The sequence below is a fragment of the Eschrichtius robustus genome, chromosome 13, assembly GCF_028021215.1.
Source record: "Eschrichtius robustus isolate mEscRob2 chromosome 13, mEscRob2.pri, whole genome shotgun sequence".
In the NCBI taxonomy this organism is placed as follows: domain Eukaryota; kingdom Metazoa; phylum Chordata; class Mammalia; order Artiodactyla; family Eschrichtiidae; genus Eschrichtius; species Eschrichtius robustus.
This window is the reverse complement of record NC_090836.1, coordinates 94,175,703-94,305,088: the sequence shown is the minus strand read 5'-3', so window position 1 is coordinate 94,305,088 and position 129,386 is coordinate 94,175,703. Positions and strand designations below refer to the sequence as shown.

Here is a 129,386-nt window from a genome sequence, read left to right as displayed (position 1 = left end):
AGAGGCCTTGCAGGCCAGGCCAGGACGTGGGCCTTTAACTCAAGAACAAGTGAAGGGTTTTAGGTGTGTGTGTTGGGGCTTGGGGGTGCAGGTGTTATAAAACATGGTCAGATTCGCCTTTTGAAATTTATTCTGGCTGTGTGTGAGGAAATCACTGGGGGGAAGGCAGAGTCGATGCTTTAATGCTCTAACTTTATGTCCAGTAAAAGTCCAAAATCCTCCACAGTTTCAGAGATCCCTGGACACTTATGTTTTCACCACTTCCCCTGCCATTCTCGCTTCTTGCTCAGCGATTTCTGCTTGGTACTGTGCTGACTCAGACGTGAAACTTCACCCCTTCTCCATTTCCATAAAACCCTCCTCTTGACAAATACTGGTGAGTGGAACATAGATCTTGGGGTCATAGAGAGGGGTGATATCAGGTCCCACACAGAGGACGCTTTACAGGGCATCTTAGATAAGTCTATTCTTCCAGACCTTTTGGGGATACTCTGTTCCCTCCCCTCCCCCAGTCCAGTAGTTCATCTCCAGATCTTCCCCCAACCCTTTGCCTGGTCACCCCGGCTCCTCTCTCCTCGTCCCCTTCGCTTGTCTCTGGGCTCCCCTCCCCTCTCCCAGGGGGCATTGGAACTGTAGGATTCATCTCCCACTGACACACAGAGCAATTCCGCTCTCCCCAGCTCCCTCTCCAAGCTTGCAGATCCCAAGTCACAGTTCACAAACCTGACCATGACTTCTGTTCATTTTCTCCTACGCCTGCCTTTGATGGAGCCCAGCCTCCCATTCGCAGCCTTTTTGCAGCCTTTTTGACACCTCCGGCAGTTTTGTTAACTTTCTTGTTGCTTTCAAGCATGAAAAAGTCCAAAGTTAAATCTCACATCTGATTGAACGCCCACCTCCTCAGCTCCCAGGGCCTTACTGGAGGGACTTGGAGGGGGTGGGGTGGCCTGCTCCTTCACCCCCCTTCCCCCTGTCCTTTGGTTCCCTTTCTTCTCTGGTGGGCTATGGTGGGCACAAGAAACACAGACAGGGCCTCATCTCTTATCAGGTGGTGCTGCCGTGGTCCTTTCTGTGTGATGTTCCTGCTTCTGTGGCCCTCACTGGTGGCTCTTGATGTCCCCTGTGTGGCAGGTGTCTATGCAGTCTGGATAGATGGGTGATAGAAGGAAGGAGGCTGTACTGGCATTTGTGTTGGATGAATGAACGGCGGGATGGTGGGTGGATCGGTGGTGCACAGATGGGGGGAAAGGGACACCGAGAGATGGAGGAGGGAATGGAAGGCATTGGGTGTTCTCACCTGGAGGTCTCTGACTGCCCCTGTCTGGTCCTCAAGCTCCATGGCAACATCTGAGAAGGCTCAGCAGTATCCGCTCTTGATCCTCAGTGGGTGGGCAATGGGTAGAGAACCTGGTGGGAGAGTAACTGGGGAGGGGTGAGGGAGAGAGGGGATGGGTCTTCTCAGCGCAAGTCGGGGTCTAAAAGCCAAGATTCCAAGTGCCAGGGAGGGTGGGGCAAATGGGACTCAGTTTGAGAGTCTGGGTTTGCAGGTGTCATAGGGAAGAACAAATCTGACTCCATATTGGATCTGTTTCCTTTAACCTGTGTATTCTATTGCTTTTGCTACAAGTTAATCACTAAAAGAATGTTGCCTATAACCTGAAATATACGGGATAACCCATTCTCAAGGCTCTGACCTTTACAGGTATAACACTTTTCCATTCACATAGAGACAAAAAGTTGCAGAACGGAGAATAACGTTTGTCTTGTTGGAGGTTTATAGGAACATCGACCAGATCTACAAGCTGCAAGAATGAAGGATTCCGGCACCAAGAAGTTTACAACAACCAGCCACGCCCCCTCCCCTTTCAGTATAAAAGAAGCCTGAATTCGAACCCGGGTAAGATGGTTCTTTGGGACACTAGTCAGCATCTTCTCGGGCTGCTGGCTTTCAGAATAAAGTCACTATTCTTTGCCCCAACAACTCACCTCCCGATTTACTGGCCTGTTGTGTGGTGAGCAGTATGAGCTTGGACTCAGTAACACAGAGTTGAGGTGGGAAGTGGGGAGCAGACTGTGTCCACACGGGAGAGACCAGTGCAGAAGCCAGGGGTCAAGAATGGCCACGTGCGCAGTGGTTGAGAATCCGCCTGCCAATGCAGGGGACGCGGGTTCGAGCCCTGGTCCAGGAAGATCCCACATGCCGCGGAGCAACTAAGCCCGTGCGCCACAACTACTGAGCCTGCGCTCTAGAGCCCGCAAGCCACAACGACTGAGCCCGAGTGCCACAACGACTGAGCCCGAGTGCCACAACTACTGAAGCCCGCGCGCCTAGAGCCCGTGCTCCGCAGCAAGAGAAGTCACCGCAAGGAGAAGCCTGTGCACTGCAACGAAGAGTAGCCCCCGCTCGCCACAACTAGAGAAAGCCCACATGCAGCAACGAAGACCCAACATAGGCAAAAATAAATAAATAAAAAAAAAAAGAATGGCCACGTGTGGTGCAGGCGAAGGCCGAGGCCTGTGGGAGCCTGGCGGGTGCCCTGGCCGATGGTGAGTGCAGCTGCCCTCATCCCCTGCCCCTTTGGGTGGTGCGACTGCCCCAAACAGCGGGCAGGCCCAGTGGGGCTGGACAAACAGGCTGTACAGCTAGTTCCCAAGAACGAGCTGCTGGGACACTTCTGTCTGGAATGAGAAACTGCCTCGGTAGGCGGTGCAGTCTGATTATGATGCACAAAAGGTAAAGTATTAACTCCTCATTGCATTGCAAAGTGTTTTGTAGACAAAAAACCAAGACCAACAAAAAACGTGCAAATTCAGGTCCTGGGGAAACTGTGATAAAGGAGGTCCTCGGTGAGAGAAGGTTTATAACCTGCGAACCAGTGGGTCTCTGAGGTCTAACATTCTGGGGGAGCCAGGGGTGCGTACAGGGGGCCAGGAGGTGTTTCCACAGAGGGACTCCCAGCTACCATCCTCTCCCCCCTCCCTGCTGGGCAGGTTCCGTGGGGGACCTGGATTCTAGTCCTGATTCTGCCACAGATTTGCTGTGTGGCTTTGGCCAAGTCTCTGCATCACTCTAGGCCTGAGAAGGGACCCTGCCCTGCTTCACCCTGGCAGCCCCCTTCCTGCAGGTGACCGGAAGCTCCTGCAGACTAAAGGGCACGTCCAGCCCACCAGGATTAGGGCCACACACACATCTAGCTGTGCGGGCGTGCACACGCAATGCACAGACACGCACACATGGTGGATTTTCTAGCCCCAAGCAGCCCTAGGCACAGCCCCAGTATCAGAATAAAATGCACCTCATCCGACCCCCACTAGGACTCTCTTTCCCAGAAAAAGCAGACTCAGTGAGGCCAGTCCACTTCCCAGCCGTGTGACCTGGAGCAACTGACCTTTCTGAGCCTCACTTCTCTCCTCCATAAAATGGGGATTCCGGGTCGCCACCCCAGTGCAGCCCAAGGGCAGGAACACAGGCTTCCTCCTTGCCCTCTTCCTGGACCATCTGCTTCTCCTTTTCAGGTGCTATCCCAGGGCTGGGCTGGCGAGGGGGGGGGGGGTGGGGGGAGGTGGGGTGCGGGGGGTGGTGCGGGGAGGTTGCGCGGGGAGTGCAAGGACATTCCCAGCTTGGGTTTCACTTCCCTTCTGCCCTTGAGGTTGCCAGCTCCCCAGGGGGCAACCCGTGTGCTAGCAAGGAGGTGGCCCGGGGTCTTCCATGTCTGCTGACCTGGCCAGCAGGCATTTTCCCACTCCTGTGGCTCCTGCAGCAGGAGAAGAACCCTGGGACCCCATGTTGCCACCTCTGTTACTAGGATTTGTAGCCTCACATTTTTTTCCCAGGGGGAGGATTGTGGAATTTGGGGGTTGAGGGAGTGGAAGAGCAGAGTGGGAGGAAGCCTCAGGATCACTTAATCAATCTCCTTGGTTACTTGTTGGGGAAACTGAGGCCCAGGCAGGAAAGGGCTTGTCTCAAGTCAAACTGTAAATCAGTGGTGGTATGGGCCAGAAGCTGTGTCTGCTGACTCCCCGCCAGGGCTTGGGGCCACACAGCCTCTGCAGGACAAATAAGGCCTCCGCCCTGGCCTCGCTGAGCTCTCAGGGTGGGCTGAGGGCTGCCTCTTCCTGGGCAGGGAGGCCCCTCCCGTCCCTGGGCCACTGTTTCCCTGTCTGTGATACCACAGTGGCCCAGCCTGGACTGTGGGGGGGAAGAGGGGTGCAGGCTGCCCTAGGGCAGGGGCAGGGAGAGGCCACAAGAGTCCTGAGCCAGAGGCAAAGGGAGAAGATGGGGCCATGTGAGGCTGCTACCCTAGCCTGGCCCTGCTGCCCAGGGCGGGTAGAAGAGAACCCTGCCAGCTCGCTGCCTTGGATCTGCTCTAAAACACAGTAGGTGGCAGTGGGGACCAGGACAGCCCCTAGCCCAGGCTCTGGGTGCCTGTGGCCTCCTCGCCTCCACCTCCTTCCTGTTCTGCTCTGCTCCTGGCCCCAGTGGCTGGCCCTTCCTGGGATCCCAAGGCCAGGTTGGCCCAAGGATGGATCAAACCACCCTCAAATCCCTAACAGGGGTGTGGAGGTGGGTGTTACATGTGGTCAGTCCTCTGCAGAGCCAGCGTGGGTCAGGGGTGATGCTGTTCTAGGATGGGGTCCAGAGCAGAGTGGTTATGTGGTTATGCCCTGGGAGGATGGCCAGAGGGGCCAGGCCTTTGTATATCTGACCAACTGTGGACTGAATTGTGTCTCCCTCAGCTTCAGCTGTTCAAGTCCTAACCCCTAAGACCTCTGCATGGGACTGTATTCGGAGATAGGGTCTTTAAAGAGGTAATTAAGGTAAAGTGAGGTCACTAGGATGGGCCCTAATCCAGTATGACTGTGTAAGAAGAGGAGATTAGGACACAGATAGATACACACAGAGGGAAGACCATGTGAAGATACAGGGAGAAAATGGCCATCTGCAAACCAAGGAGAGAGGCCTCAGGACAAACAGCCTGCTGGCACCATAACCTCCATGCCCCAGAATTACGAGATAATACACTTCTGTTGTTTAAGCCCTCAGTCTGTGGAACTCTGCTATGGCAGCCCTAGCACACTAATACACTGGCCAAGGACTTTTGTGGTGTTTTCTGATGCAAGAGGTAGGCAGGGGTAGTTTGGAGGTGCCAATACTAGGTTCACACAAACATTTGGATGGTTTGAGGAGACAGCGGGGCTCAGACATCACTTTGGAGTCTCACCATTTCTTCTTAAAGTGAAATCTCCTCTTCCTCTTCCACTCCTGTCCTGAATAATTGGTTTAAAGCCATTAGATGGGACCAGGCAAGGCAGGCAGCTGCCTTGAGGCGGGGCTGGGCTGCAGTGGCCCCGAGTGCGGTGTTGGAGCCTGCACTAGGTGAGGAAAAGTCTGAGCAGGGGCTCTGGTGGTCCATCCAGGGATGTTGGGACCCAAATAAGGTGAGGACGCCTACAGGGCCGGGGCAGCGGGGGCAGTGAGAGACTGGCTACTGATGGGACTGAGCAAGTAAGTCTGTACACAAAGGGCAGCAGGAACCAGGCTTCTCACTGTTATCGAAAGGGGGTCATAGGGAATGGGGAAAACTAGAAGGAATCTGTGATTCTGGGTTGTGATTGGAGTTGTTGGTGTAAACTTGTGCTTTTCTGCCTATACAGGTAGAACTAGACATACACAGGGGTCTGAACTCGGCGTCCGCTGAGCAGGCCCACAGGAACAAGTGCACCCCGGGCTTCGCAGGAGGCACTCAGAGCTCCCTTTTGCCGGCCCTCCTGGCTTGTCAACTCGGTGGTGCTGGCCCGCTGGCCCTGCTACGTGCAGCGCTGCTGCCATCTCGTGGTCGCTCTGGGACACTGTCCTGAGCCAGGGTCACCCCTGGAGAAGGGGTTGGGGGGGCTTTCCAAAGCTCCCCACTGTGCGTCAGCAGAGCCCGATCCAGTACCAGCGGGCAGATCCCGCCTCTCTCTCATTGCCGGGATCAAGACACTATGGCCCCACTCAGGGGCAGCAGCTCAGACCCAAGAGACGGGCACAAGGGCCCTGTTGTTGGAACTGCTGTCTGGGAGGCAGCGAGCACCCCTGAGAGCTGGGAGAGCAATACCAGAGGCTGAGGTGGGGTCCCTGAAATTACCCAGGAGTTGGCGGGGCAGTGCCCCTGGCTGGGTGTCAGATGCAGAGGCCGTTCTGGATGGAGGGGGTACCATCCATGACAACATGTTTGGACCATTTCCTTGACAGATGTTGTGGTACTGGTCCTCTCAGTTAACCCTCATAACAACCCTATGAAGGAGCAACTGCTATTAGCCTATTTACAAGTGAGAAAGTTGAGGCACAGAGAGGTTAAGTAATTTGCCTAAGGTCACACAGCACAGAAGGGTAGCATCATGATTTGCTGTTGCATGACAACTGGAGAGGCTGGATGCTGACAATGGGGTTGGGGGTTGGGGTCAGCATCCAGGCCCAGGGTTGGGTCTGGGGGGCATCAGGGGAGCCGGGAGGGTGCAAAGGGGGTGGAGGCCCTGCTAAGGGGCTTCTAGGCAGCTCTGGTCAGTGCTTCCTCCAGGCTCCAGGGACTGCCTCCCAGGCGGCCCCTCCCTACCCACCTGCCTGCCTCCACTCAACCTCCCTACATCCCTGGCCAGGTGCCATTTCCGAGGCAGAGGGCCCTGCAGGAGCCACTGGCGCCTGGTTAATCCTGATGCGGGGGCCGCAGCCCAAGGCTCCCGCCTGCAGCTGGTCCTCTTTTACGTGGGGCCGCATGACTTTCCGCTGCTGTGATTGGCCCAGGACCTGTGGCCTCAGACACTGCCTGGTGCCAGGAATCCCAGCCTGGCCAGCACCGGTGGCTTCTGCCGGGGCTCCCTCACCCAGCCCAGCCCAGCCCAGCCCAGCCCCGGGACGCCTTCTCTCTGGAGGGGCCCTCAAGGTGGGGCCGCCCAGAGCTGCACCCTCCGGGGACACCTTCACAGCCGGGCTCTTCGGGCAGGCCCCGCCTCACTAGCCTTGGGTCCTGGTCAGAGGCCCTCCCTGGCCTCCTAGCCCCCGTCACTTGGCATTAGTCTCCCTTTCCTTCATTTCAGAGCAGGTGGCACGTTTGCCACTTACACCTGTCTATGTGGCCCCCTTCCCTCCACGTGACCCACTGGGCCCATTCACCTGTGTATTCTCAGCACCTAGAACCATGCCTGGTGTGCAGCCGGCACTCCTACCCACACGCAGGAAAGAACAGGTCACTTGGCAACTTTAGCCATTCACAGGCCACGAGCCCCGGGAGCCACCCACTGAGGGTCCCCTGGCTCGCCGACGCTCACCTGGAGGAGGGGCAAGCAGAGGGGAGAGGCAACGGTGCCGAGAGGAACAGGTCCCGCTCTTCCCTTACTTAAGTGTGTGACTGCGGCGTCCCCCGGCCTCAGTTTCCCACTTGTAAGCAGTGGTCAAAACCATCAACCCCGCGGGACCGTTGTGAGGCATGGAAAGGCCCAGGCCAGGTAGGGCCCACAGCAGGGATGTGGTGGGGATGGAGGGGAGGACCTGGGAGAGCTGGGGGGCTGCAGGGAAAGGGGAGAGGCCGCCAGTCTCCCAGGGGTTCAGGTCAGGCCCCAGGACAGGTGGCTGGAATGGCCGTGCGAGCAGGTGGGACACCTGTCTGAGCTCAGCGGCACAGCGCCCCACCGCGCGTGTGTGAGCACGAGCGGCAGCCGTCCAGCCTAGCCAGCAGCGGGGGTGGGTAACCCACCGAGTATCCCCACAGTCCTCTCGTCTGACCGCCAGGTGCTGCCAGCCTCATGATACAGGTGCACACTGTGAAAAAGATGGTCACCAAACCCAGGTGCTTTAGGGACCTTCACAGGCTATGTGGCGTCAAGCACAGGCTTCGGCTACCGGCTCCAGACGCTGGTGGTCCGGTGTGGGGTAGCTGGCCGTCGGCCGGAAGCGGCCGGGGAAGGGGCCTTTGGAAGCGACCTGCTGTCATGAGTGCTGACGGGAGGAGGCGGCCGGGCCAGCAAGATAAAGCAGTCTGGAGAGTTGCGCCGCGGCCCCCAGCACCCGGCCACCTCTGCGTGACCTAAAGCAGAAGACGGCGGGGGTGCTGGCGGCCGCGTGACAGCCGGGTACACCAAGTTGGGCTTCTTCCCAATTTTGAGTCCCAGCAGCCTGGGCAAGGGCTGGCAAAGCTCCACCACCTCGGCACGGGTGTCACTGCCGAGTAACTAGGCAAAGCTGGACCATGTCCAGGAGATGCTTAATACCTCATTAAAACCACAGCCTTCCCGTTACCTGGGCGAACACAGCTAATTTACACAAGACGTAGGCGGTAACCTTGAGTTTGGACCAGCTGAGCTTGGTATGACTGACGGGTGAGGGCCCAGGGCGCCTCCATCTCCTGAAAAGCTGCCCGACCAGGCCGATGGCTGGCTACCCAGGGGACAGGGATATGGCTGCTCCCCTTGGGCAGGGGTGGCGAGGTGAGGAACAAAAGGTGGTTTAGGTTGGGGAAATGGGTCAGATGTCACGTTCAGCCGCCTTCCTCCAGGCTGGCTCCTCTGCAAAGCTCTGAATCTCGGCCTAGACGATAAGGCCCCTCCTCCCTGCTTAGGGGATGGACAAGCCTGCCATCCCGTTGTACCCGCCTCCCAGCTGCTTCCCTTGCCCCAGCTCCACCTGGAGGGCTGGCTGAGCCTGGTCTCCTGTGTGCCCGGCTCCAGGCCACGCCTCAGAATGCACGTACAGCCGCCCGCTGCTGATGGGAGCTGGGGGCTGCTCAGAGACCCGGGTGAGCCCCACTCCAGCTGCCTAGGCCCCCTGGGCCCAGGCATTCAGACTTCTGCTCTCCTTCATGGGCTGACCTTTCAGGCAGACCAACTGTTTCAGCCCCCTTCCCTCCCACCACCGAGTGCTGGGCCAGGGGGCACCAATGTGCCTCAAGCAGTGACTCCTGGGGAGCCTGGTGTGAAGATCCCAGACCAGAAAAGGTGGTACCCCGAGACCTGGGGCGCCTGAACTGCCACGGAGATAAGAACTGACACCCGCGCCTGAGCTGTGTGCCCAGGCATCCACAGAGCCTCAGTGTTGTCATCTGAAAAATGGGGACGCACTGATGCGTGAGGAAGTGCCCGGCACCTAATAAAAACAGCTGCACCTGGGGCGGCTCACATGACCCGCTGAGTCTGTAAAACAAGATGCAACTCTGCTCCGCCCAGGGTTGTCGAGACGATTCCACGAGCCCACGTATAGCCTGGTACAGCACCTGGCACCTAGGCCTCAGACGGGGTGGCCGTGTCCTCCCTGCAGGCTCACTGCCCCACCATACCCACACCTGCTCCGTCTCTGTGATCACACTGCTACTGCTGCTGGGCAGGAGCTGGCCTGAGCGGGGACGGCAGTTTGAGGTGCTGAGGATGCAGGCGCGTCACATGGGAGAGCAACGGGGCCGCTTGGCAGGCAACTCGTGGCTGCAGCCAGAGCTGGTGTGACCCGCGGCTGCGTGCCCAGTCCTGCTGCTGCACCTGCCTCGTCTGCAGATGCCCGTCTCATGGGCGGCCCCCAGCCCAGCCCACAGGAGTCCCTGCCTCTGGTGAGGCCAAGAAGTCACCTCCTCCTGGAGACTGAACACTGCTAGCAGGATGCTTTTCTACCTTTAATTGGGGGTACAAAAGGCACCTCTCCCGGTACAAGAGGATCAACCGACAGGTGCGGGGGCCCAGTGCCTGGTGGAGCCCTGCTTGGGAGGAACACAGGAAGGATGGAGGGCAAGGAAGTGGAGGTCGTGGGGGCCACAGGTGCCCCAGGCATCCCTGGAAGCCTCCCCTGGCGGCCTGGGCCTGGTGAGGTCTCCCCCAGCCATGTGCAGCTTCATATCTGGACGGTGTGCGCTCAGCAGAGGGCCACACGCCCTGCCCTCAACAGCTGGCCAAAGCCTTAGGGCTCCAAGGCAGGGCCTGGGGAATGGACCTGAGGCTGCGACAGAAACTTCTGTTGTCTCCAGCCCACGGCCAGGCCTCGACTGTCAGTGTGGGCTCAGAAGAGGGCTCCTCTGGGCATGGGTCCAGGGAGGGGCAAGGGGACTCACGCTGGGGCAACCAAGCAGCCGGCCTTGTCTGTTCCGGGGCCTCCGGGTTCTCAGCAAAGTCGTAGTGGTCAGTTGGGGTGGGAGGGGAGGCAGGGGTGTCCAGGGTCCCGAAGTGCAACTGACCTGTTCCCCCAATTCATCCGGCTGCCCCCCCCACACCCCAGGCAGCACGGCCCCGACCTCAAGGGGGAGAGAAGGGCATACGTAACAAGCCACCCCCAAAGCAGCCTTAACACTGAAGGAGAAACAGGTCCCCGCCGCAGGGTGTGGGAGCAGCGGGGGCTCGGGCTGCAGGGTGCCAGACCCCACACTCATAAGGCAAACAGCACGTCGTCATCTTTCTCCTGGGTCTTCTTCCGAGGGGCACTGCCAGGCGGGGGACCCGGGGGCCCCTCGGCTGAGGGGCTGGAGAGGCTGGGCAAACGGTCGGCCACTTTGGCTCGTTCTTCCAGGAACTTGTCAAATTCTGGAGGAACGAGAGGGAGGCTGCGGGTGGGCTCGGAGGCTGGAGCTGGGGAGGGGTGGGCAGGGCCAAGGTCTACTACCTTCACTGGTGACGCCCTTGGGCTCCTCCGCATGGTTCCCCTGAGAAAGCAGAAGGTGAGGTTAGCTGCGGGCACTGCGGAGTGGGCTGGGGCTCAGGCTGCTGACCCAGAGGGGTCCAGACCTCGGCTCCACCCCTTCCTGAGCCACAGGCCTTGGCCCGAGCCACTGGACTTCTCTGAGCCTCGGTTTTCTGCTTGGTGACACTCACAGGGTTGTCGGGAAGCTGTAACAGAGAACTACTCGCAGAGGGCCAGGCGCAGGGTAGGGTGCCCGGTGGGCCCCTGACAATCGCTAGTTCCTTCCTTCCAGTGTCTAGAGGGATGGGCAGACGCGCCCCATGGTGGAAAGGCTGACACCCAAGCCTGAGGCCACGCATGCTCACGCTGGGGGCTGGGGAGCGGATAAGCCTTCACCCACCAGATGAAACGGATGGACCTTCTCCTGACCTTGGGCAGAAACATGGTCTTGGCCACTTGCAGAAGGCGGCCTCTGGGCCTGGAAGTGCCCAGGCACTTGGTCCTTGGCGCCAAGAATGGGGGGTGGGGTGGCAGATGCTGGGGGAGGAGCCCGGAGGGGGGACAGGGCTGACTGCCCCTGCCACTCACAGGGGGTAGTGGGGCTCTGGAGACTGCCGCCCCCCACCGCGGGCGTGGCACCCCTCGCAGCTGTCTGTCAGCCTCCCGACCTGCACGAGGGGCTGCCGAGCTCAGTGCTCCCATGGTCCCCGCTGCCCTCGGCCCACCTGTCCTGCCCACAGTGGGACCTCGATCGGCAGCAGGCTTGGGGAAGGGGAGGCCCCAGAGCCTGCGAGGGGTGCGGGGCCAGGCCCTCGTCTAAAGGGAAGAACCGGGGGGGGGAGCGGCAGGGGAGGGGACACTAACCCCGCCAACGCTCTCCTCACCAGCTGCTCATCCTGACCCCGCCCCCCGCCACCTCCTCCTGAGACAACGGGAGCCCCGGGTCAGGTGGGCGAGGAGGGGGCCGGACTTACCACGTCCGTGGACAGCCACTGCTCGATGTCCTCCATAAGGCAGGCCTGGGTGACGGGGATCTGGAGGGAAGGGCAGGGGGTGAGGCAGGAGGGCAGTGCACCTCGCCGGTCTGGGGTCCACCGGCCGCGGCCTGGGGCAGTTGCCCACCCCTGAGCCTCCTCACTCATGCGACGGGGCCAGTCGGACCTGCCCTGCACCCCCGTCCCCGGCAGTCCCTCCAGGATGGCTCCTGCCCAGCTGCCTGGGACCCGGAGTTCTGCCCGCTGTGCCAGGCTGTGGGCAAGGGGGAGGCGGGGCCAGCAGGCTGAGCAGGGGATGGGGAAGGGCTCCTGACGGCTGGAGCAGGGCCACGAGGAGAGAATGGACCCCCGGCTCCCACAGGCCAAGGGTGCGGGCTTGGTGCGCGGGCCCAGGGCCGGGACCAAGCACAGGTGTTCAGGGGCATCTGACACGAGAATATGCACAGCCCAGGGAGCGGCCAGCCAGCAAGGCTGGGGCAGGGGGCACGACTGCAGGCTGTCCCCCTACACCTCCGCAGACTCCGCGTTTGTGGTGGAAGGGGGCAGAGGTGGGCCGGGACAGAGGGAGGGGCCGACACGACCAGACGAGGCCAGGCCGGCGGATCCCGAGGGGCTGCGGCTATGCACGGGGACATGGCGCTGTGGCTCCACCACACAGGCTCCTGCACAGGGGCCGGGGGCTGAGGGCCGGACTGGGGCAGGGCTGGGGCCTGGGGGCTTCCCACGCGAAATGCGTCTACAGTGGGAGAAGCCAGCTGGAGGTTAGGGGCGCAGACTCTGGGATCAGAGAGACCAGAGGCTGGCTGGACCCCTGCGACTCGGCGCAGGTTACTCAGCCCCTCTGACCCTCACTTCGCTCATCGTGAGAGAGGATGACAGCACCTACCGTCCAGGTCCAGATCGCTGTGAGGATCAAACGAGACGAGGGGAGCGCAAGAGCTCAGCACAGCGCCCGGCACAGCGGAGGTGCTCGGGAAACGCCGTTACCACTTAGCTACTTCGGGAAACAGAGGGAGAGCGAGTCTCTCTCCAACCAAAGCCAGGTCAGTCCCCAAGCCCCGTCCTCAGCACTGAGGGCCCCAGGGGGCAGCAGGAGCCCCCAGAGAAGAGGCGGGAGCTGACTTCCCAGCAGCAGCGGCAGCGAATTCTCTGGGCTGCCCACCTCAGCCCCGTCTGCAGGCACTCGGCCCAAACCCAGGAGAGCCCCGGTCGCCTCCCAGCTGCCACAGGGGCTGCCCGGGCCTTGCTTCCAAGGCAGCACCGAGGGGCCGTGGAAGCGAGAGCAGAGGGGGCGGGACTGTGCTGGGTGGGCCCCGGCAGGCCCTCGGCTGCCCATCCTGCTCTCCTCTGGTTCTGACGGCCAGTACCGCCTGGGTGGGCCCCCTGCGAGTGTGCCCGGCCCCTCCTCTCCGTGTCTGGTCTCACCATCCAGTCACTGGGGCTCTTCTCACCGCCGCCTCCCATCTGGGTGAGAGAGGGTCACGCTGAGGGTGGCGGGAAGGCCAGGGCCAGGGCCACTGGCGCGCTGGGGGCCTCCTCCAGCAGGGGCCTGCTACCGCCTCAGGAGCCTCTGTGCGCGTGTGCGTGCCCATGCTTGTGCTGGGCTGGTGGGCGGTAAAAGGGCACAGGAAGCAGCAGAGGGCGTCTCCCTGTGGGGACCCCGGAGTCCTGGACGGGCAGGGCAAAGCTTCCCCCCTACTTTTCACCCCAAGGGTCCCTGGGGGTGGGGAGCTGAGCAATCCTGGGATGGTGGAGCAGGCAGCCATTGGCCCCCCACTGGTTCTCAGGGGATTCTGATGGGCACCCGGGGTTAGGAGCATTGCTCTACCCGGTCCCCTCGTGTTTACTGACGGGCAAAGAGGGGATCCCCAGGGCCCCAGAGCAGACCGACGATGGAGGAAGCCTAGGGTCCTGGCTCCCAGCCCCATCACCCTGTGACTGCCTTTCCCGCCTGGACAGACCCAGCCCGGGGCCTGTCACATGCCGTCCAGCATCCCCACCTCCCAGGACTCATTAACCCCGGGGGGCAGCCACTGGCTGCCCACAGAGTTGGCACTTGATTCCATTCTGTACATTGCTGCCTGGGATCACGTGCTGACAACCGAGAGGGAGAAAGCCTTACCCCCCCAGCCAGACGTAAGCACCTCGGAGCAGATGTTTATGACCTGGTTTTAAGGAAGTCATACCCTGATTTGGTGGAAGTCACTTAAATCTCTCAAGTCATCAGAGATGAACGAGCAGAACTTAACCAGCGTCTGCTTTTCTGCAGGCAGTGGAGTGTGTGTGTTTCTGCCCCGTGGCCACCTGCCGGGTGGGGCAGCACCTGCCGGGTGGGGCAGCAGTCAGGAGACCTGCATCTAGTGCTCCTCGTGCCCTTGAGGTGCTGTGTGCCCCTGGGCAAGTGACACCCGTCCTGGGCTGCAGCGGTCAGCACAGCTGGGCTGTTCGGCCAGCCTCCGCCCATGGGAGGTCAGGTGGCGCGGGAGGGAAGGGCTTCCCGAGTGTCTTGATTCATATGGAGTCCTGGAGCCAGAATGATGGCCCATGGGAAAGGAACGGCGAGCAGCAGGGTAACACCTCTGCTCTTTAGAGCTCCGCAGGCCATCTGGGGCTCTCGTTACCAGCACTGGCTTCCAAGTTGGACAGACCAACAGCTGTGAGATCATGGGCAAATGACCTCAATTCTAAGCCGTGGTGTCCTCCTGAGTGGGAATAACCACACTGCAGTGATGTAAAGGTTAAAAGCTTCACTGCGTGCCAGGCACTGTGCTAAGGATGTGACATCTGTGGTCTCACTTAACCCCCCTCTGTAATTTTCTCATCTGTAAAAGGGGACACCTTAAGGGTTTGTGTGATGACTCACTCAGTAAGCTGGGGACGCCGAGTCCTCAGCACAGGGCACAGGCTCAACAAATGACTGCTTACAAAGAAAAATGGTGGGAGGCTCTGAGACCGGGGCGTGAACGCGCTCTGCGTGGCAGCAGCAGGTCCACAACGCACACAGGAGGCATCTGAGTCCTCGCTGGTCCCACCTCCACAGTGTTCCAGGTCTTGCCCTGTCTGACTTGGGAATGACTCCTGGGATGCCGGGGACGCCCGTGGGGAGTTGCTGGGGATCCCTCCTGCACCCCCTGCCCCGCGGCCCGACTCCAAAAGACTGGGCAGCTTCCACGGCCTCCTGACCGCTCTCCCAGCTTCCAGGCTGGGTCCTTCTAAAACGGAAGCCAGATAAACGTTCCCCTCTGCTCAGGACTGCTCAGGGCCCCCACCTCACGTGGCATAAACCCAGTCCTCCCAGTTGCCCCTCGGGCTCCGAGCACCCAGTCCCACCTCGGCCTCTGAAGCCCTGTGCTGTCACCAACCCTCTCCTCTGCCACGCTGTTCACTGCCCCTGCATCTCCAGCTCCCAGGTCCTGCACTTTCTAACCACCTCCCAAGGAGCTACTCAGCCCACTTACTGGGACAGAAATTCTCTCTTCCCTCAAGGCATCCAGAAACAAATGCAAAGGTGCGAGAACTGTACTGGGAGCTCTTGCGAGGGGGAGGGGTCGCCCACAGAGCCTGCGCAGTGTGGGCATGTGGCTGTCACTCCACAGAGTCCAGAAGTTAAATGGAACACAAATGGCACCCTTGGATGCCACCCTGTGGTCTTAGGGTCTGTTCTCCCGTCCCCCTCTGTCCACACTCCTGCAGATAACAGGTCTCTGGAGGGGCAGTGAGGCCGAATACTGACTCAGCTCCCATCTGCCCTCTCACGCTGCCTATTATCAACCACCGTGGGCACCGCTGGGCAAGCATCCCCTGGCCCTCCTTCTGGACAGGCCCCAGGGTGGCGGCAGGGCCCCTCTGCTTACCGCTCCGGTGCTCTGCTGCCGGGCATCCAGGGCTCCAGCCAGGCCATCTGTTGCTTGAGGGGCTTCGTATTTTACCCTGAAACAGAGGCCACCGTGGCCATTACGTGCCGCCCTTGCCTTACCAGGCATGCCAGCTGACGTGAGGACAGAGGCGGCTGAGTGGGGATGAGCTGGACTCACAACCCGTGTGGACCTGGGACGTGCCTGGGCAGGGGCGGCTCAGACCCCAGGAAGGGCGCCAACTCTGCAGGCCTGCCTGAGGATGGTAGGAAGGGTCTCATTTCCTGCCTTTGGGAACCGGGATCAGATGTGTGACCCGCACGACAGGCAGAGCAAGGCTGGAGAGGGGAGGGAAGGTGTTGGGGGCCAAAGACCAAGACCACCAACCTCCTGTGACCAGATCTGGATGAGAAATAGCGTCACTGACCCCACAGTCATAGAGAATTTGTACCTAGACCCTTTTCCGAGCTGCTCCCATTCCATAATTTCAGAAATCACGGTTCTGTGCAAGGCTGCATGTGAACGGGGGAATCCCATTCTGCAGCTGAAAACAAACGTGCAGACTGCGGGTGAGGAGGATTCTGAATGTCCTCTGGGGGATGCCGGTCGGCGGGTACTGGGAGGAAATCGGAGCTGACACCACAGCTTCCGGGCAGAGGAGGACGGGGAAGGAGGTGTCTGCGGCGTCTGAGGTGAGGTTCCAGGGGGAGCGAGAGAATGAACCAGGAGTGGGAGGAAAACCTGTGCTAACGAGGGGGCTGGGTGTCTCTCTGACTGCTACAGAGGGGACGTCCAGGGGAGGCTTTGGGGACTCAGCCCTGGCACTGGGAAAGAGCAGGTATCCTCGCCCTGAGCTGCTGGCGGAGAGGAGGTGAGACCGGGTCAGTCACTGAGGCACAGACGAGGGCGCGGAATTCCAGCCTCAACGGGAAAGCCGCTGCGGATAAGAGATGAGGGCTCTTCTTCCAGGTGGGGTGGGTTGGGGAGCATCTCACCCTCTGCTGGAGCCAGGGCTGGTCCAGCTCGAGGCTTCAGGAGCCGAGACCATAGCACATGGGACTCTCGTAACGCCAAGCTGCCCTCCTGGGGACTGGGTAGACTGGCACTTAAACAGGCCTCTCGAGTGAAAGCCCCCAATTCTGAGGCAGCCTCTCTGAAGAGCGGCCGTCCGCTCCTCCCACAGGACCCGGAGGCAGCCAGGAGAGTGCGCTCGCCAGCGAGCTCACCCCCGCCACGACCGGCGCCCATGCAAGTGGGCTGCGGCCAAGCCGAAGGCCGGGCGGCGGGCGGGGCGCCAGCCCTTCTGGAGGGCAGCTTAGCACCCCTGGCTAATTGGGGCAACAAGGGCTGGCGAGGAGGAGGAGATGCCAAAGCCTGAGCAGCGCATCCTGACCCGGGGAGGCCCGCTCACTCTGGGGTGGGAGTGGCCGTGCACCTAAGATGCAGCGGGTGTGCTGGGGGGAAAGGCAGGGATGAGGCATGTCCAGCCCCATGAACGTACAGAAGACGACGATGCCCTTCATTCAAAAGAACCATGTGTTCCTTCCTAATTACTTCCCACCGCCTCAGCTTTTCCATCTCTCTCCTGCTCTCACACAGCCCCCAAGGCCAAAGCCTGGCCATCCCTGGGGGCCGTGCCTGCAGCGGTGGGGCCCACACGACGCACACGGGACTGCCGGCCCTGTGCCCGGCGCAGGAGGGAGGAGGGCCACCCCTCAGGTGGTCCCGGTGAGGCTGGGGGGCAGGGGCTGGACCCGGGGCCACTTGGGGTGACACTTGTCAGTGCTTGAAGAAGACACAGCGGCACTGGGGAGCAAGTGAGCGTGGAAGACGTTGAGGAAGAGAGTACCCTTGGGCTTCCCTGGTGGCGCAGCGGTTAAGAATCTGCCTGCCAATGCAGGGGACACGGGTTCGAGCCCCGGTCCGGGAAGATCCCACATGCCACGGAGCGACTAAGCCTGTGAGCCACAACTACTGAGCCTGAGTGCCACAACTACTGAAGCCCACGCGCCTAGAGCCCATGCTCTGCAACAAGAGAAGTCACCCAGTGAGAAGCCTGGGCACTGCAACGAAGAGTAGCCCTCACTCGCCACTTAGCCTGCACGCAGCAACAAAGACCCAACGCAGCCAAAAATAAAAATAAATAAATAAATTTATTAAAACAAACAAACAAAAAGAGAGCACCCTTGCTTCCGGCCAAACCTGGCTAAGGTGACCCTAACTCTGCTCACGCAGATGTCCCCACGGCTCTACTTGGCATCCTGAGTGGAAAGCCTGGTCAGCTGGTGAGGCCGTGATTGTGCCAGCTGTGGTCGGCACAGGCCAGAGGGAGGCATGGGCCAGACACTCGGTGGGCAGAAGAGGTCTTGGAGGGTTCAAGAGCCCCAGGGTACATGGCAAGGTGGGGAGTCCAAAGGCCAGCCAGGTGACCAGGGCTAGAAGACCCAGCTGATGCACCAGAGAGGGATGGCCAGGCAGGCTGGCAAAGCAAAGAGGAGGCTCGGGCACACTCCCATCCCGCAGGGCGCTTTCGGCTGGGGTGGAAACCCCTCCCCAGGGAGGGCCTGCAGGAGGACCCATGACCTGAGACGGTTCGTGCTGCCCTTGCAGTACGTCTTCCCTGGCCCCGGCGTCTCACGTGCTCCCCTGTCTCTGACCCCTTGCACGTACGGTTCCGTGGCCTGAAGTGGCCGCCTTGACCTCCCCACTGCGTGGTCCAGTCCTGAGTGCCCTCCTCCGAGTCCACAGTGCTGGGTACACCCCTCCAGGACGGCACCTGGCACTGCACAGCAGTGGTCCGCACGCATGTCACTCCCCCCGTGAGGCTGCGGGCCCCAGAGGGCAAGCTCGGGGTGCGCTTTTCTCTGTTCTTCCGGACCCCGCTCCCCAGAGGAGTGACGGTGCAGCAGCAAACCTCAGCCAGGCTGGGGCTCTCAGGTAGGCTGCCCTCCAGGCTGCAAGTCCCACCAGACTCATCAGCCTGCAGCCACACAGCAGCCTCACTGTGCCCCTACCTCCAAGGCGACCGTGAGCCCCTGGTCCTGGAGCACCTGGGCTCGGGAGTATAGGCTCTGCCCCAGACTAGAGGTGCGGCTCACAGCGCAGGGCTGGTTAGGCCAGCGGGCAGGGCTGCGAGCAGCCTGTCCGGTTCCACCTGGATTGGCCAGGGTGGAGAGGGGATCCCTGGGCCCTCTGGAGGCCCATCAACAGTACCCCAAGACACCAGAATGACCACTAGGGAGCCGGGGAGTCCGCTGGGAAGGTCCCTTAATCCAGAGCTTTCCTTGGCTGTACATCCTGGTTGCCCCGGGGTTATAAGCAAAGGGCTGACAACAACCCCAAGCAAACTACTTCCAGCCTGTATGGAGCCGGTCCTGGGAAGCTGGCCCCGGTGGACACTCGGCCGCGTGCTGCGGCTGCTGAAAGCATCTCCCTGATGGAGATGGACAGCCCCAGGGAAGGACAGAAGCCCAGCTCCAGTGCAGAGCAGGCAGACTTGGGTGGGGTAACAGGACTTCTCTGGCTGGTTACGGAACAGCAGAAATGACTGGACCAGCCCCCGAGGGCTTGGTACACAGCCTACAGTGCAGTGGAGAGCTGGGTTGGGCTGGAGACACTGTGTTTTGGAACCAGACGGCCCTGGGTTCCCAACCTAGTGCCTCCAAACGTTAGCTGCCTGACCTGGGGCAAATGACCCAGCCCCTCAGTGTCTTGGTTTCCTCATCTGAGCAGATCATGTAAGATCCTGGCACCTAGCTGGTCATCAACCTACGGGCATCCCTCCCCGCATCCATCCCTGCCTGTAGGGCACAGGGTTCCCCGGGCCTCGCAGGACTGGCTCGGGGGAAGGAACTCTGCTATCCTGAGGGCGTGCAGGCAGGGGCTGGTGTGCCCACCAACAAACTGGGCTCAGGGACCTGGAGAGAGGCCCTCCCCTGATAGGGGGTGACCCAAACTGCAGGGGGCCCAGGGCGGGGCCCGGCCACTCACTCTTTGCGTTGGTCAGCCAGCGAGCTGCCCCGCGTCAGCGCAAACATGTCAAACTCATCTTCCAGGCGGCCAGAGGCCTCCAGAGACTGCAGGCCAGCCCTCACGCTGCTGGAGCCCAGGTCTGTGGGGACAGAAAGGCCACGTGAAGGGTCTGCCCGGCTGTCCTTGGACACTGAGCCGTGGCTGAGCTGCTCCCTGCCAGGCCCAGGTCGGTTCTGAAGAAGCTGCGTGGCCTGGAGTGGCGGCGGGCTCGGGGGGCGTGCGGACGGGGCAGGCCACCTGCTGGCTGAGGGACCAGGGGCAAGTCACTTCCTCTCTCTCAATTACTTCCAAGGGCTTGGCATGAAGCAGGCGGCCAATAACGCTAATCACAGCGACGACGGTGGCGATGGCTAACGTGTACCAGGAGTGCACTCTGGGCCTGGCCCTGGTCTAAGCCCGCTCTGTGCAGAAGCTTATCCAGGCCTCACGATGACCTGTGAGCAGGGCCCATTCCTGCCCCTGTTACAGAGGAGGAAAAGGGCCCAGGATGTCCAAGTGACATGCCCAGGTTCACCAGATGATTCAGGCCAGGGAGAATTCACGGTGTTGATGGGAAATCACACAACAGTGGGATTTCTGAGATCTGAGGGGGCTCAGGAGTTGTGGGACTGCAAGGGAGGGTCCCCTGTGTTTTGTCCCGGCCGCTCAGCCTTGCAGGAATATTCAGCACTGGACCCTGGCGAGGAGGGGTCTGGGCCAAGATTCTGTTGGCGCTCCAGCTGCAACTGTGTAATGGGACGGCACCCCCAGAGCTGCAGGGGTGCCCGCAGTATGTAAGGTACCCTCAGCCCAGAAACCCGCACGCTGCACTTACTCATTCCCGCCAGCTGGGACGAGAGGCTGCTGGTGGCTGCAGGGTCAGGGCCCATGTCGATCAGGTCAGCGGCCGCCTCGGCCTCACTTGGGGCCTGGGGGCAGGGGAGAGGCCACCGTCATCCTCCCAACCTGACCTGCAGCCTCATTCCCTTCTGTCCTGAAGCACTGGCGCCTTCATTCTTTGCCTGAGGATCTGTCACCAGCAATATCCCCACGCCCCGACACCCCGTCCCTGCAGCAGTGACTGGGAGTCAGGGAGTCTTTCTTCCTCCCCTTGGCCTATCTAGCTCAGCTGGAGGCCTGGGAGGTCCGGAAGACCCCGGGGCATCAGCTGGTGGCAGAATGTTATTCACCCTAATGGCACAGTGACATAAGAACTTAGAAGGGGCCCTCTTGGAGATTCTGGCTAAGAAGGCACATCCCAACCAGGATACGTGGGGAGGGAAGTGAGCCCAGCCCTCCTTCTTCCCGTTAACACGGAGAAGCAGCCTCTTACCTTGGCGTTCTGGCCTGTTCGGAAGCGTTCAAACCTGCGAGACAGAAAAGACCTGAGTCAAGGAGAAGGACTAGGCGGCCCCTTAGCACAGCCAGGCTGGAGCTCCTCCCACTGCGGGTCTCAAAACCAGCAGCGTGGGTCACCAACAGGGTGATGACACGGCCTGGTTTACCCTGGACCGATCCAGTTTATGCCTGCTGCCCCAGGGAAGTACGAGCAGGGCCCCTTTTTCACTTGCAAGTGTCCCAGTTAGATTATCAATTATCTGGTCACCTTAGTCACCATTAGCATTAAATAAACAACAGGCATAGACTAAAGCAGAAAAGGAAACGGAGGTGCGTGCACACAGCAAAGGTAAGTACTGTTTTTTGGAACTTGTTCGGTAACATACATTTGCATGTGTGCGTGTATGCGTGTGTGTGTGTGTGTGTGTCTCTAAAGCGGTGTAAGGAAGACACACCTCTTACACTGCTTTATGGAGCCACTTAAAACCGCCCTAGACAGGTCAAGGGGCTGGTGGGTAGACTGAGGACTTCGGTCTGAGATCTGTTCCTGACCTGGCCCTGTCCCTCACTGTTTGACCTTGGGTAAATCACCTCACTTCTGAACTTCAGTCTCCTGTCTATTAATAAGCGGGTGACAGTGGAACCTGCCTCCCAGGTGTGAGGATCAAGTGAACCACCAAACAAATGTAAGGTCTGATCAACAGGTGTCAGTGGGGTCCCAGTCACCCCTAGATCGGGCCCTTGGGCCACCTCACGGCCCACACGGCAAATGGCGAGGGCTCCTAGTCCCACCAGGTCAGCGAGCAGGAGAGGCCGGGCAGCCGTGGCCTGCCACGGCCCCGCCCCCTCACCTGATTCAGAATCACTCAGCAAGTGTTTGCTGATAGATAAAAACATGAAATGAACCAGGGGCTGGAGGCGGCTGGCATAACTGGTACCCTGTGCCAGACAGCCTGACCACCGAGTGCTTTACAGGGATAACCGCATGGGCCCTCAGTTACCTACAAGGAATCATGAGCTCCGCTTTACAGATTCAGAGGAAGCGTGGGGGACGTCGTTTCTGCAGACCCAGCACCTCTCCCTGCCTTTGTAACAGCACCTAAGTGCTCCTCTGGGGAGCTGCTCCCCCCCTTTCCTGTGATCCCGGCGGGACTGTGGTCAAGGGGGCCTGTCTCCTCCCACACCTGCGTCCACAAGGACGCTGAGCCAATCAGAGTTCCTCTTGGGGAGCTGACTCTTGGACAGAATGGTGCAAGGTGGGCAAGCGTTTGGAGCCCATGTATTCATGATGACACCCTGGGGTCATGGTCCAGGAGTTTCTGCCCCGGAGGCCCCTGAACTGCCCTGGCATCTGTCCTTCCTGCCCCACTGGGAGGCCTTTTATTCTTCTTTGGATTCTGAAAGCTACCCATTCGATAAAGGCTGTTCTCCTAATGACTTCTTTTTCTGCTTAAGTTAGAAAGCTTAAGCTGTGATCCTGGATGCAGGGGCGCAGGCGGCAGGAAAGGAGGTGTGGGGTGGAGGGCGGGCACTCCTGCCTATGCTGGATGAAGATGGCTGAGGGCACGTGTGCTGGGCGGCTGACCCGGTGTTTGAGAGGGAGGTGAGAAGTCAGAGGGTGCGAACAGGGGAGAGGGGAAGGGAGAAGGTGGGGAGGCTGGCCCGAGGCGGGGCGGCGAGTGGGGCTACCGTTCGTGGCGCAGGAAGACGTTGTTGAGGTCGTCGTTGACGGTGAGCAGCTCCTCGGTCAGCTGCTCACTGGCGATGCGGGGGATGAGCTCCAGGACCCGCTGCTGCATGGCCCGGCACGTCCGGTTGAGCTCCTGCCGGGGGAGGAAGTGAGACAATCACGGCTGCTGGACCCGGAGCGAGGCCGTCTCTACCGGACGCCCGGCCCCGGGCGCACCTTGTGGAGGTGGAGAGGTTTCCAGACTGGACTTGAGGTTGCACAGAACAGCTTTTGGGGTTCTACGGACGAGCACTGGCGTCTCATTTCTAAGTGTTTAGCACACAGGAGACGACCAACGTGGGGGCCGTGCTGTGGGTTTAACCTGCCTGTGCGGACCTCAGGATTAAGCTCCTGCCCGCACCTCTGCTTCGGGGAAAAATCAAGACTGCGAGGTGACTGGCGGAACACCTGCCACTTCTCTGGGTGTACTGAGGTTTTTTGTGACCAAAGCATAAAAAATAAACTGGATGACCCAACTATTATCCCCACTCTGAATGTTTGCCTCATTACTCTAATTTCTTTTTTAATGCTTTTTATTTTGGAATAATTTTAAATTTATAGAAAAGTTGCCAAGATAAGACAGCACAGGGGTTCTTGTAAACTCTTCACCCAGCCTCTCCTGAGTTTGGCATTTGTCAAAACTATGACATTAATGTGGGTACAATGCTGTTAACTAACTACAGACTTTATTCAGGTTTTACCAGTTTTTCCACTAATGTCCTTTTTTTCTCTGTTCCCACATTGCATTTAGTCACCACGTCGCCAACTGACTTTTAATCAGTTAGTGTTATATATTTAAACTTGTTTGAGAAAAAGAAAAAAAATTAGAAGCCGAAGCATTTACAGGCTTTTTATTTGTAGGGCTGAGTATTTCCGTCCTCAGGTGCCTGACATCAGGTGGACAGGGGCCCGGGGTCATGGTCCTGAGGTCCCAACAGATGGTCGGGCACTGCTGACTGTGGCCACGCGCCAGCACTTTTCTCCTGGCATCATGAAGACCACTGATTTTGGTTCTTTTCAGACCCTGCTGCCCCCGCCTCCCCCCCCCCCCCCGGGTCAGACCCTCTCCCAGGATTTCCTCTCTTGCCTGAGTGTGGGGCAGGGCAGGCCCAGGGGACTTCCAACATCGGGCGGGCCTCCCCTCTCCTCCCCCCATGACCAAGCACACCGCAGCTTTGTCCCTACTTCCTTTCCTGCCCCTCTCAAGAGCTGAAGAGCAGCTGGTGGAGCCACGGTCCTGGGTTCATACCCCAGCTCTGCTGCTGACCAGCCCTGTGACCCTGGGGGCATCCCATGACCTCTCTTTGCCTCAGTTTGCTGACCTGGGATGTGAGGATAACAAGAGTACCTACCTCATGGGGGGGGGAGGGGGAGGGTTAAGTGAGTGAATGTATATAATCATGTGTCCACATCAGAGCCTGGCACACAGGACATGCTCAGTGCGCATCAGCTGTCCCTGTGTCACCCCTGCCTGCCAGCCAGCCTTCTGAGTCCCCAAAATCGCTCATACCCGCAAGGCCTTGGCTTGGGACACCCAAAATTAACTGCGCTACAGCAATCCTGCCGCCTCCCAACTCACTCAAGCTTCTGTCATTTATTCTTTAAAAAAAAAAAAAAAAAAAAAATTTTTTTTGTTTATTTATTTTTGGCTGTGTTGGGTCTTCGTTGCTGCACGAGGGCTTTCTCTAGTTGCGGCGAGCGGGGGCTTCTCTTGTTGCAGAGCACGGGCTCTAAGCACGCGGGCTTCAGTAGTTGTGGCACTTGGGCTCTAGAGCACAGGCTCAGTAGTTGTGGCGCACGGGCCTAGCTGCTCCGCGGCATGTGGGATCTTCCTGGACCGGGGATTGAACCCGTGTCCCCTTCATTGGCAGGCAGACTCCTATCCACTGCACCACCAGGGAAGCCCTGTCATTTATTCTTCATATTCGTGTGTTTACTCAACTGTGAGACTCCGACTTCACTCCCCTCCACCCTGCCCCCTGCTCCTACCATAACGTAAGGACCCCGGAGCAAGAACACTGTGTCAGCTTGGTCGGGCCCAGGGACAGAGAGATCAGTACAACCCAGCCTCGTCCTCCAGGAGTGTGAGGCCCAGCAGGAATGACACAAAAGAGACAATCATACCAAGCCCTCTGTCCCTTCACAGGTTCAGGTGACTCCTGGGCCTCGGGGGTCCCTAGCTTTCTTGGCGTGTCTGGAACTGACCTCTGTGGGGAGGGTGCCTTTCCCCACACACAACCCCCTCACTCGAGTGGGGCCCCAGCTGGGGGTGGCACCCTGGGGATATCACGTGACATACGGGAGCCCCAGCCTGCAGATCCCAGCTCCGGCCTGCCTGCTAAGTTTCATATTCTGAAAGGTGGACACCTCCTCACCTTCCAGCTTTTCCTCAAGACCACTGACGGGGAGCTATTTGGAACCAGGCACAGGGAGGGTGTTTCACGTGCAAAGCCTTACTTAATACTCATGTCAAACTTGTACCACAGAAGCAAACTTACCGATGAGGAAACTGAGACAAGAGGGGCTATTTCGTTCAAACCACCAAGTGGTAGAGCCCCGAGTTCCAATCTGATGGAGCCCGGAGTCCCCGGCTTTATCATCTCCCATCGTGACCAAGGAGCTCAGAGTCCCCCACGGGAACCGCCGTGGCGGTGGCGGGGCAGGGAGGCTGGGCCGGGGCAGCTGCTCTCACCTGTAGCAGCTCCAGGTCTGCCGGCTCCGCCTGCGTGGGCACGAGCTCCGTCAGCATCTCCGACATCACCCTCACGTTCCCGCTCACCATCTCCAGCTCACTGCGCAGCTTCGCAATCTGGAACACACGGTCGGCCCCGCTGAGAGAGGCCGGGGTCTGGAGCCTCTGCCACTCCTGGCACACAGCCTGGCACTACCAGCCCGGCCTGCCGGCACCCTCTCTAGGCTCCGGGGCCACAGCCCTGCGCCAAGAGGCCCATGTTAGGCTTGCCCTCACCCCCGCTGACCCCCTTACAGAGATGTTAGCAACTGTTACAGGGCGCCCAGTGCAGGGACAGACCAGGGGGAAAGAAGCTGAGGGCGGAGGCGGCCCGGAGTGTGGCTGGAGGGCTCTGGCATCTCCTGGGTGCTTGGCGCCTAACAAGGCCCTGGAGGGGGGCTCCCCTGAGGGGAGAGGAGGGAGGCCTCCCTCCTAGGAGGACCGGTTCTGTCTTGCTCCTGGTCCGCTTTGGGGCCCCAGACTCTTCCAAGGATGAGACCCAGTGCCGCCCCCCACCCTGAGTATGAAGTTCAGACTGAGCACTCGTGACAGGGACGTGAGCAGGTTTTCAACGATCAGGGGTCCCAGTCTTGGCTTGGGGAACAGCTGTAAATCGAGTCGCACAGTCTCTGCACTCAGGTGAGGTGGTGAAAGGCCCCTGCTGCGGCGTCTCGTGCGGTGGGCTCTGCGGGGCGTTTCCCGTCCTCATGGACAACGTGGACACTGTGAATGTCCAGGAAGGGACCAGTGTGGACGTTCCCAAACCTGATCTGGTTGATGAACCCTTTGATCGTGGGCTACCTCACGGGTCTAGGATTTAGCAGCCTACATTTTGGGAAATGCTGGTGCATTCTCAGTTGGCTGAACCAGGTGATTTCAGAATCAGTGTCACCATATAAATTCACGGCGCCTGCCTGTGAGGGCAGCTACCATTTTGATCACCTCTAAGTCCCAAGCACTTAATGTATGTTGCTACTTAACCTTGACCATAGTCTCGTGAGGAAGGTATCACTGCCCAACCCTTACAGATGAAGAAGTGGGAGTGCAGACACAGGCCCACTACAGTTTGCCAGCAGCTTCCAGACCCGTAAAACGTTTGGTACATTTGGCCTGTTTAACGAACGCTCCTGGCAGAAGCAAGGGAAAAACAACTGACCACAGACCCAGCGTGTCCGGGTCAGATGGGACCTAATTACAAGGAGTCTGGGAGTTACATCAGTGTTGCCTGAAAGCCTTAACGTGTCCCAGGAGACAGAAGGGGACTCTGAAATTAAACAGACTACTCGGTCTTGTTTAGCAAGAACCTTCTTCCACTGGACATAATCAGAGTCTTAATCCCCACAGGTGCCAGACTTCAGGCAAATTGGTTAAAATTATAACCAGGTTACATCAGTTTTGGATCACAGGGTGATTTTACCACTTTTATGCACTTTTAATTATTGGGCCTGTTAGGAAAACTTTTCTAGTAGTGTTATTTATAACTCTGGGGGTTGATTTCATAACTTGCTGTAAGTACAGAGGTTTCTCTTTAAATAGGTTTGAGTTATGAAAGGCTGTTGGTAAGCTTATTTGTTTGTTAAGACCAAACGATACCCCAGAAGTTTGTAAAACACCTCAAAAGTGTGCACCCCCAGTGTGCAGGCCTCGAGCAACTCCGCCACGCACAACTAAAATGACCGCACACCCAGGAATGCCAGTCATGGCTGTGGCAGTCCCTCGTAGGGCAGCAGCTAAGGCCGCCACAAACTGCTCGAGGCCAATGCGCAGGGCGCTGGCCTCACTGGCAGGAGGGAGGGGCTGAGGGACAGGCGGCCTGGTCTGAGGAAGGCAGTCCTGCAAAGCTACTCATGGGGCCCCAGAAAACGAGGCCCAGGCCCAGCCTCCAGGATCTTACACTATGCCTCAAACCTTCTTCTTGGGGCTTGGTGGGAAGCATCATGGTGCAAGGCAAGGGTTTAAATTTTTTTCTATACAGATGTTTTAGAACCGTTTTTTAGCAAGAACCTCTGTCCAAATGAAATCTTACGTGAGACCCTGAGCAAACCCCAGCAAGGAAGTGGAGCTGCTGAGGCCAAAGGGCTGCCTGCTGGGTGCTTCCTCTCCCTGGAGCTGCCCGCAGGGCTCCACGGAGGGCACAGTTTGGAGACGGGCCCAGGTGCAGGACAGAGCCTGCCTGGGGTCAGAATTGCGCTTGAACCCCAGCTCTTGTCTCTGCTGAACTGTGTGGCTCTGGGCAAGTGAACTGATCTCTCTGAGCCTCATCTCCCAACAGGAAGGATGACACACGCCCTGTGGGCCTGCCCTGAGGACTGGGCAGAGTAATTTCCACACTGACAGGGGCCCGCCCTGACTTGTGGGGAGGGGCAGGCCTACATCCTGACCTGTGTGGCTAGGCCCAGGCTTCTTTACCTGCTCAGCGGTTGGCATTATGGGTGTGTCGCTGGGGAGTAGGGCCAAGGTGGGCAGCGGGGTGGTGTGCTGGCCGGAGTCCCCTTGATGACTGGCATCAGTGCCCACAGAAGAATTCTGTCCTGACGGTGTCTCTGAGTTGAACACGGTCTACAAGGCGACAAGCTGAATCAGTGAGGCTGGCAGGTCAGGGGCCACCAGGAAGCAGCCGCAGAACCCCCTCTGGGGATGACTCCCCCGCCGCCCCTGCCCACTGCTCCTCACCCTCTGGGGCGTGTGGATGGGGGACAGCATGTCCAGGTCGGTCATGGGGAACTCCAGGCCCTTCCTCCGCAGGTCCTCGTAAACAGCGACCACACCTGTCAAGTCGGGCGAGCTGCGAAACGCGTCAGCCCAGGACTGAGGGGACAAGGGGACACGGCCGGTAACCACTGCTCACCGGCTCCCCTGCGAGCCTGCCTGCCGGTCCCCAGGGAGCAGAAATTCCCTCCTGGACTCGCCAAAGGTGGCGGCATCACCTGGACAGCCCGCTCCTCAGCAAGGCCCTCAGCCAACAAGGCTCCCCCCGACCCCCGGCTCAGAGGTCCCGTCAGCAGAGGAGCAAGACGGGCCCAAGAGAGCAGACGAGAGAGTAGCACTGCCGGGGGGAGTAGCACCAGCGGGGGGAGTAGCACCGGCGGGGGGGAGTAGCACTGGCGGGGGCACCTTCCTCCCGGCCCGCCCCCACCACCCACGCTCACCTGGATGAGGGTGAGCACCTTGTCGTGCACGATGGTGGGCGGGTTGTTCTTGGGCAGGATGGTCCTCACCAGCACGCCCTCCACGAAGTCCTGGCTGGCCACCAGCACGTGGAAGCGGTGCCCGCAGTTCTTGACGCAGGTTTCCAAGACCTGGAGGCCGTGCGGTGCCCGTGAGCACCCAGCAGAGGAGCGGGAGCGCCCGGACCCCACCCTCACACCCCACCCACGTCCCAGTGGGGAGGCCCAGCAGAGGATACAGCTCCCTGAAGTGAGACCCAGAACACGGAGGAGCGGGGATGACACCAGATCTGGCAGCTGGTTGGCTGGGGTGGGGAGCGGGACTTGGGCGGGCAGAGGGCCGAGTGCTGGCTGGAGGCCCCTGGCTGAGTGGCTCTGGTGCCCACAGAACCCTGTCCTGAGGCCGTCTCTGAGCTGAACACAGTCTAGAGGGGAGGTGGCTCTCCAGGTGTAAACCAGAGAACTTTCAATCAAATGGTGACTTCGTGGCCTGGGAAGAAGGCGCCCAACCTCCCTCCCCACTCCTGTCCCCGCTCCTATCTCTCTACTCCCGGGCAGGAGCTGCCTCTGATCTTCAGTTGAGCAGGTGGATCCAGATGTAAGTGCTGCCACGGGGGAGGCGGAGACAGAGCGCTCCCATCCCCACTCCCCAGCCAAGCCCACCCTGGCTGCCAGGCTGCCCGCTCATGCCTGTCCCGCCCTGCTGTGAGCAAGGACTGTCCTCAGCCTCTGGCGTTTGCTTTATGTTCGTTTCTCAGGGCCAATTAGGCCAAGTGCCAATTGGAACCCAACTTGGGTATCGCCCCCCAGAGGCCTGGGTGCACTGAGCTTCTGTGTCACCGGCAGGTCCTCTGCCCACGCGTCCCATGACGGGCCCTTGAGGGATGTGGGCCTCAGTGTGTCTGCTCTCTGCACCGGTAGGTTAGAGAGAACTTTTCCAAATAGCCTCTCTTGCCACTCCTCGTTGGCCAGCCGTGTAGACAGGACAGTGCTCTGCCCACAGCCCTTGAAAGAGGAGCCCCAGGGTGGCTGGGAGTCCTGCTGGGCCCCCAGGGGACTGTGGTCCCACCGTGGATGGAGGGATGGGGCACTCACCGTGAGAGCCAACATCACCTCGTGGAAGTTCTTATTCCCCACGATTCTCTTCTTCACTGCTCGGAAGGCATCTTTGGGACTGGGCAGAAGGACAAGAGGAAGGATGGGCTGAGGCATGGAACCTCCTTGTCCAGCAGAGGCGGCTGCGTGCCTAAGATCAGGAGGCACTGGAAGATGGGAACGGCTCTTATTTGCCCGTCTCCCTTGGTCTCGCCCTGTTTTGTGTGCCCAGGTTCTAATCACATCAGAATCTTCCTGTCCCACCAAAATCCTCCGTAGATGACGACTGCTTGGCGGGGATTCTCAGTGCGCAGTCTCTGGACACCCTGCACTAGAATCCCTTAGTGGGGAGGTGTGAGCGCTTGTTAAACATGCGGAACCCCAGACCCGACCCTAGACCCCCTGAACCAAGCTCTCAGGGAATCTGCATGCCACCGTGCCCCTGGGGCTTTATATGCATAAGTGAAGGTCAAGCACCAACAAGCTGCAGGCACAGAGCTCTTGTGCCCCATCCTGGCCAGCTCCTCTACTCACCCCTGTTTCCACCCAGGCCTTATCAGGCACCAGATGTGCCCACACCAGGCTGGGTGCTGGGACACACTGGTGAATAAGACCCCTCGGCCCTGCTTCAAGGATCACATGTTCCAGGGCGACCCACCTAAGGGAGGGAAGCAAGCAGGTCCCGAGGTAAGAGCGAGTGTGAGTGTGTGAGTGTGGGCGGGTGGGTGGGTGCCAGAGGTCAGGGAAGTCTTCTCCCAGGAGGTGGCGCCACAGCTGAGCGTGAAGGATGGGATGCAGCCAGCAGCGGGGAGCAGGGGACGCGGTTCGGTGGAGGCAGGAGCCTGGACCAGGGCCCAGGTGGGGAGGACATGAAAGGAGGCCGCGAGCGAGCGTTGGGGGAAGGTGGAGGGAGGGGCTGGGGAGGCCGCGTGGTCACGGCGGGGAAGTGGAGCCGGCGGCAGCCTGCTCTCCCCGCCCCATCGGTAACTCCACTGCTGCCCCCAGGCCTGCCTGCCGCCTGCACCCTTGCCGCTCAGCCCTGTACGTGGGAAACCCACGTTGCCCGGACTGCCCTGGCCTAGAAGTCTTCGTGGCCGCCCCCAACTTCCACATCTACCGGGTAGAAGCCCAGCTAAAATCCGCCTCGCCCATGGCGCTTTCCCAGCCCTCCATCTCCTGGGTGCACTGACCCCGGGACTGCCCGGCTAGAGAGGAAGCTCCCTAGAGGCCAGGAGTGGCGTCCTCCTCTGACACTTTGCCTCCCCAGAGCCCAGCGCGCCACAGGGGCTCAAGCAACGCTTCTTAGGCCGGGGAGGGCCTGTCCTGCTGTCTGCTGGGCATCTGTCAGACTGTCAGTGCCAAATCCATCAAGGGCAAGTCGACAGAGTTGGGAACCCTGACATGACATGGGCCCCCCGACAGGACTGAAGGCGGCAGGCAAGGCTTTCTGGAAGAGACCCGCACGGGGGTGGCTGTGACGGAGACGACACGAGGGGTGAAGGGCCACGGCCCCGGACGGGGTGGGACCCTGTCCCTGAAGTGTGAGGGCGCTTTTCAACCCAATGCCCTGGGGCAGCTCCTCGCCCTCGGGGCTCCAACTCAGGGGAAGCTGGCTTCTGCTCCTGGCTTGGCCACTCCCCTGTGGCCACGTCAGCTCTCTAAAGGGACTTGTTTCCACTCCTTGCAGAGTGACCCAGAAGCTGTGGCCTGTGTGCCACTACTGTGGGCCTACCGTGGGTCTAGTACTCTGCCAGGAGCAGAGCACAAAGTGGGTGGCACGAGGCCACACACAACCCAAGGCGGGAGTGGACAGGAGGCCACAGCTTAGACGACAAGCTCCGTGAGGTCAAGGGTCACGTCTGCCTTGCTCACTGCTGGGTCCCCTGGGCCTCGTGCAGAGCCTGGAACCCAGGAGGTGCTCAAATCAATAGCACCTGAACAAGTCTGACCCCAGTTCTGCCAACGTTTACAAGGGAGATGGGGACTTGCTTCTCCAAGGACACAGCACTGACTTTCAGCCCCGACGTTCAAGACGAGGCTCCGTGAGGTTTTCCGCCTCACGCTCCTCTCTTGGTGGCCCTGCCGCCTGCCCACCACTCTCATCCCCGGCTCTTATGAGTCCAGACGCAGGAGGGCGTGTCCCCTGCCAGCGCCCCGGCAAGCCCGTGGCACACGGCTGGGGAGCTGGCAGGTTCTGGCAGCCCCCGTGCAGTCCTAATCGGCCTTGACCGTGTGCTGCAGGCTCCCACAGCCTCCTCAGGCTCGGAGCTGGGTGCTCCCTGTCTGCTCCCTCTACACGCAAAGCACCACGTGGTGAGAGGACCCCTCGCAGGGCGAATGGACCGTCCCAGTGAACAACGGGGAGAGAACTGAGATCCAGCTCCAACTTCTGAGCTTTTCTGGAACGGAGGCCTCACCTGGCGCCTCCTGCTGGCCGCGGTCACCACACCCCTCCCAACCCTGCCCTAGTTTCTCCTGAGAAGGACAGTGACCCTGCATCCACCCCCCCGCTGCTCCCCTCAGGGCCTTGGGCAGATTGCTGGAAGGATCGGAGAGCTCTGTCTCTGAGACAAAGACCCAGAGAGGTAAAGTGACTTGCCCAAGGCCACACCGCTGGCCAGGGATGCCGGTCAGAGCCCACGAGCCAGGACCACGGTGCTGGCCCCACACAACGTCTCTGGTGGGGCTGCCTGACCCCAAGCAGGCTGCCGGGACCCGAGCACCAGAAATGCTCAGCCAAGGCTAACTTTGACCAGCCTCTCGGTTCCACTGCACGTTTACTCCCCTCCCCGTGACCACAACCCTGCCTGCTGGCCTCAGACCTTAAGGCAACGAAAGTCTGTTCTCGCTCACTGGGGAAGCTAGGAGTCCCTGCTGCACAGTCTAGCCCACGGCATGCAGATGGGGCTTGGGGCTTCCTCCTAATTCTAAGAGCTGCCAGCTGGCCTTGTCCTAGGAAGATGCCGTCCAGGTGACGTCCTAGGAAGGGCCAGTCGACTGCACTGCTGCTGCTGGGTGGGCCGCACACCCGATATCTCTGGGCTCCTCATCCATTTGATGAGACCGTCAGACTAGATCGTGGTTCCGAAACGTTTAAGACGCGCGGTTGTGGCCGCCCCGCCGGCATCCCGCCTCTCCCCGGGGGTCCTCACCCTTCCTCGGTCTCATTGATGATGTCGCAGATCTCCATGTTGAGTGCCCAGTTCTCGCTCTGCAGGGAGCCATCTGTAGCTTTCTCTGAGGACAAGAAACCACAGGTCACACAGGTGCGTGGGGTTCCCAGACAAACTCAGCGGGAGCGGGGAGGACAATGGATGCTTTCTGGGCACCCGAGATGGGCCAGGCACCATGTAGACGGTGTCACCTTCATTGCCCCATTTCGTCACTTAATTCTTAGAGTAGCCATGCGAGGCTGGGGCGGAAGCCATGGCTGAATCTACCAGCTGGGTGAGCGGGACAGGGATTCAGGGGGCCTGGCCTCAGAGTGCTTGTTTTTGACATGACAATACAGAGACAGGGTTTTGTTTTAGATTTGTAAATAAATGTTCCCTCTTGACCCTTTTATTATCTTTTGACTTGGAAACCATTCACATGGTTCAAAATGTAAAAAGCTCCGAAGAGGCATCAAATGGAGAGTAAACCTACCGGCCTCCCCTGCCCCCAGCTCCCTCTTCCTGGAGGCCCCCAGTTTCCTCTCAAATCTCCCAGAGATATTCTTTACCTCCAAAGCCAAGGCCACGGGGTTTTAAATCCGGACTCTGTTACCAACAGGAGGCCTGGCCGTGGTCTTCCTCTACAAGCTAGCTTGTCTGTAGATGGGTAGAAGCGCCCTGGGGTGTCTGATGATGCAAACCAGGCATATGCATGGTACTTGGTGCAAAACAGGTACTCAGTGGGTGGGTCTTTTTTTTTTTTTTTTCAATTGAGGTGAAAGTCACACAACATAAAATTAACCATTTCAAAGTGAACAGTTCAGTGGCGTTTAGTACATTCACAATGCTGTGCAACCATCCTGTCTATCTGGCTGTTGGGGTGAGGTCTCCAGGCCAGGAGTCACTACGAGATTCTCCAGGCCTGTCGAGGCCACAGTCGGTGGCCCTTTGCTGTAAGATCTGCTCAGTGCTGGGACCCGGCCGCCTTTCGTGTGCTCTGGTGTGAGAGGAGCTGGGTGAACAGTGAACACGGGAACAGAACATACTATAGGACTTTCAAAAACGTTCTTTAAAATCGAAGTGCTGGGGCTTCCCTGGTGGTGCAGTGGTTAAGAATCCGTCTGTCAATGCAGGGGACACGGGTTCGAGCCCTGGTCCGGGAAGATCTCACATGCTGCGGAGCAACTAAGCCTGTGCGCCACAACTACTGAGCCTGCGCTCCACAGCCCGCAAGCCACAACTCCTGAAGCCCTGGTGCCTTGCTGCTCTGCAACAAGAGAAGCCACTGCAGTGAGAAGCCCGTGCACTGCAACGAAGAGTAGCCCCCGCCTGCTGCAACTAGAGAAAGCCCGCGCACAGCAACAAAGACCCAACGCAGCCAAAAAAAACCAAAAAACAAAAACCGAAGTGCTGTCCTTGCGTTCACATCACCCACTTTTCCTGTCCTCTCCATCTTCTAGATTCCATCCTCATGCAGACCTGACTTTAAAACGAGTTCCAATTGGACACAAGATGGCGTACTAGGAGGACACAGAATCCGTGTCTCCTCACAACTAGGGCACTTACCAGGCACTGGTGGGGGACCACAGACACCTAAGGGGACGGGAGGAACCCCCAGTGACCGGCTTGCGGGATCTTGGCTCCCGGGCCGGAGGTTGGGCCTGAGCTCCTGTGGTGGGAGCTCCGAGCCCAAACCGCTGGACTAACAGAGAACCTCAGACCCCAGGGAATATCTGCTGGAGTGAGGCCTCCCGGAGGTCCTCATCTCAGCACCAAGACCCGGCTCTATCTAACTGCCTGCAAACTCCAGTGCTGGACGTCTCAGGCCAAACAACCAGTAAGACAGGAATATAGCACCACCTATCAAAAACAAAAAAAATGAAACGCCAAAAAAATTTTTACAGACGAAGGAGCAAGGTAAAAACCTACAAGACCAAATAACTGAAGATGAAATATGCAACCTACCTGAAAAAGAATTCACAGTAATGATAGTAATAAGATGATCCAAAATCTCGGAAACAGAACAGAGAAAATACAAGAAACATTTAACAAGGATCTAGAAGAACTAAAGAGCAAACAAACAGTGATGAACAACACAGTTACTGAAATTAAAAATACTCTAGAAGGAATCAATAACAGAATAACTGAGACAGAAGAACGGATAAGTGAGCTGGAAGGTAAAATAGTGGAAATAACTGCCAGCGAGCAGAATAAAGAAAAAAGAATGAAAAGAATTGAGGACAGTCTCAGAGACCTCTGGGACAAACATGAAATGCACCAACATTCGAATTATAGGGGTCCCAGAAGAAGAAGAGAAAAAGAAAGGGCCTGAGAAAATATTTGAAGAGATTATAGTCGAAAACTTCCCTAACTTGGGAAAGGAAATGGTCAATCAAGTCCAGGAAGCACAGAGAGTACCACACAGGATAAACCCAAAGAGAAACATGCTGAGACACATATTAATCAAACGATCAAAAATGAAATACAAAGAAAAAATATTAAAAGCAGCAAGGGAAAAATAACAAATAACATACAAAGGAATCCCCATAAGGTTAACAGCTGATCTTTCAGCAGAAACTCTGCAAGCCAGAAGGGAGTGTCAGGACATACTTAAAGTGATGAAAGGGAAAAACTTACAACCAAGATTACTCTACCCAGCATGGATCTCATTCAGATTCGACAGAGAAATTAAAACCTTTACAGACAAGCAAAAGCTAAGAGAATTCAGCACCACCAAACCAGCTCTACAACAAATGCTAAAGGAACTTCTCTAGGCAGGAAACACAAGAGAAGGAAAAGACCTACAAAAACAAACCCAAAACAATTAAGAAAATGGTCATAGGAACATACATATCGATAATTACCTTAAATGTAAATGGATTAAATGCGCCAACCAAAACACACAGACTGGCTGAATGGATACAAAAACAAGACCTGTACATATGCTGTCTACAAGAGACCCACTTCAGACCTAGGGACACCTACAGACTGGAAGTGAGGGGATGGAAAAAGATATTCCAATCAAAAGAAAGTTGGAATAGCAATTCTCATATCAGACAAAATAGACTTTAAAATAAAGACTATTACAAGAGACAAAGAAGGACACTACATAATGATCAAGGGATCAATCCAAGAAGAAGATATAACAATTGTAAATATTCATGCACCCAACATAGGAGCACCTCCATACATAAGGCAAATGCTAACAGCCATAAAAGGGGAAATTGACAGTAACACAATCATAGTAGGGGACTTTAACACCCCACTTTCACCAATGGACAGATCATCCAAAATGAAAATAAATAAGGAAACACAAGCTTTAAATGATACATTAAACAAGATGGACTTAACTGATATTTATAGGACTTTCCATGCAAAAACAACAGAATACACTTTCTTCTCAAGTGCTCATGGAACATTCTCCAGGATAGATCATACCTTGGGTCACAAATCAAGCCCTGGTAAATTTAAAAAATTGAAATCGTATCAAGTACCTTTTCTGACCACAACGCTATGAGACTAGATATCAATTACAGGAAAAAAACTGTAAAAAATACAAACACATGGAGGCTAAACAATATGCTACTAAATAACCAATAGATCACTGAAGAAATCAAAGAGGAAATCAAAAAATACCTAGAAACAAATGGCAATGAAAACATGACGACCCAAAACCTATGGGATGCAGCAAAATCAGTTCTAAGAGGGATGTTTACAGCACTACAATTCTACCTCAAGAAACAAGAAACAACTCAAATAAACAACCTAACCTTACACCTAAAGCAATTAGAGAAAGAAGAACAAAAAACCCCCAAAGTTAGCAGAAGGAAAGAAATCATAAAGATCAGAGCAGAAATAAATGAAAAAGAAATGAAGGAAACAATAGCAAAGATCAATAAAGCTAAAAGCCGGTTCTTTGAGAAGATAAACAAAATTGATAAACCATTAGCCAGACTCATCAAGAAGAAAAGGGAGAAGACTCAGATCAATAGAATTAGAAATAAAAAAGGAGAAGTAACAACTGACACTGCAGAAATACAAAGGATCATGAGAGATTACTACAAGCAACCATATGCCAATGAAACGGACAACCTGGAAGAAATGAACAAATTCTTGGGAAAGCACAACCTTCTGAGACTGAACCAGGAAGAAATAGAAAATATAAACAGACCAATCACAAGCACTGAAATTGAAACTGTGATTAAAAATCTGCCAACAAACAAAAGCCTAGGACCAGATGGCTTCACAGGGGAATTCTATCAAACATTTACAGAAGAGCTAACATTTGAGTTTCCTTCTCAAACTCTTCCAAAATACAGCAGAGAAGGAACACTCCCAAACTCATTCTACAAGGCCACCATCACCCTGATACCAAAACCAGACAAAGATGTCACAAAAAAGGAAAACTACAGGCCAATATCTCTGATGAACATAGGTGCAAAAATCCTCAACAAAATACTAGCAAACAGAATCCAACAGCACATTAAAAGGATCATACACCACGATCAAGTGGGGTTTATCCCAGGGATGCAAGGATTCTTCAATATACGCAAATCAATCAATGTGATACACCATATTAACAAACTGAAGGAGAAAAACCATAGGATAATCTCAATAGATGCAGAAAAAGCTTTGACAAAATTCAACACCCATTTATGATAAAAACTCCCCAGAAAGTAGGCATAGAGGGAATCTATCTCAACATAATAAAGGCCATATATGACAAACCCACAGCCAATGTCATTCTCAATGGTGAAAAACTGAAACTATTTCCTCTAAGATCAGGAACAAGACAAGGTTGCCCACTCTCACCACTATTATTCAACATAGTTTTGGAAGTGTTAGCCACAGCAATCAGAGAAGAAAAAGACATAAAAGGTATCCAAATCGGAAAAGAAGAAGTAAAACTATCACTGTTTGCAGATGACATGATACTACACATAGAGAATCCTAAAGATGCTACCAGAAAACTACTAGAGCTAATCAATGAATTTGGTAGAGTAGCAGGATACAAACTTAATGCACAGAAATCTCTTGCATTCCTATACACTAATGATGAAAAATCTGAAAGAGAAATTAAGGAAACACTCCCATTTACCATTGCAACAAAAAGAATAAAATACCTAGGAATAAACCTACCTAAGGAGACAAAGGACCTGTATGCAGAAAACTGTAAGACACTGGTGAAAGAAACTAAAGATGATACAAACAGATGGAGAGATATACTATGTTCTTGGATTGGAAGAATCAACATTGTGAAAATGACTATACTACCCAAAGCAATCTACAGATTCAATGCAATCCCCATCAAACTACCAAGGGCATTTTTCACAGAACTAGAACAAAAAATTGCACAATTTGTATGGAAACACAAAAGACCCCGAATAGCCTAAACAATCTTGAGAAAGAAAAATGGAGCTGGAGGAAACAGGCTCCCGGACTTCAAACTATAGTACAAAGCAGTAATCAGTAATCAAGACAGTATGGTACTGGCACAAAAACAGAAATATAGACCAATGGAACAGGATAGAAAACCCAGAGATAAACGCACGCACATACGGTCACCTTATCTTTGATAAAGGAGGCAAGAATATACAATGGAGAAAAGACAGCCTCTTCAATAAGTGGTGCTGGGAAAACTGGACAGCTACATGTAAAAGAATGAAATTAGAACACTCCCTAACACCACACACAAAAATAAACTCAAAATGGATTAAAGACCTAAATAGAACGCCAGACACTATAAAACTCTTAGAGGAAAACATAGGCAGAACACTCTATGACACAAATCACAGCAAGGTCCTTTTACACCCACCTCCTAGAGGAATGGAAATAAAAACAAAAATAAACAAATGGGACCTAATGAAACTTAAAAGCTTTTGCACAGCAAAGGAAACCATAAAAAAGACGAAAAGACAACCCTCCGAATGGGAGAAAATATTTGCAAATGAAGCGACTGACAAAGGATTAACCTCCAAAATATACAAGCAGCTCATGCAGCTCAATATCAAAAAAACAAACAACCCAATCCAAAAATGGGCAGAAGACCTAAACAGACATTTCTCCAAAGAAGATATACAGATTGCCAACAAACACATGAAAAGATGCTCAACATCACTAATCATTAGAGAAATGCAAATCTAAACTACAATGAGGTATCACCTCACACCAGTCAGAATGGCCATCATCAAAATATCTACAAACAATAAATGCTGGAGAGGGTGCGGAGAAAAGGGAACCCTCTTGCACTCTTGGTGGGACTGTAAATTGATACAGCCACTATGGAGAACAGTATGGAGGTTCCTTAAAAAACTAAAAATAGAACTACCATAGGACCCAGCAATCCCACTACTGGGCATATACCCTGAGAAAACCATAATTCAAAAAGAGTCATGTACCACAGTGTTCACTGCAGCACTATTTACAATAGCCAGGACATGCAAGCAACCTAAGTGTCCATCGACAGATGAATGGATAAAGAAGATGTGGCACATATATACAATGGAATATTACTCAGCCATAAAAAGAAAGGTAATTGAATTACTTGTAGTGAGGTGGATGGACCTAGATTCTGTCATACAGAGTGGAATAAGTCAGAAAGAGAAAAACAAATACCATATGCTAACACATATATATGGAATCTAAAAAAAAAAAGAAAAAAAATTTGGTTCTGATGAACCTAGGGGCAGGACAGGAATAAAGACACAGACATAGAGAATGTACTTGAGGACACGGGGAGAGGGGAAGGCTAAGCTGGGATGAAGTGAGAGAGTGACATGGACATATATCCACTACCAAATGTAAAATAAATGGCTAGTGGGAAGCAGCCGCATAGCACAGGGAGATCAGCTTGGTGCTCTGTAGACCATCTAGAGGGGTGGGATAGGGAGGGTGGGAGGGAGACGCAAGAGGGAGGGGATATGGGGATATACGTATGCATATAGCTGATTCACTTTGTTATACAGCAGAAACTAACACAACACCGTAAAGCAAGTATACTCCAATAAAGATGTTAAAAAAAAAAAAAGAAAAAGACCACGTTCCAGCAGAGTGTGCAGAGACAACTCCGTACTCTGCTTGTCTCAGGAAAGATTCTGCCCCGCATGTTACTCCTGCGGGTCTGTCAGGCCCACGCACGAGTTTTTAACCATCGGTTGGATCAGCGTTTAGGGCAGTAGCCAAGTTCCCCCATTACGGCTGTGTCTTTGGCTTCAGGCTCTGAGCCCTCACACCCGCGGCCTCAGTGCACCCGCGGGCATAGCTCTGTGGGCTGTCTCCCAGGAGCCCCGATGGACTGGGCACACGGAGCTCTTATTCCACGCGATGGCGCAAGGGAGGCTCTCTCACCACCCTGCTCTCGGGTGAGACCCCTCACACGTCGCACAGCTACTGACGTGGCAGGCCTGCTCTAGGCACTGGGGATGCAATGTGGACAGATGGACACGGTCCCTGCCCTGTGGTGCCCAGAGAAGCCGCACTCCGAGCCAGGCCCATCAGGATAGACGGGGCAGACTCCGTGTGACTGGGCAGGGCCCTCTTCCAGCTGGGCAGGCAGCCCCATCCTGTGGGCAGAGCCTGGGCTGGGCTGGCACAGTCAGCTCCCTAGAACGGTGGCTTCCATGACCTTGGTTTTGAAATTGGCCTGACTTCAGTTCCACTCTGGGTCTCCCTTGGGTCCTGCGGGCTGGATGGATGCCAGGGTGGCCCAGGACACATGCCAGGCAGCTGAGGCATCCAGGTATGGACCCAGCAGCAGGGTGGGCTGCTTTGCTCCTGGGTTAGGGCTGCGAGAGGGGATGAGAAAGGGTGCCCTTTAAATGGGTGAAAGATGGACTCGCTCATCCCACAACTATGTCCTGGGTGTGGCTCCTCTGGGCCACACTCCCACCCCTGGGACTCACACACATACTGAACCACGTAAGAAGAACCAAAGAGATCTGGACGAGTGCCTCCTGAGCGGGGGGCTGGGCCCTGCTTTGGAGGGTCTGGGGGATGGTGGCTGATCAACCACGCACAACTGCTCCTCCTTCGGAAGCCACGTCTCAGTGACCTCCTGGCCCGTGGGATTCGCCAACCTGACGCCCGACCGCCCCTAATGGGCCCCTGAGTCCTGCCAGTTCCAGCCCCTGAGGCTCTCTCCTTCCCGGCCGTTCCCTTCCCGCCCTGCCCTCGGCCACTGCCCCAGCTGGGCCACCTCCCCGCCCTCGTCAGCCACGGCCTCGGCTCCCCCTGCCTCCCTGCCCCCAGCCGTTCTCCATGCTGACCCAGAGTGAACCTTCCGGAGCTTGAAAGTGACCGTGTCCCTCCCACGCCCCTTCAAAGGCTCCCTTGCCCTGGGCTGGGCCCTTCCACAATGGGAATAGTTTAACTTCCCAAGTTAGATGCTAGGTAACACCAAGCATTGTTAGCTGTTTACGTAAAGAAGGTGATTCAACCCTCACACCTATAAGGTGTACACTATTGCCCTTGTCTAGCTAATGAGGAACCTGAGGCCTGGAGAGGTCACACATGGTGGAAAGGGAGGATGGCTGTTGATGCCACTGCCCCCGCCTCCCATCAGGAGTCAGGGAGCTCTGCTTTTCCAGAAGGCTCCACCTGGACCACTCAGGCCATCTGCCCCCTCCTCCACTAGCAGCCCTCTCAGTGGTCCCTCCACTGGATCCCCTATGACCTCTCCCAGTGACTGCTGAAAACGATGGGCACCTCCCTTCTCCTGCGGGAGAGAAGGGCAAGGTTTCAGAAGGGATTATGATCATTCTGGAACGGCAAGCGGGCTGCTAAGGGGGCAGCTGGGACATTTATGAGTAAGAGGCAAGCCATCCCAAGGAACCAAGGTGGACGCATCAGGACCCCTGGAGCGCGAGTCTGATGCTAACCTGAGCACAGGTGCCAAGTTCTTTAGTGCCAGTCGTGGGCAGAGCCATTAAGAGGATGGAGTTTTTTGGAGGGAGTGGGGGGAAAGGGGGAGCTTCAGTCAGTCTAAATAGGTGGGGGGGGGTGTGGAGAGGAAGAGGAGGAAGAGGCAGAGGAGAGACAAGAGCCATCTGAGCAATTCCAGAAGAGAGGTGTGCCCAGACCCCTCCCCTCAGATCTGGGGAGAGGTCTAAGACTTGCCTAATAAACATGTCCAAGGGGCAGGCATGCTCCATTAAGGGCAGAAATTTAAACCCACAGGAATCTGGGGATATGTGTTTTAGTTTTGGTTTTAACCGCAAAAGTAATTCAGCTGGCTATTTTAAGAAGGGGGGATAAAAACACTGACAATGGTTACCAGTTCTAAAAGACAGCCTGCTGACCTGCCCAGCTCTGGGCTGTTGGCAGTGACCTTCAGAGGCCCTGCCCTTGTCCCCAGCTCCTGAGGAAGCTGGGCCCTGCAAACCACCTGCTGTTGTCAGGGGCTGGCAGGCGGTGGATGGGATCCGCTGGGCGTCTTTCTGTCTGCTCTGTCCTCTCCACGTGGGGCTGGTGCCCGCACAGCCGGGCTGGGTGGTGGCACAGCTTTGGAGTGGGACGAGCCCGACCCCACCTCTGAACTCAGAGACCACGGGCAAGGATCCGAGCCTCGGAGTCTGGGTTTCCTCACCTGTGAAACCAGGAGAAGACTGACTGCCTCCCTCACAGGTGTTGGGACCTTCAGCCAGACAATGTACGTATGGTGTCAGCTAAAGGGCAGCGACGGGTCACTGCTAAGTCCCATGACTGTGACTTGGACCGAGAGCAGCAGAGAGTGGCCACCAGACACTCTCCAGCTCCGGGGCCCTGGAGTCAGCCTGCGCGTCCTCGGGGGCACCCTGGGTATCTGGCGAGCCTGCCCTCTCGGCCACGGGGGAAGCCCTGCTTTGCAGGAAGCCATTTCTGCGGCGATCAGGGGACCCGTGGTCAGCACTGTGGATGCGAGTCACGCTGACCACCTCCCGCCAGGTCAGCCCGAGGGTAACAGCCTAGAGCCTTCTCCCCACCACCCTGCATGTTCACTCACCGGGGTTCCGGCTGAGGGTTCCAGCTGCTCAACGCCTCCATCATCAGGGCCACGGCCCTGGCTCAGGCACTGTCTCCCACCCAGACCTGGACCGTCACCTGCACACTCTCCTCTTCCAACATAAATCCAACCAGTGCTTTTCTCCGTCTAAATGTCATCCATGACCCCCCACTGCCTGAGGGTCAAAAATCGGGCCTTTTCAGGGGCTGAGAGGGACAGCTGGGGCTGAGCTCAGCCCCGACCCACTGTGTTGTTCTCCCTCCCTTGGCGGGCCTTGTTCTTTCAGGCGCTGGGGCTTCTGCTGGGGATGCCCGGCTCCCCTTCAGGCCGGCACTGGTTCACAGGTGATGACGAGACCACCCCCTCGCCGGCCCACCACACTGATTCGCTGGGCTGTCACCACACACCAAACACGGGGCTCTGCACTTCACACCAGCTCTGCCAGCCCTCACCACAGCCCCTAAGGCAGAGGATGGGTACGCTGAGGGGGCACAGAGAGGCCAGTGGCTTGCCCATGGTCACACAGCTTGTATGTTGCAGAGCAGAGGTTTGAACCCAAAGAGGTCTGGTTCCCAAATCCGTACCCTTAACCACCAGGTTACGTGCCTCTCGAACATACTCAGCACGTGTCACGCAGGCCCCGGGAGACATCAGAGAGCAAAACCAACGAGGTCCTGCCCTTGGGAAGTCTACAGTCTGGCGGGCGGCCACAAGTGACATTACAGACAGCAAAATGCCCCGACGGAAAAGAGCAGGCGCCGAGACAGTAGAGGGGCTGAGATTCAGACGTGCCGACAGGGACGGCTTTTGAGGCGCTACCCCACTGTCGGCCCCGCAGTGTTGCCTCCAACTGGGCAAACCGTGCCAGGCCCCGTCCCGCACTGCGGCATAACACTGTGGACAACAGTGACCAAATGACCGGCCTTCGCTGCATGTCAGCCTGTGCAGGACGCGGCGTGGACCTCTTGTCACTGCCCTACAGCCCCCACCACGTGTGGGCACAGCTGATGCCCACACCCGGAAGTGGAGGACAGGGATGCAGAGCCGGGCCCGGGGGCCTCTGGACCCGTGTGCCCTCCCTCTGCTCTGCCCCCGCCTGCCTCGGCGGGACCCTGAGCTCCGGGGACAACTCTGTCTCACTGGGGCCTACCCTCTGGTGGAAAGGAGGGTAGAGGTTCGGCCAACGTCTGCGGAAGGAGCGGCCGAGCCTCCAGACAACCTCGCCACCCCAGTTCAGTGCTGAGCACCCGTCCCACCCCCGTCCCGGGGAACATTCCTCATGTTTCACTGACCCTAAGCTCCCTTGTCCGCTCTTCTTTTTTTTTTGGCCACGCCACACGGCTTGCGTAATCTTAGTTCCCTGACCAGGGATCGAACCCGGGCCCCGGCAGTGAAAGTGCGGAGTCCTAACCACTTGACCGCCAGGGAATTCCCCCCTCGTCCACTCTTGAGCCCCTCTGATATTGGGATGTTTCTTACAAACAATGACCTGTCAGAGCTCAGTTGGTAGATTTTTTCTTTCTAGATTCAATGAAATATGGTTTGTAAATAGTAAGGAACTGTCTTAAAGGCCAAGGCCGATAGCAGCCCTAGTTCCACCTTGACTATGACCAGGTCTAGGGCAGGGCTCACCCACCCGGGGGATAGGGAGAGAATGGGAGTTAGCTGACTGTGATCAAGTAAGCAGTGACACGGTGCGTCAGCTCTACCCAGAGCTCCCATGGGGGCCCTCTTTCGAGATCCTCCTCCTATGACCGGCACCCCTGCAAAGGTGCCCACAGCCGTTTTGTTTTTAGTCCACATTCATGGAATGTCATCTTTCCAGTGTAACGGCCACCTACTAACGTCACTCAAAGGAACCATGGTGAACCTCTGAGGAGATTTCCTTCTAGTCTTTACTGTTTTCAGGCTTTAAAAAACACATCTGCATATTTTTTTTTAAAGTGTGTAATGGTATTGTGATTATGGCTTGTTTGTTGGTTTCTAAATGGGAATCCTATTCCATACTCTTAAGAGACACGCTGAAATATTTATGAACGAAATGATATGCTGTTTGGAATCTGCTGTAAGTAGTACCCACCCCTTTGTTCCCCTCCGCTCCCCCCACCCACCAGCTGCCTCCATCCCTTGCCCAGTGCCCCTTTATCCCATCTGCCCCCCAGCTGCCTTCTAGATGCCCTCTTCCCGCCCATCTATTCTCCGTCCTACAACACGCTCTGAGCGGCTACTGTTTGTCCGGCCCTGTGCCAGGTGCTAGAGAGGCAAAGAGGGAGAAGAGAATCCCTGCCCTCAGGGAGGCTCTACAGCGGTCAGTGAGAACAGCGGGACAGGCGTGTTCAGTGCAAAATGACAGGTGATGTGACTGAGGTCAGTCTGGGGCGCTGGGGGAGCCGGGGGCGCCGGGGGCAGGGGGTCAGCGCCTCAGGGGAACCGGGAAGGCTCCAGTGAGGAGGTGCCGACTGAGCTGAGCGCAGAGCACAAGCTGCCAGGCTGGGGAAGGTGAGGAGGGACGCTCCTGGTAGAGGAAGAGCACGTGCTGAATGAATGAATGCGTGATGAAACCTCAGGGATGACGGGAAGAAGAGCAGAGACGAGGGGCTTGAGGGTCAGTCTGAAGGACCTGAGGGAGGGAGGAAAGGCCATGCTGAGACCGGGAAAGATCCAGGAGCCCAAGGGAGGCTGAGGGTCCAGGAGGGAGCAAGGCAGCCGGAGGAGAAAGGCCATGATGCCAATGGCTTGGCAGACCAGTCCTCAAAGCCAGACAGAGGGAATCAGGCACAGACACCCCCTAGCCTGCCCCCAAGCCGTTCCTTCCTCTTCCCCGCCCAAAGCAGCAAGCCCTCCCCCCTTTGCCAGAGCCCGGTCCAGGAGCGGGTGAGCCACCCAATCCCGATCCCTGGGGAGTACAGGGTGTCGGCGGGGCCTCGCCGGGGATGGGAGAGCCTTGTCTACCCCCTCCCCGTCCCCTGTCTCCTTCTGTCCTCTCTTCTGGGAGCCAGCATGGGAGCTCGGCGCCTGGAGCTTGGGCCAAGGAGGTGACACGCTCAGGACACAAAGCCAACGTATTCAGGACAGAGAAAGAAAGAACCTGGGCGTTGCAATACATCGTGGATCTGTCAGACCAACCCTGGAAATGCCGACCTTCCGACTTCTTGCCAGGTAAGCCCAGCGTGTGGGGCCGGCTCGGCTGTGTCTCTCTGTCATTGCAGCCAAGGTACCCCGAAGCCTGATGGCAGGCTGCAGCGTGCAGACCGGTCTTCTCCCCGCTTCGTCCTCCCATCACCTGGGCCTTCTGCCCACGTCTGCTCCCTGCGGGGCCTGCCCTGACCCCCAGAGGGCCTTCCCCTCCATGCTGGGCCAACGGCACCCTGCGCACACCACAACTACAAGCTCTGCTTAGTGTTACAATAACCCTATAGCATTTACTTCTTTGTTTCTACGTCTCTCTCATTAGGCTGTGAGCTCAAGGATGGAGGTTACAGCTTGTGAGTCATTGAATTCTCTACACCACACAGGATGACGGGGCCTGTGAAAAACCTGCAGGATGTGTTTGATGAATGACTGAATGAAGGATGAGGCTATATTCACCACGACCATAAGCCCTTAGAGCACTTTAATTTAAATGAAGTACTCCCACCCTTTGGCCCTCATCGATCCCTTAGTAGCGGTTGTGCAGAAATCCTAATCTTTCTTCGGCTCAGCAGTCCTGTGAATATTTTTAAAAAGCACCATGTCCCTCCATCTGACCTCCACGTTACCATCCTCAGTTCCTGTGACCATTCCACTCTGGAAGTGACTTCTAGAGCCTTCACCATTCCCACTGATCCCCCTGGGACACCGCCCAGCTGTGCTGTCCTCCTGGGAACAGTGTGGGAACCCACGTGGGATATGGTATTTGTGTTAATTCACCCTGTGACTACATTGGATGTTTATCAACTCTACTGCATGGAACTGACTCCTGCAGAGCTTGTTGCTGTGAAAGACACTCTCCACTGGCCCACATTCTCTAGCTTTTCTAGTCTCCCTTGCAGCCAGAAGAGGCCCTGTGTTCTGGCCACTGAGATGTAAGTGGAATTTTCTTCCCAGTGGCTCCTGGAGAAGGTTTTCCTCTCCTGATAACAGAGGCAGCGCCAGAGGGTGCCTTCACCTGTGCTCTCTGTTACACGGGGACTAGCAGGAGGAGGAAACCAATACGCTAAAGGTTGGGGTGGTGGGTGGAGAAATACAGAAAGAACCATTAGGAACAAACTCATCCTAGATGGACCCTGAACCCAGACATTTGCACTCTAAAGGAAACCCGCCAGGTCCCTTTCAATTCTAAGGGGAAGCAATGAGGTGGGAAAGTTAGGAGAGTGGGATCTGGATACAGACAAATCCCAGTGCAAGTCCTGACTGGAGCACTCACTAGCTGTGTGTCCCTGAGTGAATTCCTTAACCTCTCTGTGCCCTCGTTCCTCCCCTGCAAAACAGGGATAACTAAAGCACTCACCTTCCAGGGTTATGTGAGGAGGAAATGAGAGAATGCACTTCATGTGCTTTGCATCCCACCTAGCACAACAGCCAACACCAAAACAAACGTTGCCAACTACAAAAATATCAACCTAAAAATCACTGTTTGAAAATTTCAAGCATTCCCATAAAATAGATTTTTAAATCACATACATGCAGAAGCCATTCTTTTTTCCCCAGCCAGCAAACTGTCCTGAAGCCTATTTTCCAAACGAATAGCTCTTTCCAGACCTAGCATGGAAAGTTCCATCAGTCTCCTAAGTTGCTGAGCCATCCTTCCTCAAAGCCCTGGCTGCCTCTCCCCTGCCATTTTGTAACCACAGGCCACAAGAGGAACTCTAAAATACTTTACAGAGGCATAACTTTGGCAACCCACAATTTTAAAGTTGATACAACTAACTATAGTACCTAACTGAAGAAAATTTCAGTTAGATGAAGGATGGCTTTTAAAAAACTATCTAGGTAAGAAGGAGCAAGGCCATGAGAGTAGAGAGGCTTGAAGTGGCTGGCCAAGGTGTATATGACATTCTTTTCTTGTTCCCCCAACTCACGAATGTAAAAGATGTTACTGACAAATGTATGTATGTAGGTATGTATGTACCTATCAAGAGATTTAAGGAATTGCTCGTGCTATTGTGGAGGCGTGGCAAGTTCAAAATCCGCCGGGTAGACCAGCAGGCTGAAGACCCAGAGGACAGACGCAGCTTAAGTCTGAAGGTCGTCTGCTGGCAGAATTCCCTCTTCTTGGGAGGCCAGTCTTTCTTCTGTTCAACGGATCGGATGAGGCACACACACACTACGGAGAGTAATCTGCTTTTCTCAAAGTCTGACTTAAGTGTTAATTTCATCCAAAAAATACCTTCATATAAACATCTAGATTAATGTTTGGCTAAATATCTGGGTACCATGGCCTGGCCAAGTTGATACATGAAGTTAACCACCCCAAGGGTTCATCCTGCATCAATACAAACAAGTTCCACTGGAACAGGGGACACCTCTGTCTGTCCTTCAGTTCTCCTGGTCTCAGCCTATGTGGCCTCGCTGGCTCCTCCCCGGCTCCCTCCTTCCTTTCTCTACCTTCCCTGCAGGAGCAAAGCCCAGTTCCTCCCCATGGGTCTTGCACAGCTGCTCGGCTCTCTGTGGCACTTTTTGGTGCTTTATCAATTGTCAAGTTTCCCACCTCCGTGGGGGAACAAGCCCCTCGGAGGTTTTGTCACTTGCCTGCGGGATACGACTGGGAAGGGCAGGAGCTGGCACTTGAACCCAGATCTTCTGATGCAGGGTCTAAGTGCTGACCCTATTCAGACTGCTTACGTCCGAGTGGTCAAAACGTGCCACCCGGGAACATGCTAGGTGGGTTCATGGGCAAACATAAAGACATTTTTAGAGTTACCTATTTACTTTAATGTCAAGTAGAAGGGAAAAAACACAAACCAGCTTATCAAAGTTATGATTTCAGGCTATAATCACACAGGATAAGGTCAAATTTAAAAAGGTGAGTGAACAAAAGGAAAACACTCTGCAAATAAAACTAAAGGTGGTACATGAAGGGCAGACACATATCATAAAGGTGGTACACGAAGGGCAGAAGTCTGGAGAGTGCTAGCCTAGACCGAGGCCTCCTTGGTAGGAAGGTAAAGAGTTAACTTGTCCTGAATCCTCCTGCTTCCCATGGGGTGACGGTCCCAAGCTAATTAGAAGACACTGAGGGTTTTTGTTTTCTTTCTAAAACCAGAAGGACGGAACTCCAGGACTTTACTCTTATTTCTTTGAGCTCAGGGAGGGAACAAAACCTATTCACCAGTTCCATCTGTAGGGTCAGGCAAAGGCTTTAATCCCCAAGTGAGAACCGGCTCCACCCCACAGCCTGAAACCTGACCTGTCTGTGACAGTGGCTGCCACCCAGCCTGCGACTGCTCATTCCCAGAGACACCAAGACCAGACAGAGGCTGTGCTGGAGCCAGGGCCCTGGGTGGGCACCTGGGCTCTGCCTCGAACTTAGACTACATCCCAGCAGTGATGATAAGACCGGGTAAAAAATCACAACAGCTAACAATTATGGACGATTACTGTCTGGCGGGCACCAGGCCAAGTGCTTCACAACGTGACAATACTACAATCTCCCAACACAGCAATGCAGCAATCCCAACTGATACGTGCTATTATTATCCTTATTTTTAGACAGCAAATTGGAGAACAGGGAAGTTAAGTAACTTGCTCCAGGTAACAAAGCAGGTGAAGGATAAACCAGGACTCAGACCACCTGGGCTGACTCAGGAGCACATCCTGGATGCCTTACTATGTACCATGCGGCTAGCTGACACGAAGCCCTTTCTAGACATTAGTCCCTGTTATCCTTAAGACAGAAATTTGGGGTTCTAACCTGGCACCAGCACTTATGGATCAAGGAGTCGGAGCTTCAAGATGCAAGGGCTCCCCACGGCACAGAGTGGGAAGCGGTAGAGATTCTGACTCAGGGGGTCCAGGGCTGGAGAATCCTCAAACATCTCTGACGGAGGTGCTCTGGGACCCCAGTTTGAAGAACAAAGAACTTAACCATTCTGCCTCTGGCTAAGAGGTCAGCAAACTATAAACCCACGTGCCAAATGCAGTCTGCTTTTGCATGGCCCACAAGCTAAGGATGGTCTTCACATTTTTAAATGGTTGAAAAAAATCCAAAGAAGAATGAAATTTCGTAACACGTGAAAATTACATGAAACTCACATTTCAGTGTCCATAAATAAAGTTTGACTGGAACACACAGTCGTGCCCTTTCATTGACTTACTGTCTGTCTGCTGTCGTGCTCTGATGGCAGAGTTGAGCAGTTTGCAGCAGAGGCCATATGGACCATAAAATCCAAAATATTTACTGTCTGGCCCTTCACAGAAAAAGTCTGCAAATCCTGGTCTAGTCTACCCTGCCAGCCATGCGGCATCTTCCTCCCTCCCTCCCACCTCTGCCTTCATACCTCCAGGGTTGGGGAGCTCACTACCAAACAAGGCAGCCAGGCCCACTGTGAAAGGTGCTGGCACTGAGCTCCTCTGGTAACCGGACACTCTGCCCTCTAAGCCTGTGCAGTCGGTTCCATCGCCCCTCCGCACTGGCCATCCGTGTGCTTCTTCCCTCCAGCATCAATCCTTCCCCATCCTCATCGTCCCTTCAGTTGTTCAATCCTCTGGGAAACAGAGGCAGAACGGTGGCACCTCTGTGTTACAGGTAAGGGGAGGCGGTGGAGAAGGAGTGTGACATAGTCAGCAGTGGAACTGCAGCTGGACCCAGGTCTCCTGCCGCCCAGCCTGGTGTCCCCTTGACAACCTTGCTTGAGTGTCCAGTTTGGTTTCCACTCATCACTCCCAAAATGGCAGCCCCGAGGGCCCGAGGTATTCTCTTCCTGCCAATGCCTATGGTCTCTTACCTATGATGCCTTCTGGTGGTCCCCCTGGCTTGGCCTTTGTGGAGCTAAGGGTGGCGCTCCCCGACCTTTCACCTCTCCCGTCCACCCCAGGACTCAGTCTTAGGCTCTGGGCTCTCCGCCTGGTCCATCTTGCTCTCCCCACCCGCTACCAGGGGCTGGTCCCCAGGCACTGCCCATGTTCATAGTCTCTGCTCATGTTTATAGTCTCTGCTGTTTGCAGCTTGCTCTCCTGAGTCACCTGCATCTCAAGTTCAAAGTGCCAGGGGTGAGCTGACAGCCTGAAGTGGAATATGAGGTTCTTGGGTTGCCTTCTGACGTCTCTCTATAAGACACAGCCAGTAAGGGCTGTCCTCAGCGAATACCTGGGATGGGTTTTTAAATCCTTGGAAGAAGAGGGCTGTGTCAACACCAGATAGTACTCAACTATCTGGGATCCTTTCAGCCCCAGGCTGCTGCCCACGGGAAACGGGAAGCTCTCCTGATAGATAAGGGTGTGTGGACAAAAAATGTCACCCGCCATTTCAGTAAACAAAGGCAGCTGTGGCCATCAAGCCGCTGGCCACTGCAGCACCCTCCCCTCACCAAAGGTGCACCTGAGTGGAATTCAGGATGGAGAAAAACAGGATATTGGCACTAGATACTGAAGATGCATGTCAAAGGACTGATTTCAATAAGCCCAGACTCTTGCATCTCCCCACACAGAGGAAAAAGCCCTAAAATCATTAACTTGAGATGTCTGTATTTTGTGATTAGCAGTCATCTTTTGATGTTTGACTACTTTTTTTTTTTTTCCAGCAAAAACTCCTGTATATCCTGGCTCCTCCCTCACCTCTTTGGAACAGTCCCTCCAAGCTACCCGAGAGGCTGCCTCCCGGGCTGTAATCCTCAGTAAGGTCTCCAGATAAAACATAATTCTCAACTTTTAGGTGGTGCATATTTTTCCTTAGTGGACAGGTGAGTGACCTGGAAATGTGCACAGGTCCAGGTGTGCGTCGCAATCAGAAAAGCTAGTCTGTGGGTCAAACAATAACTGTATGTTGGAGGGCTGGGATGCTGCATATTCCAAACAGGTGTTGATCAGCCAGAGGCAGTGTGGTGAGGGTGCGAGAGAGAGGACCTGGGCTCTGCAGCCAGAGACTCTACTGAGCTGTGAAACCTTGGGGGGTGACACCTGCCTTCAGACTTACCTTTAGTGACATGAGAAAAAAGCAAAACCCTGCAGGGGTGAAACTGAGTCCCCCTAAAACCGACTTCCTCTGCCGAGTTTCTGATTAACCTCTCCATCCAAAACTATTCCCTTTCTCGTCCCACACCTGTTCCCCTCAAGATTGATGAATATCAAAGAAAAGGGGGCTTTGAAACTGAGTGGGACCCTGTGGGGCCCTATCGGGCACGAAAGCTTTTCTGTGTCCCCCATTTCTTGTTTGTGGGAAAAAGGTTTCAGCCTCCTAAATCTTCCCGAGAGCCAAAGGGCAGATTCAAACAGTTACTAATTAGGGAAGGGAGGGAAGGCAGAAACAAAGGAAAAGCAGTCAAGAAACAATGGTGCAGCGATAAAGCAGAGTCCCAGCTCCTCCTCAGGGGATTAATTTAACAATCTGATACAAATCTCTGAGTTCTTCTGCTGGACCTGGGGGTCCCACCCAGGGGGAGGATGGTGACTTCGGGTCTGCACAAGCGCGTAGACCCCAGAGTGGAGGGAACCAGAAGGCTGAGGCCTCAGATTCCTGGGGCACCATCGTGTCACCTCCCCACCAACCAATCAGAGGAAAGTCACAAACCCTGCACTCCCCCCCACCCCGCAACCAATTTTGCCTTTAAAAACTCCTCCCTGAAAACCATCAGGGAGTTTGGGTCTTTTGAGCACAAGCAGCCCATTCTCCTTGCTCGGCCCTTGCAATAAACCTTCCACTGCTCCAAACTGTTTGGTTTGTTTAGCCTCACTGTGCATTGGGCACACGAACTTGGGTTCGACAACAGGGTCGTGATACCAGCATGGCACCTGGCATTTGCTCACAAACTGTTAACTTTCCTTTTCCCCTTTCTTCCCTCCTACTATGTGCCAGGCCCCATGCTAAGAGCCAAGGGTCTGGAGCAGTAAGGTAGAGCACCTGCCCTCAGGAAGCCCAGGCTAGCCAGGGAGACACACGCACAACTACTAACAGAATGGGACAGCGCTTTATTAGAGTGACGACGGTGAAAATAATAAAAATGATGATGATGTTTCCCCAGCACTGACAATGTGCCAGGCCCTCTCCACGGAGCATCTCACTTCACTCTCACAACCATCCTGAGAGGTGGATGCTGGTATAACCACCATTCCACCCAGGAAGAAGCAGAGGCTCAGAGCCCAAAGGCAGACAGTGAGGGAGCCTGCAGAGCTAGGGTGATGGGAGGGCACAAAAGCAATGGCTGGATCTGAAGGGGTCAGAGAAAGCCTCAGGGAGGAGGTGATGACGCCCGGGGCTTTGAAGGATGCACCGGGAGCAGGCAGAGGGAGCAGCAAGCACAGAGGGGTGTGGGTGGGGGGCTGGGGACTTTGTGAGTTGAGAGACACTCACCCCTGATTAACACCATCAGGACCCCTGTGCTCAGGGCTGCCAACTGGACAGGGCTCTACTCTCAACAGAGAGATGGAGTTGGCAGGCTTGAGAAGAGATTATTTCACCCCTGCAGTTTACAGAAATGCAAGCAGCTAATACTAGGTCATTAGTAATAGTAATCACAGCCGATCAGGGGTGCTGCCGTCTCTTTATCAAAAAAAGAAAAGAAAAAAGAAAAGAAAAGAAAAGAAAAAAGGAATACTGAGGGTATTAACTCAAATGGTAGACATTCTTCATTCAATCCTACTTTTAGAGCTTCTTCAGCTTTGGTTCAGGTATCAGGGGCTCAGGGCAGTTCATCTCAGCTTTCCTATCACTTCACTGGGGTCCTTGGGTGAGTCCTAGTCTCCACCTCCCCTCTCTGGGCCTCAGTCTCCTGTATAAAATGAAGGGGATGGGCTAGAACAGAGGGTTTTAATGTGTGGTTTCCAATCCAGTGGCCACCTCAGACCTATAGGGTCACAAACTCTGGGGATGGGGCCCAGCCTTCGATGCTTTAACAAGTCTTCCAGGGGATTCTGATGAGAGCCCTGGGTCACAAGAGCCCCAGGGTAAGGACTGTTCCTGCAGTAAAACTTGCTCTGTGCTCTAAGGTATTAAGGGTTAGTAACTCTTTGGACTGAGTTATCTCTTGCCCACGACAGGCAACCTTTCAGGGTAAGAAAAGAAACTGTTTTCTTTGACCATCTAAAGCCCAGAGTCCAGATGAGCTTTTCTAGAGAGGCTCAGGCACATGTGGCTGACTGTGAAGGCCAGAAGTTTTTGGGCGAGGAGGGGTAGGAAGTCTCAAACTTGGCATGTGATGAAAGCAGTGGTATCTGCAGCTAGAGAAATAAAGATGAGAGACAAGCTGCCTTCTCTTTTCAGCTCCAAAACAATGACTCACCTGTGCATGTGTGTGTGTGTGTGTGTGTGTGTGTGTGTGTGTTTGTGTGTAGTAGGTGGGGCAGGGTGGTGGTCCTGAGAGGTGCAGCTTCCCCTCTCTCGTCCAGGAGCTTCCTGGTGTGTAAATTCTCTACTGACAGCCTCCTCTTGAAGACATTTCATTACAAAACCTCAGAAGAGCCACAAACGGCCACGCGGGCGATTTCAACAGAGTTGGGTCAACAGACTTAAGCGAGGTTTGGCTTCTAAGACAGTAAGAATGGAAAGAATATCTTGTCTAAAAGATCCAATTTTCCCAGTTTGAACTTAAGGCTAAAAACCATCAAAAAGTTGGAGAGAGTTTCACAGTACTGCCCTGGGTTTCTTCATGCAAGGAGGCACACCCAGACTGCCCTGGAGAAGTGTTAGCTGTTTGGGCCATGGCCTGTGGGTCCTCTCTGCGTTGGTGGTCAGAAATGAGTGCCTATGAGACCAAATGTCCAAGCCATTTTCAGGAATTCCGGACCCTCACTTGGCGGTGTCTCAGTAACAATAATAAATATTACCACTTTCTTTTATATAGCATCGGCCACGTGCCAGGCGCTAAGTCCTTTACATTTATTAACGAGTTTAACCTACACAACAACCCCACGGAGGTAGGGATCATTATTATCCCCTAATCACAGGTGAGGAATCCTCCCTACAGAGGCAACGTCACAGAACTAATAAGTCTCCCGTCAATAGGGGGCGAGAGATTCAGGAGACCTGGGCTCTGAGTGAGCCTGTGTCTCGGCCACAGGGCTTGGCCGTCCCCTCTACTGAGAAATGAGGGAGACCGAATCAGGTGGTTTCTAAGATCACTTCCAGCTCAGAGTCTGCGACTCCATGCGGTCCATCTGATGCCGGTTGGTGAGGGCGGCCAAGGCCAGCACGTCCTGAGGCTTTGGCCTGGCTTCCTCATGGAGCGGGTTCCTCAGCGTCTAGCCCCGGCCCGGGGTAGGCAGGGCTCCCTGTCCCCCTCCCCGCACGACGCCCACCCAGCCGCCAAGCCCTTGTCTCCTGGTCCTGGAGAATGGGCTTCCAGCCCTTCTCAGGTATCCGTGTCCGCAGCGCCGAGTGAGCGAGGAATGAGACGGCAAGGGCCCAGGAGGCGCGACCCGCGCTGGGTAGGCGACGAGAGAAACATTCGGGGGGCCCACGGACTGCAAAACCACGCAGTCCCTTTAACCCCCCAAACTTTCTCCCTGGATTACCGACCCTAGCAGCCGCACATTGGCTGAATCGCGGCCGCCCGGACCCGCCTTCTCTCTTTACCTATTGGTTGCTGTAGGCATCCATCACAAGCCGAGGCTTCTTAGTGGACCGCGGTTTTTGTCAATCAAAGCAGGCGGGAGGCTGGGCGGGGCCAGGTCAGGGAGAGACACTCCAGCCTCGTTCCTCTCCCTACCTCCCTCAGGTGTGTAACTGGGGACCTGGAGGCGCGCCTGGGGGCCGGGGCCGGGCGCGGAACCCTGCGCTGGGGCTGGGCCGAGCCCCGGGGACTTACCGATGCGCTGTCCCACTGGAGAGCTGAACGGGTTCCCCAGGAGAAAGTCCATCGCCACGGCTGCCGCTGCCACTGCCACCAAGCCGGGGAATCAGCTGACAGCAACCGCCAGCGCCGGACCCGTCACGTGATGCGCCGGACGGTCCTCGAGGAGGCGCGGCTGGGGCGGGGCGGAGGGAGGCTGGAGCCGGCCGCAGGCCCCGCCCCTGACGTGGAGGGTCGGCGCCTCGAGGCGGAGGGCGATGACCTCACTGCGGTTTACTCGGCGTCGGTGGACGTCCCGCACGATGCCGGGCGTTCCTGGGGCGCTTGGGTCTAAGCCACGCCCTCCACGTCTTTTTAAGGATTTAGGGGCGTTGTCTTTGATCTGTACGCACCCAGAAAACCCAGTCTTAGACCAGGGAAATGACTTGGGTAAGGTTACCCAGCAAGCTGAGACTCAGCTCTCGCTCTTAGTTTTAGCCTCTAGGACCTCACAATGACTACACACCCACTGCTGGGTTTGACAGCCTCCCTGGCCTGTTGTCTCCCTGCCCAGAGAAGACTCTTCCTATTTGAGATCGAGGTCTCCCGGCTGCAAAATGTATCCTGTTTGCAGCCCAGATTCCCTTACCTCAAAATAGGAGGGAAGGGCCAAGGGTTTTGCGACACCTTGACACTGAGAGCCAACTCAGTGAATTGCAGGTAGGGACGGGCTAGAGCCCAGGGTGGGAGAAAGCACACAGATGTCACGAGTGGGTCCTGGGACCCATCTCAGCCATTCATTTACTGTGTGATTCAAACAGCGGGCTTCCATTTTCTCTGGATTCTGGAATTAGGTCAAGGACCTTTCTTTTTTTTAGGTCACTGGCTCCTTTGAGAAAGTGTAGAAAGCAGCGGAGCCTTTCTGAAGAAAAAAGGCAGAGATACAATTTGACCTCAGGGAGTTTCTGGGGTCCCTGAGGTGCAGCAGTGGACCCCAAGCTAAGAATTAAGAATCTCAAAGGCTCTTCCCAGCCTTGTAATTCTAGTATCTTCTTCAGCCTTCCCGTGTGCTGTGTTTCAGCTATGCCATCTACTCATTAGATACCAATACTAGATCTATTGGTTATGTTTTTTTGCTTCTGATGACATGCACTCCAAAAGATACAATAACCACTGCTTTGGTAGTTTGGGTTACTGCAGGATGCTTTAGTATTTTTGGGGCATGATATTTGTGAATTTTTAAATTTGAAAGGCTAGTAAACTGCAGAAATTTAGGACGATAGAAAACCTGAATTAGAACTTAATCACTTCCGTTAATCTGAGCATAGGGGCTGACATCTTTACCATACAACATAAAAGCTTTATGGAAGTCGTGTACTTCTGTGCTTTGAACTGTTTTAATAATGCTCATGAGACCTGTTAATACATGCCCATACCCCCCAGTAGTCTAGGTGCTCCTTGAGGGCTGGGATGCTACGTCCATTTCTCTCACTGTTGTCCAGCACAATGACTAACGCATGAAAATCTAAATCAATCTACCTTTCTGTAACGGTATTTGGACTATAAGGGGGGGGATGTACACTTAAGATGATCTTCATGTCAGGTACCTTCCATGTTTTTCTTCATTTAAACATATTGCTTGGTTGTATGGAATATATTTAGCATGATTTTCCATTGGATTCTTCCATTAACAACCTTTAACATCCCCATGTTGGGTGGTGATTTAACTGGAAGTTCTTGCCTTCTTGCACCACTCTGGTTTAAAGTGATTATGGGCAGATCTTGGCTTTCTGCCAAGAATAAAACAGCCATAAGTTTTATCCTTCATGGTAAGAAACCATATACCCCCAAACAGGGAGTGAAATCATAGCTCTATGTAAACAGAAAGCTATTTAGCTATTATATTAGAAATGGAAGTGTGTGGATTTTGTCAATACAATAGATAGGAATGTAAATTGCAAACATTAAGTGTAGTACAGAACTAATTAAAACTATGTGTTCAAAGTGTTTCCTAACAGGAACAAACTCATTTAGTAAAAAGTCTGTTTAATTTTTCCTTTTAAGTGTTTTAGCAATATCAATATCAAAATGCCAGACGCAAGAGGGAGGAGATATGGGGATACATGTATATGTATAGCCGATTCCCTTTGTTATAAAGCAGAAACTAACACACCATTGAAAAGCAATTATACTCCAATAAAGATGTTAAAAATAAAAAAAAGAAAAAAAATCAAATGCCTTCCTAAGGATAAAAATGTTTAAGTCCTTCAAAATTGACATATTGCATAAATGTAACAATAATTATATCCTTTAAGTACTTTTAGACAAAAAAATCAAGATACTTTGCCTCCAAAGCTTAAAGATAACAGGATGACAAGAAAAGTGAGGTCTGTATAGTAAAATCCAGCTAGGACAAAAGGACATTTGAACAATGAAAAGGTCTGACAGTTTTCCTGCAATCACTTTTGCTCAGGACTGCAGATAATGGAGAAGGATTCTGATGAATTACATACACAATTTAACTTTGAAAGTGGCTTGGGGTTGAAGAGAGCCTCAGCTTTGGGGTCAGCTGTACCAGTGTGTTTATTCTGGCTTTGCCATTTACGTAGCTGTATAAACTCAGGAAAAGTACTTTTCTGCATCTGTCTCCTCATTTGTAAAGGGGGATAATATTCATAAGGCCTTGGGGAGGATTAAGTGCGATAAAATATGCCAATCACTCTAGTCATTCAGTAATATAGCGGTCTCTTTTTTGCTGCCTCTCCATAAGAAGTGAGCCTTTCAACCAATCATAGTATTTTGCTATTTATGACTATTAACAACCTTGTGTGTGAATTGAAATTTTTACTTTGAAAGGTCTAATCTCATATATTGAATGTTCACAATACTACTAAACTTCATGTCAGGCTGGCTGGCTTCAAGGCTTGGAGACAGGGAAGTGACTTTAACACTATTTTACAGATGAGACTGCAGATGCCTATAAAGATTAAGTGACCTATCCAATCCAGTATCACTCAGTAAGGACAGTACTGAAACACATGGTTTAGCACAAGATTTGGATGTGATTCTTATACAAGACTGATAGGTATTTCTTGAGTTAGGCCAACAATGTAACGTACAGACAATTTCATTTGCCAATGAATAGAGCTACGCTTATCAGAGCCACTGGCTTTGCAGTTTGCAAGAGAGAAGATGAGAGTCCGCAATGTAAAAGTTACTAGAAACAGAGCAAGATGTTTGTTAGGAAGATGGCTATGATCAGAAACTTGACCCCTATTCCAAATGGATTTTTTTTTTTAAGGAAAATTATGGTAGGATATAGTGTGAAAGGTTTAAAATTTCGTAGCAACTTTCGTTAGCAACAGGGAAAAGATAGCTGACACTGGACTACAAATATTAAAAATGTGATTTTTAATAATATAAGTACAAAATTTTATTTCTTTATACAACTATAATGGGATTTGGATCAAACAGCTAGAATTTATTTAAAAAACAAAATAAAACAATGATATAAAAACTGCAAGAAGGTCTGAATCCAAAGTTTTTCCTCTAATAGTACCAAATACCACAAGGAACCGATTATTATACAAATGTGTACAAATTTTAGATACAAATACAATAGGTTTGGATTTTAAAGGAAAACAAACAAACAAAAAGCAGGTCCTCGTCAGGACTTCATTCATGTGTACAAATGACGATGGTAGGATTGACTTCTTTCTGTACTAATCCACGTCTCCGAGGCCCTTCCTTGATACCCTGTGTCAAACAGAAAACTGACAGGGGTACAGAGGAGGCGTGGGATAGGTGCTAACACACAAAATTAAACCAGGATTTCTGCTCTTCGTGATTTTGGTTCCCAAGCATTCCTGTTTCCTTCTGTTTCCCAGTTAAATTTCAAGACTGCTCTGAGGTGAGAAAGGCATTCAGCAGCCAGAATACCTTTAAGAAACACAGCCCTGTGACCACACTGGTGGGAAAAAAGGAAAGAATTAAATAGGATGCAGCAGAATTAAATAGGCTGGCGGCACTGTCCTCAAAGATCTACTTTGATGCTGCAGTGCTCTGTCCAGGCCAAGGGAAGAAAGCAGTCACCTCAGAGCTTGGTTTTGACATGGACTCTCAAACTGAATTTAAAAACAACGCTGAAGTGCTCAACTGTTTTCTTTGGAACTGGGAAGCAAAAGCCTCGTTCTTTGGAAATAAGGGCAGCTGTGAATGGTAACATTCCTTTTTATTTACTTTCTTGACATTATTCATTTGTAAAGAACTAGAATCCCAACATAATGATTCCTTTTTGAGGCACGATACCTTAAAGTGTAGATGATTTGGAGTTTGCAGAGGAGACCAGAGGAAGGAAGGGAGGCAGAAATGACAAATCTGTATCTTCCACATGCTGTTGCTGGTGGAGGCTCTTGTTTTTAAATTATATATACAGAAATTTACAGGATAAATTAAAATCTAAGAGAGTTTAAAGAGTTAAATACACATAATTAAAACATACATTCACACACGCACATAAATAACCCTACATGAGAACAGAGTACTTTTTTCGCAATTCGCTTACATGTGGAATGCAGAACCCTGTGCATCTGCCCAGCAGGGGAGCCAATGAGATGAACCCAGGAATCAGCCTGGGCAAAGCTCACCTTCCACACCCGCCAAGCAGCTAAGCAGCAGAACTGTGAGCTAAGCTGACGCTGCCAATGGAAGATACCAGCTCTTAGTTCTGCAGACCAAATGCTCTGGGTCAGCTCACGATATAGGCCATTCAACTGGTGGCACTGACAGCTTTACCCTCTCCAGGGCTCACAAATCTCCTTGGCTCCGGCTGAGGCTGCCAATGGTACCAATGATTACAGTAAGTTTTGAGACATGGACACTGGTAGAGCAGGAATTGGAATGAACCCCCTACTAAGTTCACTTAAGCCATCACAATAACTTTCAGATGGGAACGATGTTATCACTTCCCACCTAGGTCACTTCAAGTTGAAAAGCTTTGTACTTTCAGTTAACTGACATCTTCCCATAATCTTTCCCGTTACATTTCAGACTGTAAGACAGGTAAGGCAAATGGTCAGTGATGGGTCTGGAGGTACAACTGAGTTTGGAAAAAAATCACATTTTAGCTGACCTTAAAGCGATGCACTTGGCATCCAGAACAAGCCCCCAGCCCCCAAGTCACACTGATTTTTAAGGCAGATTTATCCACCACAGTAGAAGAAAGAATCCCAAGCCCACATTCATGCCAAGGTTTCCTCTTGGCTAAACCTTTGCCATTTCATAAAATTATTAAAAGCAAAGTAGTTACAGTCCTATGTATATATTATACATTAGAGATATATATATATATATATATGCATATATATAAAAATTTAACAGCTACACCCCGAGGCCAGTGAAGGGGTCTGGAACAGTCACGTACACAAGCCAGCAGCAGGCGGGATAAGCGTTCTGTCCCAGGAGTCTCTGCTGTCACAGTCCAGGCATGATGTAAGCAATGTTGTCTAGTGTGTTTGACTGCAAAACAAAGGAAAAAGGTTCAGCTGAAGAGTATTTTACCTTAGTTCCCTGAGACATATTTCTTTGTTCAAGGGAGAGAGATGAGAAAGAAAATCTAGAGTTAGAGAAAACAGGGAGAGAGAAGATGTCACGCCGTTGTCTGTTATGCTGGGAGCTTTTCTGCTGACTTCTCCCATTAATCCTAGTAAACTAGAGGCAGGAGACTCCTGTACTTTCTTTGTCTCTGGAAGAGCAAATAGGCAACACAGGAGTTGCAGTACCTTAAGGGCTACAACGCTTCTCTCCAAAGGAGAGAAATCTTAGGAAATGGCGTGTTTGCTATTTCACTGAAAACCTGGCATGCATTCAACACTCAGTGTCAGGTTCCATGGGCCGACAGCCTATGGCAACACTATATCCAGGAAGCTTTATGGGCTTGTGCTTGATAGGGCTCATTAAGGCAGGGCCTCTCTGGCTCCCAAGGGGTCTGGCCCCCAAAATCCCACGAAACAAGGAAACTCACCAAGACCTGTTTGGGACAGCCATTCAACTCAGGTAGTTGTGTGGTCAGACACGCCAAGGGGCCAAGCGCACAGATGATGGAATCCAGAAGCACTGACAAACTGCCGGACACAGCCACCATGCCCTGGAAAGGAGAGCGTGACAGGAGAGGACTGCAGCTTGAATCACACTCCTGGGGCTCCCTCCAGGTTCTGGCTCAGTTCCTTGCATGGTTCTTTAAGTCTTGGGCAGTTCTATGAAACTTGTGGCAGAAATGGAAGGTCTCTGCTTTGATAAGAATACATTCCCAGGTTTCCTTTCTATATTCCTAATCCACTGTACCCTCTGTGAGACCTTAGGTTATCACTTAGGAACAGTAGGAAAAAACCCCAAAAAACCTATACTGAAAAATCTTTAAAAATGCCTCATCTATTCTGGAGACCTGCTGGGAAGATTTGTGGAGATCATGTATGCAAAAGTATTTTTCTTATGAACTCCACAAATATAGCTCAAATGTGATAACCATGAGAATTCTACATGTTAACATATAACACAAACACACACACACTTCTCCACATATGTGGCTGTTTTGATAGTGGATGATACCACTTTTCTGTTCTTTTTAAAACTTAACTTCTTACAAAATGCATATTGTTTATATCTCTGTGATTCAAAGAGATAACAAATAAGATTGCTTGCTACAAATAATGCTGCCCAGCTCTTGCATAATCTGCTTCAACCAGAAGTACTGTGAGGATATGTCACCTAGGAAGGCAGCACAGAAGCGTCCTTCAGAGAATGAGCTCTGGGCTCGAGATGGCGGGGTCGAGAACCTGGCTATCCCGCTCACCGAGAGGCGCAAGTGGCTTTCTATGCTGTGCCTGAAAAACACAGTACTGACAGCGTCTGTATCATGGAGCGGATTAAGTGAGACGACAGACATATAGTACATAGTACCTGGGGTGGTGCCTGGCACCTGGGAAGTGCTCAGAGAGTATCAATAATGATTACTACTATTACCAACATCTTCATCTCCAAAACTGCCTTTCTGGCTGCCTGCTAGGGCTTTCATTTTGGATATTTCTCAATCTCAACATACGGTAAAGAGAAATAACCTACCCTTCCTCCTAGCATCCCTTCCTCTGCTAAAATCACCACCATTCACACACCTGCCCAGTCTCAAGGCCTTGCCACCGCTGAGTTTTCTTTCCCTTCATTCTCCTTGTCCAATGTCTGCCCCCACTTCCAAGGCAGGCAGCAAAGGGTTACAAGCATGGACCCTGAGGTCATGCCACCAAACTCAAGGCTCTGTTTCAGCACTTATGGGCTAAACTCTAGAGAAAGTTCCTTAACCTAAGTCTGTTTCTCCTTCTCTAAAATAAGGGAACACAAATTTTGCTTCACAAAGTTGCAGTGTGCATTAAAGGAAAGGATCCACGTACAGCACTCTGAACCAAAGCTGCCTGAGTGAGCATTCAACGGAAGACAGCAATTAGTAGTAGTATTCCCTACTTTTGCCCTACAGTTAATGATAGCTAATATTTTATGTCTGACTCTCCCAATAAGCAACCTGAGAGCAGGAACCAAGTCATACTCATTTTTACACCCTTCCAATAACTACTGGGGTTCTGCACAGAGTAAGCTCTCAATAAATATTTGTTAAATTAAATTCAAATCTTTGTCATGTCTAGTCTAGATTATTGTTATAACTTTTCCCTAATTCTGGTCTCTTTTCACTCCCAATCTAAAATAGAAGATTAAAAAAAAATTTAAAAAAATAAAATAAAATAGAAGATATTCTCAGTGAAAACCAAATGAGAGCTCTGATCATTCCTCCCTACTCAAAAAATTCCGGTAGTTCCTGAGCAGTCATTTCCCTCTGTAGTTTGGACTATGCCCTTAATATTCAGCCTTCCTCTACCTTATGCATTGGTTGTTCTAGTTTTTCATCATTTTAGCAATAAACCCCTTTGGAAATAAAACATAAAGTGGAACCCCAATATATAAAACAGCTAAAAGATCTGGTTAAAGTGAGAATGGGGGGTCTAGAGCCCCACTGGGTCTCTTTTGACCCATCTCTGCAGAAAACCCCAGGGCCGAGAAGCAGATGTTCTCTTGGTTTACGATGTCTCTCTCCAACATCTCCGTGATACCAAGTCCTGCTTATCCGTCCAGGTCCTGCTGGAACCCCACCTCCCCTTCACAGAGCCTCTCCTGACCCCCTAACTCTCTGCTCTCGAGCGCTGCTGTAACTGCTTCAGGTGGCACAAAGCCGCAGAATGAGAGCAGGCTGAGAAGTGGGGCAAGCTGCGCTCAGTCACAGCGAGTTGCCTAAACTTGTAATAACGGTCACTTAATTTCATTAGGTTTCAGGTATTCAATCTTTAAATGAGCAAACTGTATAAGTCAGTGTTCCTTACAGTGTAGTACGTTTACTAATTTCAGGTGGCATAGAGGTGAACATTAATTATTTGATATACATCCATTTTGAGGTACATTAGAAAAAAGATTAGAGTATCTCGCGATATCGAGGACATCATTGTGAAAGCATGGATAAATTTATTTAAATAAAAATATAAATAAATCAGGAGCTTGGGATGAACACACACACACACACACTACTATATATGACAGACAACCAACAAGGACCTACTGTATAGCACAGGGAACTCTACTCAATATTCTGGGATAACCTATATGAGAAAAGAATCTAAAAAAGAATGAATATACGTATATGTGTAACTGAATCACTTTGCTGTGCACCTGAAACTAACACAACATTGTAAATCAACTATACTCCAATAAAACTAAAATTAAAAAAATACAAAGTAAATAACAGTATAAAGTGGTACGTGGAAATGGCCGAATTGTGAAAATACACACAAATGATTAAAGTCTGGGAAAAAGTGGAGTATGGGGGAATGGGGAATTACTGCTGATGTATATGGGGTCTCTTTCGGGGGTAATGAAAATGATCTGGAATAGACAGTAGTAATGGAGCCACAAATCTGTGAATATACTAAAAGCCACTAAATTCTACATTTTAAAAGGGTAAACTTTATGGTATGTGAATTATATCGTAATAAGACTGTTCCTTATGTTAAAAAAAAAGGGGACTAGAGATTCTGCAACATTCTTTCCCTTTTCTGGTCAATATGTACATGTAACTCTCCCACAGCAACTGCTCACAGAAGCTGGCTTGTTTTATTTGCTAATGATTAATCTATTCTATCTTTCCAATTAGACTGTAAGTTTCCTGAGGATACGAAATCATCATAATTTCTACTCCCCCCAGTTTTTGGCATAATGCCTAAGTACTCAACAAGTATTTGCTAAACTCAATGGAAACGTCAGGGAAAATCTGGAATATGGAAGGTGAAAAAAACAAATCATTTAAAATTTTAACTTTTTAGGAAACGTAAGAATGTCTAAATATGAAAAATAAATAAGGATCCCAGAATATTTTATTCTGGAAATATCTATATCCATTCAAATATCTGGGCCTACAGGAAAGTAGCTGTTTTGACACCTACTAAATTTTGAGAAACTAGCCAAAGAACTTAGACAAAGCTTCATCTCTTGCGGCCTTTGGCATTTTATTTGTTGAATAATAATTCAACTTCCACATAAAAGCAAGTGAGGAGTTTTATATCCCTACACCGATTTCTCAGCTTAAAGATGCCTTTAGTAATTCAGACTGATTTCTTTGCTGAAATGTCCTATTAGGACCCAGTGGAAAACTGAAATACTACACTACTTACTGAGTTAGCCAGGGAGAAATATGATTAGAAATTGAATATGGTAATAGAAATGGAACATGACAGCTTTGCAGGTTAAGTGATTTTGAAATTGAAGCTTAAAAGGACACAGATCTCCTTAGGGTACACAGCACGGTATGATTCAAGTGCAGAGTAATGAAGAGCTTGAGAGCCTCAATCTCCCAGTTGCTACCTACTTTCAAAGCAGTAGAGGAACACTTATCCCCTGTACAATCTAATCTGTCTATTGAAAACCTTGCTGGAAATGCATAGAAAAATCCAAACTCTCTTAGAAATAAAAATGATCAAAGCTTCCATGGGATTTGTACTCATTTTTCCCATTGCATTTTTAAAAAATAAAAATGAGTTACAGGATTATATGTCAATTGTATCTCTGTAAAACTGGGGAAAAAAAAGTTACAGAGTAGTCTAATTTCCTTTTGTGCCATTGTTTCAATAGGATGGTATTAGTGTAAACTTTGAGAGCCAGTAGGTAGATTCCAAATCTCTAGATGTTTCTATCACCATCTCTCTTCTTTATGACCGTATCCTGAGCACCTGGCATAACCCAGCATACAGCAGTTGCTCAATGAATGTATGTGGAATGAGCAAGTGGATTCAAATCACAGAAGCAACTGGAGTCATGCTGCTGGCAGGGCCCTCACCTCGGTTTCCTGCAGGCGGTGTCCAATGAGGCTCAGGGACTCTCCCAACAGCTGGAGATGAGCAGCCACGTCGATGGGCTCTGTCTCAGGGGCTTTGGCTGGTGAGGCGGGTAGCAGCATGGTGGTGGGTGGGGATTTCTTTTGGGGTGACAGTACTCCTGCAGGGGAAGCTGAGAACAGAGGCAAAATAGAGAGAGAAAGCTTGCCAATGTTCTTCCAGATTTTCCCTTTTTATGAGCTCTACCAGGCATTAACAAAATTATGGACTGTGGGCCAAATCTGGCTCATGACTTGTTTTTGTATTGGCCTGTGAGCTAAGAATGATTTTAGATTTTTAAATGGCTGTTGTAGAAAAAACAAAGAGGAATACATGACAGAGAACGCATATGGCCCTCAGACTTAAAATATTTACTCTCAGGGACTTCCCTGGTGGCACAGCGGTTAAGACTCCAAGCTCATGCAGGGGGCCCGGGTTCGATCCCTGGTCAGGGAACTAGATCCCACATGCATGCCACAACTAAGAGTTCGCATGCCACAACTAAGGAGCTCAAGAGCTGCAACTAAGACCCAGCGCAACCGAATAAATAAATAAATAAATAAAATACTAAATAAAAAACAAAAAATAAAATATTTACTCTCTGGCCCTTTACAGGAAAGCTTGCTGACTTATGACTTAACATTTTCTAAATTTTTTTGGCAACCACTTAATATTCAGTAATAATATCTGGATATCAAGATCTGCTTCTAATATAGGCTATTCTCCCCATTTCTTAGTGAGGAAGCAAAATTCACAGTGCTCTAGGGAAAAGAATGAAAAGAGGAGAGGGATGTGGTCACTACCTTTCACCTTCATGGAACCTTCTGAGCTGGATGCTTTTCTTTTCACAGTTGTAGCTTCTGCTTTGTTCTGTTTGTGTTGCAGATATTGAGCTTTTTGCTTCCAAATCTGCAATCAGATCAAGGCAAACAAATTTAAAAGGGCAAAAAAGTAAAAGGGAAAGCAGTCATGGAAGAGGAGAATGAAGAAAAGAAAGGGAACAGTGGAGGGGAGCAGACAGAGGGTTAATGTTAACTTTTAAGCGGAGGGTCAGTGAACAGGCTTCAGATAGCGGTGACAATAGTATCTTAGGAGAGGACCACGAACACCCCCCAGTGCTAATGGTCACATCACAGCACTGATTCTGCGATCACTCTAAAATTGAAATGTAAAATCACAGAGGAAACATCTGGCTCATCCTAATGTCCATGTGGTTTAAACATTTCTTCTAACCTGCCGGTTGGAAACACCAATACTAGGATAACAATGACACGGAAAACAGAAACTGAAGATAATTGACCTGGGTGAAAAATATATGTTGTTTCACCCAGATGAGCTGTACCTTAAAAAAGCAAGATGGTAATTCTAATGCCTAGACTACCTTCATCTCACCTAACTGGAAAGTGACTGTGATTCAAATATGACTATTTATCGTTGTCTTATTAGCTTTTTGACAGGAAGGTTTATTATTTGGTAATGGTTGATGAGGATGATGACCTGGAACCTACTTACCTAGTAAACACTGTCCCATGTTTTTATTATTTGCTGTGACTATCAGGTGCACCACTTTCCTCAGTTCTCAGACCACAGCTGACTAGTAGGTGTTTGTGGTCAAGGCCTCTGACTTTAGATTCTCTTTTAACACGACTCATTGCCCAAGTTAGGTCATCTTTTGGCTCAAATGTCAGGTTGTTGGGAAAAAATTAGATGAGGTTAGAAGACAGCCTCCCTGCAGCTAAATCCTCATGTCGAGTGAACTGGCACCAACTACTTTATTGCCCTCTGCTAAACCATTTTCCACTGATTTGTAATTTTTTTTTTCTATGTTCAGTGTTGTTTGGGATGGTGTATAGGAGGATTACACATTTTGGAAGGCATAAAGCAATGAAAAATGTGTCCGTAATAAACTGTACTTACCAGTTTGTCTTTCTCTGGCAATTGCTTCCATACCTCAGCCAGTTTTTTGCTCAGTTCCCCAAAATCTAGCATAAAAGAGTAAAAAAAAATAAAAAACAAGAACAACCCAAAACAATAAAGGTTTAACCATGAAGAAAACAGACGACTGATAGGAGCAAAAACTAGGAAAAGGGTCTTGAAGATCAGATTTAAATAGCACAAGAGTCTTTCAGAAAACCAAACCAAACCCCATCACTTTCCTTGATTCTTTTCTGGAAGGAAGGGGCTGTTTGGTGGCCGTGAGACAGGCTCAAATTCTCACATGTCTACTCTCTAAGGATTTATTCCTTAAGCATCTTTCTGGTGTCTTTTAATTTGATCCCACGGAACAGGGCTTATCTACTTAAGTTAGAGAAAATATGTTATGGAGAATCTGACTGATTAAGAGATGTTAGAGTTTTACCGAATTTCTGAGAGCTCAGAGACAAACTTCCCTAGAGCAGCTCGGAAGCGATCTTCCAGACGTGTAATGCTGTGCTTCCACATGTAGAGCGAGGTCATGTTTTATAAAGCACATCTGTGTCTTTCACGGTGCTTCAGTGTGCCTCACAACAACCCTGGTGAGCAGGTTGGGAAGCTAGTTCACACGTTGGGCAAATGAGATGTGCAGAGGGTACGTGACTTGTCTAAGGCCTGAGGTGTAGTGCGCTTCTCACCTCCCTAACTTCCGTATAGAGACAAATATGAACAATATAATATGTCATCTCACTCCGACTCTATACTGAGGACAGTTTAAGGAAAAGGTCAACTGCAGAATCTTGGAAAGAAACAACTGCGTTATTTATGTACTGTGCTTTATGGACGGGGTGAACTAAGACAAAATCTACAGTGACTTGCACAGCTAAGGAAAGAAATGAGATTTGTGTTCTTTTCATACTATGGGAATAAGTTTGCCTGCTGACTGGATTAACTGCACTGCTTCAGGGACACAAATGGAAAGTAAAATCACTAAAGTTGAGAAATGTTCTTACCTATGCCTGGATGGTCAGCCACAATGGTTACACGATACTCCTTACAGAACACCTGGTAGGCCGACATGTTCTTCTTTTTTGGCTAGTACCACATAAAAATAGAACAGGGTAAGACTTAATTAGAACACAGGTTGAGCAACCTTGCATCTATGGGAACAAAACAAAAAAGATACCTGCACTTTTTCATCAAGAGTTCTAAATTACTAATCAGCTTTCCTAAACACGATAATTAATTTTTAATCCATGTTACTTATGACTCAGAGATGAGTATCAGTTTTATTTTAGAAGGTAAAAACCACATGCTAAATTAATTTTAGATTTTTCAGGTTGTTGCAGCTACTTGATAATTACTTGTAAAGCTCTTCATCCTTCCTACAAATGTTACATATTTCAGTTAGAATTAAGTGCTAAGAAAATCTTTACCTCTCCTGGGGTGTCTAGTTTTCATCTTCTTTGAAAATTAAGAACCACATAATTTCCCTTTGCTTTGGGGCCAGAAAATCAAGAGCTAAATTTGTGTTCATATTGTTCCTCTGGTTTTGATTTCTAATCTTAAAATTTTCCTGATCCTGCTTTGACTGTCACTTGTAGTTTATTGTTATTTTATTATTCACATTCTTGTGGTCCAAGGTGAGAAGTAAATAAATAACTGAAGACAATTCTTTGGTACTTAACGTAAGACGAACCTCTTTCACTTCAACAAACTGCTTTGTACTACCTGAAATATGTTTATTCTTCACTTATGACAATTCCAAAAGCAATGCATGATTTTTGGGAAACAAAAACAAAATGAGCTTTTAAAACCAGTTCAATCAGGGATATATAAAACAAGATATTATATATTACTGTGCATCCCATTTTACAATTATCCATAGACTCAGGAGAAAAAAGTTTTCCTACCTGAAAAGGTGCATTAGATAGCACCTGCTCAAACCTCTCATTTTGAGGATGAGAAAGGAAACTTAGAAAAATAGTGACTTTCCTGGGTCCTGCAGCTATGCCAGTTATAACACGAGAATGGCTACAACCTAGCCTGACCTCCAAGGCTATGCATTATGGGACAAAGAAAAAAAATATGTTGTAACAGAAAAAATTACTTTTCGCAAGAAAAGATTATCCCTTTATAACCGTTATCTAATAAACTGAGATGTCTTCAGTCTGGCTTTCCTTACAACCTCATCTGTAAGTATCAAAACATGATGATTGGTCCTCCACCGCCTCCCAAGATAGTCCTTTCTGGTTCTGCAGTTATAATGACATGAACAGTTGGCTGGTGCTTTAAAAGCTACCGGAAATTTCTGTTTGCCTCAAGAATCTGATTTTACAACCAAAACAAACCAACAAACAACACAGTCCTGTCTCGTGACTTCAGAGTTGCACCTTTTTTTTTTTTTTTTAATAAATTTATTTATTTATTTATTTTGGCTGCGTTGGGTCTATGTTGCTGTGTATGGGCTTTCTCTGGTTGTGGTGAGCGGGGGCTACTCTTCGTTGTGGTGCGCCAGCTTCTTGTTGCGGTGGCTTCTCTTGTTGTGGAGCACGGGCTCTAGGCTCACGGGCTCTAGAGCACAGGCTCAGTAGTTGTGGTGCACGGGTTTAGTTGCTCCGCGGCATGTGGGATCTTCCCGGACCAGGGCATGAACTTGTGTCCCCTGTGTTGGCAGGTGGATTGTTAACCACTGCGCCACCAGGGAAGCCCCTGCACCTTGTTTTTAAACGAAGCCTGATCACACACTTTATTCACCTTAGTTTTTTTTTTTTTGAACTTATTTATTTTATTTATTTATTTTTGGCTGCATTAGGTCTTCGTTGCTGTGCGCGGGCTTTCTCTAGTTGTGGTGAGCTGGGGCTACTCTTCATTGCGGTGCGCGGGCTTCTCATTGCGATGGCTTCTCTCGCTGCAGAGCACGGGCTCAAGGCGCGTGGGCTTCAGTAGTTGTGGCACGTGGGCTCAGTAGTTGTGGCATGTGGGCTCAGTAGTTGTGGCTCGCAGGATCTAGAGCGCGGGCTCAGTAGTTGTGGCGCACGGGCTTAGCTGCTCCACACCATGTGGGATCTTCTTGGAACAGGGCTTGAACCCGTGTCCCCTGAACTGGCAGGCGGATTCTTAACCACTGCACCAACAGGGAAGCCCTCACCTTAGTTCTTAATGTTGTTTTCATAAAACAACTATCCTCAAAGGCCAAAGACTAGCCAAAACTTATGACAATAAAAAAGCTGTGTGATGGCTCAGACTTTAATTCCAAAAGGAATTCTGAAACCATTTTTGAAGAATGGAAACAACCCTGAAACGTCTTCCAAAGTAACTGCTTTGAATGAGATAGCACTTCTTTGGCTACGAAAATTATGCCATGTTTGTTATAAATTTAGCTTCAAAAATTTTAGACTAATCTTTTAAAAACAGCTTATTCATAGGCCTGACGTTTGGCCATAAAATAAAACTTGCAAGGAGTTTTAACAATGTTTTCTCAAACATGATATAAGGCTACGAAAAGTCAATGCTCTCTATTCCACAAGGCTATCTACAGCTATAACATAAAATTGAAACTACCTTTACAAAATTAATCACAACTCTTACCCAATATGTTAGATCCAAATCCACATAGTGAAGAGAGGGGTTCGTCTCATAGCTCTTATAAAGGACACTATTCAATTATGTAGAAAATATACCGGCATTTATTGAGTATCTGTACTGGGTACAGTGAGTAGTTAAGAGGATGAGCTTTTGAAGCCCAGATCTTATTCTAAGGCAGTCAAGCAGCATAAAATAGTGGAAAACATATGAAATGTAAAGTTTAAAGGCCCACCATTTTTTCTCACCATTTTAGCTTCACCTTATACTAATTATTTGATCCTGAATAAAACTCATGAGAAGTGGATTGCTCTCTGACATGTGATATTTATAAAAAAAATATTGTATTTGTTATTTATTTATTTACTTATTTGGCTGCGTCGGGTCTTAGTTGCAGCACGCGGGATCTTCACTGCCATGTGCGGGATCTTCATTGCGGCATGCGGGATCTTTTAGTGGTGGCCTGCAGGATCTTTAGCTGCGGCATGTGGGGATCTAGTTCCCTGACCAGGGATCAAACCCGGACCCCCTGCATTGGGAATGCGGAGTCTTAGCCACTGGACCACCAGGGAAGTCCCCTGACATGTGATATTAAAAGTATTTCAGTGGCAAAGAAGGAAAAACAGAGACTAAAAAGAAGGAAACTGAAAAGGAATGAGAAAAAAAGTAACCCACCAAAGTATTCTGCCATTCATTTCTTAATAAATATTTACTGAGCATCCACTATGTGCCAGACATTGGGAATACAGCCAAGAACCAGACACATAAACTAACAGAAAAGACAGATAAATATGTCATAATAAAATGCGACAATATTATAGGGAAACTACTGGGTATTACAGGAACATGTAATAGGAGCACCTCACAAATTAGACAATCGAAGAAAGCCTCTGGAGGAAGTGACGTTAAATGTACATTGGAAAGCTGGGTGGAATTAGCCAGGTGAAGAGTGGTTACGGGTGTTCTAGGCTCTTAGAGTGGTAACACTCATCAGAGAGAGAAGTAGGAGATGATCTCAGAGAAGCAGGGAGTGCTTAGAGATGGATGCCTTGTAACCTGTATTAAAGAGTATGGACTCCACTGGAGAGAAGTGATGCAAGTATTTTAAGCAGGAAGTCCCATGGTCAGGTTGCACGTTAGGACCATGGAGAATGGACTGGAGCAGAGCAACAGCGGAGGCAGGAAGCCCGATGGGGGTTGGGGGGCTGCTGCAGGAGTGCCCGAGAGGGATGATGAAGGCTTACAGCCAAGACACTGGGGTTGGAGAAAGGCAGATAAATTGAAAGGGAGGGACAAGTGACAGGATTTATCAGAGATAATGTGAAAAAGTGGAAAGAGCCTGGGCTTTGGAGGCCGACAGAGCTACGTTAGAATCCTGACCATACTATTTACCAGTTACACAAACTGCTTCATTTCCCTGAGCTTTAGTTTCCCTGTCAGTAAAACTTGGGTAATACCATTCCCAGAGGTGGGAATCAATCAGCGTTAGGCACTTCAGTAGGTACTCAGTCATGCTATTTCTGTGGTAGGCAGAATTCCTAGATGGTGCCCAGGATTTTGGCCTCCTGGTGGACACACTCTGTAAAATGTCCTCCCCTTGACCGTGGGCAGGACTGGTGAACATGATGGGGCTCACTCCCATGATCATGTTATGTTATATGGCAAAAGGGAATTTGCAGATGTAATTAAGGTCCCTAAGTGAGCTGAATCTGAGTGAATCCAAAGGGAGATTATCCTGAGGGGGCCTGACCTTATCCAGTGAGTCCTTAAAAGAGGTGAGACCCAACAGGAGACACTCTCCTGCTGTTGGCCTTGAACTTGAAGACAACAAGTTGCCATGAGTTTTACAACTGCAAGGACCTGAATGCTGCCAACAACCTGGAAGAGGACCTCTAGCCTTAGCTAAGAACCCAGTTCTAGCCAACACCTGGATTCAGTCTTGTGAGAGACGGAGCAGAGAACCCAGTGGAGCCCTATCTGGACTTCTGATCTACAGAATTGTGAGCTAATAGATGGATATTGTTTTGAACTGCTAAATTTGTCGTAATTTGTTATGCCACAATAGGAAAGTACCTTTCTATTCCCTCTGTATTTTTCGAAATAGAAGTTGTAGCATCCAAAAAGCTAATACAAGATTTTTTAAAAATAGAAATTCTGGTGAGGGAGGATAGAGTGAAATCTTCTGACCTAAATCAGACAAAGAAAATAGCAGCAAGGCCTTTACTTTAAACTTTCATTTCAGTAGTAAAAGTCCCATTTTCAGTATTCTGGTGAAGTTAGTCATGTTCAGAGATGCTACACAAGTGAGTTCTGGGTGCTGCGTCTCCTTTATTAATTTAGTAGCAGCCTCATATCCCCAAATGCTCTAAGTGAGCTAATCCTTTCAAGTCCCCCTTTACTGGGCCCAAGATAAAATGAGGTTGCATTACAAAGAAAGGCATGAGTTCATATAAGTTCTGTTTGGCCACGAGAGAGAGACGGAGAGAGGGAGATATGGATTGTTTAGTCTGTGTGATTCTGCTCTAAGAACCCATTCCTTGGAGTGTGTGTGACAGCATGAGATCTGCTTTCCCCAGATAGTTCCTGTATGTCTCCCTCAGTGTGTGTAACTCGCTACCCAAGTGTAATTCTGATGTTTGGAGCTGACATAGTTTAAAAAATAAAATTATGGCTCTTTAACATATACCAATGACTTCACCTGGTGAAGAGAGTAAAATCCAGGTGCACTGGGCTGACATTCTGTTGGACTGAGCAACTGCTGGCCTTCATCGTGGAGCCTTCCTAAGGGATTTTGAAGGGAAACTCTGACAATTTTCACCTTATGTGCTGACCTTAGAACCTAACCATTGTGCTCTAAGATGCAACTCAGGCCTGTGGATCCAAAGTTTGGAACTCGAACTTAAGAGTTAAATTTTTTCCAGGGAACAGACATTTTTCTACATTAATAGTTAGAAATAACACAAATAACGGATGATCTCGAGACATCAAAATATTTCCAAGTGACTCTAAATGCAAGGCTAGTAACTGCACCCTAGACTTTCTAGTGCAAGAAAACAGTATGGCAAGTAAATCACAGTAGTTACATCTGGAATAACATGGGCTCTCCTTTAACAAAATGTTAATATTTTAAAAACTTGGATACTTTATTACTAGCAGCAAATGACTAGCAACAAATCCACTTAAGTGTGACTCACAAAGTTGTAATTTTTACAGCCAGAACCTCTTTTTAAATGTTTGAGGATATGTGTCACAATATCAAGACCTTCTAAGAGCAGCTTCTTAATGCCCTGTTTAAAGCAGTCACGCTGAATTCTTTGAGATCACAGAACTCTTTGAGAAACTCTGATGGAAATCCCTCTTCAAGCCCATCTATGAACCTATAGCTTAGGTTTAAGAACCTATTTTAGTTTAAGAACCTATTTTAAAGGATAAAACATCTGGGAGTTAAGGCAAAACATCATTTATAAATCTTCAAAATAAAACTTGGCTTTCTTCTGCTGATGACAGGAACCCAATCTCTTCATTGATGTTAATACTGTGTAGGAGACACTGTTACCAAGGCTTTACCTATAGAAACTCATTTAACCCGCCCAGCAACCCTACAAGGTAAGTTCCATCATTCCTGCCATTTTAAAGATGAGAAACAGATCCAGAGTCATTTACCCAGGGAGTGGCAGGGCCACCATCTGATGCTCTCCTGAACTAACTTGACTCAGATCCCTAAATGCGATCTGGCTAAAGGAAAGGGTGACAGAGAAGTAAAGTTTTCACACCAAAGCTTTTATTTTAACCATTCTGAATGGGAATCTGTTTCTACTCTCTCTCATAATACACCACTGAATATAATTTAAACATTCTTTCTGGGTCCTGTAATCAGAAAAATCTGGGTTCAAATTCCTGTGCTGCCACTAAACAGGTGTGCACCCTGGGGCAGGTTATTTCACTTTGAGCTTATTTCTGTGAAATGGACAGGATAATACCTACATCTCATTGGGTTCCTGTGAAAATTCACCAATATACCATAGATAAAAAACTTAGTGCAGTGCTTAGAACATATGAACAACTCAGTAAGTATAGCTCTTATTATTATTATAATTTACTAAAGCCCCCTTCCTGCCTTCCACATGGTTACTTTTAACCTTCTGCTGGTTGGACCGCCTGTGGTTCTCTGAACATCCTATGCCCTCTTGGGCCTTCACATGCATTTCCACTCCCTGACTGGAATACCTATTTGGCCTTAAGTTTCGGTTCAGGGCTGCCTCCCCCTGAAAGCTTCTTGGACACCCACAGGCTCTCCCTGGCACTCTGCACCCACCTCTGCTGAGGTTCAACACTCTGAATGCTTTCCAACCCCTTACTACACCCGGAGCTCTTTGAGAGCTAACACTGTACCTGATTCAGTGCTTGGCACAATGTAAGTGCAGAATAAATATGTACTGAATGCATAACAAAGCCTCAGAATTGTGTGTGCAAAGGCCAGTACGCACATTCATTTGTGTTACCTTGTCTGCTTTTCACAACACCCTCGTAGGTGAAGTTCTACGAAGAAAACAACAGGGTCAGAGTGGTCCCCTGACTCCTCTCCAGCTGATGTTCGTTTCCCCAGTGCCCACGACGTGCTCCAAGGAGCTGTAGGAAACTTGCTCTGTAACATCTGCTTTTGGTCCTTAGAGACCACCCTGTTTTCTTTCTGGTTCTTAACTGCTTTCCAAATAGGTGATAGCTACAGAGTTTGCTTCCTAAAAGGTGGATGTTAATATTAAAAAGCAAAAGAAAACATAAAACCATAAAAGCAGAGCCCCTTTGCTTAGTCGAATATGTGAAATAGTGGTTGAAAAAAAAACTTTTAAATAGGTGTTTTCAAGTATATTTTATGCTTCCAAAGAACATGGGATGAAAGCAACAGTCGTTGTAACAGCAGCTACTGACTGAGCCCTGGCCTGTGCCAAGCGTGCTACATGTACACCTAATTTAATCTAAGTAACCCTACTTCACAAGTGAGCAGAGAAGTGAGGAAGCAATCTCAAGAGAACAAGGCTAGTAAGTAGCAACAAGAACAAGAACCAAGTCTGCTGAACTCGAGTCCAAGCTTTCAGCCCCTTCATTTCAACATCTGTATGCCTCCATAGGACAAATCTCAGACACCAGCGCACCATGTCTCCCTTACCCTAGAACCTACTTTTAGCTTTGTCAAAGATTGGTTGTGGCACCGGGTAACCATCTCTTAAGTTTTAGAAAGGCATGTGCTACAGTGGGAAGAGTATGGCCTTGGGGTTAAAGAACCTCTATGAAAATTCTGGCTCCACGTCTTTTCTTCTCAGCTTCCTCCTCTGTGAAAGGGGGCTAACAATACCTATCAGTCAAGACCCCTACATGTGCGAAAATGCCTCAGAGAGCCTGGCACATAGCAGGCTCTCAGAGAGGGTACCTCCTGATTTGTACCACTTATCGCTACTGTTACTCAGCTTCAGTCTTACCAGAGGGAGAATTTATGTAACACCATGACAAGTCTAGTTATCTCTCAGAATTCAGTTTATTAGTAGATCAACAGCAATGCCTGAGTGTGCCAGGCACTAGGCCACTGGGCCAGGCTTCGTTTGCTTAGAGGAAGTGAGAAGATTCTGGAAACATACAGATAAGTGAAGGCATTCCTCTGAAGTGGCAACATCACAGATTTTAGTTTGAGTGGTAGTGAATGGGCTTTTACTGATTTAGTAAAACCAAAAGTAAGGTATTTCTGAAATGTTACCATATCCTGCTCCTCCAATATAAACCAAAAGATCCCCACTCCAATGGAATGGTCTTAAAGGGGAAACAATGCATCAAGGTATCACCATATGATTTCTCTCTCCTCCTGGAAAGCAGGATTCAACAACAAAGAAACAAACAGGCAAACAGAAAAGCTAAAAAAACACTCCCTAAATGAAACTCCACACTGAAAGTGTCACCATTCACAAGGGAGATAGTCCAATCTCCCTTCTTCGTATCAGTCAAAATTCTCCAGGAAGAGTCCCCCCTGCTGCCTTCGCTTCTCACTCTAGTGTGAACTCTGCCAACCTGGCTTCCAGTCTCCCCACTACACCTGTACTCCTGTCTTCTCAAGCAAGAGACCAATCTGTTCTTGAAACTGTCTTCCTCCCTCTGTGATGCTAAGCCCTCTCACTGTCTCCTCCAGCACCACGGCCCCTCTTCCCCGTCCAGTGCCCTCGTGTGTGTGCTACACGATTCCGCTCTGGGCTGTATGACCTCCCATCCACTCACACGTGTCATTTACTGCCTGCGAACACCCAACTTCTAACCCTGCTTTCAGGTGGTCCACTGAACTCTAGGTCTCGCATTTCCACTGCTCCCTGGAAAGTCTACTGAGATGGTGACTGTAACAACTAACACGTACTGAATGTTATTTAGCTAACGTGCCGAACACTGTGCAAAGCCAAGCTTCCCAAACTTTGTTGGTTCATGGTTCCTGTGTGGGTCTTCACGTGGTACGTGCTTTTTATCACAGCGATCACTGAAAGGAATGGAACATAAAAAGACGTTGAAACTGTGAATTACTTTGCGCTAGTTCATAAGGTACCTGACAGATGGCAAGTATGACTGTTTCTCCTGAAATTTTAATGTTGAAAAAATCTAGTGGTGCCACTGTGAGTTGGCTGTGGCGCCCCAGAGGGCCTTGGCACACTGAGGCCCTGAACACCTTTCCATGTATTACCTCACTGAACCCTTAACAACCCTACCAGGTAGGTCTATCATCATCCCCACTTGTAGATGGAGAGGTCATGCAACTTGTCCAACATCGCATAGCTTCTAAGTGGTAGAGCCAGGAATGGAGCCCAAGGGGTCTGGCTCCATAGCCACGCTCTTAACCACTTAGCTATGCTGAATCTCTAGATGCTTATATCTTGGAATCTAAACCTAACTTTTCTTCTTCTCCCAAACCAGCCATTCTCTTGCTTCTCTATTTTCATTGCAGTTTTGGTCACAGATTCTAGGGTAGAAAGGGCACACAGAGGCCTCCTGCATTTCCACCAGTGGGCTCTCTGTGTGTGCTCACTGCAGGCCGAGGGAACGCTATTCCTGAAACCTTCCTTTCTATCTCTAGGTGGACTTTCAGATACTATTTTTTTGGCCGCACTCCTCGGATTGCAGTATCTTAGTTCCCCAGCCAGGGATTGAACCCGTGCCCGTTGCAGTGGAAGTGCAGAGTCCTAACCACTGGACTGCCAGGGAATTCCCTCAGATAGTTCTTTTTTTATACTGAAACAAAACCCAGGATTTAAAAAATTTCTTTCTTTCTTTACTTTTTTGGAAAGGATTTTTTTTAAAGCTCCATGGAAATTTTCATGCACAGGTCAGGTTTAAAAAACATGGTGTATGTGCCATAAATAATCTGTTGGCTAAATAAATGATTACATTCAAAGTATCAGGTTTCAGGTTTGGACAGTCACAATCAAATACTGATTCATAGTAAGATTTTTTTGCTATAAACTGAAATTCACTTTTCACTAGCAACTGCTAGCTGCACGGGGGAATTATAAATAAGTCCCTACCCTTGAGGAGATTATAATTTTATCTTGCAAGGCACCCAGGTTCAAAACCTTAAGGGACATCTATATACTCATTTATGTTTCTGGCTCCCCAGAGCCAAGCCCAGCTGCCAGATCTTGTCAGTTTTTTCTTCAGAGTCTTTCCTGAATCTGTCTCTTCAATTTTATTTCTATCAGGCTTTCATTACTGACCTCCGACTATAATAACCTCCTGGGTGATCTGCCACAAGTCTCTCCTCGGTCTAAGTCACCAGGTATAGCTTCATCATTTTATTCTTAAATTATCATTTACAGCATATTTAAACTCTGCTCATAACCCCAAAGTGCCCATGGCCAAATCCCTTACTTTGGCATTCAAGATTCTTTACCATTTGTTTACAACCTACCTTTCCGATGCTATGTTTTCATCCACATATTCATTCATTTGACATATGTCACAAAATGCTTACCAAGGACATTGAGGAGTTGAAGGTAATAACATTAAGGTGGCTAAGAGTCCCTAAGGAGCTAAAATGCCCTCAAGGAGTCTTCAGTAGGGGAAATCGAATATATACAAAGACGAATCCAATATAAGGAAGAAAATAAGTGCAGTAACTTCCCATAGCAAGGGTGTTATGGGAATTCAGAAGTTAATTATAACTGGAGAGTCAGGATGTCTTAGAGGAGGTGGCATTTGATTGCATTTTGAAGGGAAGGCAGGGCTTCAATATGTGAAGGAGAAAAAACAAGGGAAAGAAGGTCACTGCAAAATACCATCCAAGGAGTGGAGCTAAGACTGTAAGGAACAAGTCTGGTTTCCACACAGTACATGCAAAGCAGACTAATAGGAGGTAAAGCTGAAAAGGGAAGTTTCGGGCTAAATCACAATTATGAATGCTTGGTCAAGGGTTTGGACTTTGATATTTATTCATTCAAGAAGTATTTACTGACTTTCTACGATGGGCCAGACTGTGGGTTATGTACCAGGGACAGAGTAGACAGCAAGACAGACATGATCCTGGTCCTCCTGGAGCTTATGGGTCTAACATAAAGGCAGTAAGGATCCACTGAGGACGCTGAACAGACAACTGTCATCATCAAAGTGGTCCTTAAGTTCATTCCGGCATCAGAGTAAGATGAGTTGCATGGGGGAAGAAATGGAAAGGGGGCCATTTATTACTACATTAAGTACTGGGAGGGATGAGGCAGTGGTGATAGAGGGCATAAAGGTGTGGAAGTTATTAAAGAGGAAGAGTATCAGGCTCAACAGCTGAGTGGAAATAGTGGTGGGTGTGGGCAGGGAAGAGGGAAATGTAAAAGTGAACCATAAGGGTGGAAAAAAATCAGAACAGTGGTTGGTTTTGGGGGTGGGGCTTGACTGAGAAAGGGTATGAGAAACACCACTGGGTATCTGTGATGAGGGTAATATCTGTATCTTGATAGAGGTTTGGTCACACAGGTGTGTGAACTTATCAAAACTCATCAGGTGCTATACTTAACATCTGTGCATTTTACCATATGTGAATTTTACCTAAAAAAAGCCCAGAAAACAAATATTGAGCTTAAGTTAATGATGTGCAAGCTGAAGTGTTTAGGGGTGTGTATATGATACCTACAACTTACTTTAAGATACATTAACAAAGATAAGATGGATGGATGGATGGATGGATGGATGGATGATAAAGCAAACAGCAAAATGTTAACTGAAGAATCTCGATGGGTGGCATATGGTATTCACTGTACAATTCTTTCAATGCTTTTTGTTTGAAAAATTTCATAATGAAGTACTGAGAAAAATAATCTGCATATAGTTTTTAGTTCGGATTGACTGGTAGGACACGCGGACTACAGAAGGAGATGGAGGAAGAGATGCATGTTTAAGGGTCTGGACGATGAGCCCATTAGTGACACATGGCTCTGAGGTAGCCAAGGCGTCCAGGAAGAAATATTTATCAGACAGTTGGAAACACAGGACTAGAGTTCAGCTGTTTTGCTGTGCTGCTTCCTAAACATCTCTCTGCCTCCACGTGTTCCCTTCTGCTGATAACCTTTTTCTTCTTTAGAGCTTTCTCTGACCACCCTGCCCTCCTCACATTTAGCACTGTAAGATTAGTTTACGGCATTATCATGTATCACTAGAATGGAAATTCTTGGAATAAACAGACTCTTACACAGGATATGTACTATTTCATGAAACAATTTTGGAATAAACAATGAATAAAACCCACCCTAGTACTGGACTGTTCAGTTCTTGATGCTCACCTGATTCTTAGCTCAGAAGGTACAGTTAACAAAAAAAAAAGATACAGCTTTTTCTTTCTGATCTGTATACTTGCTTAAAAGGCACTCCTACTAGTGGAGAAAATCACTTGTGCCTCAATTATAGACTGAAATGAAATCGCCAATCCCATATTCTTAATATATTTGCTTTTCTCTTTCTTAGCTGCCTTTCTTCAGATTTTACCTGACATTTAACTTTGCAGAGCAAAGGAAGAAAGTGGTTGTCCTTCGGTGGCAAAACTATGATTTTTTTTCTTTCTACTATTCTGAATTTCTAAATTTCTAGAAAAATAATATATTACTTTGGTAATCTGGGGAAAGAGTTTATCTTTTAAAGGAAACCTGTAATGACACAGTCATCAGCCCCTGTACTGTAGTACAACTGCTAGAAAGTTTCTTGAGTTGTGAGAAAGAAATCACACCAAGGCGGCTGATTTCTCATTCCTGTCTCCTCAACAAACAGTGAGATCACTGAGGCCGAGAGCTGCGTCCTCCTGCTCCTCTTTCCACCTCTCAACTCCTATGGCAGCACTGGGCTCGGCACACAGGAAGCGCTCAAATGGGGAGAGCACACACCTTTGACACTAAAAAGAATACCAGAAAGTAGCCAACACCAGTTAGCGGGAAGCCGTTAGCTTACTTTGTTAATCGGTCATCATTCTAATTTTTTTTTTTCCATCATTCTAATTTTGAAAATCTGTTTTTCACAACGAACTCACAGAATGAATACGTTTTTGTATCTCTCAACTGCCTCAGCCAGACAGCGCTGCTGAGTGAAAGAAATTGGGTTTGGTTCCTTCTGTGAATTTTAAGGGTCAGTTAGAATAAGCTCTGTATTTCTAAACCTCTGCTTGGCACTGTGGGAGAACAACTCTATCAAGAAAACCCATGAATAATTAAGGTCGCTGCTATTTCTGTACCATTGGTAATATTTTCTACTTTGTATCATTCCAGCAGGTTTACCTGGCTACATTCCCAGTGGTTCATCTGCTAAATTCCAAGTCCACTTACTACTGTCAAGGAAAAACCTGCTTCACCTCTTACCCCGCATCATACTTTAAAAAATGCCTTACCTTTTCTCCTCTGTCCCTCTCTTTGTCCTTCTCCTCTCTCTTCTTTTTTTTCTCACTGTGCCCATCTGCGTGGAGGCCAGGAAGCGGTGGAGGAGGGGCGGCTGCTCCAGTGTACGGGACGCTGGGAGGAGGGCCGGGCGGCGCCGGGACCTCTCCCACTGCTGCAGCGGGAAGTCCCGAACTTCTCTTGGACTTGGAGTGTCGCTTCTCTTTATGCTTCTCCTTGTCCTTCTTCTTCTTGCTCTTCTTTGACTTCTTTTTCTTCTTGATTTCCCGGTAAGAATCATCGATCACTAACTCCCCAGCCTCCAGCTCCCCGCCAGAGGAGGAGTCTGATTCCACTAGAATAGGTTCAAGCCCTGAAAGATCAAGGTTAGCACTGTGGGATTCTGGGAACTGGGAGGCATCAGACCCACAGCCTTCAGGGCCAGGAGACGAACGTGAGTCTGAGGATGACTTGTGCTTCTTCCGGGCTGTTTTCAGAAAGCTCTGTAACTCATGTCCTAGGAGTAAAGCACCTTGCTCATCCCGAGCTGACTTCTTAGAGGATTTTTTCACAGTCGCTTGTTGAGAGGGGTACTGAAAAGACTCCTCGTCAACTGAGCTGCTTCCCTTCTCCTTTGGTGAGAGAATAAGTTTCATCTTTAACCCATCAGGCTCACGAAGAGTCAGTGTCTCTGTGTTCACATAGAGCGGTTTCATTTTTTTGGATTTGTGGGAACCACCATCCTCCAGGGATAGCTCCCCACTGCTTCCGCTGACTTTCTTCCTGTGGTGTTCCTTTTTACTCTCTGAATGGCTTGAAGAACTGGAGGACTTTTCTCCTGTCTTTTTGGAAGGCTTGGTGCCTGTTGCCAGAGGGGAAGTGATCGCTTTCAACAGGTCCATAGCTGTATCAGCAGACTGCGGGCTAGGCTTTTTCTTTTTCTTCTGTGACGACTCCAAAGACGAAATATCTAGAAATAATCAAGAGAAGTAATTGTCCATTTGACAAAGCAACTTCCAGCAAGTTTCCTCTCTCACCAAAAACACCCAACTAAGATGAGGAAGAGGCTAACAGGAATGGTTGGAGGGGAGGCCCTTCAACTGATTCCGAACATTCAGAGATGACGCCCACGTGCTTCTTGGCTTGGTAGATTCTGCCTCTGACCCTGGAGACAGTTCTTGCCACTCAAGTTGTTTTTCTTCACTGAGTCTTCACAAGCAATCAAAGAGAGCATACCCAGAAGACTGGACCATAGCTGCAGGATTACGAGTAGTTACAATTTAGATTACGCTGAAGACAAAGCATCATTTATTTGTTCCTGTGTTCAGGACAAATCCATTCTAGGAAAGAGTTAGTCTTGTCAGCTACGTGCATAATATAGCTAAGAAAAACTGGTCTTGTGAGTGGATACGCGCTGGACTGAGAAGTAACCCACAGGTGCAGGCCAGAGGGCCCAGGACCACATATGGCAAAAGGGATGCTAGAGAGCAATGGGCACAAGATAAGTGGATGATTGAGGGGAGAAGGAACCTGGTACCTGGTGTATCACAAATGAAGACTGTTCTTCTATGCTGAATCCTCCAAAATACCAGCCCTCCACCTCTCTCCTCCTTCACACTGGTTTATCGGCACTCAGAACAAGAACCACTGTCCTGTTAAATAGGCCACTGAGTCAGCAACATCTGGATCCCTTTCCCCTACCCCGACTCCAAGAACCAGTGATGTGTTTCTCCCGCCTGTTGCCCCTTCCCATCCTTACCTCCATAGTAGTAATCATCAGAGGAGTGCTTCCTCTTTTTCTTGTGCGTGTCCGTCCCCAAGAAGTAAAGTTCACTATCCTAGAATTAAAGAGGAAGAATTGAGCAATGGATAAGATGATGAGGCAAAGGCAGTTTGGAACCAATGTTGTTTTCTGATGATTTCTGACTTTGGAAAATAAAGTAAGACACAGGAAATAGTGAACATAGATGTGAATGATGTTTATTTTTCTTTTTAAATGTTTTGCAAAGAAACCTCTTTCTTCAAATACTAGGAAACATGATACGAAATAGTTTAAAACTTTCCTAATTCAAATGTTTAGAATTTACCTTTAACTTCTTCTTGGAAGAATTCCTGACCTGAGCAGCGATTTCTTCCTCTTCCCTTAAAAAATCTTTGTAAGAACGTTTCTTTTCTCGTTGGCTTCGGCCAGCAGCTAGCCCTATGTCCTCAAAGCTGTGATCACCATCAAAGCAATCTGAGAAGCACAGGTTCATTTGGGAAAGGAAATGAGAAAGTCAAGTAAGTCACAACCAAATCGCCACATATGAAATGCAACAGTCCCTTCACTTCCAAATTAGAATCATGTTATTTGGTAAGTCCACTGGAACACAGGGCTAGATCCAAGGGGACGAGAATATGTCTCGATGACTTGGCTGCAAATACAGGAATCAAACATGAAGAAACAATGCTTCCACGCTATGCAAAGGCCCAAGGTGCATCCTTAGACATGGTTTCTTAGTTGTGATTTGGCAGGTGGACACAGACTTGCAGAGGTAAGGCTGAAAAGAATAAGGATTCATGTGCTGTGCTGCTCTGTGGGTGTCCACTGTGTGACTCCTATCCTCAGACTCCTGCACACTGGAGCTGGCAAGGACCACGAGTGCTGCAGGGGATCACCCCAATAGACTACAGAGACTTATGGTGCGGACTCTTGTGTTGGAACCCTGTCCTGGTTTTCGTTTCCATGGGCCCAGTCTGGGGATGACGTGGAGTTTTACTAGTGCTCTGGATCATCACTTGGGAGTCCAGGCTCTGATGGCCAGTCCTGGTCTCTATGTCCATGGGCTGCAAGGATTGAAGAGGACACCCCCTTTGGAATGCTTCTCAGGTTAAGGGGTCATACCTTCTTTCTTCACGGAGTCATCATAAGCCATGGCGGTCCTGCCGGGCCTTTGAGAGTGGGTCCCTGTGTCCAGGCTCCTTCCCGTCTACAGGACCAGGTCTGAGAAACAAAGAAGGAAAACCCTCCTGTAATGCGAAATCACTGTGGAGAAGCAACCTTCCAGATGGAAATGCGTAGTGATCCAAGGGCAGACTGGAAGGGCAGCAAGGAATAAAGGAGTGTCTTGTCACCTCCTCTTTCTGTTTGCAAACATACTAGGGATGAAGCTGTAGGAAGTGCACTAGGCTTAATTTGATTTGATTCATGAATTAAAGCTGTTGTTTGGGGAAGTATATAAAACACCTCCCATATAAAAAAATACTTCACGGTTAATGAGAACTTCTGACATGCCAACAGGTCTGACAACACTGAGACAGGGTGAAAACCGACATTAAGTCAGAGGGATAGGTTCAATCACGGTTACAAAATGCACAGATAAAGCAGGATGCAGAGGAAGACAGGTTATACCATGCGCTCGGGACCACAAAATCCTACCATTTGTATCGGTGAAAGTCTAAAATCTATTGTATTGCAATTTAAACAGAACTGATGAGAACATGATAGTGATATTAAAGATCTTGAGAGCATAATTTTTTGGTATGCGTTTTGTTGGGCTCTCTGAATTTGCTCAAAACCAGAGAAGTGTAAAAGTAGGCACACTTCTTATATTAGTTGCCCACAGAACAGCTTTCAGCGCTATCAAGCCTTTCTTAAAGGCTACAGGTGAAAATAAGGAGGAATTGTCATTTGTCCACTGGTGCTGAAATTTTTATCATTATTAAGATTTTCACTGATTTTAAGAACTACTAAAATTTAAATCTTCTAAATATTGTCTTAAATTTGTTAAAATTACTTTTTTGGCATTCAAGTTTATACGTCCATTTTGACTTTGAAGATGACAAGCCACAAACTGCACTCGAAGGTAAAGTTCTTCAAATATTTTTAGGATAGGCAATGTCACAATTCCCGCAGGAAAAGTTTTTGCAGGAAATTTAAAAATTATATACTAAATATATTGAAAATGTCCTCATTCAGTTAGTGAAATGCTTAAAAGTTGATCTGACTGGTTATTTACTTAAATTTTATTTTCCCTTCATCACTATAGTGGGGTTTAGAAATGCTGAAGGACACTTCAATGAGACATTGCCAGTCCCTTCAGGAAGGTATCGGTAATAGTGAAGTATGTAACTTTTGGGAAAGAAAAAGATGAATTAACAAAGGAAACTTTCATAAGAGTTACATTTAAAATAAACCAAAAGAAAAAAGACCTACTTGCACAAGTCAGATAATACAATGCACAGATAATGCCTAAGTTGAAAACAGAAAGAGAAGTATTACCAAGAATGATTTACAAGCGAGATTCAGAAACATAAAAAAGCATTTCTCCACCTCCCTAAGAAGTGGAATGAAGAATGAACTTGGTCAAGGTAAAAGTGAAGAAATGAACTGGGTTATTTTACAGGTAATTGGAGAACTATTTACTCAAAGGGCTTTTCACAGGAAATGAAGGGGATATGAGGTCAGGTCTCATGTAGAAACTACGAGGAGGCAAGATACTTAATACAGCCAGTTTTTCATGTTCCAGCATTAGGCATTCAACTTTCTCAAATAGAAATTACTGTCATCCCCTGTCCACCCAAGTGGTGTAACTCCACAAGGGGTTAGGGGAGGGGGATCATCAAAGGGAATTATATCCATTCATTTAAAAATAGTATATCCACTCACTGGCACTAAAGTAGTGAGCTTATTAGCAGAGTATATGGATCCCATTAATCTTCATAGGCCGATAATGCCAAGAAATACCACATCTTGAGACCTCAGCTTAAATGTTTTCCATGACAAATGGAGTTTGGCAAAGAACGTTTGAGAAATAATGGGCAAAAAATCTTAAATATTCAACATCATCAATGTGTCCACCAATCTGTTGTCAACAACAAAATGCTCTTCTGTATGAAGCAAAGGCAGGTCCTGAGACTTATAACCAGGCCTTCCCTTTGGTAACATCAAAACTAACATAAAACAGAGCTGAACAACGAACAGTCAGAATAGGAGTTAAGTACCTCTGAAGACAGTATGAGAAGGAAAACAATGATGTCACTGGACTGTGAAAAAGTGCTCATGGTCTCGTAACTGACTGCTTTGAAAAACAACCAGTGGATGAAAAAATTGTAAAAGGGAACAGAAAATTAGGAGCTGATCCTCAGAGGCGCAGAGCAGCACAGAAAACATGTGCTGGTTGTTAGCATTATGTATTAGAATTAGGCCTGCTACTATTTAATTTTTACAAAGACATGGAAGAGCACTTTATAAATTACATGATTAAACAACCGATAGTAAAAAATGAACAGGGCCTGAAGGCAAGTCTAATTCAATAAAGAACTGGGACAGCCAAGAGCTTAAAAAACTAAATTTAGACGCAATGGACTATCTCACTCACAGCCTGGGCAGACTGATGGACCCTGAACTTCTGGGTTCTTTAAAATCAGGATATTATTGCAGCCCAGAGGTTAGTTTTGGTTGCTGACTCATAGAAGAAAGATGGAACCAGATAAAGAAGTCTCAAGCAACAGTGTGGAAGAAAGGCAGAGTTAGGGCAACATTTATATAAGATCAGACGACTCCTGTGATATTCTTTCCAGGTCTTGAATATTATCCACGATAAATTCAGAGTCCAGGGTTAGGCAGCAGATTCAGGATTAATGAAAATGAAAAATATTAGGTTTGATATTCACATTAGAAAACAGAAGCCATAATTACATTAAACGTTGGCAAATGTAAAACAGGTGTTAAAGCTCATTCTCCCGAATTCCACAAATTTTGGAGTTTACAGAATCCAATGTTGTCAACTTCAAGAGGCAGTGATAATTTTACAATTATGTTCCTCTCAGTGGGCTAACAAATGACAACAGAAGTAAAAGTTCATTGCTTAAAGCTGTTTATGGAAGTAAGAAATATGCCATCATAAAAAATGTGTACTTTTGAAAGGTGCAAATTATCAAATGGCTCTTGTGGGACTTTTCTTCAGGAGATGAAAAAGGAGAGGCAGAGCTGCTCTTCCACTTGTAGATAAGTACATGCGTGATGTTCAGGCTTTGCTTTTAGAATTTTCAAAGGAATCAGGGAAAAACTGAAAATCACCAGACACAGTACTTTGTTATTTTGAAGGTCCAAATTACAAATACTGAAAAAAAAAAAAAAAAAAAAGTTTCAGAAAGTGATTTTTTGAGGTCATCTGACCCCAGCAATCACTAACAAGCCTCTTCATCCCAAAATGTAAGTGTGTATTGAAAAAGACAAAGTAAAGCCTCGGAAACGGGGCAGTAAGCAAAATCCTGAGACCCAGGTCCAGTCCAGGAGGACAGCCTTGCTCAAGATTCCGTGTTCTCTTCTTCCAGCACTTCTTTCAGGAGCTCAAATTGCCAGTCAGTGCAGGAAAAGGAAGATGCACATCCAGCTGTTGCCAGTTTCTGAATTGTCGTTGTTGTTACTTCTAGGATAGGAGCAGGGGATGTCTTCTCATTTTCGTCGAGATCTCCTCCAATCTCAGAACCCAGCGACTCCGAATTCGTGCCACTCCCTTCTCCACGAACCTACCTATGCAGCACTCACAGCCCCTGCCAGCTCTGGGAACTGCAGAGATCCCGACAGCCTGGGATGGGGACTGAATCCTCTCACTGTAGTGCAATTGAGCGGAACCACGACGACCTCACAGAGCGGCTGACAACACACATTCCCAAAAAACCAGCGGTACAAATTTTGACAAGCCTTGTCCAACCAACGGGCTCTACTTTGGATTCAGTTTTTTATTTATTCTGCTGTGGGGGAATATAGTCAGCCACCAGCTTAGCCATCAGGAAGCAAGGAGATAGACGGTTCTCCTCTTCCGCCCGATAGAAAAATAAAGTGAAATCTACAAGTACCAGCTTTGGGGGGAAATGGGCCTGGATGGAGAAGAGCCCACTCGGAAGGTACGTTCACACTGGGTCGCACGCAAAGAGTACACACCACACCGGGTTATTGCTACAAAGGGCCCCAAGGACCACCGTCTTTGTGGTCCCCACGGCAAACCAACAGGATTCTCCCGGCACTTCTGCAGCAACAGCTAGTTCAATAAAGCTGTGCGAAGAAGAAAGCTCCTTGCATCCTCTCCTGCCAGCCGCGGCCCCGGCCCTCCCGTCACCCCGGCCCCCTCGCCCCTTGACAGCCCAGGGATCCTGCGTCCCGGGTCCTGAGCCAGGCGGCCCCGACTCGGGTTCCCGCGTCCCGGCGGCTCCCGGCGCCCCCGAGGGCGGAGACTGCTGGGCAGGGGGAGGGGCGGCCTCGGCTCGCGGGCCCCCGGGGCGGCCGCACGCCCCCTCCCGGCCCGCACTTTCCCGCCTTCCCCATTTGAACAGCTCCCGCCCGCCTTCCTCCTTCGACCCGCTCCAGCCCCTTCCCGGGGGCGGACTGCGGCCGCTACTCCAGTCCCCGGCTCGGCCCCTGGGCTAGGCCGCAACTGGCCCCGGGCGCCCTCAGGGCGGTGTCGCGGCCCGAGGCGGCGGGTGGTGGCGGGGCGGGGCCACTGCCGCCTGGGGGTGGGGGCCCAGCTCGGCCTCGTGGGGGCTCCGCTCGCCGCTACCTTCACTAGGCTCGCTCGGATCCCGCCTCAGCGCCGCCGACCGCCGCCATCTTGGAGAAGGAGAGAAAAGCGCGAGCGGCCAGGGAGCCTCAGTCGAGCCCAGAGCGCAGACTCCGCTTGGGAAGGGGAATCCCGTTGGTGCAAGAGCGCCGAGCGCATCGAATGCGACGCCGGGCTTGTTGAGCTCGGGAGCTCGCCTGTAGTGAGAATTTGCTCTGTGCCAGGCTTGGGCTAGAAGCTTTACGAACACGATAGCATTTGATTCTCACTGCATCCCTGTGAGGTAGGTTTTGTCACATTTTACAGATGAGAAACAGGCTCAGAGGGAGGGGTTAAATGATTTGCCCAGGGATACACAGGTAGTTGGAGTGGGAGATAGATACTACTTCCAAGTCTTCTGATTCTTAATGAAGTGCTCTTTCCAAAAGACACTGCTGTTTCCTTCAAGATATTTTTATACAGTAATTCCTGTCTTTGCAAAACCTAGACCATGCAGATTAATAGCAGTGGTACCTGTCTGGAATTTAGCGTCTACATTTGGGTGTTTGGCATATTTAGGGTGAGGTGGCAGAATATATCTTTATAACAATGCACTGTAAAATAATTTGCGTGGCACATCATCTGCATTTCTCCCCATAAATTATTTGCCTTTAAAAGTTAGAAACAGCCTTCAGAGAAATGAAGAGATGTTACACACAGGAGAGAAATTTTTTTTTCTGTTTTGCTCTGGAAAATTTAGACCAATGGGTAGAAGTTACAGTGTGCAGATCTTGGTTCAATATGAAGACGAATTAATTTTTCCAGTGCAGTTCAATTACGTTGGGCTACTTCTTACGGTAGTGAGCTCCCTGTCACCAGAGGAGTCCAAGCAGAAGCTAGTGTCCTAGTTTCTGCAGAGCAGAGAGGTTACAGATATAGAATGTCTTCTAGAGTTGTGAAACCCATGAGACTCTATGCAAAATTATGTGTTTGTGCACATGTGTATTTTTCTGGGGTTTTGATCCCATCAAAGATTAAGAACATCTTTCCTAGTGGGCTTTCCATTCCGGAATTGGACAGGTGCTTGAAGATGATATAGTTATTCTGCTCACTTTACATACTTACAAATTGAGACCAAGAGGAACAAGGTGATTTGTCTCAGCCCACACGGTCAGTTAGTGATCAGATTAGGATTAGAAACCAGGTTATTGGACTCTTGGTTCAGTGATATTTTCACCATAGTATGCTCTCTTGAGACAGAGTTGTTGAATAAATTCCCTAAAGGTAAACGCAAATAATAAAAAACTAGCATCATGACCTTCTTCTCAGCCCCTATCCTGCTCACCAAAAAGACTGGCAATGAGTTTCACCAAAAGGTATGGGATGGCCCTTCTGGGACATGTTGCCTGACGTTAGGCTTCTCAGCTAGGTATTTAAGAGCCTCAAGAATGTATTTCCCTCCTGTTCTTTAGTACGGGTCAGGATGTTCTTAGTTGTACGTGACAGAAACCCAATTCAAAATAGTTTACCAGAAAAGGAGAATTTGTTGGCTGGCATTATTGAAATGTCCAGTACCTTCAGGTGTGGCTGGATCCAGGGAGGGACTCAAGTTTGTCTCTTGACATCTCTCTTTGATGCTTTCTTCTGAGTTGGCTTTATTCTTAGGCTCCAGGTGGTGACTCCGACAGCCCCAGGCTTTATCGTCTTTGTTGCTAGCAATGTCCCTGGAGAGGAAGTTTCTTTTTCCCATTTGTTTTGGTAGATATCATGGGATTGACTCTTCTTTCCTGAATTGGATCATGTGTCCAAACAGAAAGCAATTGGTATGAGCAAAGGTGTGGGGTATGCTGATTGGCTAAATTAGGTCACATCCTCACCCCAAAAGTAGGTCAGGCAGAACCTCAAGGAAAGTCAGAGGTTATTGTCAGAAGGGTAAATGGGTGCTAGGTAGGCAAAAACCATAGCTGTTTGCCTAACTGTACTACTAGCTTGGACCTGAATGCCTCATGAGTCCCATTTGTCCCATTCCTTCTTTTATCCCACCTGAGGATGGGCATAGCAAATTATTGCTCATCTTCACCTCCTGTAGACTGGAAGTTGGATCGCTCCTCTGTCTGCTCTCTCTGTTAACTTGGTCTTAGTCTTACATCACTGCATGTGCGTTCATTCATTCATTCAACAAATCTTTATTGAAAACAGCATGCATCAGGCACTGTCCTAGATGTTGGGCATAGAACAGGGAACAAAACTGAGAGTCTTTGACCCCTTAGAGCTTACATTCTAGTTGGCTTGGAGGGCAGAACATAAAAAAATAGGTACCATGTTAGATGATGATTAAAGGTAGAGAAAAGTACCTGGAAGAGATACCAGGATGGGGTGGAGGTGGTAAGGATTGTTATTTAAAACAGTGATCAGGAGAAGCTTCTCTGATGAGGTGTACACTGGAGGCCATCTCAACCAGAAGTAGGTCAGTGTGGGAGCCCGGAGGTCATAGATCCTGGAATGGATGCTGATGGAAAAAGATTCTCTATTGAATATCCTATCATGGTTCTTTCGTTTCTGAAACTTGGCGAGAGAGAAAGGAAGACCTGCTTGATAGCCTGAGTTGGAGAGGGACTTGGTCATGGTGGGCTTTGTGAGTGATAATGCTTTGTCCCATGATGAGTGGAGGATGGCATTTAAGATATGTGAAGATTGGGCATTCCCTGGGGCTGGGGCTGTTCTCTGGTCCACCTGACCCAAGTAAAACTGCCCAGTGCATGGCAGTAGCAGGTGGTGGCCCAACAAGTTGTGCTTCATTTGGACATTTTCTTCTTCAGACCATTTTTCTGTGCTTTGCCCTTTTCAGCTGGATTTTAATCGGCTTCTTTGTGCTAGGCCTGACGGGTGATGCAGTGATGGGTTGTACATTAGTCAGGGCCCTTTTGGGAGTGACTTCTGGGAGTGATGGGACCTAATTAAAACTACCTTACGAGGCAACAGTTTTTTGGATATGACACCAAAAGCACAAACAACAAAAGGAAAAAATGGTAAGTGGGACTACATCAAGTGAAAAAGTCTCTGCACAGAAAAAGAAATAATCAACAAAATGAAAAGGCAATCAATGGAATGGGTGAAAATATTTGCAAATCATATATCTGATAAGGGGTTAATATCCAAAATATATAAAGAGCCCATGCAACTCAATAGCAAAAACCCAAACAATCCAATTAAAAACTAGGCAGAGGAACTGCATAGACATTTTCCTAAAGAAGACATACAGATGGCCAAAGGGTACACGAAAAGGTGCTCAACATCAGTACTTATTATGGAAATGGAAATCAAAACCACAATGAGAAACCGTATTCTGTTAGAATGGCTATCATCGAAATGACAAGAAATAACAAGTGTTGGTGAGGATGTAGAGAAAAGGGAACCCTTGTGCACTGTTGGTGGGAATGTAAATTAGTACAGTCATGGTGGAAAACAGTATGAAGTTTCTTAAAAAAATTAAAAATAGAACTACCATATATGATCCAGGAATCTCTCTTCTGGATATTTATCCAAAGAAAGTGAAAAAGAATCTCGAAGAGATAGTTGTACTGCCATGCTTGTTGCAACATTATTCATAATAGCCAAGACATAGAGACAACCTAAGTGTCCATCAATGGATGAGTGGATAAAGAAGTTGTGGTACATGTATACAATGGAATATTCAGCCATGAGAAAGAAGGAAATTCTGTCACTTGTGACAGCATGGATGGACCTTAAGGATATTATACTAAATGAAATGTCAGACAGAGAAAGACAAATACTGTATGATATCACTTATATGTGGAATCTGAAAAAGCCAAACTTACAGAAAAAGAGAGTAGAGTGGTGTTTACCAGAGGCTGTGGGGTATGGGAAAAGGGAAGGTATTGATCAAAGGGTATAAACTTTCAGTTGTAAGATGAATAAATTCTGGAGAACTAGTGTACAGAATGGTGACTATAGTTAATAATAATGTACTGTGTACTTGAAATTTGCTAACAGAGTAGATTTCAAGTACACTCACTGCACATACATACAAATGATAACTATGGGAGGTGATGGATATATTAATTAGTTTGATCATTTCACAATATATACATATACCAAAACATCATGTTGTACACCTTAAATTATAAAATTTTTTATTTGTCAAAAGCAAAAGAGTCACAAACCTACAACTGTATATAGAGTTGTTCATAGTATTTCCTTATTATTGTTTTGGTGTCTGCAGGGTCTGTAGTGATATCTCCTGTTTCAGTCCTGATAATGGTAATCTCTGTTCTCTTTCTCTCCCTCTCTACCCCCTTGTGCTCTCTCTCTGTAACTTTATTGATTTTTGTCTCATTGATTTTCTCTGTTGTTTTCCTGTTTTCAATTTTGTTGGTTTCTGCCCTTAACTTTATTATTTCCTTCTTTCTGTTGCTTTGGGCTTAATTTTCTCTTCCTTTCTAGGATCATTAGGTGGAAGCTTCAATTATCAGTTTGAGATATTCCTCTTTTTTTTTTTTTTTTTTAGTTTTTAAAAAATTTATTTAAAAATGAAGTAACATTGATTTATAACATTATATAAGTTGGATGTGTACAGCATTTATATTTCTACTTCTGTATACCCTACAACATGCTCACCACCAAAAATGTATTTTCCATTCATCACAATACAGTTGATCCACTTTATGCATTTCACCCTCCCCCCACCCCTTCCTCTTTGGTAACCACTACTCTGTTCCCTGTATCTATGTGTTTGTTTTTGTTTGGCTTGGTTTGCTCATTTATTTTGTTTTTGTTTGTTTATTAGTTTTCTATATTCCAGTATGAGTGAAATCATGGTATTTATCTTTCTCTGTCTGGCTTATTTCACTTAGTGTAATACCCTCAAGGTTCATGCGTGTGTTGTACCAAATGGCAAGATTTCGTATTTTTTATGGCTGCGTATTATTCCATTGTGTATGTATATGCCACATCTTCTTTATCCATTCATCTGTTGATGGGCACTTTGGTTGTTTCCATATCTTGGCTATTGTAAATAATGCCATGATGAACATGGGGGTGCAGATATCTTTTTGGATTAGTGTTTTTGTATTCTTTGCATAAATACCCAGAAGTGGGATTGCTGGATCATATGGTAGTTCTATTCCTAATTTTTTAAGGAACCTCCATACTGTTCTCCATAGTGGCTGTACCAATTTATATCCCACCAACAGTGTAAGAGGGTTCCCTTTTCTCCACATCCTTGCCAACACTTGTTATTTCTTGCCTTTTTGATAACAGCCATCCTAACAGGTGTGAGGTGATATCTCACTGTGGTTTTGACTTTCATTTCTCTGATGATTAGTGATGTTGAACATCTTTTAATGCACCTGTTGGCAGTCTGTATGTCTTCTTTGGAAAGATGCCTATTCAGCTCCTCTGCCCACTTTTAAACTGGGTTGTATGTTTTTTTTTTTGCTGTTGAGTTGTATGAGTTCTTTATATATTTGAGATATTAACCTCTTATTGGATATATCATTTGCAAATATCTTCTCCCATTTGGTTGGTTGTCTTTTCATTTTATTGATGGTTTCCTTTGCTGTACAGAAGCTTTTTAGTTTGATGTAATCTCAGTTGTTTATTTTTGCCTTTGTTTTCCTTGCCTGAGGAGACGTATCTAGAAGATACTGCTGAGACCAATGTCAAAGAGCATACTGCCTATGTTTTCTTCTCAGAGATTTATGGTTTCAGGTCTTATATTCAAGTCTTTAACCCATTTTGAAATAATTTGTGTGTGGTGTGAGATAGTGGTCTAGTTTCATTTTTTTGCACGTGGCCGTCCAGTTTTCACAGCACCATTTATTTATTTATTTATGTAAATTTATTTATTTATTTATTTTTGGCTGCGTTGGGTCTTTGTTGCTGCTCGTGGGCTTTCTCTAGTTGTGGTGAGCGGGGGCTACTCTTCGTTGTGGTGCGTGGGCTTCTCATTGTGGTGGCTTCTCTTGTTGCAGAGCATGGGCTCTAGGCATGCGGGCTTCAGTAGTTGTGGCACACAGGCTCATTAGTTGTGGCGCACGGGCTTAGTTGCTCAGCGGCATGTGGGATCTTCCTGGACCAGGGATCGAACCCGTGTCCCCTGCATTGGCAGGTGGATTCTTAACCACTGCACCACCAGGGAAGTCCCCCAGCACCATTTATTGAAGAGACTATCCTTTCTCCATTGTATGTTCTTTGCTCCTTTGCTGTAAATTAATTGTCCATATATATGTGGGTTTATTTCTGGGCTCTCAGTTCTTTTCCATTGATCTATACATCTAATTGTCTGGCAATACCATGCAGTTTTAATTACTATGTCTTTGTAATATAGTCTGCAATTGGGAAGTGTGATACCTCCAGTTTTGTTCTTTTTTTCCTCAAGATTAATTTGGCTATTTGGGGTCTTTTGTGGTTCCATATAAACCATATATCTTTTGTTCTTTTTCTGTGAAAAATGTCCTTGGGATTTTGATAGGGATTGCATTGAATCTGTAGATTGCTTTAGATAATAAGGACATTTTGACAACATTAATTGTTCCATTCCATGAGCACAGAATATCTTTCCATTTATTTGTGTCTTCAGTTTCTTTCAACAATGTCTTATACAGTAAGTCTCCTACATACAAACCTCCGAGTTTCGAACTTTCGAAGATATGAATGTGTGTCACATGTCCAATCATGTAAGTTCACACGTCTGGCATACATTGTCATGTGCATGCATCCTCTACAAGTGGTTGCACTTTTGTGTACTTTACAGTACTGTGTAGAGTACAGTAGTACAGTATCTTTTATTTCAAGCCCAGCATGTCTGGAAGCAAGCGTAAAAGCAGCAGCGATGTAGCTGGTACTGCTGTACTTTTCAAGGTTTGTTTTTTTATGTGTTATTTGTGTGAAAAGTATTATAAACCTATTACAGTGCAGTACTACATAGCCAATTGTGTTAGTTGGGTACCTAGGCTAACTTTGAACAAATTGGACTTACAAACGTGCTCTCAGAACGGAACTCGTTTGTACATAGGGGACTTACTGTAGTTTCCAATGTACAAGTCTTTCATCTCCTTGGTTAAATTTATTCCTAGGTATTTTATTCTTCTTTATGGCAATTGTAAATGAGATTATTTTCTTAATTTCTATTTCTGCTAGCTCATTGTTAGCATATAGAAATGCAACAGATTTTTGTATATTGATTTTGTATCCTGCAACTTCACTGTGTTCGTTTATTATTTCTAATAGTTTTTTGGTGGAATCTAGGGTTTTCTATATATAAAAATCATGTCATCTGCAAATAATGACAGTTTTACTTCTTCCTTTCCAATTTGGATGCATTTTATTTCTTTTTCTTGCCTAATTGCTCTTGCTAGGACTTCTAATACTATGTTGAAGAAGAGTGGTGAGAGTGGGCATCCTTGTCTTGTTACTGATTTTAGAGGGATAGCTTTCAATTTTCACTGTTGAGTATGATGTTAGCTGTGGGTTTGTCTTATATGGCTTTTATTATGTTGAGGTATGTCCCTTCTGTTCCTTTAGGTGTAAGGTTAGATTATTTACCTGAGATTTTTGTTTCTTGAGGTAGGCCTGTATTACTATAAACTTCCCTCTTAGTACTGCTTTTGCTGTATCCCATAGATTTTGGTATGTTGTATTTTCATTTTCATTTGTCTTCAGGTACTTTTTGATTTCTTCATTGACCCAATAGTTGTTCAGTAGCATGTTGTTCAGTCTCCACATATTTGTGATTTTTGCAGTTTTCTTCTAGTTTCATTCGATTGTGATTGGAGAATATGCTTGATACAATTTCAGCCTTCTTAAATTTCAGTCTTTAATTTCAGTCTTCTTAACTTTACTGAAACTTGTTTTGTGTCCCAACATATGGTCTATTCTTGAGAAAGTTCCATTTGCACGCAGTTTCAAAGTTTCCATTTGAGAAGAATATGTATGTTGCATTTGAATGGAATATTCTGTACAAATCTATCAAATCCATCTGGTCTAATGTTTCATTTAAGGCCGCTGTTTCCTTTTTGATTTTCTGTCTGGATGATCTATCCACTGATGTAAGCAGGGTGTTAAAATCTCCTACTATTATTATGTTGCTGTCAATTTCCCCTTCAGGTCTGTTAATAATTGTTTTATATATTTTGGTGCTCCTCTGTTTGGTGTATAGGTATTAATCACTATTATGTCTTCTTGATGAATTGTCCCCTTTGTTATTATATACTGTCCATTTTTATCTCTTGTTACCTTTTTGGCTTGAAGTCTATTGTGTCTGATATGAGGATGGCCACACCTGCTTTCTTTTGGCTTGAAGTATCAGCTTGAAGTATTATTTTCCATCCCGTCACTTTTAGCCTATGTGCGTCTTTAGAGCTGAGGTATGTTTCCTGGAGGCGGCTTATAGTTGGATCTTGTTTTTTAATCCCTCCAGTCACTCTGTGTCTTTTTAAAATTTTATTTATTTATTTATTTATTTTGGCTGCGTTGGGGTCTTCACTGCCGCATGTGGGCTTTCTCTAGTTGTGGCAAGCAGGGGCTACTCTTCACTGTGGTACGTGGGCTTCTCGTTGTGGTGGCTTCTCTTATTGCAGAGCATGGGCTCTAGGCTCGTGAGCTTCAGTAGTTGTGGCACACGGGCTCAGTAGTTGCAGCATGCAGGACCTAGAGCACGCGGGCTTCAGTAGTTGTGGCGCATGAGCTCAGTAGTTGTTGCGCGAGGGCTTACTATTTGTGGTTCGCGGGCTCTAGAGCGCAGGCTCAGTAGTTGTGGTGCATGGGCTTAGTTGCTCCGTGGCATGTGGGATCTTCCTGGACCAGGGATCGAACCCATGTCCCCAGCATTGGCAAATGGATTCTTAACCACTGGGCCACCAGGGAAGTCCCACTCTGTGTCTTTTGACTGATGAATTCAATCCATTTACATTTAAGGTGATTATGGATATATTAGGATTTGGTACTGCATTTTTAAAAATTAATTAATGAATTTTATTTTTATTTTTGGCTGCGTTGGGTCTTTTTTGTGGTGTGCAGGCTTCTCATTGCAGTGGCTTCTTTTGTTGTGGAGCACGGGCTCTAGGAGCACAGGCTTCAGTAGTTGTGGCTCGCGGGCTCTAGAGCACAGGCTCGGTAGTTGTGGTGCATGGGTTTAGTTGCTCCGTGGCATGTGGGATCTTCCTGGACCAGAGATTGAATCTGTGTCCCCTGCATTGGCAAGCGGATTCTTAACCACTGCGTCACCAGGGAAGTCCCGATACTGCCATTTTATTTTTTGTTTTCTGATTGCTCTATATCTCTATTGTTTCTTTTCCTTGTATTTCTGGCTGCCATTTTGGTTTGGTGGTTTTCTGTATTTTTCTGAATTTCCTTTTTAAAAAATATTGTGTTTCTATGCTCCATGTTTATGTTTTGTGGTTACCTGGAGGCTTGTCTAAAATGCCTCAAAGATAAAGTTGTCCTTTTTCTGTTGCTTGCATCTTGTCTTCATTTAGTTTTATGTATTCTGTCCTTTACCTCTTACCCTTTTATGTTTCTTTTGTCTTAAATTATCCCTTTTTATGTTGTGAGTTTGTTACCAAACTGAGATAGCTGTAGTTATTTTTCTGCCTTCTTTTTTCTCCCTTTAACCTTTATACTATAATAGAGCATGTAAAAACCTATAAATTCTGATAGAGAGTTGCAGTTTTCTGGTTCTGTCTGCTTATCACCTTGTTCAAAGTTTTGTGTATTTTGACTGCTTTTTTTCTGGTAGAAAGCTCCTTTCAACATCTCTTATAAGGCAGGTCTAGTGTTGATGAACTCCCTCAGCTTTTGTTTGTCTCAGAAGGTCTTTATTTCTTATTCATATATGAATGATTACTTTGCTGTATAGAATTTTAAAAAAGATTTTGGCCACACTGCACAGCTTGTGGGATCTCAGTTCTCTGACCAGGGATTGAACCTAGGCCACAGCAGTGAAAGTGCTGAATCCTAACCACTAGACCACCAGGCAACTCCCCTAGAATATTCTTGGGTGACAATTTTTAATCTTTCGGTATTTTGAGAATGTCATTTTACTCCCTCTTGGCCTGTAGGGTTTCTGTTAAGAAATCTGCTGATAGCAGATTTCCCCTAGCTGGAAATTCTTTAAAATTCTTTCTTTGTCATTGACTCTTGGCAATTTTAATATTATGTGTCTTGGAGAAGGTCTTTTTGCATTAAGGTAATTAGGTGTTCTCTTAGCTTCATGGACTTATATATCCAGTTCCTTCCCCAGGTTTGGGAAGTTCTCAGCTATTATTTCTTTAAATAATCTGTCTTCTCCCTTTTCCTTCTCTTCTCCTTCTGGGATACTCATTATTCTAATGCTGCCCTTCCTAAAAGAGTTGAATAGCTCTTGTAGGATTTCCTCATTTTAAAAATGTCTTGTTTACCTTTTCTCTTGTATCATTTTTAGATTTGTCTTTGAGCTCACTAATTATTTTTTCCATATAGTCTGCTGTATTTCCAATGCTTTTTAATGCATTCTTTATCTTGTTTATTGTGTCCATCAGCTCCAGAATTTGTTTGGTTCTTTTTTAGAATTTCAATCTCTTTGGTAAAATATCCTTTCTGTTCATTAATTTTATTCGTGAGCTCATTAAACTGCCTTCCTGTGTTTTCTTGCATCTTGTTGAGTTTCTCCATGACAGCTGTTTTGAATTCTCTATCCATTAGATTGCAATATTTTGTGACTTTAAGTTTGGCTTTTGGAGAATTGTCGTTTTCTTTTTGTGTAGTGTTACTGTGGCTCTTCATATTGTTTGATGATTATTCCTCTGCTGATATTAAAAGACAGGTTAGGTGTTTGATTCCTTTCTTTTGTTTTCTGGTAGGTGGCACTGTCATACACATTTTTGGTTTCTTTTGCCTGAGCTGCCCCTGGTAAAATTTGAGCGTGGCACTTTCCAGCCTCCACTGGCTCTGTAAGAGGTGTGGCTCTGTGCCTTTGTTGTTGCTTCTTGTACCACCTGGGTGTTTGCTGCCTTGCTTCTGCCAGAGCCTCTGTCATCACTGGGATGGTGGGCTCTTCCCTTGCATCTGGGACCCCCTGAGTCACAGGCTCTGCTGCTGTGGAGGGAGGGGTCAACACAGGGGGAGAAGCCAGGGTCGTGCAGGTGCCTCTACCTTGTCCACTGTTGTTGGGTTCATGAATTCTGCCACTGTGAATGGAGGGAGGTGGGGGCTGGGATCATGGGTGCCTCAGCAGCTGGAGGGATGGGGTCCCAGGCCTCACTGCTGCTGCTGCCCAGTTAGCAGTGGCTGTGGGCACTGGTGTGGTTGGGTGACTGGAGTCATGTGTGCTGCCTTCCTTGCTGTCACTGGGTTCTCTGAAGCTGTGGGCTGTGCTGCCTGGTCAGAGGGCTAGGATTGCAGGAACCATGGCTGCTGTTCCCTCCTCTGTGTGTTACAGCCCACCCACCTTTAGATGTGCAAATGTGTGAAATTCTTCGGTGACCTGTTATGTTGGGCAGAGGCACCTTTGTTGAGTTGTGGATTTTTTTTTACTGGCTGTAGATTGATGGGGAGAGACAAGGGTAGATATTTCACTCTGCCGTGTTTCTGATGTCACCCACATTCCTCTTTTCTAATCTGTGCATTTAATGCTATACATTTCCCTCTTGTCCCTGCTTTAGCTGTGTCCCATGATTTTCATATGTTTTATATTCATTCAGTGTTATTTGTCTATTTCTTTGAAACTTCCTCTTTAACTTAAGGATTATTAAAAGTGTGTTGCTTAGTTTTCAAGCATGTGGAGATTTTTCTGTATCTTTGTTTCTAGTTTGATTCCACTGTGGTCCGTGGACGCACTCTATATAATTTTATTACCTTGATTGTGGCGATTGTCTCATTGGTGTTTATATATGTCAAAACTTCATCTAATATCATACTTTAAATATGTGCAGTTTAATACATGTCAATTATATTTCAATAAAGATGTCAAAAATATCAGAAAATAAGAGACTTAGATAAAATTTCTAGAGATGAAAGCTACAACATCTGAGATGGAAAATATACTAAATGGGATTTATGGTCAATTAGGCACTGAAGAAGAAAAGTTTAATGAACTTTAAGATATAGCTAGAGACACTATACAAAATGAAACAGAGAGAAAATACCACCCCCCCACGCCAAAATGAAGAGTATCAGTGAGCTGTAGGAAAAGATTAAGTTTAATGTAAGTGTAATTTGAGTCCCTGAAAGAGGAGAGAGAGGAGAGAGAGTGGATACAAAATAACTATTTGAAGAAATATTAGTATAAAATTTTCCAAATTTTCCAAAATCACAAACATAAAGAAAATGACACCAAGGCACATCATTATCTAATTGCTTAAAAGCAGTGATAGAGAGAAAATCTTAAAGGCATAAATAGAAAAAGAAGACATTTTGTGCAGAAAAGACTTAACATTGCAGGCCTAAGACTACTCTCCTTAGAAAATTTGGCCCTTGGCTGGTGTCTATGAAGTTGGATTTTTGGGGGGGGGGGGTTTCCACCCTTTCCTAACTGGTAGGAGTGGTGCACTGTGCCTGCCGTTTGTGCAAACAATGTGATTTATGATGAACACCTGCTTTCTCTGTGGAAGTCTGGAATTTTAGTACATGCTAGGCAGGGTTGGCATGACCAACCCCCCAATATAAGCTTTGAGTATCCAATGGGCTTCTCTGGGCAGGAATATCACACATGTTCCTTCATTTTTACTGCAGGGGAAGAGTGCGCTGTGTGACAACTTATGGGAGAGAGAGAGAGCATAAGGAAGTCTGTACATGGGTTCCTCCAGGCTGTTCCTTTGTCTTTTCCCCTTATGTATACTCACTGTGTACCCCTACTGTGTATCTTTACTATATTGTATCCTTACGGTGTATCTTTATATGTTGCTATAATTAATCTTAGCCATGAGTACAGCTATATGGTGAATCCTATGAGTCCTTCTAACAGATTTCTGAATATGTGGGTGATCTTTGGCACCCCACACATATTACACAAAAAAGAGCACAGATAAGGATGACATCAGACTTCTTGTTCGAAACAGTGTAAACCAGAAGACAGTGGAGCGCCATCTGTAATGTCCTGAAAAAGAAGTCAACCTAGAATTCTATACCCAGCAAAAGTATCTTTCAAATGAAGCTATAACTGATATAAAAATGTAAAAAAGAAATAATTTCAGAAGCTAAAAATTTCATTGCCAGCAGACCTTCACAAGAATGTGGAAGGAATTCCTTTAGATGGAAGGAATATGATCCCAGATCATTATGCAAATCTGGATTTGCATAAAGGAATAAACAGCACTGGGAGTGGTAACTATGCGTGTAAATGTGAAAGCTTTTTTCCTTTGAAATCTCTTTAAGTGAAAATTGGCTTTTCAAAGCAAAAATATTCACAACGAATTGTGGGTTTTTAAGAACATATGTAAAATAAGATGAATGACAACAACATCACAAAGGTCAAGAGTGGTAAAAAAAGAAGTAAATTGTTGAAAGATCCTTGTAATATATATGAAGTGGTAAATATCACTTGAAGACAGACTGAGATAAGTTAAAGATGTATAGTGTACATCTTGAAGCAATCACAGAAGCACTCAAAAGAGTTACAGCTCATAAGCCAAAGAAAGAGATAGAAGGAAATCATAAAAATACTTAATTAGTCCAAAAGAAGGCAGAAAAAGAGAGAAAAGAGAACAAAGTAAAGATGGGAGAAACAGAAAACAAGTAGCAAGATGGTAGCTTGAAACCAACCATATCAATAATTGTATTAAACGGAAATGACCTAAACAATACAAAAATAAAAGAAATTGACAGGTTGGGGAAAAAAACCTCCCAACTATATGCTGCTTATATAAGAAATCCACCTTAAATACAAAGCACAAATAAATTAAAAGTAAAATATGGAAAAAAATATGGTGCTATAGACTGAAAGTGTCCCCCCCCCCCCAAATTCATATGTTGAAACCTAATCCCCAATGTGATGGTGTTTGGAGGTAGGACCTTTGTGAGTTAATAGGTTCATGAGGATGTAGCCTTCACAAATGGGATTAGTGCCCTTGTAAAAAGAGATGTAGGAGAGCTTTCTTCCTCTCTCTTGTTCTGCTCTCTGCCACGTGAGGATACAATGAGGAAAAGACCATCTGCAGACCAGAAAGTGGGTTCTCACCAGACACTGGATCTGCCAGCAGCTTGATCTTGGACTTCCAGCCTCCACAACTATGAGAAACAAATGTTTGTTGTTCAGCCACCCAGTCTGTGGTATTTTGTTACAGCAGCCTAAGACATTCTAAAGAAAGACAAGGACTTCTCTGGTGGCGCAGTGGTTAAGAATCCGGCTGCCGATGCAGGGGACATGGGTTCGAGTCCTGGTCCAGGAAGATTCCACATGCCGCAGAGCAACTAAGCCCGTGCGCCACAACTGCCGAGCCTGCGCTCTAGAGCCCGCGAGCCACAACTACTGAGCCTGCATGCCACAACTACTGAAGCCCGCGTGCCTAAAGCCTGTGCTCCGCAACAAGAGAAACCCGCGCACCACGACAAAGAGTAGCCCCTGCTTTCCACAACTAGAGAAAAGCCCATGTGCAGCAATGAAGACCCAGTGCAGCCAAAATAAATAAATAAATAAATAAATAAAATAAATTGTATCCATTAAAAAAATTATTGTAAACAGTAGCACAGCAATCTTGTTCAAGTGCCCTGTGCAATTGTGTGAGAGTTTCCTTGAGATATCTCCTAGGAGTGGAAATGCTGTATCCTAGTGCATATAATTACCTTTACTGGATATTGCCAGGTTGCTTTCCAAAGTGGTTGAATGGACTTCTGTATTTTTCCTACCCTTGGCTTCCTGGGTTCTGTTATGTCTCTGATTTGGGGGCTTCCATCTCTCTCCCTCCTCTCTATGCCTTCTGCCTATGAGATGATTAATTAAGGTTGATCCTTGATGATGGAAACAATGCTACCTCTTTCACCCAGACCTCCTGAAATGCATTAATAACCTTTTGAATTTTACTCTTTCAAAATATTCTCAAAGCCGCGATCTCCTGGTCAAGTCCAGTGTAAGAGAAATCAACCTGGTGTACATATCTGGTAATTTTCTGTACTACCCAACAAACTGAAGGACACATTCACAGATACCAAGTCATTTGCTTGGTCATTCAAGATATACATTTTCTTCTCATAAGTACTCCTTTTGGTACCTGGCTGGTCTTATCCCATTGGTTTTTCAGATGTGAAGAGTGACATATCCCAGATCACACAGTAATTTGATGGCATTACTGAGATGAAAACTCACTTTTTCTTGACCCCCCAGACAAGTCACTCCCCACCCTGTCCTTGTGTCTGAAGGCTGGTAATTCTGGTTCAATGTCCAGGGATTCAGGAAGTGTATCCCTGAAGTTCTCCACTTCATGGACCCAGCAGAGTTGCTCAAATGGCAACTGCTCTGAGCCCTCAATTTATTTAGAGGGGGCCCAGTTTTCCCTTGGGTCTCCTAAATGACCAGAGGTCTTTTCACATACCCATGATTTGGCTTTCATCTGCCCCTCCTGGTCCCCAACAGCCCTCCCTGACCTCCAGCAGGACTGCCCACTCCCTGTGACCCCACCTTTGCCTTCCTCCTTCTCTCTGTGTTATGCTCAGTCAGGGGAGTCACATGGGTCCCCAAAGATCCCAGCAGCTCTTCAGTGATGAGCTCCCAGAGGATGATGGCAGCCATGTCTTGTCCCCATGGCACATCCACAGCGCCAGATGGCTGGACCATGACCTCTCCCTGAGGACAGAATCTCAGTGCTGAGTCCAGGTCACTGGTGCATCATTGTGCCCCTCAATTCCCAGCTCCCCATCCCAGGGCAGACTTCCTTCCTGCATCTTCCTTTCCAGCAATCAAGCTCCAGTTGGGGCTACTGTGGCCCATAAGAAATATTTTAATGACTTTAAACTATAGAGGGAAGGGATCAGAGTCCTCTTCCCTCTTCTTCCTGCAGGCTCTTCTTGTATGTAAAACTGTGGCTATGCAAATGAGAGGGATGACATCCCATTACTTTCCAGTCCTTGCTAAATCCTAGGCCCTTGCTAAATCCTAGGCCCTTGCTGAGGACTGTCTTCTTGTGACATTAAAAATATACTTTATTCCCACTCGCCCCCAAACCTACTCTTCTCCCAATCTTTCTTACTGGCCAAATCTGGGGCCATTCGAGCATGAAAATAAACAATGGTAGTAACAAATTACAACCCCTGAATAAAGGAAGAATCATTGAGTCCACTGATAAATGTAAGTAAATAAAAAATGGGCTAGAAGAGAAAGTGCTTCCTTATGAAGAAAAGCCAATAAACAGAGAAAAAAAATGATGGCATTAGACAATCACCATTTGGCAACTATCATAGTTATAATTGACTCAGATGGCAGTGGGCAAAGGATGCTGATATAGTGGGTGAAGTTGGGGAGTAATGGAATATTACATAGTCTTAAATTAGCTCTCCACAAGGTACTTATTAATTGCAAAGGAAAAACCGGCAACATTACTGGAGCAACCTGGCAGATGCCACTTTAGCCAGGCATCAAAGTTAACATCACCAGCAGGGGGACAAATTGACATCATGTGCTTCCTGATACGAGGCACTGGGAAGAAAACATCACTCTCGTGTTATTTTTACAAAAGATGCATAACCCAAATGTAATTATGAGGAAACATCAGACAACCCAAAATGAAAGATGTTCTACAATATTACTAGGCTGTCCTCTTTAAAATGTCAATATCCGTACCTCTCTCTCAGTTTTGTTCTAAGCGTAAAACAGCTCTAAAAAAAAAAAGTCTTTTTTAAAAAAAATTTCTCTATTTTATTTATTTATTTTTGGTTGTGTTGGGTCTTCGTTGCTGTTCACGGGCTTTCTCTAGTTGCGGTGAGCAGGGGCTACTCTTTGTTGCGGTACGCAGTTTTCTTATTGCCGTGGCTTCTCTTGTTGCAGAGCACGGGCTCTAGGTGCACAGGCTTCAGTAGTTGCAGCACGCAGGCTCAGTAGTTGTGGCTCGCGGGCTCTAGAGCGCAGGCTCAGTAGCTGTGGCGCACAGGCTTAGTTGCTCCGCGGCATGTGGGATCTTCCCGGACCAGGGCTCGAACCCGTGTCCCCTGCATTGGCAGGCGGATTCTTAACCACTGCACCACCAGGGATGTCCCCCCCAAAAAAGTCTTAAAAAAAGTCAGTGTGGGGACTTCCCTGGTGGTGCAGTAGTTAAGAATCCACCTGCCAATGCAGGGGACACGGGTTTGATCCCTGGTTTGGGAAGATCCCACATGCCGCAGAGCAACTAAGCCTGTGTGCCCTGGAGCCCAGGTGTTGCAACTACTGAGCCCGCTTGCTGCAACTACCGAAGCCTGTGCACCGCAACTACTGAAGCCCACGCGTCTAGAGGCCATGCTCCGCAACAAGAGAAGCCACCGCGATGAGAAGCCCGCACACCGCAACGAAGAGTAGCCCCCACTCGCTGCAACTAGAGAAAGCCAGCGCGCAGCAACGAGGACCCAGCGCAGCCAAAAGAAAATACTCCCCCCCCCCCAAAAAAAAGTCAGTGTGGTGAAGCATGCACACACATGCATGCACAAGGGCACAAGACTGAGGAACTGGCCCAAATTCACGAGGACTAAAAAGATAAAACAATTGAATGTCATGCATGATCCTGGATTTTCTTTTGTATAGATGACATGATTGGGACAGTTGGTGAAATCAAAATAAGGTTCTTGGAGTAGATAATAGTATTGAGTTTATGTTAATTGCCTGATTTTGATAATGGAACTGTGATTCTATAAGAGCCTGTCCTTGTTTTTTTTGGAAATACGCACTGAAGATTTAGGAGCAAAGGAGCCTCACGTCTGCCATTTACTCCAGATGCTTCAGAAGACAATGCACGTACACTCACATCTATCGAGAGAGGATACAGCACACGTGGTACAGGTGCGTGCATGGGGAATTTGGGTGGAGGGAACATGAGAATTCTTTGCGCTATTCTTGCAGCTTTTTTTCTAAATCTGAAATTATGTCAAAATATACTTAGAATGAAAAGACAGTGCTTACTTAGGTTCAACCATCTCACACCCTGTCCAATCACTCATTCACACAGTGGCTTTTTCTGAAGACTGTGTGATTGCCCGTGAGACATGGAAATGGCTGGGGGTGCTCCGGAGATGAATAAACTCCCACCTGACTCTCCTGGGGGCTGCAGAGTGGTGCATGAGGTAGGCACACACCCCCTTTCCATCCTGCACAGTGTAACTGGGGCCCTGCATGGTCCTTCTTGGCGGCATAGTAAAGGTGATTTCCTCAGAAGAGTTGATTCGGAAGCAGAAACATAGGTCAATGTCAATACATTTTCCTTAAAAAATAACGTACACATCAAACTTCCCTTTGTATAAAGCACTTACATGTGAGTCATCTTATTTAATCCTTAGAACCACCCTCCGAAGTAAACAGTTGATTTAATCGTATACAGATACATCTTATTTATGGGAAAGGAAACTGAAGTTCAGAAGGGTAAAGTTACTTGCCTCAAATCCAACTACAGGTAACCGTACATGCTGATCTCTGAACCTCTAATAATAATGACACCACTCTGGAGTTGGAAGGTGGGGCTGATGAGAAACTTCGGGGAAGCCGATGGCCAAATTGGCCTGCCTGGCTTTCTGCTGTGCGGGCAGCTGTGTCCGAGCTTTGGGGCCCTCTGAGGCTTTCCTCCGCGTTTCCACTAGAGGGCACTGCTGGCCCAGTTTAGAAGTACTTAACTTTCCCTACAACTTATATGTGGTCAGAGCAGGAATTGCTATAAAAACCAAAAAAGCTTAAGCTTCAGGGTCTCTCACTTGCACAGACCCCTTTTACTTTTGTACCCAATTTTGCATTTATAATTTTGAATTATTTTTCCACAAGAGGCGTCTCCGGATAAGCTTCAGACCCCCCAAATCTGTATTGACCCCAGCTCACGCAAATACTTTGAGAACTAAGGGCTGGGAGCTTTGAGGCACTGACACTCGTGAGCAGCACAGAGAGTAACTTTCCACGGGACGTGGCTGTCCCCTCTTTCGGACTGTGGACCCCCAGAGAGCCGGACTCTGCCCTTTTTGACCTTGATTCCTGGTCTGTAGCACACAGTAAGCTGTCTACACATGTCTGTTGAGTGAATAAATGAGGCGCAAACATCAGCCAGTGTCACTGCTTTTATCTTTTCCTCTTTCTCCTCTTTTGTCTCAGTTGCTCAGTTTCCAAGGTGGGGGGAGGTGGTCTAGAATTCATCTGAGGCCCCTCCTGGCCAGAGATTTTTTCTAGATTCTCTCCCTATCCTCTCTCCTTTTTTCTCCTCTGCTGCCTCTCATCTGACTTTTTTTTTTTTTTTAATTTTTATTTGTTTATTTATGGCTGTGTTGGGTTTTCGTTTCTGTGCGAGGGCTTTCTCTAGTTGTGGCAAGCGGGGGGCCACTCTTCATCGCGGTGCACGGGCCTCTCCCTATCGCGACCTCCCTTGTTGCGGAGCACAAGCTCCAGACGTGCAGGCTCAGTAATTGTGGCTCACGGGCCTAGTTGCTCCGCGGCATGTGGGATCTTCCCAGACCAGGGCTCGAACCTGTGTCCCCTGCATTGGCAGGCAGATTCTCAACCACTGCACCACCAGGGAAGCCCCTCATCTGACTTTTAATTTCTCTGTTTCTGCCCCCTCCCACCCCTGCCCCCAGCCTGTGCCTTAACATGGCCAGAGCCCCCTTGGTTCTGCTAACACCCTTGGGGGAGGTCTGGAGCCCTCAGCAGGGTGTGGTTTTCTGGGTTTCCGTGTCTGAGGAACCAAGGATGACGCTGGGTGGGTAGCGTGGGCAGGGGGATGGGGAGAAGGTCAGCCACACTTTTCTCAGCACCCACTCAAGCACCAGGAAAGGCTTTGCTCCCTTCCTGCCTGGTCCCCCTCTGCTGCCCCCATTAGCTTCACTTTTCCTCCCACTCTGCCAGCCCGGTTTCCAGAGCCACATCAGCCAAGGAAGAGCCAAGGGCTTACATAACAGCCCTCTGGTCACTTCTTGGACACCATTTCTGATTTTCCTTCCATTGCTCTGATGGTTCTTTTGCAGTCTCCTTCCTGAGCTTGCCCCTTCAGTTTTGGGGTTTTGCAGGGTTGCACGCTCCTTTTTCTGCCTTCCTCGCTCTGCATATTCTCCCTCGGAAAGCTCCTCCACTCCCCAGGTGTCTATCGTGGATACCCCGATGACTCACAAACTCTGCAGCCAAGCACGTCCTCTGAACTCCAGACCCATCTCTGCCATGATATTTCCATTGGCACTTTCAACTCAGGCGTCCAAGGTTTTTATCAGCTTTATTGAGGTATAATTTGTATACAGTGCGATTGACCATTTCAAGCGGCCATCTGTCAGTTTTGACAAAGGCACACAAGAGCATAAGCTCTACCATGCTCACGATATAGAACATTTCTGTCAACCCCCCAGTTTCCTCATGGCCCCCTTGCCTCCCGCATCTCTGGCCCCTGGCGACTACTGAGCTGTTTCCTGTCCCTGTATTTTGCCTTTTCTGGAATTTCACAGAAACGGCGTCCCACAGAATGTGGTCTTTAGTGCCTGGCTCCTTTCATGTATGGTAATGTCTTTGAGATTCACCCATGTTCTGTCTTGCAGCAGTAGTTTGTTCCTTTTTATGACTGAGTAGTATTCTGTTGTATGGATTTACCATGATTTGTTTATCCACCTACCAGTCAATGAACGAGGCATCTAAAATTAACCTAAAAGTCAGGCAGAGCTGCCTGGGTTTGAATTTAGACTCCGCTACATATCAGCTGTACGATTCTCAGCAAACTGTGGCTTTTATGAGCTTCACGTTTCTCAGCTGTACAATCAGGACAGTAATGCCTTCCTCGTAAGGTTGCTGAGCGATTAATCGAGCTCACTGATGCCAAGCACGGGGCTGTGTGTCTGGCACTCAGTAGCATCGACATATGGATGTATTGGACCTTCTTGACCACGTGGGGGCGCAATACACGCTACCGTCTCCCTCTCATACTGCTGCAGGCGGATCCCACAGCTCTCTGGTTATTTGCAGCTGAGAACTTCAATTCCACATTCCAGTTCGTGCCCTCTTCCCTCCCTCCAGCGTACACTTGACCCGGGGCACCAGGGACCTGCAAGGACCTGCACGGGCTGGGGGATGGGAAGGTTGAGAGCCGAGGGGCCCCCGTGTGGGTTTCTCCGAGGGCCCTGTGGAGACCTCTCCACGGTCCTGCCCTCTGGCCATCCTCACCACCCGCCGCCGCGCCGTTGCTGACGGTGGAGCTCACAGCTTCTTCCTCCATCCTCTCCAATTCTTTTCTTCCCCATTGAGTTAGACTTAGAGGGAAAGTTGGAAAGCCTGCGACATTAACACAGACTCAGCCTCCTTCCTTTCAGGCCACCTGGAGCAGGTGCTGGGGTGCCCCGCCCCCCCCCCCCCCCCGAAGTGCTCACTCGCTGACTTCTGGGGCAGCCCCTGCATCTCTTTGCCCCAGAGCTTTCTACGGGGGCCTTGGCAGGAGTGGCAGACAGAAGTGCAGGGAATCAATAGCCCAGCAGCAGCCCCCAGCTGATGGCTAATGAGTGTTGGTGAATTAACCCCCATTGTTCCCTTGTCCCTTGATGGGGGATAGCTCTGGGGCTTCTGCTCTTCCCTGACCCCAGCGCTCCCCAGCGGGATTCTTCTCCGTTGTTCAAGGGGTCCCTTGCTCAATAACCAAACCCTTTTCACTGCCCTCATTTCCCCAGCTCCTTCTCACTCCCCTCCTGGTGTTTCCTGGGATCATCTCTCAAGTGAACCACTTGTCCTTCAACCCTTGTGTCAAGGTCTCCTTCTGGGGGAACCCAAACGGAGACTGAGCCCTAATCTTTGTAAGTGGTTTTCTTGAGGTTGGCTGGGGGAGAGGAGGGGTATGTGGCAGGAAAGGAAAAGTTGCAGCCCTCTCCCCCTAGTTCAAGGCTCCCTTCTCTAATGCATCCCCTTAAATTTAGATATTAGCTCTTCTGCTAATAGAGGCTGGAGGGGCTCTGGGAGGGGGGATGACTGGGGGGCAGAGGTGCTTCTGTCTTCTCTTAGCTCCTCCTCCATGGCTGTGTCACAGCTCTGTTCAGACGTGAGAGTTTTTGGTGCCCATTGTCCTAAGTTTGGGGGTTTATGTACAACTTTGGGACAATAGGAGAAAAAACTCAGTCATTAGCACAACACACAGTACTTGGGTATTAGTTTGCTCGGGCTGCCACACAAAATACCATAGACTGGGTGGCTTAAGGAACAGATATTTATTTCGTGGTATTCTGGAGGCTGGAAGTCCAAGGTCAAGGTGCTGGCCGATTGGGTTCCTGGTGAGAACCCTCTCTCTGGCTGGCAGCCTTCTCGTTGTGTCCTCATGTGGTAGGGGGACAGCTCTGGTGTCCCTTCCTCTTCTTATAAGCTCACTAGTCCCATCACGAGGGCGCTACCCTCATGACCTCATGTAAACTTAATTACCTCCCAAAGGCCCCAGCTCCAAATGCCATCACATTAGGGTTCAACATATGAATTTTAGGGGGACACAATTCAGTTCTTAGCAACTTGTTAAAATGATGAGGATTTACCTCTGTCCACTAAAATCTGCTTCTACTCCTCTGTTCCTTATCTAGGGCAAGACACTCACTCTTTTCATCCTTGATTCCCTCCTCCTCTCATGTCCAATTAGGTGTCAAGTCTTATCAATTATATCTCCGAAGCATCACCCACATTCCCCCTTCTGTCCCTCTACAGCTTCTCTAGGTCAAGCCCTCGTCATTCAGATCAGCTAGGACTGAGTACCAAGAAACTCTGCTGTAGTGGCTTAAAAAGGTAAAGAGTGTATTGATCACATGCAAAAAGAAGTTTGGGGCAGGCAGTTCAGGATTGGAACGGAAGCCCAAGGATATCGTCAGAGACCCTGGCTCCTCCTACTTCTTCTCTTCCACCATCCTCAGCGTTGACATTGCTTCTCACGGTCACAAGATAGCTGCTGCTTCTCTGAGCATCACTTCCACATTCTAGGCCATCACTCCTTTTAATTGAGAGCCTTCGTCTTTTTATTTGGGAAGGGGACCCTTCTCTAGAGTCTTCCATCTACGTCTCAAGAACCATGTCACATGACTCCCATGGGTCTCAGGGGAATCTGGGGAGGTGAGTATTTCACTTTCCAGGCTCTGTAGGAGAGGGAGGCGGGGGAAAAGGGGAATGCAAATGGCTTTAGGTAGCCAATCCTGGCATTTGCTACATCATCCCTCATCTCATCAGCCTCCTAACTGACCTTTCTGTCTCTATTCTCACCAGAGTGTTCCCATTGACAAAGTATCTGTCTTAGGGTCATAAGAAACCATTACATGCAGCAAATCAATTACAGTACAGATGGTAGTAATAATACCCATGGCAAATGTCTATTATATGTGTACTGGTGTGTCGAACATTCAGGACTTGTAAGGTGTAATTCTGAAAGTCACTTTATTATTGTCTCTCCCTGTCCCTCTAACCCTGGCTTTAGAAGAGTTGTCCCTTCCCTGGTCCTGGAGGAAAATTCTGGTGTCCTCACGGCTCCGCAGGTCAGCTGAGGCAAGAGAAACCCCTGTGGTCACTTTAAGATACAAAACAGAACCTTTGTTCGGAAATTGGAATGTACAGTCCAATCTATTAGTCAGCACTTCAGTGTGTTTCCAAGGTAAGATGCCTCCCTCCCCCATCCAGCTGGGCCGACTGCAGATAGGGCTCTGGCCTTGGGAAGGGGATGGTCCTTCTCTTTTTCCCACTGAGAGCTGCTATTTCTGGCTCCTCTGGGGTTGTGGAGCATTGGGTAGGGGGATGTGGAGGGTAGGAGGAAAAGGGGTCAGGAAAGTTCTTATTTGCCTGGTAGTGTCATCACATGCCTTCCAGATCTTTGGAGTGCTCAGTGGAGCTGACCTTCTCTTCCGGGCGCCAAATGGATTTTCTGGGGATCCCACTGCTGCCCTCAACTCCCATTCAGTTCCCCTGGACACTTCTGCCTCATCAGCTCCTGGATTTCCCACAATCCACTCCCACAGACCCTTGCAGTTGTTAGAAGCCCCCTGACTGGCAAACCCTGGGTCCTTTCCCAGAGGCAGATCCTGAGACCAACTTTTGTGTCCACGTGGTTTATTAAGGAGATGCTCCCCGGAGAAACCTGTAAGCAAGTTGGGAAAGGAGGACAGGGAAGGGGAAGAAGCCTAGCAACCTCGCGACCTTAGGCGAAGCCCCAGCATCAGTCTGGTTCCATGGGAAGCTCTGGAGTGGATATTAGACCTCAGAACACTTGCCCACTCGGAGCTCTGGGCTCTGGGCTTTCGTACTGTCACACCAGACAGTCACTGGCTGAGAGCTGTCTTGGGGGTGGGGGGACGGGGTTGGAGATTGGAGGTGGGAGGTGGACTGCAGAGTTGCAAAGTCACTCCAGTAGCCCAAGGGCAGGCTTCCAAAGAGAGTTTACAGGTGTAGCCTTGAGAATCAAAGCACCTAGAAGCTGGGTGATGGGCACACAGGACAGGTAAGAGCCATCTAAGGGAATATGAGCAGGGTACCAGCAATGTCCCCAGTACCATCCCTACTAGGCTGGTTTTATTTTATTTCCCAAGCTGGTTTTTCCAGTGATCAGCCCCCTTGTTTATCCTCGTAGCTGAAATCTTCTTGGCATTTCACCTCCCAAACTCCCTTCCTAGAGGCTGAACCCCGTTGCAGGAGGAAAAGCATGTTGTGAGCGTCTCTCTGCCTGAGGCCACGCCCCACCCCTTCCCTTCTCCTGACATCCCTCACAACTCATCACCATCCGTGTAAACTTGGACATACACTTTGTGTATTTCCGTAACGTTGTCAGCTGCCCATAGACCATCTAGAATATTTTCGCCCATTTTGGGGTGCTGGTGACTCAACTTATAGCAATTTATTCCACAAAAGGAGACAATAACTCAACTGGCGAAAGGGGGAAAAGTAACCCTACCAACCCACCACCATCTCTCCGCGCTGGAGATCAAAATGGTAATGCATGGAATAGATTACTGCAAGTAATAGGCTTGGTTGGCAGACGTGCGAGCTGAGTTAAATGCCTTTTAAGTAAATCTCAGCGTGAGTTATCTGTTCACTCAGACGTGTGTGCATGGAGACAGAGGGAGGCTGTGTGGACAGACGGCACACGCCGTAACTTTCATTATCCCACACTGAGGTTCTTTGTTAATAACTGCAGTCAAAGGCACTGCAGATTTTCTGATCTCTGTGACAGGTGGCTACCAGTGTGAGGCTGAGGCATTCATTCATTCATTTGTTCATTCATTCCCCAAGCCATTGTGAGGCCCAGGATGCACCAGGCGTTGTGCTGGGCATTGGAGGCATAGAGATGCCGAGATGGGTCGACAAGGTCCCAGCCCCTGCCGAGCTCACAGTCTGGTGGGAGGAGACAAAGTGATAAACAGGGCAGGTGATAAGGTGTTCACGTGCTATGAGGTTGGGCAAGGTCTGGAGCTTGCTCTGGAGAGTCACAAGCTCTGGAGTCAGACTGCCAGGGTTCAGATCTGGGCCCTGCCACTTACTTGGGCAAGGTGCCTACCCTCAGTTTCCTCATCTGCAAAGTGGATAGAAATAGTGCCTATTTGATAAAGTGGATAGAAATAGTGGATGGGAGGAGTAAATGACACATGCATGGCAGAGTGCCTGGTTACACTTAGTGCTTAATAAATGCTGTTTGTTGCTGTCCTGATTACTGACATCTGTACAGGGCCAGTGTAAGGAGGGTTGGGAACGTTTTGTTGGAGAGGGTGATGCTTGTTCAGAGATTTGAGTGGTGCTGGCGCACCTGAGCCAGGAAAGGGACGTAAGTGCAGGGAAGTAGGATGAGCAAAGTTCAGAGTGAGGGGCAGGTGACAGGGGCACATTAAGAAGGTGCTGGTGTCTGTCTTAGTCTGCTCGGGCTGCCAGAGCAATGAACCACAGACTGGTGGCTTGAACAACAATTATTTTCACACAGGTCTGTAAGCTAGAAGTCAATGATCAAGGTTCTGGCTGATTTGGTTTCTTAATGAGGGCTCTCTTGCTGGCTTGCAGATGGCTGCATTCTTGCTATATCCTCACATGGGCTTTTCTCTGTGCAGGTGGGGGGAGGGGAGAGAGAGAGGTAGAGAGAGAGAGAGAGGAAGGGAGAGAGAGAGAGAGAGAGAGAGAGAGAGAGAGAGAGAGGGAGAGATCCTTGGTGTCTCTTCCTCTTCTTATAAAGGACACTAGTCCTATAGGATTAAGGCCCCACCCTTATGACCTAATTTAACCTTAATTACCCCCCCTAAAGGCCCCATCTCCAAATACAGTCACATTGGGGGTTAGGGCTTCAACATGTGAATTTTGGAGAACACAGACATTCAGTCCATAACAGAGTCGTTGGAAAACTGGATCTGAGAATCATGTTTCTCTGTTTACTAGCGGTGTGACCCTGGGATCTATAAAATTAGGCCAATTATAGCTAACTCTTGGGACTTTTGCATGAATTAATTCAGGTAATATTTTGTATTGAAGTGGAAGAAAATGTTGAAGGCTGTGGCTCCTTAGTGGAATGATGGAGCAGGAGACGGCTCCCAGCAGCATCTGGCTCCCAGAACAATGCAAGGGCAAGAGTATTTTCCATGCCCACCAGTGGAGAGGTCATCCAATCCCGTGGCCCACTGACCCGCTGGGAAGTCAGAGTGAATCTAACTTCTGCTGCAAATCCATCCGAGAGTTCCTCTCCTGCTGCTTTGGACCACCCATGCTGCATGAGCTACTGGGGCCTTTTGTATCTCAAGGTGCTGGACCTGTCACTGCCAGTTAAAACCACACACACCAAATCTTCTCATTGGTCCTTTCTCCACTCCTGCCTTCTTCCTTAGCTAGGGCATGAAAAAAACACAAAAAGGAAATTTGGACAATCTAACAAGACCAGACAACAAGTTGACTGTAGATCAGTGAACCTCAGGAGTGACTTTTAAGTTTGCTGTATGTCGAGCTAATTCTGTGGCGTTCTCATTTTGCGTAAGACCGGCGTCTCAAAGATATCATTGCCGATTGACTAATGCTTTGGTCTCCTATCATGTTAAAAACATCATCACGCATATAAATTGTAGGCCACTTTTTTTTTTTTTAAATTAATTTATTTATTTTTGGCTGTGTTGGGTCTTCGTTTCTGTGCAAGGGCTCTCTCTAGTTGCGGCGAGCGGGGGCCACTCTTCATCGCAGTGCGCGGGCCTCTCACTGTCACGGCCTCTCTTTTTGCGGAGCACAAGCTCCAGACGCGCAGGCTCAGTAGTTGTGGCTCACGGGCCTAGTTGCTCTGCGGCATGTGGGATCTTCCCAGACCAGGGCTCGAACCCGTGTCCCCTGCATCGGCAGGCAGATCTCAACCACTGCGCCACCAGGGAAGCCCTGTAGGCCACTTTTTATCTGTTTTCAACAGGAATCTCATGCAAAGAATGATCAGTCCAGAATCCAAAAGTAGTTGAACAGGCAACTTAATTTTTTATTGCAATCCTCTTGAGAAAATGACAAAGAGAATTGACATTAAAAGGCATAACAAAACTTCTTAATACTCATTTCTCCTTATTTCTTGTATTCTTCATATCTCTCACATACATAAAGCTCCCCTCACCCCAATCATCCCAACTATAATGGCCCTCTTGCTTTTGTCCCCTCCCATCCACTTCCATTACTATATATTTATTCAATTTTGTGTTCTCTCTTATGTGCCAAGTTCTGAATGTAATGGCAAACCAGAGGCACGTGGTTCATGCTTTCTCAAGTTTACATTTTCCCCCCAGCTTTTCCCAGGCCTGTGTCCACCACTCTTATTGTCATCTCTCACCTGGATGACGCCGGTGGCCTTAATTTCTGTCCCTCTTCCACCCTTGCCCTGTGGATCTGCTCAGACTGCCTGTCTGGGTTCTTGTCCCTGAGGTTCTCACTTCTTTCCCTCCCTCCCTTCGTCACCCCTCCCTCCCTCCCTCTATCTCCCTTTGTTGAGATACGATTCATTTTACATTCGTTGATAGAAGGTATTTAGTATCTTCTCCAGTCTCCCTAGAAGATCCCTAGAAGCCACTATGTGAAATTTATAACTGGGAAAGGAGCATTAGGGCAAGAAAAACAGCTCTGATATTTGGAAGGAACTGTAGAGATTATCTGGTCCAATGTCTGGGGGTCTAGATTGAAAGGACCCCCTCTGCAATATTCTTGGAATCACCCAGACTTTGCCTTGGCTTATCCAGCATGTCATTTCCAAGGGTAGTTACCTTTCTATGCTGTTCCTGGGAGTAATCCAACACCTGGAACCATAGGTGCTTGGTAAGTAACTGTTCACTTTTAGGTAAATGGGGAACTTCTTCAGAAAATGGGGAACTTGCCTCAAGAAAGTTCTTCTCGATGTTGAGCCCAAATCTGCCTTCCTATCCCATGGCCCTGTTGTTCTGAGCGCTACCCGCACAGAATGGTAGCTGCCAACGAAGCTATCCTTTCCAAGATCAATTTGAAGACAATTTCTGCAGCTCCTCTTTAAAAATGGTTTTTGGTGCCTGTTTCTGAGCCATATAAAGGAATTGTGCTTGGTGCTTTGTCTTTTTTTTTTTTTTTTTTTAATTAATTTATTTTTATTTATGGCTGTGTTGGGTCTTCGTTTACTGTGTGAGGGCTTCCTCTAGTTGTGGCAAGCGGGGGCCACTCTTCATCGCGGTGCGTGGGCCTCTCACTGTCGCGGCCTCTCTTGTTGCGGAGCACAGGCTCCAGACGCGCAGGCTCAGTAATTGTGGCTCACAGGCCCAGTTGCTCCGCGGCATGTGGGATCTTCCCAGACCAGGGCTCGAACCCGTGTCCCCTGCATTGGCAGGCAGACTCTCAACCACTGCGCCACCAGGGAAGCCCGGTGCTTTGTCTTAATATCAGTGTCCTGGAGTCTTTTCTGTACTGGGATTTGCAACGATCCTGTATTTAGACCAAGGGAGACTCAGATGGTGAGGGAGTCATGGCTGGGTTGCAGAAATCACTTAGTGAGCTGACGCTCTTCCAGGACTCATCTCTACCCGATCAATACATTGCAATTGAATGTATAGATTTTTTCATTCATTCGATCTCTCATTTATTTGTTCAACAAACATTTGTTTGGCACTTACCGTGTGCCAAGTCCTGTGTTAATCACTGGATACGGAGATGAATGAGAAATCTTATATTCTCAAGAAGCCGTTAGCCTGGTGGGGAAATCGGATATGAAGACAGATAATTCCAATACATTGTGATACATACTATAATTATTATAGTGCACAAGGCACAGTGGGAGCTCTAGAGAGGGAGGGTCCATTCTACATAGCAGATGGGGTCAGGGAAGTCCTCACTGAAGATCTGACACTTGAGCTGAATTTTGGAGGTAGACCAGATAGATAGATGGCATTGAGGAAGGTGTTGGAAGAAACCACAAGGGAAAGGTGCAGAAAATGCAAAAGCTTCTGGGGGCATGAAGGATCGTGGCCTGTTTGGGGAACTAGGTTGTTTTCGGTTGACAGGGTGAGAGCATATGTGTAGGAAAGCAGCAGGATGGAGAGGGAGGCAGGGACAGACCTTGGAGGACATCAGCTCAGAGCCACTCGTGTATTCTCAGCACAAGTTTGCTCAGTCTTCTATGTTTAATGTGGAGTTCTTAGCTTTATGGAGGTCATAAAAGGATAGCCAGATTTGAAATAATAATTATAGAAAACTTGAACATACTCAAAAATTGAGATATAGTGCAATGACTTCTCATATGTTCATCAATAATTACTGTGTTTTTGTTACATTTGCTCTATCCATTTTCTTTTCCTTTTTCCCTGCTGAAATACTTGAAAGTAAACTTCAGACACTATGGCATTTCATCCCAACATACTTTATTATGTATTTCTAAAAAATGGTCATTTTCAGGAATTCCCTGGTGGTCCAGAGGTTAGGACTCTGAGCTTTCACTGCCGGGGCAGGGTTCAATCCCTGGTTGGCGAACTAAGATCCCGCAAGCCGCGCACCATGGCGATAAAAGGAAAAAAAAAAGGTCATTTTCTTATATAGAATCACAGTGCTATTAGCACACCTAATAAAATTAACACTATTTTCTTCATATCATCTAATATATAGTTTATATTCAAAATTTCCCAAGTGCCTTAAAAGTATTTTATAGGAGTTGGGTTGTTTCACTCAGGATCCAGGTGAGGTGGGAGGGGAGGATTTTAATCTGAATTCCATCAATAGATGTATCAATAAGGATGGTGGGCAGGCTGAAGGATGGCTCCAGTAATGCCCACCCCCTGGCAGTCCTGCCGTGTCTAAATCCTTCTATGTGAGTGGGCAGGACCTGTGACTTTCTTCTACCCAGTGGAATATGGCAAAGGTGCAGACTTCTGTGACTGGATTATGGAAGATGCTGGCTTCCGTTATATTTGTGGAATCTCTCTCCTGCTGGCTTTGATGAAGCCATCGGCTACGTTGTGAGCTGCCCTCTGGGGAGGCCCAGATGGCAGGGAACTGAGGGTGACTTCCAGCCAACAGCCAGCAGGGAACCAAATCCTTTCACAACCAGAGTCCTTTCAGATGAGACCCCAGGCCCAGCAGACACCCTGCCTGCAGCCTCTTAAGGGGCCCGGAAGCATAAGACCCAACTATGCTGTGCCCAGATTCCGGGCCTCCAGAAACTGAGATCATACATATGTGTTGTTTTCAATGGCTAAGTTTGTGGTAATTTTATGCAGCTATAGATAACTAATATAGATGTGTTTGGTTGCTAGTAATAGAAAATCCAACTACCAGTGGCTTAAAGCATGAGGAGATTAATTGTTTGCCTAGCAGGAAATTAGGTAGTTACAGGGTTGTTTCAGCAACTGAATGGTGTCATCAGGGACCCAGATCTTCCTATCTTTCTGCTCTGTCAGGTATTCTTGTGTGTTGGGTAACGTCTTTTATCATGAGGGCAGTATGGTTGCCTCAGCTTTGAGGATCATGCCCTTACTGCAGTGACCAATCAGTAAGGGAGAGGATGTCTCTCTCTTACTAGATAGAAATAGCTTTCCCAGAAGCACCTGGTTGTCTCCTCTGAGTATCTTTTTTTCCAGAACTGGATCGAATGCCCATTCTCGGACCTAATACCTGGCAAAGGGAAATAAGATTGTACAACTAGTTTGGACCAATCAGTCATGGTTTATCACCTGAGCTGGGCACTTTGTCACCTGAATGAAACGGACGTTTTATTAGCAAGGGAGAAGGGAGGAATGACGCTTAGGCAGGCGATGGTCAGTATCTGCCGAAGCAATACTGCACGCCAACAGAGGGACGCGTATGACCTTTTTCACACGTTGAACCTGCACATCAAGCCTCTTCCCTCAGCCTGGCAGGAGCTAGAAGGAACTTTCTCTCCCTCTGGCTGACAGCTGCAGCCAGCACTGTATTGTCTCGTCGTGGATCCGAGGATAACAGGCATCCAATGATCAGGGCTGGGACCTTTTGGAACATGTTTTTTCTAACTCAAATGAAAAAAAGAATACACATGCATTATAAGACTGTGCATCACAATGTAATGAGTCACTAGGTCTCAAAATCTGGTTCTGTCATTATCTGTGATGTAAAATTGGGAAATAACCTCGTGACCTTCAGTTGCTTTATCTGCAGTGCCCACTTGATTTTTTTCTTTCAACATTTCTCCTTCTAAAGCTGGGGTTTACTAAAGGGCTATATGCAAATTTTTTTTTTAACATCTTTATTGGAGTATAATTGCTTTACAATGGTGTGTTAGTTTCTGCTTTATAACAAAGTGAATCAGTTATACATACACATATATCCCCATATCTCTTCCCTCTTGCGTCTCCCTCCCTCCCACCCTCCCTATCCCACCCCTCTAGCTGGTCACAAAGCATCCAGCTGATCTCCCTGTGCTATATGCAAATATTTTAACCAGGGGACTCCTAAGGACTTTAATTGGAGCCCATTGCCGAGGGCTTGTATACACTACCTTTGGAAAGGGAGGCCTGAAAACTCCCCTCCTGTTACCAGTAATTCTCTCTCTTTTCCTTATTTCCAGGAAGGACAATTCACATGTTTTGAGGAGCACATCTGGTGTGTGACTTCATGCCATGGCTCAATCCAGACAACGGTGACTCTCTCGGTAGGATGGGGGCAGGATGGACTTTTTTTTTTTTTTTTGCATATTGAATGAAATTTAGCTGGGAAGGGGTGGGAATGTCCATTTATTTATTGCAAACGAGCGTGCAAAACCTGACACATCGGAAGGAGCAGAAACTCCTCCAAAATTCTCCCCTGGGGAGGGGCACGGCTCAGGACCCAGCTGGCTGTCATGTTTAACTAAAGCAGCTGATAAAAGCAGAAGCCTAGTTCTTCTGGAAGCAGATTCCAGCTAAAGTGAAGGATGTAAGGACTGGCACAGCTGCAGGGCTGGGGGTGTGTCCGGGAGACCTGCGTTTCTCAAATGCACAGTAGAATCATTTGGGAAGTTTATAGAAATCTGGAGGCCCAGACTGAACCCCCATGCCGATTACGTTAGAATCTCTGGGAATAGGATCAGTAGCTTTTATAACTCCAAAGCTGATTCCAATGTACAGCCAAGTTTGAGAACCAGTTATCGTTCTAGACCAGGGGTCCGCAAACTTTTCTGGTAAAGGACCAGACAGTAAATGTTTTTGGCTTTGCTGCCCATGTGTTCTCTATTGCAACCACTCAGCTCTGCCACTGTTGCAAAAACAGCCATAGCCAATGTGTAAATAAATGAGTGAGGTGGTGTTCTAATAAAACTTTATTTACAAAAACAGGCAGTGGGCTGGGTTTGGCCCATGGGTCCTAGTTTGCTGATCCCTGGTCTAGACCCTGCAATGCAGTTTGGGCTGCAAGCATCACCTGGGATCTTGTTGGAAATACAGACTCCCGGGCCCCATTCCAGACCTACTGGATCTGCATCTACATTTAAACAAGATTCTCCAAGTGATTCCTATGCACATTGAAGTTTAAAATGCAGTAATCTAGACCATTGGTTCTCAAAGTGTGGTCCCTGGATCAGCGCCATTGGCATCCCCTGGGAACTTGTAGAAATGCAAGCCCGCAGGCTCCACTCAAGACCTGCTCAGTCAGAAACTCTGATGCGCCTTAATGGTTGAGAACCACTGGAACCGACAAGTGGTTCTCAAACATTAGCTTATTCTAGGAGATTTAAATCATCTCCAGGCTCAGGCCTCACCTTGGACCAATTAATATCAGAATCTCTGGGATGGAGACCCAGGCATCGGTACTTAAAAAATAATTCTCCAAGAGATTCCAAGGTGCAAGTGAGTTTGAGAACCAGTGCCGTAGGCAGAATGGGCACATTGAGAGCATGGCCATCGGCTTGGGTGGCGCTTTACTGCAGCAGGCGGTGGAGGGAAGGCCCACCCCGGGAAGCAGGTGGGTAGCAGATACTGTTGATCGATGAGCCAATAGCTTCCCCTACCTTATTTCCCTGCTCAGAGGAACTATGTGCTTCATTAGACGCTGGGCCCTTACTCAGCCCCAGGGAGGAGATCGTGAGTGGTCAAACCGATGAATAGTTCAGGCATAGGTGTATGAGCCAGTCTTGGCCCAGGGAACTGAGAGGAGGCCTGTTGTCTGTTGTTCTGAAAAGATTTAAAAAAGTACATGATAGGAAACTTCTTTTTTGCTGGATGTGATGTGTGATGCCTGAAAATGATGTAGCCTTCTTGGGCCCATAAGGCATGATGAAGATTGTAGAGCAGAGAGCAAGCAAGCGCTTGGGTCCTTCAAGGTGTTGAATCACTGAATTTACCAATCCTGGACTTCTTTGGATTCCTTGTTATGTGAGATAATAAATTCCTTATCATCTAAGTCACTTCCAGTTGGGTCTTCTATTACCTGTAGCCCAGAGCATCCTAACAAATTTAGGGGAGTAATTACAGATTCACAATGTCAGGACCACAGAGGTTCGTCTGCAGGTTTAACAAAGCCATCTATGGCAGGGGCAGGGAAACAGAACTAACATTTATTGAGTGCCTATCTTGGGCCAATGGCTTTTTCTTCTGTGATCCATGAAATACTCATAAAAATTCTGCAGTGGAGGTTTCTGCCTTCACTTCATAGGTAGGACTTAGAGAGTTTGCAGTACACTTCAAGTTAAATAGTGGATCCAGGATTCAAATACAGGTTTTTCTAATTTCAAAGTCTATCCATGATCTATAGACATATGGGAACATGCTTTACCTTGTACTAAGACTGGGAGATTTTAAACTGGGGCTCTCAGCCTTAGAGAGCGGGGCTGGTAAGCAGGGGCCCCCCCCCCCCAAAACATTCATTTACTGGGAACAATGAAGGGACGTAGTCATCATAAGTGGAATGTAGGCAGGGATCTCTCTTGGAAACAAGGCAAAGCTCTCCTTGCAGAAGTGAGGCACAAGGGAAGGGTCAGGCCAAGAGCATGGTGCCGTACCCTAAAAGAAGACTTGAGGCTGCTGTCACCCCTGTGAGTCTCCTGGGCATCTTGTTAAAACGCAGATTTGTATTCAGGCGATCTAAGGTGGGGCCTGGGATTCTGCATTTCTAACAAACTGCTAGGTGCTGCTGGTGCTGCTGGGCTGGGGACCCCGCTTAGAGTGTCAAGTGGTTAAATCCATCCTGCTGAGGCTCAGTCCTCACTCTGTCTGACTTGAGTGGGTCTGAACCCACAGCCAGCGCAGGGTTGCTAAATGGCCTTGGTGGTGGGGAGAGGAGGGCTCTAGGGATGGGGGCCCAGGTGGGACCTGATGTAGGGCTACAGGGTGAATCTAGTGCCACTGTCAAAATGGTTTCTGGAATTCCTGAGAAGAAAATTCAGAGGAGAGATCGTTGGGGAAGCTTCCAGAAGCAGCATTTGTCTTGGGGTCAGTGTGATGTGGTGAAACATATATGGGTTTTGAAGTTGTTCGTTCATCCCTCTGCCCATCCATCTACCCATGCATTCAAGTTGGCGTTCATTTAGGCAAGAGCCATGTGCCAGAACTGTTCTAGGTCTCCTTCTGGCTCTGTCCTTTGGCAAACCACTCTATTTCTCTGATTCTTCATTTCCTCATTTGTAAAATGGGGGTGAGCATAACAGTCACCTCACAGGCTTGTTGTAAAGATTGGGTGAGACAATTGAAAGGGAAACTGCTTTTTAGAGCATGAAAAGGCACCATGAGTAGGGAGGAAGGTTGTTTTCTCGTTCACCGTGTCTTTCTTCATCGGGTGCTCCTAGAGGCAGTGCTGGTGTGAGAAGCTCTTTGAACTTCTGACTTGTGACTGGGATGGGGGAGAATGTTACCATGTGATAGGGCACATCCTCCTCCCTCCCCAGGCTGCCAAGGGGATTCTGTCTGTGTCAGGTTGATTCCTGGGCCCTTGTGTAGAGCTGAGATAATGGGTCAGGGCAGAAACAGTCACTCAGGCTGGCTGGAGTGATTAATGTGGGTAGAGAAGGAAATGCAGAGAGATACAGCTCAAAGCCAGAAGAATACACATGAAAGGTGTGAGAAGATGGAAGAAAGATAAGATGGACTGATTGGGGGAAGAGTTTAGGGAAGTTTGGAGAAAGGGAGAAGAGGGTTTTGGGGGGTGGTTCATGGGAGATATTGAGAGAGTTGAGGAAAGAGGAGTTGTGAGATGTTTGTTGTGCGTTATAAATAGACTTTCCTTCTTTAGAAGTTTTGTGAGGCTCTTCAAGTAAGGATTTACCTTGCTTTTCAAAAGAAAAAAACCAGAGCATAGAAACTGTTGGTTTGGAATACAGTACTGGGTCACATGCAATATTGGGTCTAGGCAGAACCCTAAGGTCACTTGTTTTTTTTTTTTTCTGTAAAATATTTATTTATTTATTTGGTTGCACCTGGTCTTAGTTGCGGCAGACAGGCTCCTTAGTTGCAGCTCGCGGGCTCCTTAGTTGTGGCTTGCCAGCTCCTTAGTTGTGGCATTCGAACTCTTAGTTGTGGCATGCATGTGGGATCTAGTTCCCTGACCAGGGATTGAACCCCGGGCCCCCTGCATTGGGAGTGCGGAGTCTAATCCACTGCGCCACCAGGGAAGTCCCGCCACTTGGTTTTATAGGGGTTACATGGAATGAAAGTAATGATGTTACAAATTTACATATACATATACATATATTTATACATATACATATACATATATGGAAGGGGGAGAGAGAGAGAGAGAGATTGATTGATTGATTTGAGGTTCTTCCAAGGAAAGGAGCTTTCTATATAAAGTAACCTTCATCAGGAAGACACTCTGACACCATGGAAAGAGCATTCTGGACTTGGGTGTCAGACCCACGTGGTAATCACTTCCGGTTTTGCCACCACTTGGAGGTGTTTGTTTCTTTAGTTCTCAGTTTCCTCCTCTGTGAATTGGTAACACTATCTGCCATGCCTACGTCGTGAGGGCTTTGTGAGGGATAAAGTAGAATAAGAGGCAGTAAAGCATTGGGGAACAGTGAAGTGTTCTGCCCATGTGAAAAGCATAATGAAGGAGGAGATTGCATTTAAAATTAAGGCGTCCATGGCAGATGCCCAGCACAGCCTCCACGATAGTCATTTCCTTCCCACCTCCTTTCTTCTTAGAGCATCCAGGCTTTGTTCAGGTAATGAGTGCCCAGGTACTCCATGGGCCCCTCCCTAGTTGGGGGGTGGAAACTGAATGCTGATTGGTGTAAGCTGAAGACAGTAATCCCATTCTCCTGGCCAATGGTAGGTTGAGGCATAAACATGTGATGCAGATTGTCCCATGAGGCTGCTGGGGACTTGTGGGAAAATTTCCCTTCATCCTTAAAAAGGGGCAGAGGGTGGACACCTGCTCCTTCCTGACTTTGGACATTGTCACATCAAGATGTGATGCTTTGAGCTGGGACAGCTATCTTGCAAGCATGATGGAAAAGCCAGGAGAACCACAGAGAAACCAGCTGGATCCCTTATGTCATGGAGCTGCCGATTTATCCACCCCGGAAGCAATTTGCCTCTGCACTTCTTGTGATGTAAAATACATTTCTGCAAGCCGCTTTTAGTTAGGCATCCTTTTCTGCACTCATTCTTCATTATTCATTTGTTTGACAACTGTCTGTAGATGTCTGACTGTGTATCAGGACCTTCAAGATACTGGGGCTAAGGTGGTGATATCCCTGCCCTCACGGAACTTACTTTCAGATGTGGGAGGTGGAAAATGGACAAATCAGTAAATGAAACATAGAGAATTTCAGTTGGGGATGAAGGCTGTGGGGAAAAATAAAGTAGGGAAGGGGGCTCCCGGAATAGGGTTGGCCTCACCACCTGTAGAACCGAATGAGGATGTGTCCAGAGATGAGAGTGCCGGGGGTCCTGGGCTTCTCCTGGGGACTGATGCAAATGGACATAAAGGGCACGATGAGAATAGACCTGGGGGGGGTCTCCAGACATTTGGCAGTCGTGAATATTGGGCCGGGGGAGAGGCAGGCAGGGGGGTCTTACTAGGTGCCCACCTTGTTTGGGGGCCCCCTCTTTTTTTTTAATATATATATTTTCTTGGCCGCACCGTGCGGCATGTGGGATCCTAGTTCCACTACTAGAGATGGAACCCGTGCCTCTTGCATTGGCAGCTCGGAGTCTTAACCACTGGACCACCAGGGAAGTCCCTGGGGGCCCCCTCTTTACTTGGCTGTAGCAAAGGGGATGTGTGGACTGAAGGAAGCGGGGGTGTTGACATGACATGATCTTCTGAGCTTCCTTTTGACTCCTGAAGGCATCCCTATGATGCTGCATCCTCAGAAGTAGTGCCCCCGCCCCCTTCCTCCTTGGAACTGAGTATGGCTGGGACGTGGGTCCGCTGTGGGATTTAAGGGGAGGCTGGCAGGACCACCATGTTCGTGGCAGGGGGATCTGCACACTGCACAGCTGTAAATTGTGGTCTGACGGGTCAGGCTTCCAGAATCCCTCAGACCAGCGTTTTCTCTTCCTGGAAGGCACGGCTGTCATGGGATCTGCCTTCTGCTCCTGTAGGGACTGAGGGTCAGAGACGGGGGCTGAGGGGCTCAGTCTCCCCTCCCGCACCCGTCACTGGCCACCCTGAGCCCCAGGACAGCCGGCTGAGGCGGAGGTTGAGCTGCGGTGTTTGTCAATCTCCTGTCATCACTCAGCTCTTCCAACACCCCCGGCTGCCACAGGAACCCCCAAAGGAGCAGCACAGCTAAGGATGCCCCTCCCCGGGCTGTTACTAATAATGCAAATTCCAGAATTAGCAGGAATTAGCAAATTCCAGGCCAAGCAGGGTCAGCACTGGTTGGCTTTCTGGCAGGGCTTACAAAGGACAGATCCAAAGACGAGGAGCCTCCCAGGGCCTCTTGCCCGGAAACACTCCCATACAGCGGGGCACCGTGGCAAGGGCGCGGCTCAGGCTCAGGGCAAGCGCTGTGTTCCCATTCACCCTCCAGCACGTACCAGCTGGTCACTTTAGGTCAATCATGTAATGTCTTGGAGACTCGCTTTTTTCATCTTTAGAAGACGAGGACAATGCATCCCCCATAGGGTTGCCATGGGAATGAGGATAAGCAGGATAACGGATGGGTAGAGGATAAATGTTAGGTTGTGTTAAGAACCTGGGCTGCTCTTTTGAGCTAATAGAACAGCATCCCCCTGGGGCACTTGGAGTGACACAGGCTCTGTAAATGAGTGACATGTGTTTTTTTTTTCCAATAAATTGTCAGAACCACAAAAAAAAAAAAAAAAAAAAATGAACATGGGCTGTAGGTACGAGTCCCTGGGTCTGAACCCAAACTCCTCCACCTCATAGCTGTGTGAAGTTGGGCACGGGCATGACTTGGGACCTCAGTTTACTCATCTATCAAATAGGTGTGTTAATAACACCTACATTATGGGATTGTTAGGACTTGATGAGATAATGCAGGTGAAGCTCTTAGCATAGTGTCTGGTGCCTAGTAAAGTTTCATTCAATGTTTGGCATTGTTAATTTACTATTATTTCAGGTTACATGACTTTTGATTGGAAGACTCTATACTGAGCACACTCACACCCTTGGGCAGTTAGCAGTTTGAACAAGGAAAGGGAACTCAAGTGTCTTGACTCTCCAGTTCCTTTGATTTCCCCATGGCTGTAATTCCTTTCCTCCTAGACGAGGCTCCAGCACTTAGGGCTACAATTTCAGGGTAGAGTAAGGAGCAGGGGATTACAGCCTTTTGGCTCGTTCTGTGTCAGCCCCAGGTGTTTCTGTAGAAGTCATAAACTGACTCAGTGTCAGAGCTATAGATCATCTGGTTCAATACTTCCCATTTTACAGGCAAGGAAACTGAGACCATAGTCCCAGGTGGTAGAAGAGCCTGATCATCTGACTCCTGGGTCAGTGCTCTTTCCACTACCTTACACTGCTAGCTGATT

At 48.8% G+C, this 129,386-nt stretch overlaps 2 protein-coding genes and 1 long non-coding RNA gene across 6 annotated transcripts; 1 reads left to right on the top strand and 2 right to left on the bottom strand.

Moving 5' to 3' along the window:
• Positions 1–10,225: 10,225 nt before the first annotated feature.
• Positions 10,226–55,766, bottom strand: TOM1 (target of myb1 membrane trafficking protein). Its single transcript, XM_068560395.1, has 15 exons — positions 55,620–55,766; positions 32,703–32,787; positions 29,551–29,629; positions 28,438–28,587; positions 27,962–28,096; positions 27,698–27,847; positions 25,250–25,366; positions 22,518–22,651; positions 20,824–20,857; positions 20,326–20,419; positions 19,470–19,590; positions 15,480–15,555; positions 11,605–11,664; positions 10,613–10,652; positions 10,226–10,533 (listed from the first exon to the last, which is right to left on the bottom strand). Exons 1-15 carry the CDS (start codon positions 55,669–55,671, stop codon positions 10,379–10,381), a joined length of 1,482 nt encoding a protein of 493 aa, XP_068416496.1. The 5' UTR covers positions 55,672–55,766; the 3' UTR covers positions 10,226–10,378.
• A 3,294-nt stretch (positions 55,767–59,060) lies between these two features.
• On the bottom strand, positions 59,061–90,012 carry HMGXB4 (HMG-box containing 4). 4 transcript variants are annotated; one of them, XM_068560966.1, is made up of 11 exons: positions 89,949–90,012; positions 85,292–85,390; positions 84,495–84,643; positions 84,167–84,245; positions 82,422–83,377; positions 68,971–69,052; positions 67,961–68,025; positions 66,847–66,952; positions 66,007–66,176; positions 61,606–61,728; positions 59,061–61,100 (listed from the first exon to the last, which is right to left on the bottom strand). In XM_068560966.1, exons 2-11 carry the CDS (start codon positions 85,320–85,322, stop codon positions 61,056–61,058), a joined length of 1,806 nt encoding a protein of 601 aa, XP_068417067.1. In that variant the 5' UTR covers positions 85,323–85,390; positions 89,949–90,012; the 3' UTR covers positions 59,061–61,055. The 4 variants fall into 4 exon arrangements, with proteins under 4 accessions (XP_068417067.1, XP_068417068.1, XP_068417070.1 ...); XM_068560967.1 differs by lacking the exon at positions 89,949–90,012 and adding an exon at positions 88,088–88,173; XM_068560969.1 differs by lacking the exon at positions 85,292–85,390 and having other exon boundaries at positions 89,949–90,008.
• LOC137775265 (uncharacterized) lies at positions 89,957–108,125 on the top strand. Its single transcript, XR_011075991.1, has 3 exons — positions 89,957–90,231; positions 107,777–107,883; positions 108,050–108,125. It is a non-coding gene; the product is annotated as an uncharacterized lncRNA (long non-coding RNA).
• Positions 108,126–129,386: the final 21,261 nt, after the last annotated feature.

Bases quoted from the DNA above. Each gene is read 5' to 3' on its own strand.
- TOM1 (XM_068560395.1), bottom strand. From the start codon at position 55,671: ATGGACTTTCTCCTGGGGAACCCGTTCAGCTCTCCAGTGGGACAGCGC. The intron at 25,367-27,697 runs GTAAAGAAGCCT...CGTGTGTTCCAG, and splicing joins TAATGCCAACCGCTGAGCAG to ATTGCGAAGCTGCGCAGTGA. The intron at 10,534-10,612 runs GTAGTAGACCTT...TCGTTCCTCCAG, and splicing joins CAAGGGCGTCACCAGTGAAG to AATTTGACAAGTTCCTGGAA.
- HMGXB4 (XM_068560966.1), bottom strand. From the start codon at position 85,322: ATGGCTTATGATGACTCCGTGAAGAAAGAAG. The intron at 84,644-85,291 runs GTATGACCCCTT...TGTGCTTCTCAG, and splicing joins TGACTCCGTGAAGAAAGAAG to ATTGCTTTGATGGTGATCAC. The intron at 66,953-67,960 runs GTAAGTACAGTT...ATCTGATTGCAG, and splicing joins TGCCAGAGAAAGACAAACTG to ATTTGGAAGCAAAAAGCTCA.